This window comes from Erythrolamprus reginae, chromosome 4 (genome assembly GCF_031021105.1).
Source record: "Erythrolamprus reginae isolate rEryReg1 chromosome 4, rEryReg1.hap1, whole genome shotgun sequence".
Lineage (NCBI taxonomy): Eukaryota > Metazoa > Chordata > Lepidosauria > Squamata > Dipsadidae > Erythrolamprus > Erythrolamprus reginae.
This window is the reverse complement of record NC_091953.1, coordinates 26,688,495-26,832,673: the sequence shown is the minus strand read 5'-3', so window position 1 is coordinate 26,832,673 and position 144,179 is coordinate 26,688,495. Positions and strand designations below refer to the sequence as shown.

The window sequence follows — 144,179 nt, the reverse complement described above, 5'->3', positions numbered from 1 at the left end:
CCGGGGGAGGTGTTTCAGTTCCCCTATGCCTGACGGCAAAGGTGGGTTTTAAGGAGTTTACGGAAGGCAGGGAGAGTAGGGGCAGTTCTAATCTCTGGGGGGAGTTGGTTCCAGAGAGTCGGGGCCGCCACAGAGAAGGCTCTTCCCCTGGGGCCCGCCAACCGACATTGTTTAGTTGATGGGACCTGGAGAAGGCCCACTCTGTGGGACCTAATCGGTCGCTGGGATTCATGCGGCAGAAGGCGGTCTCGGAGATATTCTGGTCCAATGCCATGAAGGGCTTTAAAGGTCATAACCAACACTTTGAATTGTGACCGGAAATTGATCGGCAGCCAATGCAGACTTATATGGCCTTCTTTCAGTAGTACACCTGAACTCAATGGAAACATTTAAAGTAAGCTAGATTTTTAACCCCCTATGCATCATCCTTCTTCTGCCTCTCTTCAAAGGCTATAAAGCTGATAACAAACATCTCTTGCGTTGACTTTGTTTACTGACCAAACATGTTTCCTGGAGCATAATTAACTTGGCACAGATATAATCATAAAGGCTTCTATTTCTGAATGTGTTTATGCATGATAAGTGTTGGGAAGAAGTTGAGGTTTATTTTGTAAAGCAAGTTTCTAATATTTGCACCAGCAGTTGAATACACTACTTCCAGGGAAATATAGATCTCTATCTATTAAAGGTATATTCGGGTAATAGAAGAAATTATTAACTGCCTGGCACACATCAAGGGCATGTAGTAAGGATTGCTTATTTATTTATTTTGTCCAATACACAATGAGGGTTTTAGTGGATATATATCTATATACACATAGTAAAATACATGATGATGGTTATAGAGAAGATACTCATAGTAAAATAAATCTAAGAAATAATAGAAAAGAAGATATAGTAATAGAACATATCAATGAAAGAATAGAAGAAGAGATATAGGAATAGAAGAAAGGTATAGGAGATATAGGAGAGCAATAGGACAGGGGACGGAAGGCACTCTAGTGCACTTGTACTCGCCTCTTCTTGCGTTAATATCTGCAACCCCAAGTGAAAAATGACCATTTCTCTGGGAAAATGCAGATAGCTTTTAGGGTGAGAAGAAGGGAAATTGCTATTTTGAGCAGGAGAATCACCTTTCCATTTGGAAGGTAGGCATTAGACATTCTGTAAAACAGCCAGTGAAGGGCTACCAAAATTTTGATAAATTGAGTAAGAGATTTCTGGGATGGCATGACCTGGAACAAGCCCATTGACTTTCATGGGCTTCTCCTGATAACTTAGTTAACTTTTTTCCCCTCGGGTGCCAAAAGAGCGTGGGGGTGCACTATCATGCATGCACAAGTACCCATGCCCATAATTCAATGCCCCCCGCAGGCCCTATGGAGGCTGGAAATGTCCTGTTTCCCAACTTCTGGTGGGCCCAGTAGGCTCTTGTTTCATCCTCCCCAGGCTCCAAAGGCTTCCCTGAAATTGGGGGAGGGTAAAAACACCCTCCTCCATCCCCTTTGGAAGCTCTCTGGAAGCCAAAAATGTCCTCCCAGCGCCTCTTTGTGAGTCCAAAATCATGTGGCCGGCACACGCATGCACGTTGGAGCTGAGCTAAGCAGTAATGGGCAGCCAAAATATTTACTGCCACACTGTGGGTGTGGCTTATTTTGTGGGTGTGGCTTGAAGGTCATGTGACTGGATAGGCGTGCCTTGCTGACCATGTGACCAGGTGGAAGTGGCTTGAACGACCATCATCGTTCAAGTGAACTGTTAAGTCCTCGACTTACAACTTCACCAGTGTCTCTCTCTCATTTTCATTTCATTTATTCATTTCTCCAATACACAAATACATAGGAAGAAAAATAGACATGTAGTAATATATATAAGGGTGACAATTTGTTTTAATTTAAAATAAGAAATGACTTGATTACATATTTATACCTGTACTGAAGAAAGTCAGAAATCTTTTTTTTTTCCCTTGGTAATTTTTAATCCCCCCCGTGTTGATCCTTCACCTTTTCTTTTAATATTTTTTTCTTTTTGTTAATTTGCATTTTATCTTTCTTTGAAGCGATTGTTTGAAGACTTTTGAGGTTGGACTTGATCTAGAAAGTCATGTTTATAGCTTGCCAACGGTTTAGTTTAATTACTAATATAGCTAAATGCATTGCTAGATTTTGTGCCAGATTGCATAATATATATAAGATAAAATAAACCATTGGCAAATATTACCGTAAGAGGAAAAAAAAACACATTTCAGACCTTTCAGTTGGAATGTAGCTGAGTCATAATGCACGAGTCTTTGAAGCTATTGTAATCCAAAGTACACCGTATTCTCTTCTTATATAAGTGTTTCTATCCAGCACAAAATGCAACTATAGAGTTGGTTCTAAAGGTATATTTACCATATTTGTTTATCAATATTAAGGACTTAATTGTACAAATCACCCTCAAAGCCACCACAGGAATTGAATATATTTCTCAAGTTAGCTAACTAGTTAGCTAGTTTTAATTAATTGGATTTAGTCATTGTATTTAATTGTTCTTATTATATGATGTAAGCCGCCCCGAGTCCTTGGAGAGGGGCGGGATATAAATGCAACCAACCAACCAACCAACCAACCAACAAACAAACCAACCAATCAACCAACAAACAAATATTTCTCCTAAAAGATGAGGATTTTGATTTTCCATTTCAAACGGGAAATCAAAGAGCATTTTGAGATTGATTCAACCAACATGTTTCTAAAGTGACTTTTTTATTTATTTATTTATTTATTTATTTAGTTAGTTAGTTAGTTAGTTAGTTAGTTAGTTAGTTAGTTAGTTATTTAGTGGGTATATATATATATGTAGATTGTTCTGAGTTCGGGTTTTGCCCTGTGTAATATTTTGCATGTCTATGCGACGTTTCGGTGAAATCACATTCACCATCATCAGGCTGAAGTTCCAAGCTTCGTGCTGTTGTAAAATGTTGTAAAACAAATATATATATATATATATGTCACATGTTTAAGCTGAATTTGAAAATTAAGGGAGACTAGGATAGATCTATTTCAGCCTTATTTTGGCCTCATCAGCTAGCCATACCCACTGGGACTTGAACCTGCAACCTTTGCCTTGTAAGGCAGAGAATTATCCTCTAGGCTACAGTATCCAATCCCTTCAGCTCTGTACCAGGGAAGGGTTACATTTTGTGTCGAATCACCCTGGTATATTGAAGGAACATCACAGCTCCTTTTTTGCCTCTCGGCCCAACCCAGGGCCATTTCCAAGGCAGTTAATTTTTATTGATAGCCGACAATTCTATTTGTATGTGTCACATGTTTAAGCTGAATTTGAAAATTAAGGGAGACTAGGATAGATCTATTTCGGCCTTATTTTGGCCTCATCAGCTAGCCATACCCACTGGGACTTGAACACACACACACACACACACACACACACACACACATAGTAAAATACATGATGAAGGTTATAGAGGAGATACTCATAGTAAAATATATCTATGAAAGAATAGAAAAGAAGATATAGTAATAGAACATATCAATGAAAGAATAGAAGAAGAGATATAGGAATAGAAGAAAGGTATAGGAGATATAGGAGAGCAATAGGACAGGGGACGGAAGGCACTCTGGTGCACTTGTACTCGCCCCTTACTGACCCCTTAGGAATCTGGATAGGTCAACCGTAGATAATCTAAGGGTAAAGTGTGGGCGGTTTGGGGATGACACTATGGAGTCCGGTAATGAGTTCCACGCTTCGACAACTCGGTTACTGAAGTCATATTTTTTACAGTCAAGTTTGGAGCGGTTAATATTAAGTTTAAATCTGTTGTGTGCTCTTGTGTTGTTGTGGTTGAAGCTGAAGAAGTCGCCCACAGGCAGGACGTTGCAACATATAATCTTGTGGGCAATACTTAGATCTTGTTTAAGGCGTCTTAGTTCTAGGCTTTCTAGTCTCGTAGGGCATTCTGTTTCGAGTTGAGGAGTGAAGGGCTCTTCTGGTGAAGTGTCTTTGGACATTTTCAAGGGTGTTGATGTCTGAGATGCGATATGGGTTCCAAACGGATGAGCTGTATTCGAGGATGGGTCTGGCAAACATTTGGACTCTTTAAAGCATGTTTTCTAAAGAAAGCAATTCACCTAAAAAAAAGAATTCTGAGATTAATTAAATTGAATAAGCAATAAACTGAAGCCATTAATAAATTTAGATTACCATCCCTCTTCCTTTGGATTTTATGTGGTCTTATATCTGCAGCCCTCTCTCATCAAAGTTATCCCAGGGATAAACAGCAATGAAGTCAACAAACTTTTGTTGTAGTGGAATCTTCTTTTTTATTATTAAACCAATTTTTGTGACTATCCAATTCATGTATGATGGTTCTGTTCATACACAGTGAATCTGGGTGGCTTACAACATTACAATATCACAGTATAAAACTCACAAACTTGTTATTTGTCCCAGTGACCACACACTTAATCCAGCCATTTGGCTCCATGTCAATAAGGGGTTACCAGGCCTCCTGACATAATCATGTCTTCAGGGCCTTCTGGAAAAGTATCAAGCTGGGATCCAATCTTATCTTCTGAGGAATGATATTCCAAAAGGAGGGAGTCACCACAGGAAAAGCCCTTTACTTTGATCCCAGAAGATTTATCTTCTTAATAGACAAGATCTAACATTATTTATTATTTATTAATTAGATTTGTATGCCACCCTTCTCTGAGGAGAATTACCTTATGTTTCTGTTCTGATGGGCCAAGTAGACAGTACTTTAAATATTTATTTAATGTATTTAGATGCCGCTCACTCCAAAAGGACTCTGAGCAGCTAACAATCGGAATAAATACAACAACAATAAAAACAGTTAAAATGTAATAATAAAAATCAATAATAACAATAATATAAAAAACATACATACTTACAATTAGAGAAATTCCTGGCCTGTTAGAAAAGCCAGGTCTTAACAGCTTTCTGGAAGACCGGTAGGGTGGAGATAATGAGGATCTCTGGAGGCAGTTGGTTCCAAAGGGTCGGAGCCACCACAGAGAAGGCTCTTCCCCAAGGTCCCGCCAACTGACATTGTTTGGCAGACGGGACCTGGAGAAGGCCAACTTTGTGGGCCCTTACTGGCCGCAGCAAAGTATGAGGGAGGAGGCGGTCCCATAAATAGTCTGGCCCTGAGCCACTTACAGCTTTAAAGGTGATAACCAACACGTTGAAGTGCGTTCGGAGACCTAACCCCAAGCTATGTAGGCAATCCCATGTAGAATATATTACAGTAGTCCAAATGGGAGATGACTAGGGTGTAATTAACTTGACTTAAATAGGAATTGAGGCTCCAGAAGACCTCCCAGATTACATATTGGGTTGCTCTGGAGCAGTGCAAAACCATCCACAACCAACAATGGTAATTCTCCAAGAACCAAGGAGCCCTAAACCCCAAAATCACGCTATGTTGCCAGAGTTCGGATTTAGCCTGTCGCTCCTTATCCAGATTTCCACACCCTCCAGGCAATATAAAAGAACAACCACAACATTGCTTAACTCAACACAGGCAGAGATGTACAACTGAGTGACATCAGCATACTGATGATACTTCATGCCCTGGTGATAATCATGGTGAAGCGAGTGGTTTCATGTCCATGTTAAATAGAAGCAAAGAGAACGCCAACCCCTGGGGGGCCCTCCAAAGCAGGGGGTAAGGGTCAGACCCATTCCTGAAAAATACTGACACTATCCCCATCCCACTCCCACTAGAGCAAGGGTAGGCAAAGTTGGCTCTTCTATGACATGTGGACATCAACTCCCAGAATTCCTGAGCTAGCATGATTGGCTCAGGAATTCTGGGAGTTGAAGTCCACAAATCATAGAAGAGTCAACTTTGCCTACCCCTGCACTTGAGGGAATAATAGTAATAATAATAATAATAATAATAATAATAATAATAATAATACCATCATCATCATCATCATCATCATCATCATCTTGGAGAAGATTGAAGTCAAAGTGGATAAAGAAAAGACCTGGTCATGGCTTACAAGTGGAACACTCAAAAAGGAGACAGAAGGACTAATACTGGTGGCACAAGAACAGGCCATTAGAACAAATGCTGTGAAAGCCAGAATTGAAAAATCAACAGATGATCCAAAGTGCAGACTCCGTAAAGAAACAGATGAAACAATCAATCACATACATTGTGCCTGATAAATGTGCCACTTATGCACGCCCCTTACTGACCTCTAAGGAACCTGGAGAGGTCAATCGTGGATAGTCTAAGGGAAAAATGTTTGGGGTTAGGGGTTGACACTACTGAGTCAGGTAATGAGTTCCATGCTTTGACAACTCAGTTGCTGAAGTCATATTTTTTACAGTCAAGTTTGGAGCGGTTAATATTAAGTTTGAATCTGTTGCGTGCTCTTGTGTTGTTGCGATTGAAGCTGAAATAGTCAGGTAGAACGTTGCAGCATATGATCTTGTGGGCAATACTTAGATCGTGTTTTAGGCGACGTAGTTCTAAGCTTTCTAGACCTAGCATTGATAGTCTGCTTTCGTAGGGTATTCTGTTTCGAGTGGAGGAGTGAAGGGCTCTTCTGGTGAAGTATCTTTGGACATTTTCAAGGGTGTTGATGTCCGAGATGTGGTATGGGTTCCAGACAGATGAACTGTATTCAAGGATGGGTCTGGCAAAAGTTTTGTAGGCTCTGGTGAGTAGCGTGAGATTGCCAGAGCAGAAGCTGCGTAGGATCAGGTTAACAACTCTAGAAGCCTTTTTGGCGATATTGTTGCAGTGGGCTTTGGCAATGAGAAATTTTAAAATAGAAAAACATGAAAAGAGAGAAGTCAATTTCTTAACAGCTGCCAAGATCGTTGGAGCTGGGAGGTTTTCTAAAAGCAATCCTTTCTTAGAATGATTTTGTAAAATGAAACACAAATATGTAAAGCTTCCTGCAGGCAACTTCAAGCAGGCTAACATGCCGGGACAGTGAATTGTGTCTACATGTTACATAGACATGTTCCAGAAGCTACATATTTCATCATTCTGTCTGAAAAGCAAGTTGGAACAGCTTGATCAAGCCGCAATGGTACAAGCAGCAATGAAAAATGGTAACAGCGCAATTCAAGCAAAAAATGCTTCCTTATTTTACTGCATAGTCTGCAGTATGCCACTCACTTGTAATTTGCCCGTGGGTTTGTTTGTTTTTGCAGGTGATTTTACTACTTCAGAATTTTTTAAATATATATATATATATGGGAAGGAAAATTCAATCTCTACAATGCGATATCCTTGGCTTCCTTTGAGCACTTAAGGAATGTAACCCTAACTCCAACCTCCAATTGCTGCCAACCCGTCTTCAATTGAGGACCTGTCTACTGCACGAGTCAAAAAGAGGGCGGGGAAAATATTTGTTTGTTTGTTTGTTTGTTTGTTTGTTTACTTACTTACTTACTTACTTACTTACTTACTTACTTACTTACTTACTTACTTACTTACTTACTTACTTATTTATTTATTGCATTTGTATGCCGCCCCTCTCCGTAGACTTGGGGCGGCTAACAAGAGTGGTAAAAACAGCATGTGACAATCCAATACTAAAACAGCTAAAAACCCTTGTTTATAAAAACCAATCATACATACAAACATACCATGCATAAATTGTAGAAGCCTAGGGGGAAAGAATATCTCAGTTCCCCCATGCCTGACGGCAGAGGTGAGTTTTAAGGAGCTTACGAAAGGCAAGGAGGGTGGGGGCTATTCTAATCTCTGGGGGGAGTTGGTTCCAGAGGCTCGGGGCCGCCAGAGATGGCTCTTCCCCTGGGTCCCGCCAAACGACATTGTTTAGTTGACGGGACCCGGAGAAGGCCCACTCTGTGGGACCTAACTGGTCGCTGGGATTCGTGTGGCAGAAGGCGGTCCCAGAGATATTCTGGTCCAATGCCATGAAGGGCTTTATAGGTCATAACCAACACTTTGAATTGTGACTGGAAACTGACCCCTCGTATCCTGGACATAAATTGTTTCAACTCCTACCCTCAAAACGTCACTACAGAGCACTACACACCAAGACAACTAGACACAAAAACAGTTTTCCTGCGAACACCATCACTCTACTAAACAAATATTTCCCTCAACACTCTCAGACTTTTTACTAAATCTGCACTTCTGTTCTACTAGTTTTTCTCATCATTCCTATCATCCTTTTCCTCCCACTTAGGACTGTATGACTGTAACTTGGTGCTTGTATCCTAAGATTTTTTATTAATATTGATTGTTTCTTCATTGCTTATTTGACCCCTATGACAATCATTAGTGTTGTACCACATGATTCGGAGAAGGCCAACTCTGTGGGACCTAATCGGTCGCTGGGATTCGTGCGACAGAAGGTAAACAGATATTTTGCTCTTGAGTTAAAATGGTATATACAGTAATACCTCGTCTTACGAACTTAATTGGTTCCGGAAGGACGTTCGTAAGGCGAAAAGTTCGTAAGACAAAACAATATTTCCCATAGGAAACAATGTAAAAGCAATTAATGCTTGCAAGGGGGAAAAAAAATTGCAAAATTGCGCTCTGCTGGGCGCCGCCCCCCGGCTGTCACCTTTTAAAACAGCTGGGGGGCTTCTCGGCGTTCTCCCGAACCCGAACTCGAACTTTTCGGGTTCGGGTTCGGGAGAACGCCAAGAAGCCCCCCGGCTGTTTTAAAAGGTGACAGCCGGGCGGCGGCGCCCAGCGGAGCGCCATTTTGTGATCTGCGGTGGGTTCGTAAGCCGGAAAAAGTTCGTAACAAGAGGCAAAAAATTTCCAAACCCCGGGTTCGTATCTCGAGATGTTCGTATCATGAGGGGTTCGTATCACAAGGTACCACTGTATAAGAAACACCCCCAATTTGGTAGTGGGGTGTGAATGTTTGTCTGGTGGTGGGCACAAATAGAAACATAGAAACATAGAAGTCTGACGGCAGAAAAAGACCTCATGGTCCATCTAGTCTGCCCTTATACTATTTTCTGTATTTTATCTTAGGATGGATATATGTTTATCCCAAGTATGTTTAAATTCAGTGACTGTGGATTTACCAACCACATCTGCTGGAAGTTTGTTCCAAGCACCTACTACTCTTTCAGTAAAATAATATTTTCTAATGTTGCTTTTGATCTTTCCCCCAACTAACTTCAGATTGTGTCCCCTTGTTCTTGTGTTCACTTTCCTATTAAAAACACTTCCCTCCTGGACCTTATTTAACCCTTTAATATATTTAAATGTTTCGATCATGTCCCCCCTTTTCCTTCTGTCCTCCAGACTATACAGATTGAGTTCATTAAGTCTTTCCTGATACGTTTTATGCTTAAGACCTTCCACCATTCTTGTAGCCCGTCTTTGGACCCGTTCAATTTTGTCAATATCTTTTGGTAGGTGAGGTCTCCAGAACTGAACACAGTATTCCAAATGTGGTCTCACCAGCACTCTATATAGCGGGATCATAATCTCCCTCTTCCTGCTTGTTATACCTCTGGCTATGCAGCCAAGCATCCTACTTGCTTTCCCTACCTAATCACAGAGCACTTGTTGTATGTCGTGTGTGCGTTCCTATTTTCTAAAATCAATTTTAAAAATTAATTTTAAAAAAATGAAGGGAGTGTGTGCAACAGTTGATTTAAAACTGTTATCGCACGAGGCTGTGGCAGCTGAACCAATACAGTTCAGAGGAGGTTAGCAAGAGAACGAAGAAAGCTTTACCCAGCAACTCGGAGATAAATTCAGTTATAAAAAAATGAAAGTAGCTACTCGTCAGGGTTTCTGTAATTTAATCCTTTTTCTCTTTTACTAAATCTAATTATAGAGGCCTTTGTAAAGACTATTTTCTATTACCAAGATCTTGGCAGGAAAGAGAACCAAGCGTGCTCTTCAAACACAGATTCGGTGCTCTTTGAATGAGCCCTAGTCCTGTGCTCTACGGAAGGTTGACTTAAACCAAGAAAGTGAGTCAGACTCTGCTTGCTATGTGTTTGTTATAGCTCTGCCATCATTGAATGCATTACAGATTTTCCACTGCTTCTGCCAGGAAGGGTGGTGGTGGGTTTTTTTTGTTTTTAAAGTGTTTTAATTACTTCTATTATTTCTGAGGTCTCTCAACCAGGTGCTGTAACTGCTTCACAGATTGAACAATGCTACTCGGACTAGCAATGTGCAGTCGTAGTTCCTTGCTGTGCAATGCACCATGGCAAAACAGCACCGTTTGTATACTCCGCTCTGGTTTCAGCTGCACCAGGTTCCATGGTGATGACTTGATGACGGCAACCCGTTAAACAGGTTTCTTTATAACAAGGATTTGGTGCTCTTTGAGAAAGAGTGCTCACCAAAAATAGCCCAATAGATAACAGGGACAGAGAAGAATTGTTTTATTTAATTTATTTAATTTATTTAGTTTATTTAATTTATTTAATTTATTTAATTTTATTTATTTATTTATTTATTTCAATACACAATGAGGGTTTTAGTGGGTATATATCTATATACACATAGTAAAATGCATGAAGGTTATAGAGGAGATACTCACAGTAAAATATATCTAAGAAATAATAGAAAAGAAGATATAGTAGTAGAACATATCAATGAAAGAATAGAAGAAGAGATATAGGAATAGAAGAAAGGTATAGGAGATATAGGAGAGCAATAGGACAGGAGACGGAAGGCACTCTAGTGCACTTGTACTCGCCCCTTACTGACCCCTTAGGAATCTGGATAGGTCAACCGCAGATAATCTAAGGGTAAAGTGTTGGGGGTTTGGGGATGACACTATGGAGTCCGGTAATGAGTTCCACGCTTCGACAACTTGGTTACTGAAGTCATATTTTTTACAGTCACGTTTGGAGCGGTTAATATTAAGTTTAAATCTGTTGTGTGCTCTTGTGTTGTTGTGGTTGAAACTGAAGTAGTCGCCGACAGGCAGGACGTTGCAGCATATGATCTTGTGGGCAATACTGTACTTAGATCTTGTTTAAGGCGTCTTAGTTCTAAAATTTCTAGGCTCAAAATTGTGCAGAACAAAAACTTTGGGAGAACTCTCTCCCACTTTATTATTATTATTATTATTAATAATAATTAATTATTATTATTATTATTATTAATAATAATAATAATAATAATAATAATAATAATACGACTTGTATGCTGCCCTTCTCCGGAGATCCGGGGTGGCTTATAACATACAATACAAAACAATATGTACAATATGTACAACCTCGGCAACTTTAAGACTTTGTGGACTTCAACTCCCAGAATTCCTCAACCAGCTTTGCTGAGTCAGAGCCTTCCCCGCCGAACCTGAACACAGAGTTCTGAAAAAGTCTGGGTTCGGGTTCGGTATGCCGAACTTTGCTGCATATGCAAGTTTGGTTTGCCTAACACTATTCTTAAGTAGAGGTATCACTGTAATTAGATGTACCCCGGCCCTCTGGAATCAACTCCCTTCCAAGATTCATGTTGCCTCCACCCTCCTTGCCTTCCGTAAGAGTCTAAAGACCCATCTATGTCACCAAGCTTGGGGTCATTCGATTCTACCCCCTTTCCAATGAATGCATAGTTGGTCCATTAGAATAGATATGTGTGTATATTTAATAGCCTTTTTAGTTTTTCAAATGTAATTCTTAATTAATTTTAATTAATCTCGATGTATACTGTTTTTCTTAATATGCTGTAAGCCACCCCGAGTCTTCGGAGAGGGGCGGCATATTAAATAAATTAAACAAACAAAAAAACTTGGGCGTCCTCTTCTATCCACAGCTAACATTAGAGCACCATCTTTCAGCTGTGGCGAGAAGGGCGTTTGCCCAGGTTCACCTGGTGCACTAGTTGTGGCCCTATTTGGACCGGGGGGTCACTGCTCACAGTCACTCATGCCCTCATCACCTCAAGGTTCGACTACTGCAACGCTGTCTACATGGGGCTACCTTTGAAGAGTGTTCGGAAACTTCAGATCGTGCAGAACGCGGCCGTGAGAGCCATCGTGGGGCTTCCAAGATCTGCCCACATTTCACCAACACTCCGTGGCCTGCGCTGGCTGCCGATCAATTTCCGGTCACAATTGAAAGTGTTGGTTATGACCTAAAAAGCCCTTCATGGCATCGGACCAGAATATCTCCGAGACTGCCTCCTGCCGCACGAATCCCAGCGGCCGATTAGGTCCCACAGAGTGGGCCATCTCTGGGTCCCGTCGACTAAACAATGTTGGCTGGCGGGACCCAGGGGAAGAGCCTTCTCTGGGGTGGCCACGGCCTTCTGGAATCAATTCCCTCCAGATATTCGAATAGCCCCCATCGTCCTCGCCTTCCGTAAAATGCTCAAGACCCACTTTTGTCGCCAGGTGTGGGGATAACTACCATCTTTCCCCCTTTTTATTATATTTTTGGCCTTACTGCATGATAGATTAGGTTGAATGTGTGTGACTGCATAGCTAGGGGTTTTATTATGTTATTAATGTCTTTTAAATGGATCTAATTTTTTATTGATAGATTTGTAATGTATTGTATTACTGCTATGCTGTGAGCCGCCCCGAGTCTTCGGAAAGGGGCGGCATACAAATCTAATAAACTAAATCTAATAAACTAAAATAAAATTGGTATAGTTACATGGTGGACCATATTCAATTTGAAATTATGGATAAAAGGATAAATTCGGATAATGAAACTGAGTTGGGACAACTGATGGGATGGTGGGACAAGGCAGGACGATATATGATGAGCAGAATCTGAGACCAAGCTACAAGAAATAAATTGGAATCACTCTATAATATGTAAATAGATATATTGCTCTTGGGTCAAGTGGACAATTCAAAGTGTTGGTTATGACCTTTAAAGCCCTTCATGGCATTGGACCAGAATACCTCCGAGACCGCCTCCTGCCGCACGAATCCCAGCGACCGATTAGGTCCCAAAGAGTGGGCCTTCTCCGGGTCCCGTCAACTAAACAATGTCGGTTGGCGGGCCCCAGGGGAAGAGCCTTCTCTGTGGCGGCCCCGACTTTCTGGAACCAACTCCCCCCGGAGATTAGAACTGCCCCTACTCTCCCTGCCTTCCGTAAACTTCTTAAAACCCACCTTTGCCATCAGGCATGGGGGAACTGAAACATCTCCCCCGGGCATGTACAATTTATGAATGGTATGTTTGTGTGTGTGCTTGTTAGTACTGTATATTGGGGTTCTTTTTAAACTTTTTAAAATATTTAAATTTATTTGGATTTGTTACGATTTGTTATGCCTTGTTGTGAGCCGCCCCGAGTTCGCGGAGAGGGGCGGCATACAAATCTAAATAATAAATAAAATAAATAAATATACAAGAAACACCCCCGATTTGGTGGTGGGGAATGTGTGTGTGTCTGGGTGGTGGGCACATTTCACTATGCACTGTTTTATGTTGTGTGCATATAAATTTGTTAAAAATTAATAATAAAAAAATAAAAAATAAATAAAAATAAATAAACTAAACTAAACAAACATACCCTTGTGCAACTATTTATCATCAGGTTCAAAGACTTCATTACTGTTCAAAGGTTCTCAAAGATGGCAACTTTAAGACTTGTGGACTTCAACTCCCAGAATTCTCAAAAGCCTTAAAGTTGCCAAGTTTAAAGGCCTCTGCAATGGATGTTCCAATCCCGTGCGTTTCCCATCCAGTAACAGGAATCCAGAACAAGCAAGCCCTGTTTGGACGGTAGAATGACTTCTATACTCACTGACGCACATTCTTTCCCCCTCTTCTCCTAAATTCTTTTCTGTTATGAAATAAAAGCCTGCGAGCAAAGGCCTGCTGCTGGCAGTTCTCTCCTGCCTTGGAAAACTTGGTTGGCGGCTTTTTTATTTATTTATTTATTTATTTTCCGGCTCCGGAGAGATTTGGATTGTGTGTTTTAAGGGAAATCACACAAACCACCGCAAAGCACTTTTGCCGTTGCTCAAAACTTCCGCTTCTCATTTGAAGACTTTGAAAGGGAGGGAAAAAAAAAAACAAAGGAGGAAGCTCCAGGCTGGTGGCTTGGCAGGTGCAAAGTTTTTTTTCAAACAAACATCTGTTTTTTCTTTTCCCCTCTGCTATTTTTTTTTTAATGTTTTAATGTTCTTTTACGACAGCGGGGCCTTTGTGGTAGGGAGCCCTGTTCGTTGAAGCTCGCCTGGTCAGACTTTGCACTGTTATATTTGTACAGTGAGGTTACCAAGGGTGAAGCTCCTTTCCTGTTGGGCTGGTAACTGTTTCATGCAGCTTTTCCCCAACTACACAATACACTTGGGTTGCATAGTCAGGAAACTGTTAAAAACAACAACAACAACCGGGAGAAAGTTTGTAAAATTTGTTTGTAAAACTCTACATTCAAAAGGCTGCCCGGTAGTCGGCTTCATGTTGAAATCCTGTTCTGTTTTCTTTAGGTTTACAGATAGATGATTATCAGAAATAATCTCTGAACCCTGGCGGTTTGCTATGCTTATGTAGCCTGGGTGGAAGGGCAGGCTTGGTTTTTATTCGGTGAAAAACAAAACCACGTGACTGTGACATTTGTCAAAGATTGCTGCTATACTTGGAAATCACATTTTCAAAAAGATTATGAGTGTTTATTTCATGCCACCCTGAGTCCATAGGGAGTGGGTGGCATATAAATTCAATTAATTAAATTAAATTGAATTACATTAAGTGGAGGAAAACGTAACGAAGACTGACATGGAATTATTTTATTTTATTTTATTTTATTTATTTTATTTATTTTATTTATTTTATTTATTTATTTTATTTATTTTATTTATTTTATTTATTTTATTTTATTTTATTTATTTTATTTATTTTATTTATTTTATTTATTTATTTTATTTATTTTATTTATTTTATTATTTTATTTATTTTATTTTATTTTATTTATTTTATTATTTTATATTTTATATTTTATATTTTATATTTTATATTTTATATTATTTATTTATTTTATTTTATTTTATTTTATTATTTTTTATTTCAATTTATTTCATTTTATTTCATTTTATTTCATTTTATTATTTCATTTCATTTCTATGCCGCCCTTCTCCTGAGACTTAGGGTGGCTTACCACAAAAATAATATACACATGTTAGAAATCTAAATAAAATTACAGCCTAAAAATCCCCCTAGTCAAAAATTGAATGAACAGATTGTTAATTATTATTTATTATTATTTATTAGACTTGTATGCCGCCATTCTCCGAGGACTCGGAGAAAATATAATATGTAAATATATTAATATTTACATTAATAATAATAATAATACAGTACTATGAAATTATCTTTAAATGATTACATTATTTTTTAATCTATTAGTAATAGAAAATTATTAATTATTTATTAATCTTAGCATCCTTTTGTAAAATATCTGAAAAGATGTACGATTTTTGAAGACAATCTAAATGTCATAGCCTAGGAGTGGTTCAATGGCTTAGAGGCGGAGCTCTCACCTCACAATCAGGAGGCTTGGGAGTTCGATCCTAGGTAGAGGCAGATATTTCTCTCTCCAGGCACTATGAAAATATATCTGCTAAACAAAACTCTGCATTGGCGACAGGAAAAGCATCGGGCCAGTAAGCTCCATTCAGTAGTCCAGACTCCACTCTGCAAGGGATTAAAAGAAGATGATGATTGTCTAATTGTCATAGCCTATATCTGCTTTGTAGTTGTAAGCAGGGGGCGATTGCTTCTACTGCCGCTGTCAGTGTGCTGCGCACGCAGCTTCAGTTGTGTTGTGTGTGCGCGCACTATGTGCACACATCCCCAGTGTTTTTGCTTCTGTGTATGCACAGGAAGCAAAAACGCGCTGAAATCTCATGAGGCGAAGTGCGTTTGTACGAGAATTCAGTGATTTTTTTTGCTTCCGTGCAAAAAAATTGCCAAAATCTCTCTTGCGCACACGCAACCCTTTGTGAGATTTTGCTTCTGTGCATGCACATGAAACAAAAGATATGAAAAAAGATGGCAGCACCCATAGAACTGCCACTGGAGCAGTCGCACACAAATTGCACAATCTGGTGTGCAATCTGCTACTGGTTGTAAGTTTAAGTTTAAGTTTAATCAGACTTGTATGCCGCCCCTCTCCGCAGACTCGGGGCGGCTCACAGCAACAGCAACACAATGTAAAACAAATCCAATATTTAAATTAATCTAAAACCCCCCACAAGTTAAAACCAATCATACACACTAGCGTACCATACATAAATTTTATAAGCCTAGGGAGAAGGAACATGTCAATTTCCCCATGCCTGACAACAGAGGTGGGTTTTAAGGAGCTTACGAAAGGCTAGGAGGGTGGGGGCAACTCTGATATCTGGGGGGAGTTGGTTCCAAAGGGTCGGGGCCGCCACAGAGAAGGCTCTTCCCCTGGGCCCCGCCAACCGACATTGTTTAGTTGACGGGACCCGGAGAAGGCCAACTCTGTGGGACCTAACTGGTCGCTGGGATTCGTGCGGCAGAAGGCGGTCCCGGAGATATTCTGGTCCAGTGCCATGAAGGGCTTTATAGGTCATAACCAACACTTTGAATTGTGACCGGAAACTGATCGGCAACCAGTGCAGACTGCGGAGTGTTGGTGTGACATGGGCGAATTTAGGAACGCCCATGATAGCTCTCCAGAGTCTCCTCCATCCAGAGTCTCCTCTTGCTTAGATAGGTGGCAAATAAATTTAATAAAGAAAGAAATATCCAAATATACACCAGGCAATTATTCTTACCAGAATGAATCACACTTTATTATATATAAATTTAGGAAAATACAGCATATGAAAAATATGAGTAGGATGTCCCTACTTTTATCACTTTTTTATTCATAGAATGGCCAATATGTCCTTAGGGCAATTAACATAAGAACATAAGAAGAGCCATGCTGAATCGTGCCAAAGCCCATTGAGTCCAGCATTCTGTGTCACACAGTGGTCCACCAATTGTACATGGGGATCTTGAGCATAAAGAGAAGGCAAAACCCTCCTTTTCCCTTGACCCTCAACAAATGGTACTCAAGGGAATCCTGCCTGCCTCAACCAACATAGAGGTGGCACATGGACATCCGTTTCAATAACCACCGATACACTTGGCATCCATGAATCTGTCTAATCCTGCCTTGAAGCTATCCAGGCTGACAGCTGTCACAACCTCTTCTGGAAGTGAATTCCATAAACCAATGACCCTCTGGGTGAAGAAATATTTCCCTTTATTTGTCCTCGCTTTCTTACCCAAGAGCTTTAGGGAGTGCCCCCTCGTCCTAGTATTGTGTGATAGAGAAAATAATTTTTCTCTATCCACTTTTTCTATCCCATGCATGATTTTATACACTTCGATCAAGTCACCCCTTAAAAGCCATCTTTCAAGGCTGAAGAGACCAATTGTTACATATCAAAGGCAGTATTATTCTTGGCTCCATCCTCAACAATATATGCAATACCTAAAATGCATTCTGGAGGGTTCAAGGAAGCTTCCTGAAGCCCCAGAGTGCAAAAAACGGCATAATGGGCAAACCAGAAGTACATTTTCTGAACATCCGGTTTGCCCGTTGTGCTGTTTTTTGCACTCGGAAGCTTCCCTGAACCCTCTGGAGTGCAAAAAAACAGCACAATGGGCAAACCAGAAGTATGTTTTCCTGAATTTCCGGTTTGCCCATCTGGGCATTTTTTTCACCTACCAGGCTAAAGAAAGGGCTATGCGCATGCGTGGCGGACAGTGCACGGAGGCATGGGGGGGGAGGGAAGGGGTGTGGACATGTGTACGTATGCTAGCACACCCACATACACACCCCTTTTGGCACGCGAACCGAAAAAGGTTCACCATCACTGCCATATGATTACAGGACTCTCAGGTTTTCTTGCCCACGGAAGTCCCTAACCACAGTTAGTTTGACCAATTCTCTCCATCGTGATCATTGGTTTGGGTGGAGAAGATTTAGTTAAAAAAATAGAAAATATAGTGATACCTCTATTTACGAACTTAATTCATTCCATGACCAGGTTCTTAAGTAGAAAAGTTTGTAAAAAGAAGCAATTTTTCCCCATAACAATCAATATAAAAGCAAATAATGTGTGAGATTGGGGAAACCACAGGCAGGGTGGAGGCCCTGTTTCCTCCCAGGAGATTCCTAGAGAAGCCCCACGGATGCTTCTCCCCACCTTTTCCGGCCCTGTTTCCTCCCAGGAGATTCCTGGAGAGGCCCCACGGAGGCTTCTCCCCATCTTTTCCGGCCCTGTTTCCTCCCAGGAGATTCCTAGAGAGGCCCCACAGAGGCTTCTCCCCACCTTTTCCGATCCTGTTTCCTCCCAGGAGATTCCTAGAGAGGGCCTACGGATGCTTCTCCCCACCTTTTCCGGCCCTGTTTCCTACCAGGAGATTCCTAGAGAGACCCCACGGAGGCTTCTCCCTGCCTTTTCTGGTTACAGTTTCGGAGGCTCGGGTTTGTAAGTGGAAAATGGTTCTTGAGAAGAGGCAAAAAAATCTTGAACACCCGGTTCTTATCTAGAAAAGTTTGTAAGTAGAGGTGTTCTGAGGTAGAGGCAGGGCCGCCGATAGACGGGTACTACAGGGAGCGCGCTACTGGGCCCCAGGCAAATTGGGGCCCGCAGTCAGCGGCTCCTTGCACTGAGCTCCCGCTCGCAGCTGTCCCCTGGCTCCTGCTCGATGCCACGGTTTTCGGCGCTGTCCTGCTGGGCCCCAAAGACGGAAGGCAGGAAGAAGGAGAGCTCCATTCTTCTCGCCTTTTTCCCGCCTTCCGTCTTTGGGGCACAGCAGGACAGCGCCGAAAACCGCGGCATCGAGCAGAAGCCGGGGGACAGCTGCGAGCGGGAGCCCCAGGAGGGAAGTACCGGCAGCGCCCCGCCCAGCTGAAGCTTCACTGGCGTCGGCGGCAAATGTCCTTTGTGGCCCGGTGGGAGGGGGGGGCTGCAGCGGCCGCAGGCAGTCGCAGGGAGATGGCGGCGGCGAGAGGGAGCTCCAGCTGGGCTGGGGGTTCGGGGGGGCCATGAACGCCGCCCGGAGCCAATGGCTTCTTTTGGGCTTACTTGAATTCCTGCTGCTGGTAAGCGCGCGCGGGTGGCCGGGTGGGAAGGGCGAGGCGCGAGGGGGAGGCAAGTGGAGAAGCGGAGAGAGAGAGAGAAGTGGACCAAAAGAAAGAAAAGGGAAAGAGAGGGAGGGAAAGAGAAATGGAGAGGAAGGAAGGAGGGAGGGAGGGGAGGGAGGGAGAGAAGGAAGGAAGGAAGAGAAAGGAGGGTAGAAAGAGAGGGAGAGAGAGAGGAGAGAGAAAGGAAGAGGAGAGATAGAAAGGAAGAGAGAGAAAGAAAGAGGGATAGAAAGAGAGAGAGAGTGAGAGATGCTCAGTGAGCCTTTCTTTGAAGTTGCCTTTCTTTCTTTCTTTCTTTCTTTCTTTCTTTCTTTCTTTCTTTCTCTCTTTCTCTTTCTCTCTTTCTCTCTTGCTCTTTCATTCTTTTTTCTTTCTATTGCTTTCTTTCTTTCTCTTTCTCTTCTTCCTTCCCTCCTTCCATTTCTTTCATTCCCCCTCTCTATTTTTATTTCTCTTTCATTCTTTCTTTCTCTCTTTCTTTCTTTCTTTCTTGCTCTTTTTCTTTCTCTCTTTTACCTTCCCTTCCTCTATTTCTTCTTTTCTTTCTCCTTCCTACCTTCTTCCCTCCCTCCCTTCCTTCAGTCCTTCCTCTCTTACTCTCCCCTTTCATAAGTTTCCTTGCTTCCTTCCTCTGTTCCTGTCCCTTCCCCCTTTCTTTCTTTCTTTCTTTCTTTCCTTCCTTCCTTCCCTCCCTCCATTTCTTGCTTTCCTTCTCCTTCCTCCCTTGTTTCCTCCCTCATTCCCTTCTTTCACTCCTTCTTCTCTTACTCTCCCCTTTCACACCTTTCCTTGCTTTCTTTGCACCCTTCCTCTGTTCCTGTCCCTTCCCTCTTTCCTTCCTTCCTTCCCACCCTCCGTCCATTCATTCACCCATTCCTCTCTTGATCGCCCCTTTTACCATTCCTTCCTTCCTTCCGATGTGGGCCTGGGCCAGCAGAGTAGTTTGCTTTTGCACCCCGTCTCGAGCTCCCTTGGTGCCAACCCGGCCCTCCCCACTTCAGAGAGAAGGGGGAGAAAGAGAGAGAGAGAAAGAGAAAGAGAAAGAGAGAGATAAAAAGAGAAAGATAGAGGGAGGGAGAGAAAGAGATAGAAAGAGACAAAGAGAGGGGGAGAGAAAGAGAGGGAGAAAGAGAGAAAGGGAGATAAAAGAGAAAAAAGAGAGAAAGAGAGATAAAAAGAGGAAGAGAAAGAGAGAGGGGGAGGGAGAGAAAGAGAAAGAGAAAGAAAGAGAGAAGGGGAGAGAGGGAGAGAAAGAGGTAGAGAAAGTGAAAGAGAGAGGGAGGGAGAGAAAGAGATAGAAAGAGAAAGAGAGAGGTTGGGAGAGAGAAAAAAGAGAGAAAGATATAAAGAGAAAGAGAGAGAAAGGGAGAGAAAAAGAGAAAAAGAGAGAGAAAGGGAGAGAAAAAGAGAAAAAGAAAGAAAAGTAGAGAGAGAAAGAGAGACAAAAAGAGAGGGAGAGAAAGAGAGAAAGAGAGAGGGAGAGATAGAAAAGCAGGTGGGGGGGGGCACACCTATTTTGCCAGCCCTCGGATGGGCCATAGGGATCCAGTGTATGTGGAGGGAGAGGTCCCCAGCTTCTGTTCTGCAGAGGGGAAGCCAAAGCCCCCGCATGGGTTATGCAGAGTGCCAGTGTTTGGGGCAAGGTGGGGGGTGGGGTCTTCCTTAACCCCCATTTCTTTGGTGGGGCTAAGAGGCCTGCCCAGCAGGGCTGATGTGTTGCGGAAGGTCTTGTCGAGGGAGACCAGTGGAGCCCCCCCCGCTCCCATCCCCAGGGAAGGGGGTTCTGGCATCACTGCCACTGGCTTTGGAAAGAAGCCCCCAGCCTCTTCAGGGGGTGGAGGGAGGGGTCCGTAGCACAGGGCTGGACAATGGCTGAAGACAGTTGACTGCAGCTTTCAGAATTCCTCAGCCAGGAATATGAAGAAGACAGTTTGAAAATTTAAAAGGGAAGGAAGGAAGGAAGGAAGGAAGGAGGGACGGAGGGAGGGAAGGAAGGAGGGAGGGAAAAGAAAAAGAAGAGAAAAAAGGAAAGAAATAAAAAGAAGAAAGAAAGAAAGAAAGAGGAAGGAAGGAAGGAAAGAAGGAAGGGAAAAAAACCAAAAGAAAAAAGAAAGAAAAAGGGAAGGAAGGAAGGAAGGAAGGAAGGAAGGAAGGAAGGAAGAAGGGAGGGGGGCCCCAGACACTTAGGCTGTATGGGGCCCCAAAATTCCTGATGGCGGCCCTGGGTAGAGGTACCACTGTATAAAAATTCTCAGATGCCTCAGGCTAGGTATGAGGTAATTATTTAACAAACTTTTCCCCCACTCGACTTTGCACACCGTACCTCTGTTGCATGTGAGAAGACACTGTCTGATGTCATCCACTGCAGTGCAGACCCTCTCCTGCTTTTTAATCATTCCTTTATGTGTATTTGTCTACTGCAAAGATGTGAAGATGTGGGGGGGGGGGGAGAAAGAGCAGTCAACATGAAATAAATCTTAGAAGTTGTTGACGTTTATTTAAGAAAATAATCCAAATCTCTGAGTGGTACACCGGCCAGTCCCCCAAGCCCCAAAAGGCAAGAATGAACAAATCAAAAGTGAAAACAATGCTCATTGTCTTTTTCGACAGTAAAGGAGTGGTCCATAAGGAGTTTGTTCCTCAAGGACAGACAGTTAACGCTGCCTGCTACGTGGATGTGCCGGAAAGACTCCGAAAAAGGCTCATCAGGACAAGAAAAGACATCTCCGCTACCTGGCAACTCCATCACGACAACGCGCCTTGCCACATCGTGCAACGAGTCCATGGGTTCCTGGCCAAACACCAGGTCCCAAAGTTGCCCCACCCCCCCTATAGTCCTGACGTCGCCCCAGCAGTCTTCTTTTTGTTCCCTCGGATTAAGTGAGCCCGTTTTTCGTCCATAGAAGAGATCCAATCAGTCATGACAAAGGGGTCCGCAACTTGGGCGTCCTCCTCGATCCATAGCTCACATTAGAAAAACACCTTTCAGCTGTGGCGAGGGGGGCGTTTGCCCAGGTTCGCCTGGTGCGCCAGGTGCGGCCCTATTTGGGGGACCCAGGGGAAGAGCCTTCTCTGTGGGGGCTCCGACCCTCTGGAACCAGCTCCCCCCTGAGATTAGGATTGCCCCCACCGTCCCTGCCTTTCGTAAACTCCTTAAGACCCACCTTTGCCGTCAGGCATGGGGGAACTAAAACATCTCCCCCTTGCCCATGTTGTTTTGTTGATTAATTGACTGTGTGCCTGTTTTTTATATATACTGTTTTTTATGAGATTATTAATTTAAATTGGAACTGAATGGGTGGGCATTGGATTTGGTATTGTGTACTGTACTGTTTTTTATTATTGTTGTGAGCCGCCCCGAGTTTGCGGAGAGGGGCGGCATATAAATCCAATAAACCTAACCTAACCTAACCTTGCGAGAGGTCCCCGAAGACGCCTTCCACGGTGCGTACCGGTCATGGCAGAGTCACTGGAAAAAATGTGAAGAGGCCCAAGGACAGTACTTTGAAGAATTTTAATCTGTTCAATCAATTACTTTTTTAAAAAAAAAAGTGCATTACTTTTGGAACGCACCCTGTATAGTTAACAGGTTAAGCAAAAGCAAAGTTAAAAGTTCAAGGCATTCTGTTAATAGTCTGTTATTGTAATTTTTATTAAAATTTATATTTTAATCTTATTGAAAGTCTACATGGTTTCTTATTCACCACATATCATCACAGTCATTATCTCTAATCTGTCCAGAGTCAAACACTCTCCTTTGTCTCTTAATAACAGATCAATTATATTACAAATAAATGTAGAAACTAATAATTTTGGACTTGCTTTGCAAGGAGGGGAACTATTATTGTTGCAATACATTTGTCAGTGTTCAATTAAGGGGGATAATATGTGGGTTTTTTCTTTTGTTCTTTTAAATTTATATTTGTAATGTTCTTGTCCAGTTTTGTTAGTTAATACAAGCTTGATACAAAAGGATTTTTAAAAATGAATAAAATAAAAATAAAAAAAAGACTGGTTGTTCTGCGTGATGAAATAGATTGAGATCTATAAATTTGATAACTTGATAAATAAGTAAGTAAATGAATAGATCAGTTTGGTGTGGTTAAGTGGTTAAGGCATCGGGCAAGATACCATGAATTCTAATTATGCCTTAGGCACAAGACTAGTTGGGTATCTAGGCCAGTAACCTCCTCTCAGCCTAGGAAGATAGCAATAGCAAGCCATTTTCTAAAACGATGCAAATAAAACTGCAAAGTCTTGTCCAAGCAGTTGTCAGAAGGTAAGATTATCTGAAAGGCACTTATCCTACAATTTATATATTGCAGGATAAGCATTCTTCTCAGACTGCATTTCTTGTTCACACCACTAGGTGGTACATAACTATGAGATGTAGTTGAAAGATGACAGGGATAACCAATCCTGCATTCTTTTGTATGGAAGTCAGAGCCAAACAAGATGTGATTTTGATTGAATGCCATTAAAGTGCATTAGCGGAAGTGCAAATATCAGTTCTTTCAGCACCATTAAGGTAGAAGGGAGGAAGTGTTGGAACTTGGAAACCAGTGGGAACTTCCTGCATTGTGCCTACTGTCCCTGTCTTATTGTCCTATTGTCCTAATTTACCTGTACTTACTTTGTTTATGTTGATACCAATACCAGTTTATCTTGTGCATGTTTTTCTAAATAAATAAATAAAAATAACAAACAAGCAAACAAACAAATAAAATGCATATAAGAGCTTCTGGCTATGGCCAGAAGATAATTTGTCAAAGAATTAACTTATCTCTGTTTCTGAGGCTGCTCATTTTTTCTGTGAAAAATGTACAGAATGAGGTTTTGGATAGGCATCCTGCCCTTCTTATTTGGGGGACCTTAGGTTCCTTCATTCCCAGTCATCAGAATCAAAAGTAGGAAATGTATTTTAAGTTGCCAATGCCCGATGTAGGAAGATGGTCTGCTTATCTTTTATTAAGTTACAGCACTCTTGTATCCTACGGGCATTTATTGATCAGATCGCCTTCTCCTACTGCTTTCTGAAACTACATAAATCTCAGGATTTTCTTGTATTTTCCCTTAAATCACCCTTTAATTTTCTTAATGAAAAAAAAAAATGCCACTGGAGCTTAGTAAGGCTTAACTGTAGTTTCTTTCTGAAAATTGGAATAGTCTGCAGTTTAGTGACTTGGGATATTCAAAAGACATAATACTATTTTCAATTGCGGGGAGATTTATTAGTAACAAAAATAACACTTTTCCTACTCCAAAAAAAAAAAAAAAAATCCAGAAAAACATAATATGAAAGTGAACACAAGAACAAGGGAGCACAGTCTGAAGTTAGTTGGGGGAAAGATCAGAAGCAACGTGAGAAAATAATATTTTACTGAAAGAGTAGTAGATGCTTGGAACAAACTTCCAGCAGACGTGGTTGTTAAATCCACAGTAACTGAATTTAAACATGCCTGGGATAAACATATATCCATCCTAAGATAAAATACAGGAAATAGTAGAAGGGCAGACTAGATGGACCATGAGGTCTTTTTCTACCGTCAATCTTCTATTTTTCTATGTTTCTATAATCATCCACACTAGGACTGAAAAACAAATGAACATTGAGTCCCGAAAAAAACCACAAAGACTAGAGCCATTTGTTACATGAAAGCTGTGGTCCTAGACTCCCTCCCTCCCTCTCTCCCAACCGTCCATAAATCCATCCATCCATCCATCCATCCATCCATCCATCCATCCATCCATCCATCCATCCATCCATCCCAGAGTTTCTCAACTCTAGCAGTTGAGATCCTGAGCAACTTCAAGATGTTTGGACTTCAATCCCAGAATCCCCCAGCCAACATGTTGAAGCCCATATAACTTAAAATTGCCAAGGTTGAGAGAAACACAAAATTTATTTGTTTGTTTTTATTTTTATCTATCTATCACTCTATCTATCACTCTATCTATCACTCTATCTATCTATCTATCTATCTATCATTTATCTACCTACCTATTTATCTATTTGTCAAAATGTGTACAAGATAGTAGGTTTTTTTATACTATAGGATTTCCAGCAGTTGATTTTACAAATAAAATGTAAACATTTTTTAAAAAACATCCACAATAAGAATTCAATTAAATATGCAGATATGTAAATGACTCTACACATTAAATAAAAGACAAACTGTACATTCAGCCTGGATGGTTACCAGTCAATTGAGAAATGCTCTAGAGAAGAGCATAGTCCAAACACCATGCTGAATTGAAATTAATGGTGAGGCATGTCTGATCTCACCTAGAAGGCTATTTCAAAGGGTAGGTAGTGGGCTAAGATAGTCAGTTTGATTTCTGTCTGCTCTGTCTCGTGATGTCCATGTATTTAGGTATCATTTTGGCTGTTTGAAGGAGATGTCAGGAATGAAGAACCATTGGATTAGAGTCCAGTGGTTCTCAACCTGAGGGACGGGACCCCTTTGGGTGTCAAAAGGCCATGTCACAGGGATCGCCTTAGACCAGTGATGGGCAACCTTTTGAGCTTGGTGTGTCAAAATTCGCCGAAAAACTGAGCATAACTCGGGTGGTGTGTCACCTTGAGAAAAAAAACATAATTTTGTGATATTTATAGTTTAAATAACAAATATGCATAATTATTTAACTTACCTACTTAGTGACTTCTTTGTTAATCTGTCAGTTGGTTTCTTTTGTTGGTCTTGCTGTTATTTAACTTGTGTGGGGTGCCATGAACTAAGATAAGTGAGGGGGAGGGGGAATTCTTCTAGTGATGGCGAACCTGTGGCAGTCCAGCTGGATTGCCACAGGTTCACCATCACTGATTTAGTGACTTTTTTGTTGCTGAATTTCATTGGCTAAATCTTCAATTGAAGGTTGGTATTTTGTAGATAGGTAGATAAACAAACAAATAAATAAATAAATATAAATATAAATAAATAATAAATCCCTTCTTTTTTATTAAAAGAAATTAATAATAAAACAAAACAAAACTCTATTACTATTAAAACTAAAATAACCAGCAAAACCAAAAACATAACTATTAATAAAAACAGGTGAGGGGTGGGGTTTTTTCTCTCTGTTATTATTTAAGTGATTTTACCATATGCTTTAAATCAAGAGTCACTTCTCTCTCTCTTTCTCTCTCTTTCCTGTCATTCTCTGCCTCAATCATTTTCTCATTTCTCTTTTTTTTCTCCCCTTTATTCTATCATTTCTCTCTCTCTCTCTTCCTATCTTCTCTCTCTCACTCTTTCTCTCTCTCTCCCTTCCTTTCTTTCCTTCTCTCTTCCTTCCACTTTTTTCTCTTTCTCTCTCTCTCCCTTCCTTTCTTTCTCTTCCTTCCACTTTTTTCTCTTTCTCTCTCTCTTTTCCTTCCTTCCCCTCTTCCCCTCCCTCTCTTTCTCCCTCTCTCCCTTTATAACACCGTTCTGGAAGGTGAGCAGGGAGCAGAGGGGCGAGGGCGAGGGGTGCAGACCCTGAAATAGGCCTGCAACCCCTCCCCTCGCTCCCAGCGGCCCGTGCGAGCCCACCACCGTTCGTGGTGGGCTCTGACGCTTGGCGCCGCGCCAATCAGCTGGGAGGCAGCGCCACCCCCCCAGCTGAAACTGATGTCCAGCCGGGGCGATTCTTCCCCCAGCCGGACAGGCATGCTTGTGCTGCCAAAGGCAGCGTGTGGGCGAGCCTGCGCTCTGCACAGGCGCGCCCAGCTGGGAGGCAGTGTTCTCGCCCCTCCCAGCGATCGCAAATATCGGCCGGGTGAAAATCGCCCGGCCTCTTAATTAAGGGGAGAGGAAAAATAATAATAATAATTGCGGTTGCAATTGCACTCCCTAAAGCTCCCTGTTTCTCCAGCGGCCGCGTGTCACCGAAAATGGCTACGCGTGTCAGTGCTGACACGCATGTCATAGGTTCGCCATCACTGCCTTAGACCATGGGAAAAGACAAATTTCATATTGTGTTGGGAACTAAAGCTTCTATTCTGGTGCCTTGGAACATATTTTTACAATTATTATTATTATTATTATTATTATTATTATTATTATTATTATTAATTAGATTTGTATGCCGCCCCTCTCCGCAGACTCAGGGCAGCTATATATAAACTGTATGTGTATGTACACACACACACACACGCACAGCTCTTCTAAAATTATACACATTCAACCACATTTACTGCGATAGGAAAAACATATCCAGAGCCCAGAAGGGGAAACAAGGGGGGAAAAAAAAATCAAATTTTTTCTACCGGTTCTGTGTACCTGACCGTACTCAAAGGAAAAGTTTGTAAGACGAAACAATGTTTCCCATAGGAATCAATGGAAAAGCGATTAATGCGTGCAAACCCAAAATTCACCCCTTTGGCCAGCCGAAGCACCCGTTTTTGCACTGCTGAGGCTCCCCTCCTTGGGAAACCCCACCTCCGGACTTCCCTGTTTTTGTGATGCTGCAGGGGAATCCCAGCAGGGGAATCCCAGCAGTGCAAAAACGGGTGCTTTGCTGGCAACGGAAGTCTGGAGGTGGGGTTTCCCAGCGAGGGGAGCCTCAGTGAAATCGCAGCATCACAAAAACATAGAGGTCCGGAGGTAGGGTTTCAAGGACTTCGGTGTCTTTGTGATGCTGCAATTTCACTGAGGCTCCCTTCACTGGAAACCCCACGTCTAGACTTCCGTTGCCAGCGAAGCGCTTGTTTTTGCGCTGCTGGGATTCCCCTGCTGGGATTCCCCTGCAGCATCACAAAAACAGGGAAGTCCGGAGGTGAGGTTTCCCAAGGAGGGGAGCCTCAGCAGTGCAAAAACGGGCGCTTCGGCTGGCAAAAGGGGTGAATTTTGGGCTTGCACGCATTAATCGCTTTTCCATTGATTCCTATGGGAAACATTGTTTCGTCTTACAAACTTTTCACCTTAAGAACCTCATCCCGGAACCAATTAACTTTGTAAGACAAGGTATCACTGTATTTTCTTCCACAATATAAAACTATACTTTGCAGTTAACATTAATGTGACAATCTGCCTCTAGCATCTTCCTCTGTTGCTGCTGCCTTATATAAATGCCAGCTTGCTTTAGCTGAGCATATGGGATGACCTTCACACCTTGTCTCGCTCTGCTGGGAGAACTCTACTCTCAGCATTCTTTTTGGGTCATTTGTCTTTTCCTTTGGGGAACCTTTAGCTCTTAAATATTTGCTGGTTGCTAGATTTTTGTTTTGCCCCTCTAAGAAACCGTTTTTGTGTCTAAAACTCTGATGGAGTTTTGCATGTATTTTGTACAACCTGATAAAATGTTGATGAATAACTGCCTTTGCAGAGAGTTAATCCTGATAGCATTTGACACACTGTGTTGTCCAGGAAAGATTACAGCAGAATATGCAAAGATAAAAACATAATATAGATAATAATGCTAATTAATAGTTAAAAGTTTTAGCCAAAAGTTAGGTGTATTTGGCATGTTTTAACTAAACTGTCTTTATAGATACAGTGGTACCTCTACCTACAAACACCTCTACTTACGAACTTTTCTAGATAAGAACCGGGTGTTCAAGATTTTTTTGCCTCTTCTCAAGAGGCAAAACTGTAGATCTGAAGGTCAGGGGTTCAAATCTCATCACCGGCTCAAGGTTGACTCAGCTTTCCATCCTTCCGAGGTGGGTAAAATGAGGACCCGGATTGTGGGGGCAATATGCTGGCTTTGTTAAAAAGTGCTATTGCTAACATGTTGTAAGCCACCCTGAGTCTAAGGAGAAGGGTGGCATAAAAATTGAATGAATGAATGAATGAATGAATGAATGAATGAATAAATAAATAAATAAATATCATTTTCCACTTACAAACCCGAGCCTCCAAAACTGTAACCGGAAAAGGCAGGGAGAAGCGTCCGTGGGGCCTCTCTCGGAATCTCCTGGGAGGAAATAGGGCCGGAAAAGGTGGGGAGAAGCCTCGATGGAGCCTCTCTAGGAATCTCCTGGGAGGAAACAGGACTTCCACCCTCCCTGTGGTTTCCCCAATTGCACACATTATTTGCTTTTACATTGATTCCTACGGGAAAAATTGCAAACTTTTCTACTTAAGAACCTGGTCATGGAACGAATTAAGTTCGTAAGTAGAGGCACCACTGTATTTGAATAAAAATGGAATCAATTGTTAATACTGTGAATATATGCACAATGACAATAAAGTATTTATTTATTATTTATTTATTTATTAATTAGATTTGTATGCCGCCCCTCTAGGTAGACTCGGGGCGGATAACAACAGCAAAAAGACAATATGAACAAATCTAATACTAAAAGTAATGTAAAAAAAACCAACCCAATTTAAGAAACCAATCATTTATTTATTTTATTTTATTTTATTTAGATTCCTTCCCCTGTGCCAGAGTAACAAACAGCTGAGCGTCTTTAGAATGCCTCCTCCTCTAGATCAGGACAGGCAGATGGATGGATTGGTAACAGTAGTGACTCACGCTTAGATAGTCAGGATCTAAACTGCTAAGGGCTGAAAAAATTACTACATTAAGTTGTGCCTGGTGGGAACTGACAACCAATTCAGACTTTTAAGTAGAGGCATCATATGACTATTGTTACTTACATGGTTTACCACCAGTGATGGGCTCCTACGGGTATGGTCAGGTACGCAGAACCTGTAGAAAAAAATTGATATTTTTTTTTCTTTTTTTCCTTCTGGGCTCTGGGAATGTTTTTCCTATTGCAGTAAATGAGGTTGAAAGTTTATAATTTTAGAAGAGCTGTGCATGTGTGTGTGTGTAGATACACATACAGTTAATATAGTATATAATTTATTTATTTATTTATTTATTTATTGGATTTGTATGCCGCCCCTCTCCGCAGACACGGCTAACAACAGCAATAAAACAGCATATAATAATAATCCAATACTAAAACAGTTAAAAACCCTTATTATAAAACCAAACATACATATGGACATACCATGCATAAAATTGTAAAGGCCTAGGGGGAAAGAGTATCTCAGTTCCCCCATGCCTGGCGGCAGAGGTGGGTTTTAAGCAGCTTATGAAAGACAAGGAGGGTGGGGGCAATTCTAATCTCTGGGGGGAGTTGGTTCCAGAGGGCTGGGGCCGCCACAGAGAAGGCTCTTCCCCTGGGTCCCGCCAAGCGACATTGTTTAGTTGACGGGACCTGGAGAAGACCAACTCTGTGGGACATAACTGGTCGCTGGGATTCATGCAGCAGAAGGCGGTCCCTGAGATAATCTGGTCCGGTTCCATAAAGGGCTTTATAGGTCATAACCAACACTTTGAATTGTGACCGGAAACTGATCGGCAACCAATGCAGACTGCGGAGTGTTGGTGTAACATGGGCATATTTGGGAAAGCCCATGATTGCTCTTGCAGCTGCATTCTGCACGATCTGAAGTTTCCGAACACTTTTCAAAGGTAGCCCCATGTAGAGAGTGTTACAGTAGTCAAGCCTCGAGGTGATGAGGTGATGAGATGATGTATATTTTTATGTGCCTGTGTGTAATATATACTGTATGTACACATGAGGCATATATACATAGAATTAAATAGTATATTTTGGATGTTCAGTAATAGTAAAGAGATAGGGAAATTGTATTTCTTTGAGGCGAGGAGAGGCCAGGCACCCTAATCCTAACCCAAACCCTTGACATGAGTGACGTCAAGTTGGCCACCTTTAAGCCAGTCACATGACCTTTAAGCCACCCCTGGTCACATGATTGCAAAGCCACTCCAGGGGTCGGAAGGGAGGGAACGTAGTGGGGTAGCAAAAATGGAGCTCCAATCCAGAGCACCCAATTTGCACTGAAAGACGTTGAAAGAAAATGCAGGGCGTTCTGCATAAGCCACGCCCACAGTGCAGTAGTAAAAATTTTGGTAGCCCTTCACTGAGCCACTCCCACCTGGTCACATGGCTGGCAAGCCACACCCGCAAAATAAGCCACACCCACAGTGTGGTAGTAAAAAACATTTGTAGCCCTTCACTGGTTACCCACCCTAGCCTTGCATTTTGTACTGGGTGCTGCTTTCATGCAGAACATGTTACATGAGAAAATATTATTTTATTGAAAGAGTAGTAGATCCTTGGAACAAACCTCCAGCAGACGTGGTTGGTAAATCCACAGTAACTGAATTTAAACATGCCTGGGATAAACATATATCCATCCTAAGATAAAATACAAAAAATAGTATAAGGGTAGACTAGATGGATCATGAGGTCTTTTTCTGCCGTCAGTCTTCTATGTTTCTAACTTGAAGATATTTGGACTTCAGTTCCCAGAATTCTCCAGCCAGCAAAAGCTGGCTAGGGAAATTCTGGGAGTTGAAGTCCAGATATCTTCAAGTTGCCAAGGTTGGGAAACACTGATCTAAAACATGAACCTCAGTCTCTGGGTCCAGTTTCTTTTTCTTTTTTTTAACAGAATCTCCGTCTCATCTGCATTTAATATCAGCTTATTCTCCTTCAGCTAGGTCATTATCAAACATCACTAATCTTTGAGAGTACCAACTACATCCTTGGAGATAAGCAATAGAGCTGATATTGAAGATATTCAATACCCAAACCCAGCAATTTTTTCTAGAGGTTGACGGATCCCCGTCAAACACATTTGCAGTGGTCCTCAACCTTTCGAATGCAGCGACCCCTTAATAGAGCTCCTCATGTTGTGGTGACCCCCAACCATAAGTCTAGCACCAATTCTCCCAACAGAGCTTTAAGCTGATTGGTAGGATAGTCAGAGGGACACACGCACTATAAATGCCTGATTGGTTGGATTGTATAAATATGTCCCAAGGTGCCAGAATAGAAGCTTTAGGCAACCCCTGTGAAATGGCCGTTCGACTCCCAAAGGGGTCCCAACCCCCAGATTGAGAACCACTGCATTAGAGGTCACAAAGCCAACAGCACTGACATTTCAGCACTTCATGGTCTACCGACCATCAGAGTACATAAAAATGTGGTTAGAGATTAAGGATTTATTCTGGGTCCCTTCTTTGTCTACTCTCTGCTTGCTCTTTGTCTAAACGATGAGTAACTTCTGGCTTTTTATTTAAATATGTGTGCATGCACAGAGCACATAGAAACCTTTCTCTTGTAGGATGTGGTTAGCTGGACTTTGCCTATCTCTACTGATACAGTTCTACAGAGGAATCATTGAGTCTGTCATCTGCACCTCTATAACTGTCTGGTTTGGTGCTGCAACCCTACAGGACCGACACAGAGTTCAGAGGATAATCAGAACTGCAGAGAAAACAATTGCTGCCAACCTGCCTTCCATTGTGGACCTGTATACTGCACGAGTCAAAAAGAGGGCAGGGAAAATATTTACTGACCCCTCACATCCTGGACATAAATTGTTTCAACTCCTACCCTCAAAACGTCGCTACAGAGCACTGCACACCAAGACAACTAGACACAAGAACAGTTTTTTTCTGAATGCCATCACTCTACTAAACAAATAATTCCCTCAACATTGTCGGACTTTCTATTAAATCTGCCCTTCTATTCTACTAGCTTTTCTCATCATTCCTATCACCCATTTCCTCCCATGTTGACTGCATGACTGTAACTTGTTGCTTATATCCTAAGATTTTTATTAATATTGCTTCTTCATTGCTTATTTGACCCCTATGACAATCATTAAGTGTCGTACCACATGATTCTTGACAAATGTATATTTTATTTTATGTACGCTGAGAGCATATGCACCAAGACAAATTCCTTGTGTGTCCAATCACACTTGGCCAATAAAAAATTCTATTCTATTCTATATTGTCCATCAATACATCTCCTTTCTCTTAAAACCTGCTTCACTGCTTCGCCTTCAGGTTAGATTCATGCTCTAATAAACATTCACATATGTTTATAAAAAGCTTCAGCTTTCAGCAAACTGAAACAGCATCACTTTCGGAACAAATGCTGAACAACAGGAAGGACTGGAGTCATTGTAGAATTGTACCCTTAAGGCACAATTCTGACATAAGTGCAGATGGGGATGGTACTGAGAACTGCCAAAAGAGCAGGAGAGCTAGCAGGGCTGAACTCTTCTCAACCAATTTTTGGAATAGGTTATCTACTAGGTGTTGTGAGTGGTCTACGTCTGGCTCAGCTAGTCATGGATTTTGAGAATCAGGAGACGGAAGAGTACTGGCATCGCAGGTCAGTGTTCTTGCCATCTGAGTCTGAGAGTGAGAGTGAAGGGGAATTGGAGACTGGGGAACCCTCAGAGACTGTAGAACCTCTAGTTAGGGTATTGAGTCTGAGTCAAAGGACGATGGGGACTTTGATGATCAGGACCCCCTGTTAGATGAAAGAATAAGGAGGATGAGATTCAGGCGTGAATATCTCTCTAGAAGGGGTTCTTGGCATTGATTAGATCTATGGGACATCTTGTCTCTCTATATAGCAGTGTTTCCCAACCATGGCAACTTAAAGATATCTGGACTTCAACTCCCAGAATTCCCCAGCCAGCATTCGCTGGCTGGGGAATTCTGGGAGTTGAAGTCTAAATATCTTCAAGTTGCCAAGGTTGGGAAACACTGCTATATAGGACAGGCTGATGGGAGAAGAGCAACGTCCAACATGAATATGGTGCCTCGAGAGACTGCTTCTGATTCCATGGATTTCGATTCCTGCTTTTACAGAAGCTGGTTAAGCCTCAAAATGTGAGTGAAGTGAAAGAATACAACAGACACCTAATTAGGGAAGATTTTATGCCTCTAGTTGGTGTGCATCCCAGATTATTATCTATGCTTCTTAGGTAGGAATGCTATCAGCTTTCTAATAATTGATCTGGCCATACAGAACACTAAACAAGGGTAGGTTTCACCTGGTTCAGACTGGTTTCCCCAACCTATAGCGCCCCGCTGGTGATGTCACAATGATGTCACCAAACCAGATTGATGGGTGCTGGTCTATGGGCAGTGCCATCTCTCTTTATTATTATTTATCATTATTATTTATTAGATTTGTATGCCGCCCCTCTCCGTAGACTCGTTTTTGAATTTTTTTCCTTCCGAGCATGCGCAGAAGCCAAGTTTCAGCACTGTGCATGCAGTCACCATCTTTTTTTCGGCTTTTGTCCCCCAGATTTTTTGTTACTGCACATGTGCGCGAGTGTGCAAAGCGCACGCCCATGCAGCACAAGAGGGAGCAAACTGGCAGCAAAATAAGTTGGAACATGCTACTATACATTCTAGAAAATGCCCAGAGATACTTTACTAGAAGAGCAGAAATTGCTGAAATTATTTCTTGTTTCCTGGAATGTAATTGTTGGGGTTAGCTCTGCCCCAGCTCCTGCCCCAAAGACTGTAGATGTGGGGGAGACATCCACATGCTGCAGGCCTGTTTTGCCCCCGGTGGAATCTGCTGATGAAGGCTCCTCTGACCAAGAAGACATGAGTGACAGGGAGGAGGAGAGTGTGGCAGACAGCTCAGAAGGAGATCAATTATCTAGCTCCTCCTTGGATTCAGAACAAGAGTTAACGATACAGCCACGCATGCGGAGAGCGATGCATAGGCAACAACAACTGAGAGATTATTATCAAAGAAAATGAGGCCCCCTGTGGTTGGGTGGGGCTGTGGTAATTAGTGAGGCTGCTATAAATAGCAGCCTGTGGGTTTGGCCATTGTGGAGGATTATCTCTGATCGTTGTGTTTCGTGACTGCTTTACTGACTTTGACCTTTTGTGTGCTGATTTCCCCCCGCTTTGGAACTAAACCAGAGCAAAGTGTGTTTCACTTTGTGAAAGAAGGACTGTGAATTGTCTCACAGCTGTAAGCTAAATATCACAGGACTGATAAGGGACTTGTACAAATTACCAGTTTTGAAATGAATCAGACCAGTCAGGAATGGTAAAGACGGTTCCGTTTATTCAGCTCGTAACAAGTGACTTCAGCCAGGAAACGCGTCTGAGCTGTCAGTGTCAAAAGCAGCTCTATTTATACTTTAAAGGCTCGCGCCTAAAAGAAACGGCCGTGCGTCTTAACCAATCAGACGCGACCTTGATTTATTCACATTTTAAAATTTACAGAGACAGTATTTTTACAGAATTTCTTTTTACAGACTTAACACCCCTCCCTCATTGGTTGAGCGCAACTGTCAATCAGTGAGCCATGTGATGTAATCCTCCAGTCTGCTTGGCCTGCGTGAAAGTCACTCAGACCTGCGCAGATCATTTGTGTCTGTGAACTCAACGGAGGAGGATGGCTCGTTGCAGTCTCTTGTCCGCGGCTGGGCCCGAGTTGGGGCTCCGGCCTGCGGCTGAGGATTTGATGGCGTTGCACCGGTTCCTGACGAGGAGGACGGCTCGGAGTCGTTGTTGGAGAATCCTGGCCGTGGTGAGTCCATTAAACAATCAAAAAGTTCAGGCTCTGTGTGAGAGTCTGCTTGGGGGGAAGAATGTTGGTTAGCGGTTTGATCATTGTCAGGTGTTAAACGCCCCCGCAAGTGATCTATGTGCCGCTTCCATGTGCGGCCATCCTCTAGTAGAACAAAATATGTTTTAGGAGCTGTTTGCTGGAGTATTTTTCCTTTGAGCCAGTTTAAACCCCCATCAAAATTTTTAGCAAATACATTTTGCCCTAGGTACATACTTCTTTCAGGTATTCTACATGTTACATCATTATAATTTGTTGTACAATAATGGGGGTGCAACCTGTCCAGAGGGGACCTTATTTTCCGACCCAATAGAATTTCTGCAGGGCTTTTATTAGTGATGGAATTTGGGTTGATATGTTGCATTAATAGGAATTTATCCAAATTGTGTTGTAATTCCCCTGGGCCTGCCCTGCGCAGTGCCTCTTTGGCCACCCGAACATAACGTTCTGCCAGACCATTAACCCATGGTGAATAAGGAGATGTGAGGGCGTGTCTGACCCCCAAATTACTGAGAAAACATTCAAATTGTCTGGCAGTCAATTGTGGCCCATTATCAGAAACCAGGATGTCTGGACACCCATGCGTGGCAAACAAGTGATACAAAGCCTTTATGGTGGCACAAGTAGTGATGTTTTGCATAGCTATTATTTCTACCCATCTGGAGAAAGCATCTACTACAATCAAAAAGTTTTGGGATCCAATAGGGCCTGCAAAATCGATGTGTATGCGTGACCATGGCCCAGTGGGTTTCTCCCATTCAATTGGTGTTGTTTTGGGGGGATTGGGACGTGACTCCTGGCTAGGGTCACAGTTTGCTACCCACTGCTCGATGTCTGAGTCTAGGCCTGGCCACCACAAGTGTCCCCTGGCCAAGCCCTTCATTCTAACAATACCTGGGTGGCCCTCATGTAGCATACATAGCACTTTTTGTTTTAAACTGTTAGGAATGACTACCCTGTCACCCCATAAAATACAACCCTTCATATAAGACAATTCCAACCTTTTTGTTTTAAAATCTGTTAGTCCTGCTTCCTCATGATCTCCTATCCAACCCTTTTGAATACAGTTAATAACTTTTAACAATATTGGGTCCTTTTTGGTGTGTTCAGCTACCTCTTTGGCTGTGGTCAGAGGATTTTCCTCAAAGTCTAGTAGCAATATGTCTTCTGCCGGGGTTGGATCTTTAACTAATTCAGGCATGGGGCATCTGCTTAGGCCATCTGCATGGTTAATTGCTTTTCCCCCTTTGTGGTTTAACTCATATTGGTATCCAGATAAAAATAGCGCCCACCTAATCAATCTGGGGGACATGAAAGGAGGAGTTGGCTTGTTAGAAGCCAATAGACCTAGTAGGGGTTTGTGGTCTGTAATAAGTTCAAAACTCCTCCCACACAGGTAGTTGTGAAATTTCTTCACGCTGGAAACTAGGGCCAATGCCTCTTTGTCCAATTGGCTATAATTCCTTTCGGCCATGGACAATGTCCTGGAGAAAAAAGCGATTGGGGCTTCTGTTTTGTTGGGCATTATATGAGCTAATACCCCGCCTACCCCATAAGCCGAAGCGTCACATGTAAGCCTTATGGGCAAAATTGAGCTGTATTGAACCACTACGCTTTTAGATGTCAATAATTGTTTTATTTTGCAAAAAGCTTTGCGCTCAGGTGTGCCCCAGGTCCAGGGAATTCCCTTCTGCAGCAGTCTGTGTAGCGGTTCTGCTGCCGTTGCCTTCTGTTTTAGAAAGATAGAATAAAAATTAAGAAGGCCCAGGAATGCTTGGAGTTCCGTCTTATTATTTGGCTCGGGTGCTTCTGTTATGGCTTTTAATTTTTCTGTTGTGGGGTGGATTCCCTCACCGTCTATTCTGTAACCCAGGAATTCGATGCTTTTGGCTCCCCATACACATTTGTCTGCTTTTACTCTCAAACCCCTGGATTGTAGCCTGGACAATACTTCTCTAATTCTGTCATTTAATTGTGACTGGTCGTCCCCTGAGATAAGAATATCATCAAAATATGGGGTGGTTCCTTTTATGCCTGCCAGTAACCGCTCCATTAGGCTTTGGAAAATGCCTGGGGCTATGCTGACCCCAAATTGTAAGCGGGTGCACCTGAAAGCACCCCTGTGAGTAACTATGGTCTGTGCCAGGGATGTGGCCTCATCGACCGGGAGCTGTTGGTATGCCTGTGCGAGGTCGATTTTAGAGAAGACCCTTCCCTCCCCCAGTGAGTGCAGGAGCTGTTGGACTACTGGAATTGGATATGGGTGGTGTTGGAGGGCTTTGTTTATTGTTGCTTTGTAATCTGCACAGACCCTTAAGGAGCCGTCAGGTTTAAGCGGTGTGACTATAGGGGTTTCCCATGGCCCTTGTTCCACCGGGACTAGAATGCCCTGAGCTATAAGTTTATCCAGTTGGATGTCCAATTTGGGGAGGAGTGGTAAAGGGACCCTGCGAGGCTTAAGTCTGACAGGGGGAACCTTTGGGTCTAGAGAAAAAGAAATAGGCGGCCCATTATATGTGCCCAAAGTAGGGCTGAAAACCTCAGGGAACTCTTGAACAAAGTTAGGAACATCATTATCAGCATTAATATTACAAATTCCCGATATTTCAATGCCTAGAGGAGACATCCATGTTAAACCAAGGAGGGAGTGTTTAGCTCCCTCAACCACAACCAATGGAAGAGAACATTTACATTTCTTAAATTGAACAGGCACATCTACTTTACCCAATACAGGTATAACATTTCCCTGAAAATCCCTTATAACCAGAGTTGATTGCATTAAATCAGATTTAAGAAAATTTGGCATGTACATTTTAAATTTGTCCCAAGGCATAATAGAGTACTTTGACCCTGTATCTAATTCCAAATTACAGGGTTTGCCATTTAAATGTAAGGAGATAACAATTTTGCTCCCCTTTTTTGTATTTGCGCAATTTACGTAAGTTTGTGCGTTACCTCGTGAGTAGTCACGGTTAGCGGTGGAGTAGTTTCTGCGGTTGAAGCCTCTGGAAAATTTGTTGTCTCGCGGTTGTTGTGCCTGGTTGTTGAATCTTGGTTGGCGGGGTGCAGAGAAGGACTCCTCGGGAAGGGGCGTTCTGCATGCCTCTGCGATGTGTCCGCGCCGGTTGCAGCGGCGGCAAATGGCGTCGCGGAAAGGGCAGCGTTGTCTTGCGTGGTTCCCTCGGCATCCAGGGCAAGGGTTGGATGGTCGTTGGTATCTGGGCTGTCTGGCTTGGTCAGATGGCAGCAGAAGACAGGTGTCGTCGTCCGTGGCAGCTGGGCTGAGGTCATCTGGTGCCTCGGCGTGGGAGCCAGCAACGGAGATCTTTGAAACGGTTTCTTTTTTCTCGTGTTCCTTTAGTTCTTTTGCGGCCGCGTCAGCTACTTCGGCAGTTTGAGCCAGCTTGATGACCGATTGAAGCGTTGGCTCATCTTCTGTTAGTATTTTATTTCGGACCGCGGCGTTTTTCATCCCGAAAATAAGAGCGTCGGTGAGGCGAGCTTCTGGGTTGTCAAATTTGCACTTTGACAGTACCGTGCGAAGTCGCGTGGTGAATTGGTTTATGGATTCCGACTCACGTTGTGTAATTCTGGAAAATTGATGTCTGTAGACTACGGCAGGTTTCGTTGGTTTGAAATGATTGGCGAGTCTTGTTTGGAGGTCGTCCCAAGGAACGTTTTTAGCCGGGAGCGGGTCGGTCAGCGTTTGAACGAGGTCGAAGATTTCAGTCCCGCAATAATTTAGAAAAATCGCCCGCTTCCTGTCGGCTTCGGCTTCTCCCATTCCTGCCGCTTCGAGGAAAATCTCGAATTTTGCCATGTAGGCGTCCCATGATGACTTTTCGGGGTCGAAGTAGTCGGGAGCCCGGCCGATCTGGAGGTTGTTCATTCTTGACACGTGGATTCTTCGTTCTCTCGTCGCCAGTGAAATGAATCAGACCAGTCAGGAATGGTAAAGACGGTTCCGTTTATTCAGCTCGTAACAAGTGACTTCAGCCAGGAAACGCGTCTGAGCTGTCAGTGTCAAAAGCAGCTTTATTTATACTTTAAAGGCTCGCACCTAAAAGAAACGGCCGTGCGTCTTAACCAATCAGACGCGACCTTGATTTATTCACATTTTAAAATTTACAGAGACAGTATTTTTACAGAATTTCTTTTTACAGACTTAACAAGTTTGTTTGGACACCAGTGCTCTTTGCTATCCCAAAAGAGGGCTTAGTTTTAAGTGAATTTTCATTATAAAGAATATTGTTTTGAATGTTCAAACGTGTGTGTGTCTGAAATTTGTACCAGTGAATTTTCGGGAGGAGTCTACCAGAGAGCCCGACAGAACACCACCTATGCTATTAAACACTCTAGAAAATGCCCAGAGATACTTTATTAGAAGAACAGAAATTGCTGATCTTATTTCTTGTTTCCTGGAATGTAATAAAGAAATCATTTTTAGCTGTGATCTTCCTTGTTTTAGTGAGAGCCCAATACATTATGAAAACTGCTCAGATGTCTCTGCATTTTACAGTTCAGTCCGGGCACTGACAGCATCGCTGACAGGCAGTGTGAGAAATTCCTCAAGTGCAGAAAGGAAACTCAGAAAGCCAGTATGATGTAGTGGTTAATGCACCAGGCTAGAAACGAGGAAACTATGAGTTTTAACCCTGCTTTAACCACAAAACCAGCTAGGTGGCCTTGGGTCAGTCAATTTCTCACAGCCTTAGGAAATAAGTAATGGCAAGCCACTTCTGAAACCTTGCCAAGAAAATGCAGGGATTTATTATAAACATATAAGGATTTAGGCCACAAGCACACAGCTGTTTGCCCTGATTTTCCCACCAAATCACAAAAGAAAATGCCACCCTAGACATTGCTGCCCCTTTTACACATAGCCAGAACATATGTCTCTATAGCTTTAACATGCAGCATCTGTGCTTTGGAGTTCTGTTTGTTGAAATTCCAACTCCAGCCAACCTTATTCAGCATATAAATTTTTTTCCCAATGCAATTATCAATGTTCTGATTATTGTAACCTTTCCTCTTTTCTTCTTTCCCCATATCATCAGCTGATGAAATAAAAAAAAATCTTGAAATTACAGGTGGTCCTCAAGTTTATGACTGTTTCTTAGCAATCCTTAAGTTACTTACGACCTGATTTTGAAGTTACAACAGTTGCACACGCACATACCCTTGCAGTCACATGATTGCATTTTGGCAATTTTACAGGTGATTGCACTGACAGGCATTACAAAACCATGATTTTTTTGTCCCCCAGATGTTTAGTTACTGCACATGTGCACACGAGGAGGGAGCGAACTGGCAGCAAGGTAAGTTGGAACCCACACCTGCTACTGTGGAAGTGATGTGCCGGTGCCTGGAGGCTGTTGGGGTCTGGATGGGTGTCAACAGACTCAAACTCAACCCGGATAAGACGGAGTGGCTGTGGGTTCTGCCTCCCAAGGACAATTCCATCTGTCCGTCCATAACCCTGGGGGGGAGATTATTGACCCCCTCAGGGAGGGTCCACAACTTGGGCGTCCTCCTCGATCCACAGCTCACATTAGAGAAACAACTTTCAGGTGTGGCGAGGGGGGCGTTTGCCCAGGTTTGCCTGGTGCACCAGTTGCGGCCCTATCTGGACCGGGACTCACTGCTCACAGTCACTCATGCCTTCATCACCTCGAGGTTCGATTACTGTAATGCTCTCTACATGGGGCTACCTTTGAAAAGTGTTCGGAAACTTCAGATCGTGCAGAATGCAGCTGTGAGAGCAATCATGGGCTTCCCAAGGCATGCCCATGTTACACCAACACTCCGCAGTCTGTATTGGTTGCCGATCAATTTCTGGTCAAAATTCAAAGTGTTGGTTATGACCTATAAAGCCCTTCATGGCATCGGACCAGAATATCTCTGGGACCTCTTTCTGCCGCACAAATCCCAGCAACCGGTTAGGTCCCACAGAGTTGGCCTTCTACAGGTCCCGTTGACTAAACAATGTCGTTTGGTGGGACCCAGGAGAAGAGCCTTCTCTGTGGCGGCCCCGGCCCTCTGGAACCAACTCCCCCCAGATATCAGAGTTGCCCCCACCCTCTTTGCCTTTCGCAAGCTCCTTAAAACCCACCTCTGTCGTCAGGCATGGGGGAATTGAAATTTCCCTTCCCCCTAGGCTTATAGAATTTATACATGGTATGCTTATATGTATGAGTGGTTCTTTAAATTGGGGGTTTTTAGATTATTTTTAATATTAGATTTGTTTACATTGTCTTTTTATACTGTTGTTAGCCGCCCCGAGTCTTCGGAGAGGTGCGGCATACAAATCAAATCAAATCAACAAACAAACACACACACACACAAACAAACAAACAAACAAACAAACACTCTAGAAAATGCCCAGAGATACTTTACTAGAAGAACAGAAATTGCTGACCTTATTTCTTGTTTCCTGGAATGTAATAAAGAAACCATTTTTAGCCGTGATCTTCCTTGTTTTAGTGAGAGCCCAATACATTATGAAAACTGCTCAGATGTCTCTGCATTTTACAGTTCAGTCCGGGTGCTGACAGCATCGCTTACAATCGATTACAAAACCATGATTTTGTAATCACAAGTTTCAGATCCCCATGACAAAAAATCTACAGGGTCTCAAATTTCATTTCGGGTCATATAGACCTGAGCATAGGAGCAGGGTTAAAGGTGAGTTACTAGGGAAAATACCACTTCAGAGTATGGCATTTTAAGCTATCTAAGATGTGGGATGTCACTGAGATTCCAGTGGAGGTAGAGGGACATGTGTCACAAAGCAATTAATGGGTTGAGACCACTTCAATCGGACATTTCCTTTTTGTTCTGTCGGGCTCTCTGGTAGACTCCTACCAAAAATTCACAGGTACAAATTTCAGACACACACACAGGTTTGAAAATTAAAGACAATGTTCTTTATAATGAAAATTCACTTAAAACTAAGCCCTCTTTTGGGATAGCAAAGAGCACTCCAACCAAACTGGTAATTTGTACAAGTCCCTTATCAGTTCTGTGATACTTAGCTTGCAGCTGTGAGGCAATTCACAATCCTTCTTTCTCAAAGTGAAACACACTTTGCTCTGGTTTAGTTTCAAAGCGGGGAAAAATCAGCACTCAAAAAGTCAAAGTCAGTAAAGCAGTCATGAAACACAATGATCAGATAATCCTCCACAATGGCCAAACCCACAGGCTGCTATTTATAGCAGCCTCACTAATTACCACAACCCCACCCAACCACAGGTGGCCTCATTTTCTTTGATAATAATCTCTCAGTTGTTGCCTAGGCATCGCTCTCCGCATGCGTAGCTGTATCATTAACTCTTGTTCTGAATCCAAGGAGGAGCTAGATAATTGATCTCCTTCTGAGCTGTCTGCCACACTCTCCTCCTCCCTGTCACTCATGTCTTCTTGGTCAGAGGAGCCTTCATCAGCAGATTCCACCGGGGGCAAAACAGGCCTGCAGCATGTGGATGTCTCCCCCACACCCACAGTCCTTGGGGCATGTTGATGTCTCCCCCACATCCACAGCTCTTGGGGCCAGAGCTAACCACAACACTTTTGCAAAAGTGTCTAACAGTTGTCGGGCTAAAACTGACCAGGAACTAACATGTCCATTGAACCTGATACAGGGGGTGGGGAGGGAGGGGGTCAGCAATTAATTAGGATACATTTATGATCTTCACAGAGTACAAAAAGTCCTTGGCCCTTCCTCGCTGTACAAGCTCAGCATAGACACTGAAATCCTCCAGACAAGAATTGTCTGGTAATGCCAAAGCTCAGGCAGTTCAGAAACAGTGACGGGCCATTAGGCACCAGAGCAGAAAGCACTGTGGCAGCTTAAATTGTCTTGGCAACCTAAACATAGCTCTATTTACTCAAAACTGGGTGACTCTCAAAAGGCACACCTCTCTTTCTTCCAGTCCTAAATTGCTGACCCAGGTAGAAACTTAAAGGACAGATATGCGAAAAGTTAAAAATTCTTCCTCTTCTGCCAACCAGATCTACGATATGCACTACAACACAAATATGAAGGATTAAGTCCGAGATAACAGATGTTTTACGAATTACTTTGTCCTAAATTGGAATGATTTTCTACTTTGGGGGGGATTTTAAAGAGCAAAAGGAGAAGTAATTTCACTCTTTTCATTTCTCCCAATCTGGGAAATATTTAATATTTATGTCCAGTTTGATAGTATGATAACATTAACAGTCATATTCCTTGATGTTTCCAGACAAGGAAGAAAGAAGCAGAGCCCCAAGTTGAAAAAAACCTGCCTGCACTTGACCAGTGGCTTGCTACTGTATTTCAATCAAGGCAGTTGTATTTTATTCAAAATCCTTAGGGTAAATGCAAACCTTGGCTTGCATGGTATGTGAATGTGAGCTATGTACACTTTTCTGAAATCAGTGGGTAAACATGTCTATAATTTTATTATTTTATAGCAAGAGCAAGAGCATTTAGACTTATATACCGCTTCATAGTGCTTTTACCGCCCTAAGCGGTTTACAGAATCAGCATATTGCCCCCAACAATTTGGGTCCTCATTTTACCCGCCTCAGAAAGATGGAAGGCTGAATCAACTTTTAGCCAGTGGTGAGATTTGAACTGCTTAACTACAACTAGCAGTTAGCTGAAGTAGCCTGCAGTGCTGCATTCTAACCACTGTGCCACCCCGGCTCTTATTTTCAATTAGTGGTATATTTGAAATTATTAAGTGCATGATTATACTTCTATTATTTAAAAAGCAATTAAAATTACACCCAAAAGTGCATGATTATAATTTGTAAAGACATTTAAAATTGTTAAATGCAGGAATACATTATTTGCTTCAGGGGAAATTTAGGTAATAATGGTTAATTATTCAAGTAGAGAATTGGCATACTTCTGTAAAGGAATAATATTTTTACTATGTTTATACAGTAACCACATGGAAAGTTTAACATAATTCAGAAGATCCTACCCTGTTTCCCCGATAGTAAGACACCCCCGATTGTAAGACGTATCGGGGGTTTCAGGGGGGTCGGCTAATATAAGCCGTACCCTGAAAGTAAGACATATGTCTTACTTTCGGGGAAACACGGGGGTATTGTCGCTTCCAAGCTCCCCGCGCCCCCCGCGCCTTCGCCTTGCCGCGGCGCCACCGCCTCTTCCCCGGCTTGGCAAAGCGAAGGACGGCACTGGTCCGAAGCGAGCCGAGCGGGCGGCGGCTTGCAGTGAAGGCGCTCGTCCCAGCAACCGAGTCCTGCCGAGGCTCGGCTGCAAGCAGCCAGCGAGGCCGACCAGCTCCGAGGTGAGCGGCTGGAGCTGCGCCCTCCTTCGCCCGCCTCCTTTCCAGCAGGCAGGTGGGGCTGCCCAACTGCGCAGAGCGGCTCCTCCCCTCCAGACACACGCTTCCCCGACACGCGTTTGTGGCTCCACGCGTGCACGCCGCTTGGAGCCCTGAGGTTGAACTTGGAAAAGGGCTCATGAGACTCCTGTCCCGCGGCTGCCCTTCTGGACTCTGGGGAGATGCCTTCGGGAACGCGACCCTTTCAATTTTTTCCCAATGTAAGACATACCCCGAAAGTAAGACGTAGTGGGGCTTTTGGGGGTAAAAAGAAAGTAAGACACTGTCTTACTTTCGGGGAAACACGGTATTAGAAGGCAGAATGGATTTGAAAGTTAAATGGCTATATATGCACTAATCATCATTTGATTTTGGGGGGATTTTGCTTTGCATCTTGTGTGATCCGTTTTGTGGGTTTATTAACATCTGATACAAAGTGTGAAAGTTCCATTACATGCTGGGCATTTTGTGATCATTTGTTCAAAGGTTGATGTGGCTTTCAGCCAAAAAGAGGAAATCCCACTTTTGGTTTAACATATTTACTTTGTATTTATTTTATTATTGTCACCACTGTTCCAGTAAACAGGTAGTAGAAGCAATGAACAGATAAAGAAAATTAAAGAGATTGGGCCTTGTTGTATTTCAGGGTTTAGTGAGTTTGATTTAAAAAATAGATTTCTTGATGTTTCGCCAATATCCTCCTCTGAGGATGCAAGTCACGCTTGTCGGCAAAACACCAGGAAATCTGTTCACTAAATCCTGACGCCCAATACTGCTGAACAGAACCAGTGGTGAATGCCTGCCTCAATGCATTAAGAGGATTTATGTGTATCATCATCTTCAAATGCTGAAAGAATGGGCGTACTGTAACAGATTTAACAAATTAACAGAGTTGGAAGGGACCTTGTAGGTCATCGGAGAGGGGCGGCATACAAATCGAATAAATAATAATAATAATAATAATCTAGTCCAACCCCCCCCAAGCAGGAGGCCCTACACCATTTCTGAGAGATGGCAGTCATGTCTTTTCTTGAAAGCTTCCAGTGATGAAGCTCCCAGAACTTCTGAAGGCAAGCTGTTCCATTGGTTGATTGTTCTCATTGTTCAGAAAATTTCTCCTTGTTGCTAGGTTGAATCTCTCCTTGACTAGTTTCCATTATTCCATCCATTATTCCTTATCTGGCCTTCAGGTGCTTTGGAAAATAGCTTGACATCCATCGACCCCAACCCACATATTTGTGGCAGCCCATCAAATATTGGAACACTGCTATCATGTGTCCCCTGGTCCTTCTCTTCACTAGACTAGCCATGCAGAGCTCATGCAACCGTTCTTCATGTTTTAGGCTCCAGTCTCCTAATCATCTTTATTGCTCTTCTCTGCACTCTTTTTAGAGTCCCAATTTTTGTGTGTGTGTGGTGACCAAAACTGGATGCAGTACTCTTAAGTGTGGTCTTAATAAGGCTTTATAGAGTGGCATTAATACCTTACTTGATCTTGATTGTATCTCTCTGTTAATGCAATTTAGGATTGCAGCAGGGTTTATGCATTTGCTCATTCTAGTTTGATGTAGATGCAGTCCCGATCAAAATTCTGAATGAGAAGGGGATGTAAATATCCCAAATTAATGTTTTATTTATGTTGTTTTATCTGTTATTGTTTTTCATTTTGTTAGTCTTTATCATGTTTGTTTAAATCTATTTAAAGTTCAATGTCTTCGTTCTTTTGCGGTTTGTTTTTAAAATTCAATTAAATAAAAATAAATTTAAAAAGGAGTAATTTTATCTCATACACGCAGGGAAAAAAATGTCACTTCAGGCTGAAGGAAGAAAGCACTGACAAGGAAGAAAACAATCAACAACCCAAATCTGCAAGCATGTAAATAAGCAAAGCAACCCGTTCACAAAAACAAGGTAAAAATGTACATACTGTATCTCCAATCAAAAGTCTGAATGAGAAGGGGATGTAAATATCCCAAATGTATGTTTTATTTATTTATTTATTTATGTTTTTTCTCTTTTTTTGTTGTTCATTTTGTTAGTCTTTATTATGTTCATGTAAATCTATTTAAAGTTCAATGGCTTTGTTGTTTTGCGTTGCTTGTTTTTAAAATTAAATTAAAAATTTAAAAAATAAATAAAAAAGGAGCAATTTTATCTCATACATGTGGGGAAAAAATTGTGGCAGAGTTCACTTCAGGCTGAAGGAAGAAAGCACTGAGGAGGGAAAAAAAGAATCAACAATCACAAAAATAAGCAAGTATGTAAATAAGCAAAGCAACACGTTCACAAAAACAAGGTAAAAATGTACATATCTCCGATCAAAATTCTGAAGGAGAAAGGGATGTAAATATCCCAAATGTTTTTGTTGTGTTTGTTTTAAAATTTCAATAAATAAATAAATAAATAAATAAATAATACATACATACGTGCGTACATACATACATACATACATACATACATAAAATTTTTAAAAAGGAGCAATTTTATCTCATACACGCGGGGGAAAAATTGTGGTGGAGTTTACTTCAGGCTGAAGGAAGGAAGAAGCACTGACCAGGGGGAAAAAACCCAACAATTATATCGGACCGCGCCGGGAACCATCTCCTCAGCAAAGGTTCGGGTCTCCCTCCCGCCAATAGGGGGAGGAGCCTCAGGAGGTTTCAGGCCGCCTTCCCTCCGCCTCCATGGCAACCAATCGCCACCGCCACTCTCCCGCACGCGCGCCAACGGGCCGAGGGAACCCAGAACGCGGTGCCCCCCCCGCCACTTTCCTCTCTTTCCGCGCACGAGCACGCGAAGGCGGCGGCCCCTCCCTGCCGTAGGCCCAGCGGCTCCTCCATCCTGTGCTTTTTTAGATTAAGCTTCGAAGACCGAGGATGCCATCTCCGTTCTCCCCCTCGCTCGCCATCGCGAGCCTCCGGAATTCGTAACGGACGTTTTTTCCTCCCGCCCCAGGTGAGCAAAGGGGGGGGGGGGGCGACCCTTGGAAAGAAAAGATGTTCTTTTTTCGAGAAGCATCATGGGAGTCGTAGTCTCGCTAGGCTGTCCCTTTGTCGGGCTGAAGCTCGGACTACAGATGGGATGCTCAGTTCCTTATTCTTAAGGGAGGGACATGTTTTACCTGTGCAGTAGATGGAGTTAGGCGAGGAGCAGTTGAAACTAGGATTGGGTCCCGATTATAACGGCGCACCCCTCTATTTAATGAGGAGTGGGGTGCCAGTTTTAATTCAATTCAATTTCAATTTATTATTAAATATTCAATTCAATTTATTTGATTGTTAGATTCAATTTCAATTTATTATTAAATATTCAATTCAATTTATAGATTATTAGATTGGCCTGTCTGATGTCCTAATTTCTCTCTTACTAGATTTTTAAAAAAAATAAATTTTATTAATTTTTAATAATAACATACACTCTATATTTGCACAGTGATGGGTGCTCCCACCACCCAACATCATTCATACAAACCCTTCCACCAAAATTAGGGGGTACTTTTAAATCTTATTTTAAACCAAGAACAATGTTCTGGAGACCTCACCTACAAAAATATATTTTTAAAATTGAAGGGGTCCAAAGATGGGCTACAAAAATGGGGGAAGGTTTTAAGCACAAAACGTATCAGGAAAGACTTCATGAACTCAATCTGTAAAATCTGGAGGACAGAAGGGAAAGGGGGGACATGATCGAAACATTTAAATATGTCAAAGGATTAAATAAGGTTCAGGAGGGAAGTGTTTTTAATAGGAAAGTGAACACAAGAACAAGGGGACACAATCTGAAGTTAGTTACGTTTATACAAACTACTACTATCCTACACAGGTTTGACAAATAAATAAAATAAATATAATAAATAACAAATAAGTGAGGAGACAAAGTTAATGAGCAATATTGCAATGGCTGCAAATTGAAAGGAATAGCGGGGGACGAGGAGTTACATCCCAATCATGATGCCCACTTTCATGATAAGATACAGTTATAAGAGTAAAAATAATGAGCAAAAGAAATTACAGGCATGAGATAAGAAAGGAAATTTTGGATTTCCCCTTTTATTAATGTATGTATCATATTTTAAATATTTTAATAATTTTAAATAACTCCAAAACTACACTTCAATTTGCAGTGGCTCACAGACAAACTTGTATGTTAGATTGACTGACTACCTTGGTTGTTAAAAACGATTATTTGGCTAGAATTGACATTAAAAAGCAGAGGGAATTGATTTAAGAAAATTAACACTGCAATTGTATTCATGTTTATCCAAAAATGATTGCCATCCATTCAGTGGGGCTTATCCTTAGCAACCATGTACTGTATTATCTTGAACTACAGAGTCAGATTTTAAGACAGATCAAACATTATTTCACTGAAACTTAAATTACATATGTTTATATGTTTTATATTTACAGTATATGTTTTAATTTCTGTTGTGAGCTGCCTAGAGTCCCTAGAGACAGCGGTCTCCAAACTACGGCCCATGGGCCGGATGCGGCCCGCTGAGGTCTTTTAACCGGCCCGCGGCAGCACACGAGATTTTACCGATCGATATAATAAGCTCCCAAATCTCCTGTCCACTCACTGTGGTTGGCTGCTGAGTGAGGAGCAAGGGGCGGGGAGGAAAGCGGGCCTGCAATTGGCCCCTTTCTTTGCTGCCTTTAGGGGGGGAAACTGCTGCTGCCCTATGGCAGAGCAGCAACAGTTCCTCTCCCTTAAAGGCGAGAAAGAAAGGGGCCAATTGCAGGCCCGCTTTCCTCCCCGCCCCTTGCCTTTCCACCTCCTCCCCACCTCCTCCTCCACAGTGTGTGGACGGGAGATTCAGGAAATTGGCGATTCAAAAACTCCACTGAAAGTCACAGCTAAGTGCGCCATAGCTAAGTGTGTGTGTGTGTGGGGGAGGTGGCTGCTTGCAAACCCCTGACCTCCACCGCCTCCCCCCCATGGCACAAGGCGAGCACACCTCCACTTCTCTCTCTCTCTCTTCGCTTCTCTGGTAGGCACCGCCTCCACGCCCTCCCCTTCGCTCTGCCCCCACAGCAGCTGCCATTGGTGCAGCGACAGCGGCGGCTCCTCTTGGACCAGGCCCCACCCGGGCCGTCGTGGTCACCTTGCTGCCGACAGAGGTGGCGGGAACCGCCCTGTCCCCCTTCAGGGCCTCTTTGACAGCCTTTCCCGGCAGAGGCGCCGCGTCTGCCTTCCCAACAGCTCCTGCTGCCGGCGCGCAGCTCTGCTCACCCGAAGCCTGGCGTTGACGCTGGAGAGCGGGCTTCGGGCTCTTGGCATCAGCAGCTACCACGGGGCCGATGTTGTTGTTGTCTCAGCGGCTGCCCTGTGCCGGCCATTAAGTAATAATTATTACTTAATTATTAATTACTTAATTACTTATTACTTCTTTATTTTAAATATTGTATTTGTTCCCATTTTGTTTTTTACTTTAAATAAGGTGTGTGCAGTCTGCATAGGGATTTGTTCATAGGGTTTTTTTAATAGTCTGGCCCTCCAACAATCTGAGGGACAGTGAACTGGCCCCCTGTGTAAAAAGTTTGGGGACCCCTGCCCTAGAGAGATGGGCAGCATACAAATCAAATAAATCAATCAAATAAATAAACATTTATATGATGACTCATCTCGCAAAAAAACCCCATACGCTTTATGTTTTTCTGTCTTTGCAATCATCCTTTCTTTCAGCCCATGGGTTGCAAGGTGTCTGAAATAATTCAGTGGCATGCAATCCAACAATCAATTGATTTCACCATATCTATACAACTTCATACATTGCCTTTGTTCTATAAAAATCACGTTATGAATTTCATCTATTATTTTCTGTCTTCTTTACCCTTGATGTGTTCATTCCTTCTTACACATTTTACAATTTGGACTTTTTTTCAGTACATTTCTTTCATGCTTGCTTGCTCACTATTGTGTCCATTCACCACCCATTCATTATTGACCCTATGTTTTATTGTTTTACTACATCTTAAATACTCTATTCTCACTGCACCCAATTTTCTCTTATGTTTCTCAATATACCCAACTCTCACTTCCATGGACCAGAGTGAGCAGAAGTTAACATATGTTGAAGATTATTTGGATTCTCAGGCAATAACATGATGATGTTTGCACACATAAATACTGTATGTATACATTTATCTTCCCAATCAAAACACCTTTAAACATCATCATAAACATTCCTTCTATTTTTGAAGGAAATGCATACATACATAATATTATATACAGTAATACCCCGGTTATTGCGTCCCCGACCATTGCGAACAGGGTAATTTGCGATTTTTCAACCCGGAAGTCAAAACACCATCTGCGCATGTGTGCCCTTTTTTTCTATGGGCACGCTTGCGTAGATGGTGCCCGGCAGATCAGCTGCTGGGCGGCTTCCCTGGGTCTTCCCCCTCTTGCTGGCGGGAGGGCGAGCAGCGGGCATCAGCAAGGAGTTTCCCCACCACCCACGCAAACTCCTCGCTGCCGCCCGCCCTTCGCCCGCCCACGCCGTTCATTCTCGCCGCTTTCGAGCTGAGTCCTGAAGCGAATTCGCTCCAGGACTCAGCTCGAAAGCGGCGACAGCCAGCGCGGAGAAGCCGTTCGCTGGCGCTGGCTGTCGGCGCTTTTGAGCTGAGTCCCGGAGCGAATTCGCTCCAGGACTCAGCTCGAAAGCAGCGACAGCCAGCGCGGAGAAGCCGTTCGCTGGCGCTGGCTGTCGGCGCTTTTGAGCTGAGTCCCGGAGCGAATTCGCTCTGGGACTCAGCTCAAAAGCGCCGACAGCCAGCGCGGAGAAGCCGTTCGCTGGCGCTGGCTGTCGGCGCTTTTGAGCTGAGTCCCGGAGCGAATTCGCTCCGGGACTCAGCTCAAAAGCGCCGACAGCCAGCGCCGACAGCCAGCGCCAGCGAACGGCTTCTCCGCGCTGGCTGTCGGCGCTTTTGAGCTGAGTCCCGGAGCGAATTCGCTCCGGGACTCAGCTCGAAAGCGGCGACAGCCAGCGCGGCGCGGCTGTTTTAAAATGTCGCCGCCGGCATGGGGGGCTTGCCAGCACCCCCCGGACCCCCAACCCGGGTTTGGGGGGCTGCTAGGAAGCCCCCCATGCCGGCGGCGACATTTTAAAACAGCCGCGCCGCCCCCAATCTTCGGCTCCTCGCTAGCGCTGCGGGAGTAAAAACACCATCTGCACATGCGCAGATGGTGTTTTTACTTCCGCAGCGCTACTTCGCGAAAACCCGCTCGTTGCGGGGGGTCCTGGAACGGAACCCTCGCAACGAGCGGGGGATCACTGTACTGCTCAAAAAATAAAGGGAACTCTTAAATAACACATCCTAGATCTGAATGAATGAAATATTTTCATTGAATACTTTGTTCTGTACAAAGTTGAATATGCACAGCAGCAGGTGAAATTGATTGTCAATCCGTGTTGCTTCCTAAGTAAACAGTTTGATTTCACATAAGTTTGATTTACTTGGAGTTAAATTTTGTTGTTTAAGTGTTACCTTTATTTTTTGAGCAGTGTATTATATTTATATAAAAATTCCCTGAATAACCAAAGACGTCATCACACTTTTGTATTTTGCTCCCAATTTTATAATGAACCATTTGCTACGCACATCTAACAGATGTGTTTGAGGTCTATCGCATACTGTTTATTTTGTATTTGGGATTCAAATTTTGATTCCCTATTTGGCAAAACTTTTCATATTTCCAACCTATTTACTTTCTTAATATCTAAATCAACAAATATATAATGCTTTTCATATAATGCATTTTAGGAAGGTAGAGACTATCTATCCATGCAACAGCAATCCATGCTAAATCTAAAGAAAATACAGTGATACCTCATCTTACAAACGCCTCGTCATACAAACTTTTCGAGATACAAACCCGGGGTTTAAGATTTTTTTGCTTCTTCTTACAAACTATTTTCACCTTACAAACCCACTGCCGCCACTGGGATGCCCTGCCTCCGGACTTCCGTTGCCAGTGAAGCGCCCGTTTTTGTGCTGCTGGGATTCCCCTGAGGCTCCCCTCTATGGGAAACCCCACCTCTGGACTTCCGTATTTTTGTGATGCTGCAGGGGAATCCCAGCAGCGCAAAAACAAGCACTTCGCTGGCAACGGAAGTCCGGAGGTGGGGTTTCCCATGGAGGGGAGCCTCAGAGGAATCCCAGCAGAGCAAAAATGGGTAGTTTGGCTGGCAAAAGGGGTGAATTTTGGGCTTGCACACATTAATCATTTTCCCATTGATTCCTATGGAAAACATTGTTTCGTCTTACAAACTTTTCATCTTAAGAACCTCGTCCCGGAACCAATTAAGTTTGTAAGACAAGGTATCACTGTACTGTACTGGTCAGTTTTGGTGCATTCTGACTAGTTAGAAGAAATTAGTGAGCTCATAAAGAGAGTCAAGAAAAGCAATGTATAAAACAGATGTGGTGGAATGGATGCAGATATGGTTTGCAGTGGTAGAAAGATAAGGAGAAGTATAGTGGAATCCTATCATTTTTCTTTAGATAGAATACTTTCATTTTTCATATCTTATGTCTTTAATTTCTTTGACTTATTGTTTTATTCATTTCTATACTTGTATTATGGCTTATCCCAAAAAGGAATGGCTGATGGGTGTGTATATATGTACAGTACCATATGATTTCTTCCTCAGATAAAACTTGCTAAATGTCATAGGACGGAAGACATTACAATCAAACATACAATTTAGGTATTTATTTTTATTTATTTGTTTTGTCAAGTATGTATTGGTGATATACAAAGATATAATACAGTGATACCTTGTCTTACGAACTTCATTGGTTCCAGGATGAGGTTTGTAAGGTGAAAAGTTTGTAAGACGAAACAATGTTTCCCATAGGAATCAATGGAAAAGCGATTAATGCGTGCAAGGCCAAAATTCACTCCTTTTGCCAACCGAAGAGCTCGTTTTCGCGCTGGTGGGATTCCCCTGAGGCTCCCCTCCATGGGAAACCCCACCTCCGGACTTCCACATTTTTGCGATGCTGCAGGGGAATCCCAGCATCGCAAAATGGGCGCTTCGCTGGCAACGGAAGTCTGGAGGTGGGGTTTCCCAGTGAGAGAAGGCTCAGGGGAATCATAGCAGCCCAAAAACAGGCGCTTCGGCTGGCAACGGAAGTCCGGAGGTGGGGTTTCCCAGCGAGGGAAGCCTCAGCGAAATCGCGGGGATTGCAATGCTGCGATTTCTCTGAGGCTTCCCTCGCTGGGAAGCCCCACCTCTGGACTTCCGTTGCCAGCGAAGCGCCCGTTTTCGCGCTGGTGGGATTCCCCTGCTGGGATTCCCCTGTAGCATCGCAAAATCCGGAGGTGGGGTTTCCCATGGAGGTGAGCCTCAGGGGAATCCCACCAGCGTGAAAATGGGCAATGGAAGTCCAGAGGTGGGGTATCCCAGCGGCAGCGGTGGGTTCGTAAGGTGAAAATAGTTCGGAAGAAGAGGCAAAAAAAATCTTAAACCCTGGGTTTGTATCTTGAAAAGTTCGTATGGTGAGGGAATGCAATTAACTGGTATACAGTACTGTAATTCTCTTAATGCAACTCTGCTGATAGAGGGACTTTTGACATTGATCTTATTGCAATGTGTGATTTGTCAAGTCTTTGGTCTAAGTTGGTTGATTTAATACCAACATGGAATAATAGGGAGGTAATTTATCTACTAACAAACTGATCTACTTTTAAATTCTGTTACATTTGAAAAAATGTAATGACTGCTAGAAATAAACCTAAAGTCAGAGAGGAAGTATTGGCCAACACGGATCAAAGTAGCCATTGTGCAAACAGATAGGAAATGAATAGTTTGCTTCCGGTGGTTTGAGATTTCAGGGAGCTACATTTTGAGGTTCCAGAGAATGCATTTGTTTCCCCCTAGCTCTGAGGATAAACTTCAGCCCACCGACAGACAGACGGACGGACGGACGGACAGACAGACAGACAGACATCTGCAAGGCTTTTCTGAAGGCCTCTCTAGCCAATAATAGAGCTCTAGATCAATGTTTCCCAACCTTGGCAACTTGAAGATATCTGGACTTCAACTCCCAGAATTCCCCAGCCAGCAAATGCTGGCTGGGGAATTCTGGGAGTTGAAGTCCAGATATCTTCAAGTTGCCATGGTTGGGAAACACTGCTCTAGATCAATCTGGAGATTTGTTATTGGCTGCAGAGACCTTCAGAAAAGCCTTTCCTGCTGCAGAAGAAATGGACCGAGGTGTGGGAGGCCAGGTTGCAATTGTCCAAAGCCAGAGAAGTTCTTGAAGATCTCTGACAGGGAAAATGAGGCTGGGGATAACAAACACATGTGAACTTCTGGTTGGGCCATTTTTCACCATCCCCAGACTTCAGGGGGCTTTCCTGAAGTCTGGGGAGAATGAAAATGACCGAAAAGAAGGGCAAAAATCGTCTGGCCAGGGCATGCATACACACTGGTGCTGACATAGGGCATCACCTCACATGCCCTCAGATACGGCCATAGGTTCGCCATCACTGACCTATACGGAAACTCTCTGCGCTCTGTTGTGTCTGATTCCGAGGATGTAATTATGGTTTTATGATGTTACAATTTTGTAAATGTAATAAATAATAAAATGTAAATAAATTTATTTATTTATTTGCTATAGTTGCTTTGTTTTGTGTATTTCTTGCTGTAAACCCCCTTGGTAGTAAATAAAGTAATCCAATAAATAAATAAAATAACCCAATTTCATTTTGCCTTAGCGCTGTTTGTTGAAGGGCAGCCCTGATACATCCCTCAAAGGGGTCTTTAGCCTGACTTAGAACATTTCTTGATATGGATAATATTCTTTATTTTGCATTGGCTGATGGTTCTTGAACTGTACAAACCGTTAAGGACATGGTTCTTGTTGTATCACATGAATTGTAATGTTGAATTGCGTCACCATATGCCAAATATAATTGGGTGACATCACCTTTTCTTCAGCCACGCACTGAGAAACTATCTATATGGATTTGCTGTATCTCAAGTGAATTAATTTGTTTGGATTATGTTCTGAACAGACGCCAGCTACCAGCAATTAATAGTTCAGTACATTCAAATGAAACAGCTTTGTTTGCAATATCATGTAGCTCGTGTTTTGAGACATTTTTTGGAAGACTAAAGCATATATAAACAAAATAGGGCAAACTTGTTAGTTTTTGAGATTGTGAGGTGTTTTTTTAAAAAACATTTGGGATTAGAGGAGATTGAAGATTATTTTTATGGAGCAGTTAAGTTTTGAAAGGAAGCTAGTAGTCTCTGTCGTTCAGCTCCATTTATTTATGAATGCTACAGCTACATTTCCTGATGATGTAATACATTGTTCATACATGTAGGTCATTCACATATTATATTTATGAAGATTACTCGTCCCCCATCAGAAACTGCTAGCATTTAGCATTTTTATGAAAAAAATTCCCTAGAAATGTTAACCTTATATATGTTAACCCAGGGGTCGACAAAGTTGTTCAGAATCTAGGAGCCAGCCAAAAAATTTAGGAGCCAGAATTTTTTTTAAGCAAACTTGGTTTTTTGCCGAGTCTCCACCTTACATCGCTTTCACCCCCTCCCCCCCGGCGCAGGCCTGGCTCCGCCGAGCCGGCTCTGCTGTACTCCCGTCGGGATCCGAGGGGAGACCGTTAGTCAGAAACCGAAACAGAGAAGAAGGAAAGGGAGACCGGGCCGGGGACGCGGGTGAGGGGGGGAGGGGGGAGGAGGGGTTACTGGTCGGAAGTCACCGCGCACGCGGCCGGAGGAGGAATGAACAAAACCTCACGCCGGGAGGGGAGGGGCTTCCGCTTCTCTCCGAAGGCGGGTGAGCGGCCAAGATCGGAGCGTCTGTGTGCGGTGGGGGGGAGTGAAGGGGTTCGAGTAGGAGGCGGAATGGAGGCAAGGGGGGGAGGGAGAGACGCACGCAAGCGCAGGGGACGCTGGGAAAGCAGCTCGCTCCGAGGTTGATGGGCGGAGCTACGGAAGCCAAGATGTACCATTTCTGGGCGTAAACACAAGGCGGGAAAAATATACTGTATACATACAGTACAGCAGGCAACATTTTCTAGGCGCCAGACAACATTTTCTAGGCGCCACTGGCGACCAGGCGCCTGGGTTTGTCGATCCTTGTGTTAACCTTATAGTTAAAAAAAAAAATACTTAAAAAAAATAAAGGGAACATTCAAATAACACATCCTAGATCTGAATGAATGAAATATTCTCATTGAATACTTTGTTCTGTACAAAGTTGAAGGTGCACAATGGCATGTGAAATTGATTGTCAATCAGTGTTGCTTCCTGAGTGGACAGTTTGATTTCACAGAAGTTTGATTTACTTGGAGTGATATTGTGTTGTTTAAGTGTTCCCTTTTTTTGAGCAGTGTACAGTACGTATATATAAAAAAGCAAAGCTAACAGTGACTGAAAAGAGATAGTGGAATCAGTTAGAGGTCACGGTGGCTATTTGTCAAATTTCTTAGTTATAAACCCATAATTTTTCTGCATTGAGCTGAAAAACCCATTTCTTAAGGATGTATTGTGTGCATTGCAATTTGGAAGAGGGAAAATGAAGAAAAAATATAACATAAAGAACTGACCTGTCATTTTTATTTTAGAATATCAGATTTCTAGTTCCAAATATACAGTAGTGGTAGCAAATATGTGGGCAGTTCTTGCTGAAATTTCAAAAGTTTTTTTAAAAAAAAGATTGCATAGCTTCTTTAGAATGATTGATAGGTTTCATAACTACCATAACAAAATAATAACGCACACTTTAATTAAAAATGCAGTTATAGTTCTAAGTGAAAGAAGGGAGGGGGTTGTGTCAAAGAATAATTTAATTTTTACTGTGTTGTTGCACATTGTATTGTAGGTTTTTCAAAGAAGATGAATTTGGCTGAGATTTGTGATAATGCTAAAAAGGGAAGAGAATATGCGCTACTTGGAAATTATGACTCTTCCATGGTTTATTACCAGGGTGTCATCCAGCAAATTCAACGGCATTGTCACTCAATCAGAGACCCAACATTAAAGAGCAAATGGCAACAGGTATAATAACAAAAGATTTAAATGCAAATGCTTACCGGTAATTGTTGCTTATGTTTCTTATGTAGCAGAATAACAATATGAAAACGGAACTCACTGAAAGAAAATAGGACTCGGTATAATGTTAATAAACTAACAGCAGAACATGTCATTTATGTTATTAAATGTTCTCGACCATCACTCAAATTAAAATTTCTTAACAGAAAAAATAGATTATATTTCCTTATCTGAACTCGCTAGATTTGCTTTGCCTAATAAGGAACCTCTCTGAACAGGAAGTGCTACTTGGAATATACAGTTCCTTATATATTACATAAGATGAGGAGGACATTTGTAGAAGGTGCCCTTTCAGCTGTTCTGCATCCAAAATTAGAAAGCAGGATTTCATTTAGCGATGAGGTAGAGTTGGAATTTTTCCACACTGATGCCTGCTCTATGCAAAATGACATTTCTATGATATGCTAGAATCCAACATCAGTTTGTTCATCTTTTATCTCTTTATGTTGGTTGTTCTCCTCCTTCTTTTTCTTATAAATAATATTTATTATTATTCATTTATTTATCCATCCCATTTAAGTGTTGCCAAATCTGCCATAGACATTCAGAACTTAAAATCATAAATAAATGATTAATATATCATGGTAAATATTATCAAAAGCAATTTATACATCCACAATATCTTATTTATTTATTTATTTGATTTGATTTGATTTGATTTGATTTGTATGCCACCCCTCTCCGCAGACTCGGGGCGGCTAACAACAATAATAAAAACAGCATGTAGCAATCCAATACAAAAACAACTAAAAAAAACCTTATTATAAAACCAAACATACATACAAACATACCATACATAAAATTATAAAGGCCTAGGGGGAAAGAATATCTCAGTTCCCCCATGCCTGGTAGCAGAGGTGGGTTTTAAGAAGCTTACGAAAGGCAAGGAGGGTGGGGGCCATTCTAATCTCTGGGGGGAGTTGGTTCCAGAGGGCCGGGGCCGCCACAGAGAAGGCTCTTCCCCAGTAACAATCCGCGCCATAATGAAATAATAATCCTGCTTATTGTTTTGTATAATCATGATAAAAAAAAACACATAATAAAGATACCAAATATGGCAACAAGATGCTAATTACTGAATGCCGTCCCTCTTAAGTAACTTCTAGAACCTGTAACAGCAGGGCCATACTTAGCTTTCAAGGACACTGTCTTCTGTAAGACAGACAATTGCAACAGGAGAACAGTACCTATGGAGAGCAACCAACCAACCAAGTACTTCTTCTGAGTTGAACATACAATAGGGACCAATTCTGGTTGGAGAAGATATCCTGCAGGTGGGCATTGAGCCGTATAAGTCAGTGTTAGTACTTTGAAATATCTGTTGAAAGACAGTGATCGATATCTGCCAATAAATGGTCTGCTACATTTTGAACTAATTTCCAAGTGATTTGCAAAGACTGCCCCAAGTAGAGTGCATTATGGTAGTCCAGCTGGTTTGTCATGAGGGTGAGAGCCTTCTCTGTGGCGGCCCCAATCTTCTGGAACCAGCTCCGCCCAGAGATTAGGATTGCCCCCACCCTCCTTGCCTTTCGTAAACCTCTTAAAACCCACCTCTGCCGTCAGGCATGGGGGAACTGAGACATCTCCCCTTGCCTATGTAGTTTTATGTATGTATGGCATGTTTGTTTGTATGATTTTTAAATAATGGGGCTTTTAGATTTTTAATGCTAGATTTGTTATTTTAGACTTTTAATATTAGATTTGTCACTGTATATTGTTTTATCACTGTTGTGAGCCGCCCCAAGTCTGCGGAGAGTGGCGGCATACAAATCTAATAAATAATAATAATAATAATAATAATAATAATAATAATAATCCCATAATATTATCAGTTCTGTTCTTGTTCCTTGCCATACTTGAACCACGATTGAAAGCTATTCAGGACATTCAAAGGCATTTGTGGACTGAATGCCCTTCCGGGGAGGAATGAAAAACTCACTATTCTCCTGTGATTGACAGCAGTGCTGTGGCAATTTTGATCTGTCAAAAGGAAGCAAAATGGAGGGAAGTGGGGTTTCTGGAGTACATAGCAAGGGCCTGGGGAATTATTTCTAATTGAAAATTAAAGGAAAAGATTTATCTAGCTGGAAGCTGACCAAGGAGAGATTCAACCTAGAAGTAAGGAAGAACTTCCAGACGGTCAGAGCGATCAACCAGTGGAACAACCTGCCTGCGGAGGTTGTGAACTCCCCAACTCTGGACACTTTCAAGAGGAGATTGGACTGCCACCTGGCTGGGGTGCTTTAGGATTCCTGCTCAGGCAGGGGGTTGGACTTGATAAACCTGCATGGTTCCTTTCAACTCTAACAATAAATAAAAATAAATAAATAAAATAAAATTGTAAAATTCACTTTATGTTGTAAACCTTTCAGCTGTGCTAGTTAAAACAAACAATAAGCAAACAGGCAGTCTTATCCGATTGCTCATATGAGGTGTATAAAAACACAGGTATGTTGCAGAACATACAATAGGGACCAATTCTGGTTGGAGAAGACATCCTGCAGGTGGGCATTGAGCCGTATAAGTCAGTGTTAGTACTTTGAAATATCTGTTGAAAGACAGTGATCGATATCTGCCAATAAATGGTCTGCTACATTTTGAACCAAGACTGCCCCAAGTAGAGTGCATTATGGTAGTCCAGCTGGTTTGTCATGAGGGTGAGAGCCTTCTCTGTGGCGGCCCCAATCCTCTGGAACCAGCTCCGCCCAGAGATTAGGATTGCCCCCACCCTCCTTGCCTTTCGTAAACCTCTTAAAACCCACCTCTGCCGTCAGGCATGGGGGAACTGAGACATCTCCCCTTGCCTATGTAGTTTTATGTATGTATGGTATGTTTGTTTGTATGATTTTTAAATAATGGGGCTTTTAGATTTTTAATGCTAGATTTGTTATTTTAGACTTTTAATATTAGATTTGTCACTGTATATTGTTTTATCACTGTTGTGAGCCGCCCCAAGTCTGCGGAGAGTGGCAGCATACAAATCTAATAAATAATAATAATAATAATAATAATAATAATAATAATAATCCCATAATATTATCAGTTCTGTTCTTGTTCCTTGCCATACTTGAACCACGATAAAAACACAGGTATGTTGCAGATCTTAGATTGGCACAGCCCTTGTGTTAGAATGAGAGTTTTATCCAGTTTAGTTTGCCTTGTGCAAATAATAGCAGAAATCAACAGTTTTCCAGCAATTTGGCTTCTGTTTATACCAACAGCAGTTTTATCTGCTCTGCATGCTATAAATATAATTTAATTTTTGAACATCTTCACATTTATTCGTTTTTCAGGTTCGGCAAGAATTATTAGAAGAATTTGAACAAGTAAAGAGCATTGTCAACACCTTAGAGAGTTTTAAAATAGACAAGCCTACAGATATTCATGTATCTTACCAAGATGAACATTATAGAGATCCAATTGTGTGGCCACCCCCTGTTCCAGCTGAGCACAGGTAATTGGGTTTAAATAGGATGACATGTTTACCTGCAGGCCATAGCAACCACGTTTTTGAGAGAAAGTAGAATATTGATTGAAAAAAACCCCCTGTTTTACCTTATTCCTCCTTTCCCCTTTTTAAAATATGAGCATTGACTATAGAATCACATCAGACATTTGAACTATTATTCATAACCTAGTATGCTAGTTTGCATTACAAATATAATGTTAAGGTCTGGTTATTTCCTGCTGACTATTGCTGTTAGTATGGTGGTCGCTAAAAATCAAACTTCAGTTCTTATTACAGATTTTCATGGCAGATTTTATCAAAATGCTATTTTTTTCAAAACCACTCCGAACCAGTATGCTGGATTGTTGAAAACCTTAATTTATCTTGGAGTTCAGACAGAATTCTAGTTACAGTTTGATGCGATCCTTGAATTGAGCTTCTGGTCCAATTTTTTCTTGTCCTTGTTGTTATCCGACTGTATTGCTAACTCCTAAGCCTTATTTTTTTTCCATCTTTCTACTTTTTTCCTTTATCATCTGTCTCTGTCTCTACAGTTTCCCTAATTTCCTAATTCTCCATTTTGTGAGATGTGTATGTAGTTTTTCAATGTACTTAATTTCTATCCTGATCATCTGCACAGCAGTGAAAAGAGTTGAAAGGGATTAAGTGGATACAAAGAACTGGGTAGCCCTCTGCTACAAAGCATAGCCGTACCTGACTCCTTAGAGATCAAGAGATGCAATTGGAACATTATCTTTCCCCCCAGAGTTGAGCATCAATTGTGGCCCCTTTCAAAACTGAGTTCATAAGAGTGTTCAGGAGTGGCTATGCTGTTTCGAAATTCCAGGTATACTACATGTTCTGTCGAGCTCTCTGGTGGAATCCTCCCGAAAATTCACAGATACAAATTTCAGACACACACTCAAATAAACTAAGCACCCTTTTTGTATAGCAAAGAGCACTCGTCTCCAAACAAACTGGTAATTTGTACAAGTCCCTTATCAGTTCTGAGATACTTAGCTTGCAGCTGTGAGGCAATTCACAGTCCTTCTTTCACAAAGTGAAACACACTTTGCTCTGGTTTAGTTTCAAAGCGGGGAAAAATCAGCACACAAAGGTCGAAGTCAGCAAGGCAGGCACGAAACACAACGATCAGATAATCCTCCACAATGGCCAAACCCACAGGCTGCTATTTATAGCAGCCTCACTAATTACCACAGCCCCACCCAACCACAGGTGGCCTCATTTTCTTTGATAATAATCTCTCAGTTGTTGTTGCCTATGCATCGCTCTCCGCACGCGTGGCTGTATCATTAACTCTTGTTCTGAATCCAAGGAGGAGCTAGATAATTGATCTCCTTCTGAGCTGTCTGCCACACTCTACTTCTTGGTCAGAGGAGCCTTCATCATCAGATTCCACCAGGAGCAAAACAGGCCTGTGGCATGTGGATGTCTCCCCCACATGCACAGTCCTTGGGGCAGGAGCTGGGCCAGAGCTAACCACAACACTATACAGTGGTACCTCAACACACGAGTAATTCGTTCCAGACCTGAGCTCGTATGTCGATCAACTCGCATCTCAAACGAATGCCTTTAGACTTTGTTTTTCGCGCCGAGATAACTGGAAGCAAGGAATTCTTGCACCACCTAGTGGAAGCTCGGCTCGTATCCCGAATTTGAGCAGAAATTTTGCTCGGGTCTCGGCTCGTAACTTGGAATACTCGCATGTGGAGCAGCTCGTATCTAGAGGTACTACTGTATATGTATCTGGGGACACTGTGTTGGGAAGACTGAAATTGAACAGCGATACAAGATGGAAATAATTTTACTCATCTTAGCAGTTTCTTGTGTGCTTCCTTCACGTCCCACAGAGTCCCACCTCAGATAAAACGACCCAATCGAGAAGTGAAACCTCTGCGGAGAGAATTGCCAGGATTACAACGGGGACCTGTGGGCAGAGCTCAACCTATATCAAAAAACGAAAAGCCTGCAAGTAGTCGAGAAAGGGAATCTAAAGGGAAAGGGAAAGATGAAAAGGTAAGGGTCCAGAGCAGAGGTTTCCAACTTCTGTCCTCTGGCACCCGGAAGGTATTTTCTGTAACTCACAAGAATGCTTTATAAAGGAAAGAACTAGCCGTGCAGGCTTATGTTTATTGGCTGGTGAGATCATGGAAGGAGGCATTGCTCTTTGCCCATGTTTTGTGATAATGGCATGAGATGAAAGCAGACTAAACAGATGGGCAACAGACAAGAAAGGAAGGGTGCCACCTTGACTGTAGTCCAGAACAGTAGAAAGCAGTAGAAATTCACTACACACATACACACCAAGAGAGCAACTGTTGAAATTAGGATAGCAGTTTGCCACATTCAGCCAGGCATAGGCATAAACACAGATTATAAAATTTTTTAGTCTTGCATTTAGGTGGTGTCACAGACAGGGCAAGGGGTAGAGCCAGCTCTTTATCATTTAGTTACTACCGTATCATCATCCCAATATGCTATATTTAATTTATAGATAGTCCTTTAATTTATAGATAGTCCTTTAATTTATAGATAGTCCAGGAACAAGTGAAATAGAGGCCTTCCTTCCTTCCTTCCTTCCTTCCTTCCCTCCCTCCCTCCCTCCCTCCCTCCCCCCCCTCCCCCCCTCCCCCCCCCCCCTCCCTTCCTTGGAAATACAGTCCTCAGAAGAAGAAAAAAGTATTACAATGTTTCCTCGATTTTCACGGGGGATGCGAAGCCATCCCTTAACACTTTAAACCCCTAAATTACCATTTCCCATTCCCTTAACAACCATTTACTCACCATTATTACTGGTACTCACCATTGAAAAAGACACTTAGTGACCCTGATATATATAAACATAATTATTTATTAACAATTTTTTTTGTTATTTATTTGCAAAAATTATTAGTTTGGCGATGATGTAGGACGTCATCGGGTGGGGAAAACTGTGGTATAGAAAAAAAACTGCAAAGTATTTTTTAATTAATATTTTTTGAAAAACCGTGTTATAGGCTATTCGCGAAGTTCGAACCCGCAAAAATCGAGGGAACACTGTACTCAGAAAATAATTACGTTCTATTCTGATTAACCTGGGCATATCTGACCTTCTGAGTGCTACTTATTCTGTCTCTCCCACAATGGTCATCTGGCCTTCAGATTGCCTTTCAAATTTCCATTTTTCATGAAACATAATATTGGAAATTGCCTGGTATTTATGATGGTGGGTTACTGATTTTGGCTCCTTCACCCCACAACTACAATTCATCTAATTTATCTGAGTAGAACCCAGCTAATTGTTTAAGAGAAGAAGAAAAATATAGATGAATACTTACGTGCTTCTAATTCCTTTATCCAGGGAAAGAAGATCCCCCAGGATGGTGGTGGTGACAGTGAAATTCTGAAATTTGATGGAACAGGATATGATAAAGATCTGGTTGAAGCTCTTGAGAGAGATATTGTGTCAAGAAATCTGAGTATTCATTGGTATAGTAATTCTTCTGTAAAATAAGATATATTAATATTTATTGTGGATGCATATCCAGAAGATGTTGATATTTGGGCAATGATTGTATTTACAGTGGTACCTCAAGATACGAACCTAATTGGTTCCAGGGGGAGGTTCGTAAGACGAAAGGTTCGTAAGACGAAACATTGTTTCCCATAGGAAACAATGTAAAGTCAATTAATCCGTGCAACAAGAAAAAAAAACCCGCAAAAAACCGCTGCCGCCTGGCTATCACCTTTTAAAATAGCGGGGGGGGGGGGGGGCTTTCCCAGCAGCTTCCGGAACCGGGAAGTTTGGCAAAATTTCGGGGTTCGGGAGGCTGCTGGGAAGCCCCGCAGCCCGGCTGTCACAACAACCGGGAGGCTTCCGCCTTTGGGTTTTCCGCTGGGGGGGGGAGCAGGAGGACCTTCCTAACTCCCTCCTCCCCGAGCCAAAAAAACAAAGGCGGTCTGATGCCGCCAGCTTGAGCCAGGAGGCATTCAGGGCGTGGAGGGTTTCTTAGCTTTCCTCTTCCTCATTCTCCGTGAAAGCTGGAGGACAAATAGAGAAGAAACGGTGAAGAGAAGAGCCTCCTTGAAAGGTTGAGGACACATGGAGATCAAACTGGGAAGAGGAGAGGTGAAAAACCTTCCGTGAAAGGTTGGGGACACATGGAGATCAAACTGGGAAGAGGAGAGGTGAAAAACCCTCCGTGAAAGGTTGGGGACACATGGAGATCAAACTGGGAAGAGGAGAGGTGAAAAACCCTCCGTGAAAGGTTGGGGACACATGGAGATCAAACTGGGAAAAGGAGAGGTGAAAAACCCTCCGTGAAAGGTTGAGGACACATGGAGATCAAACTGGGAAGAGGAGAGGTTAAAAACCCTCCGTGAATGGTTGGGGACACATGGAGAGCAAACTGGGAAGAGGAGAGGTGAAAAACCTTCCGTGAAAGGTTGGGGACACATGGAGATCAAACTGGGAAGAGGAGAGGTGAAAAACCCTCCGTGAAAGGTTGGGGACACATGGAGATCAAACTGGGAAGAGGAGAGGTGAAAAACCCTCCGTGAAAGGTTGAGGACACATGGAGAGCAAACTGGGAAGAGGAGAGGTGAAAAACCCTCCGTGAAAGGTTGGGGACACATGGAGATCAAACTGGGAAGAGGAGAGGTGAAAAACCCTCCGTGAAAGGTTGGGGACACATGGAGAGCAAACTGGGAAAAGGAGAGGTGAAAAACCCTCCGTGAAAGGTTGGGGACACATGGAGATCAAACTGGGAAGAGGAGAGGTGAAAAACCCTCCGTGAAAGGTTGAGGACACATGGAGATCAAACTGGGAAGAGGAGAGGTGAAAAACCCTCCGTGAAAGGTTGGGGACACATGGAGATCAAACTGGGAAGAGGAGAGGTGAAAAACCCTCCGTGAAAGGTTGGGGACACATGGAGATCAAACTGGGAAGAGGAGAGGTGAAAAACCCTCCGTGAAAGGTTGGGGACACATGGAGATCAAACTGGGAAGAGGAGAGGTGAAAAACCCTCCGTGAAAGGTTGAGGACACATGGAGATCAAACTGGGAAGAGGAGAGGTGAAAAACCCTCCGTGAAAGGTTGAGGACACATGGAGATCAAAAAAACCCTCCGTGAAAGGTTGAGGACACATGGAGATCAAACTGGGAAGAGGAGAGGTGAAAAACCCTCCGTGAAAGGTTGAGGACACATGGAGAGCAAACTGGGAAGAGGAGAGGTGAAAAACCCTCCGTGAAAGGTTGAGGACACATGGAGATCAAACTGGGAAGAGGAGAGGTGAAAAACCCTCCGTGAAAGGTTGAGGACACATGCAGGTCAAACTGGGAAGAGGAGAGGTGAAAAACCCTCCCTGAAACGTTGAGGACACATGGAGATCAAACTGGGAAGAGGAGAGGTGAAAAACCCTCCGTGAAAGGTTGAGGACACATGGAGATCAAACTGGGAAGAGGAGAGGTGAAAAACCCTCCGTGAAAGGTTGAGGACACATGGAGAGCAAACTGGGAAGAGGAGAGGTGAAAAACCCTCCTTGAAAGGTTGAGGACACATGGAGAGCAAACTGGGAAGAGGAGAGGTGAAAAACCCTCTGTGAAAGGTTGAGGACACATGGAGAGCAAACTGGGAAGAGGAGAGGTGAAAAACCCTCCTTGAAGGTTGATCTCCCAGTTTGATCTCCATGTGTCCTCAACCTTTCACGGAGGGTTTTTCACCTCTCCTCTTCCCAGTTTGCTCTCCATGTGTCCTCAACCTTTCAGGGAGGGTTTTTCACCTCTCCTCTTCCCAGTTTGATCTCCATGTGTCCCCAACCTTTCACGGAGGGTTTTTCACCTCTCCTCTTCCCAGTTTGATCTCCATGTGTCCCCAACCTTTCACGGAGGGTTTTTCACCTCTCCTCTTCCCAGTTTGATCTCCATGTGTCCTCAACCTTTCACGGAGGGTTTTTCACCTCTCCTCTTCCCAGTTTGATCTCCATGTGTCCCCAACCTTTCACGGAGGGTTTTTCACCTCTCCTCTTCCCAGTTTGATCTCCATGTGTCCCCAACCTTTCAGGGAGGGTTTTTCACCTCTCCTTTTCCCAGTTTGATCTCCATGTGTCCCCAACCTTTCACGGAGGGTTTTTCACCTCTCCTCTTCCCAGTTTGATCTCCATGTGTCCCCAACCTTTCACGGAGGGTTTTTCACCTCTCCTCTTCCCAGTTTGATCTCCATGTGTCCCCAACCTTTCACGGAGGGTTTTTCACCTCTCCTCTTCCCAGTTTGATCTCCATGTGTCCCCAACCTTTCACGGAGGGTTTTTCACCTCTCCTTTTCCCAGTTTGATCTCCATGTGTCCCCAACCTTTCACGGAGGGTTTTTCACCTCTCCTTTTCCCAGTTTGATCTCCATGTGTCCTCAACCTTTCACGGAGGGTTTTTCACCTCTCCTCTTCCCAGTTTGATCTCCATGTGTCCCCAACCTTTCACGGAGGGTTTTTCACCTCTCCTCTTCCCAGTTTGATCTCCATGTGTCCTCAACCTTTCACGGAGGGTTTTTCACCTCTCCTCTTCCCAGTTTGATCTCCATGTGTCCTCAACCTTTCACGGAGGGTTTTTCACCTCTCCTCTTCCCAGTTTGATCTCCATGTGTCCTCAACCTTTCACGGAGGGTTTTTCACCTCTCCTCTTCCCAGTTTGATCTCCATGTGTCCTCAACCTTTCACGGAGGGTTTTTCACCTCTCCTCTTCCCAGTTTGATCTCCATGTGTCCTCAACCTTTCAAGGAGGCTCTTCTCTTCACCGTTTCTTCTCTATTTGTCCTCCAGCTTTCACGGAGAATGAGGAAGAGGAAAGCTAAGAAACCCTCCACGCCCTGAATGCCTCCTGGCTCAAGCGGGGCGGCATCAGACCGCCTTTGTGTTTTCGGATGGGGAGGAGGGAGTTAGGAAGGTCCTCCTGCTCCCCCGAGCCGAAAACCCAAAGGCGGAAGCCTCCCGGTTGTTGTGACAGCCGGGCTGCGGGGCTTCCCAGCAGCCTCCCGAACCCCGAAATTTTGCCAAACTTCCCGGTTCCGGAGAGCAAACTGCGTTCTGCGTTCGGAGACTGCTGGGGAGCCGCGCGGCTGTTTTAAAAGGTCACAGCCGGGCTGCGGGGCTTCCCAGCAACCTCCCGAACCCCGAACCCGGAAGTTTGGCTAAAGTTCGGGGTTCGGGAGGTTGCTGGGAAGCCCTCCAGCCTGGCTGTGACCTTTTAAAACAGCCGGGTGGCTTCCCAGCCGTCTCCTGAAGCTGAACGCCAAACCCGGAAGTTCGGGTTTGGCGTTCGTAACATGAAAAAACTTCGTAAGAAGAGGCAAATTTTTTCTGAACCCCGGGTTCGTATCTCGAGTTGTTCGTAAGACGAGGGGTTCGTATCTTGAGGTACCACTGTATTTTGTAGTAATTGCTGATATTAAAAAAAAACCTCAAGAGATTTATTGCACATGAAAGATTAATGGTTTATAGGGCTTGATAGATTAGTCCAAATGCAGAACGGTCAAATGAGAATATAATACATAACAACAACTTTCTTACATATCTGAGGTTATTTTGGATAACACTTCAGATACCTTTGCAGTACTTTTCCTGTTTTAAAAGGGTGGAATAATCTTTCATAGATGCATGACATTTAAAATAGCAAATTGTTGTCAAGAGAAGATCAAATAGGAGTAGTCTTTTATCAGCTAAAATCCTTTGGGAAGTTTGTATATTGAATATGTTATTCTGAAAATCTGGCCTTTTGAATAAAAAAAGCATGCATAATAGAATTTTGAGATTTGAAAAACTGAAAATTACCAATAATTTTCTATATCAATACATAAAACTGATGATGTTAAGTTTTAAATGTATTATTGCATATTGTTTTACGGAAGATTGTGTGGTTAACAGCTGTTTATACTGCTATAAATATCTATTTGGAGAAATCTGCAAGTTACAGACACCATATGGAGATGCTTTAGCCTTCAAGCATTATAGCTCTTCACAAGGCACCCATAACATTACAATAATTACTGTTAAGTCTAGATGGCATCATAAACATGTGAAACTGAAAAAGAGTTGAAAATAACTCAGATAAGATTTCCAGAAATACCTTTAATTCTCAAGTTATTTTAGCAGCCATTGTGTTTCTATCTTAAGTTAGCAGGTAAGCGATGTGAGGACCTTTATCTTTAACTTTATTTTTCATTATCATTTCCTATATTATTCATTTTCTCTGTGGATCACAGAGAATTAGTCTTTGTATTATTTTAAGGAGTTGCCTGAAAAGTAGCAATTCTGTCATTTGAAATTCTGAATGTGATCCTCCTATTTATTCTGCCTGTCCCTAAAATAACAATACAGTGTGATACCTAGTCTTACAAATGCCTCGTCATACAAACTTTTCGAGATACAAACCCGAGGTTTAAGATTTTTTTTGTCTCTTCTTACTAACTATTTTCATCTTACAAACCCACCGCTGCCGCTGGGATGCCCCACCTCCGGACTTCCGTTGCCAGCGAAGCACCCGTTTTTGCGCTGCTTGGATTCCCCTGAGGCTCCCCTCCATGGGAAACCCCACCTCCGGACTTACGTGTTTTTGTGATGCTGCAGGGGAATCCCAGCAGTGCAAAAACGGGCGCTTCGCTGGCAACAGAAGTCCGGAGGTGGGGTTTCCCAGCGAGGGGAGCCTCAGTGAAATCGCAGCATCACAAAAACACAGAGGTCCAGAGGTGGGGTTTCGAGGACTTTGGTGTTTTTGCGATGCTGCGATTTCACTGATGCTCCCTCAGAGGATTCCCAGCAGATCAAAAACGTGTGCTTCGGCTGGCAAAAGGGGTGAATTTTGGGCTTGCACGCATTAATCGCTTTTCCATTGATTCCTATGGGAAACAATGTTTCATCTTACAAACTTTTCCCCTTAAGAACCTCGTCCCGGAACCAATTAAGTTTGTAAGACAAGGAAGGTATCACTGTATGTCTTTAATCTGCAAAACCATTGCTGGTTTACTTTACTTATATTTCCTGTCCTTGACTAAAATAATTAATATGACTAAAACGGAATAATGGAAAGGAGTTTTTCAAGTGCCCAGTAGATGGGACAGCTTTTTTTAAATAAGTTTTTTTTAATTAATACAAAATAAAATACATCCGTCAGCAGTGTATCATCTGGTTGCAACTTTTTCTGTCTAACATCCTTTTTCAATATCTTATCTTCATTATACCTCATCTGCTTTATAACATGTTTCCCCCAAAATAAGATCTTGTCTTATATTTTTTGAACCCTCAGATAAGTGCTTGGCCTTATTGCCATGAACTTAAAAGCCTGATTGGGCTTATTATCAGGGGAGATCTTATTTGGGGGAAAACAGTACATTTTTCTTATAATCTATCAATTATTTTATTTGTTTTTTATGTTAATATATATTTTTAAACTCATCAATTTCAAAAAAAATTATTCTCCAACCTTTTATTCAAATTATTGTTTCTCTTTAATTCTCTAGAGTCAATCTATTCATTTCTTCTCATTCTAATATTTTCTTTATGACATTCTTATCACTAGGAATCTCTCTACTTTTCCAGTGTTGTGCAAATACAATTCTAGCTGCTGTTAATATATGCATAGTCAAATATACATTAGCTTTTTGATACATTTCAGATAAAATTCCTAACCGAAATATTTGTTGTACCATTTCTTCCAATTATTTCTTATTTTTTGTCCAATATTTTTTTGCTTTTCCACATGTCCACCACATAGGATAGTAGGATCCTAGCATTTGGTGACATTTCCAACATTTCACTCATTTTTTTTCCTTAAACATTCTTGCAAATCTCTCCGGTGGTAGGTGCCATCTGTAAAACATCATATACAAATTCTCTTTAAATGCAGTTGACATTGTTAATTTATAATTTCTATCCTACAGCTTCTCCCATTTATCCAATTCTATTGTATAACCATTTTTTATCCATGCTATCAGTTTTGCTTTTATTTATTTATTTATTTATTTATTTATTTATTTAATTAATTATTCAATTATTTAATTATTTATTTATTTAATTAATTAATTTGACTTCTCTGCTGCCCAATCCCGAAGGACTCAGGGCGGCTCACAACAGTGAACTTGCTCTTTTACTTGCTCTTCTCCCAATTTAATTCCTAATAAATAAATATACAATTTTTAATTAGTTTTTCTTCTGTTCCTGTTAGTATTTTATCCAATTCTGTTAATTCTATATAAAAGCCCTGCTATTTAAACATCTTTTTCATATCTAGATTGTATCTGCATATACATATACCATGTTATATTCATCCCTTTCTCCCTTAGTTCTTCTTTCAGTTTGAGCTCCCCTTCTTCATTTAAAATATCTTTATATCTAACTATTGTTCCCATAATATTCGGATGTGTCAATGCTTCCATTATTGAAAGCCAAACTGGTACTTTTGTATAATATTGTCCTTTAACTTTCTCCCACACAAATATTAAAGCATTTCTTATATAGTGCCTCTTAAAATATCCATGTAACTTATTTTTCCCATAACATGAAAAAGCTTGCCAGCCGAATTCTAAATCATCTTCCTCACTATGGTCCACTCCTTTATCCATGTCAGTGCTGTGGTTTGAAGATATAGTTCCCAGTTTGGTAGTCGAAACCCTTCAGTCCTTTTATCTTGCATCATTTTCAGGCCAATTCTTGCCTTTTCCCCTTGCCAAATAAACTTAGGAATTATCTTATTTAATTCTTCAAAATATTTCTTTTCCAGTTTTATTGGAATTGTCTGAAATAAAAATAATAATCTTGGCAATGTGTTCATTTTAATAGTTGCCACTCGTCCTGTCAATGATAATTGCAGATTCTTCCATTTTTCCAGATCTACTTAGATTTGTTCCAGCAATTTATGATAATTGTCTTTCCTTAATTATTACACATTTCGTTGTCAACTGCATCCCTAAATATCTTTATGTGGGCTAGCTTTGAGTGTCACCCTAGAGCAGTGGTCCCCAAACTACGGCCCGCGGGCCACATGCGGCCCACTGAGGCCATTTATCTGGCCCGCCAGTGAGTGACAAGAGCACAGGGAAAAGAGAGAGAGAAAGAAAGAAAAGGGAAAGAGAGGGAGGGAAGGAGAAGTGGAGAGGAATGAAGGAGGGAAGGAAGGAAGGAAAGAAGGAGAAATGGAGGGAACAAGGAAGGAAGGAAGGAAGGAAGAATGAAATGGAGGGACAGAGGAAGGAAGGACTGTTTTTTTTGGGGGGGAGGGTTAAATTTTTCTCTCAACATACATTCAAACAACACAGTGTACCATCTAATTTTCCATGAATAAAATGTGGTATTTTGTTAGTAACTAATATCAATCATCAAAAAAGTTGCAAAAGTTTTTTTTTTCTAATTTTGTCATCCAGTTACATTCATTTTCTTTTAATTAAATTCCCTCCTTAATGTTCCTTCAAAAAGTGCAACACCAATTATATTTCTAACTTATTAACCATTATGCCAAAGTGCTTCCTTCTTTCTTTATACATTTTTCATAAGCCAAGAAAACCTTGTATAGCCAATCAGATGTTAACAAAAGAAAATTAAAAACAAAACATAAACATATATGAATTTCAGATCTTCTCCCCCCCCCTCTAAATAGTACGTTCCCATTTTGTTTTTTACTTTAAAACAAGGTATGTGCAGTGTGCATAGGAATTTGTTCATAGGTTTTTTTTTATAGTCCAGCCCTCCAACAGTCCGAGGGACAATGAACTGGCCCCCTGTGTAAAAAGTTTGGAGACCCCTGTCTTATAGTGTCTCTTAAAATATCCATGTAACTTATTTTTCCCATAACATAAAAAAGCATGCCAGCCGAATTCTAAACCATTTCCTTCCAAAGTCAGTAACTTTACATTCCTCACTATGATCCACTCCTTTATCCATGTCAGTGCTGTGGTTTGGTGATATAGTTCTCAGTTTGGTAGTCCAAAACCTCCTTTAGTCCTTTTATCTTGCATCATTTTCAGGCCTTTTCCCCTTGCCAAATAAAGTTATGAATTATCTTATTTAATTCTTCAAAATATTTCTTTTCCAGTTTTATCGGAATTGTCTGAAATAAAAATAATAATCTTGGCAATGTGTTCATTTTAATTGTTGCCACTCGCCCTGTCAATGATAATTGCAAATTCTTCCATTTTTCCAGATCTACTTAGATTTGTTCCAGCAATTTATGATAATTGTCTTCCCTTAATTGTTACACATCTCGCTGTCAACTGCATTCCTAAATATCTTTAGATGGGCTAGCTTTGAGTGTCACCCTAGAGTTTGGAGTCGGTAGCCAAATCTAGAAAGCAGACACGAAGCAAATCCACATGGCGGATCCATATCAGACTAGAGTTGTACATTCCAGTTCTGTTACTGTAGAAAAGCTTCTTGAGTTTACTGCGAGTGCTGTTTTGCTTACGAAGCACAACTTCATGTCTAAATAGTACCACGAACAAAAGGCTCATTACAGACACTCATTAAAATGTGCAACAATGCTGAAAAGCTTTTTAGGTGTTGCCTTGATAATCATGTTTTCAAGAAACCTATTTTTAAACTGAACATGGTGTTCCGCGATTAGCTGCAAGTCATTTTCCGCATGTCTTTTAAATGGAAGGTCATTTTTCAGAACACTGAATTGTGCTAGCATCCTGTGCGAGAACTTGTCATGATATATTTTATCAATGAAGTGCAAGCATTTCACATTTATTTGTATATTTGTCGTTGCAAAAAACCCCGAGAGGTATTATTGTCTTTCTAAAACTGAGTTTTATTTTCCGTAGGGATGATATCGCAGATTTAGAAGAAGCCAAAAAATTATTAAGAGAAGCAGTTGTTCTTCCACTGTGGATGCCAGATTTTTTCAAAGGCATCAGAAGACCTTGGAAAGTAAGAGCCCTCTAGCTATTATATGTGTGTGTTGTCCTTATACTCATGGATAACATTGTATATATTCAAACATTTTCTCTTGCAACAGATCTACCAATTTGGGGCATATACTGTATATTAAATGCAATATTTGGTTATTATTTTTTTTTAAAAAGGAAATGAAATATTCTGAATAGAGAATCCTTAACTCCATGGATACAAAAAAAAGGGAGTTACGATCTGGATCTGAAATTCTCATTCTTCCCTCCCCACAGTCATGTATTCCTATTTCGAGCACTCGGTAATTGGCTCACATTTACAGATGTTTGCAGTGCCCTGTCATCAAATGACTTTCATGTATGGGAGGGGTTTTTTTCTGGAAAACGGTGTTTGCTTTCCAAGCAAAATGGGTTTCCAATGAAAAAATAGCAAAACACCTATTGCAGATAATGAATTTGCTTAACAGCCACATATTCGCTTAATGCCATGCTGATTCACATAACGATTGTTGGAAAAAGTGTTTGCAAAATTGAGTTGGTCAATTTATTTATTACTACTATTATTATTATTATTATTATTATTATTATTATTATCATCATCATTATCATTATTATTTATTAGATTTGTATGCCGCCCCTCTCCGTATTTATTTATTTATTTGTTTGTTTATTTGTTTATTTTTTGTTTGTTCCTTCCTTCCTTCCTTCCTTCCTTCCTTCCTTCCTTCCTTCCTTCCTTCCTTCCTTCCTTCCTTCCTTCCTTCCTTCCTTCGATTTTTATGCCGCCCTTCTTCTTAGACTCAGGGCGGCTTACAACATGTTAGCAATAGCACTTTTGAACAGAGCCAGCGTATTGCCCCCACAATCCGGGTCCTCATTTTACCCACCTCGGAAGGATGGAAGGCTGAATCAACCTTGATGAACCAAAGAACCATAATTCTGAGCTTTTGATACAAAGAATAGAGTCTACTGAGCAAGTATGATCAGATGATGCTAAACCAATGATGGTGAACCTTTTTTTCCTCGGGTGCCAAAAGAACGTGCATGCATGCTATCGCACATGCATGAGTGCCCACACCCATAATTCAATGGCTGGAGAGGGCGAAAATAGTTTTCCCTACCTCCCAGAGGCCCCTCTGGAGACTGGAAATGAACTGTTTCCCAATTTCTGGTGGGCCCAATAGACTCATGTTTCACCCTTCCCAGGCTCCAAAGGCTTCCCTGGAGCTGGGGAGGGTAAAAATGCTCTCCTCCATCCCCCTGGAGGATCTCTGGAAGTCAAAAACGCCCTCCCAGAGCCTCTGAGCGAGCCAGAAATCACCTGGTTGGCACACACATGCTTGTTGGAGCTGAGCTAGGGAATGACACCGCGTGCCACCTGTGGCACCCGTGCCATAGGTTCGCCATCACTGTACTAAACCACCGTAGAAGAGGCTCTTGTTTTCCTGTACAGAGTACAAGGCTAGAATTTTGTTCATTTATTTGTGCTTGTTTCATTCCAGTTTCTCCGGACTCTGAGCATCATGCATGTCCTCTATAAATCAGGTTAAAACTAACAAAAATCAGAATATGCCTGTAGATACAAACTCTGGAAATGTCAGTTATACTGAACAAATACAGTGATACCTCATCTTACAAACTTAATTGGTTCCGGGACAAGGTTCTTAAGGTGAAAAGTTTGTAAGACGAAACAATGTTTCCCATAGGAATCATTGGAAAGGCAATTAATGCGTGCAAGCCCAAAATTCACCCCTTTTGCCAGCCGAAGCGCCCATTTTTGTGCTGCTGGGATTCCCCTGAGGCTCCCCTCCATGGGAAACCGCACCTCCGGACTTCCGTTGCCAGCAAAGCGCCCGTTTTGCTCTGCTGGGATTCACCTGCTGGGATTCCCCTGCAGCATCACAAAAACACAGAAGTCTGGAGGTGGGGTTTCCCATGGAGGGTAGCCTCGGGAATCCCAGCAGCACAAAAACGGGTGCTTCGCTGGCAACGGAAGTCTGGAGGCAGGGCATCCAAGCGGCAGCGGTGGGTTTGTAAGGTGAAAATAGTTTGTAAGAAGAGGCAAAAAAATCTTAAACCCCGGGTCTGTATCTCGAAAAGTTTGTATGATGAGGGTTTTGTAAGATGAGGTATCACTGTACTTCAAAATCAGGGGGAATAACATTAGGATTTCCCAACTCCCGACGTCTTCTGAAAAAGCAACATTTTAATGGCATTCCTAAAATTCTAAAACTATTTTTTTCTTTTCTTTTTTTTTGGGGGGGGGGGTCAGGGGGAATGGTGTAGAAGAAGGGCAGCAATTGACAAAGCTCATATCTATGATGTTGCTTGGTGACATTCCCAGAATGCAGACATAGAGATATTATTGGATAGGTAGATACATAGGGGTCCCAAAGATACCTAGTCCTGAGCTGTGAAGGCTTTAAAGGTGCCAACCAGAATCTGAAATTGCATATAAAATTGAATCCTAAACTAGTGTATGACTGAATTAAGGGATTCCCATAACTACTCAAGTTGTTGCATTCTGAATCATCGGTAGCTTCCAATTATTCTTCAAGAATAGCTCATATAAAATGCTTGTACAGATCCAAGCAAGAGAAGACTAACCATGAGTGAAGAAGTCTTGATAACTACACATAATGGAGCTGTGTGATGGCCCGGGCAGAAGTCATATGATAAGGTCATCAGATTGGCAATTTCTAAGATACCGTGTTTCCCCGATAGTAAGGCAGTGTCTTACTATCTTTTTACCCCCAAAAGCCCCACTGTGTCTTACTTTGGGGGTATGTCTTACATTGTCCCGGGCACCGGGGCCGGCTCGTCTTCGGGCGCGGGGAGCTGCCGGAAAGGAGGCGGGCGAAGGAGGGCGCCTGACCGCGCCACTCACCTTTCGGCTGTGCTGATTCTGGCTGCTCATCTTGCAGGGAGCCCCCAATTCTTCTTCCCCGCGTGATGTGATGTGGGCCACCCCCTTCACCTGGTGCACGGGGCAGGGAGAGACCTCGACGTTCGGCGGGTTGCGGGGAGCATCCCCTCGCTGCTCCCGGCAATTTTTGTCGGCAGGGGAGGCCAACTCCGCGGCGACACGGACGCTCGGCTGGCTGGCTAAAGGCAGGCCAAGGGGTGGATGGGCAGTCAAAAAGGGTGAGCGGCCGCCGCTGTGCCCTCCTTCACCCGCCTCCTTTCCGGCAGCTCCCTGCGCGCCCCTCACCTTCGCTCGCCGCGGCGCCACCGCCTCTTCCCCTGCCAAGGCTCAGCTGCAAGCGGCCAGCGAGGCCGATCGGCTCCGAGGTGAGCGGAAAGGAGGCGGGCGAAGGAGGGTGCAGCTCCGTCCGCTCGCCTCGGAGCCGATCGGCCTCGCTGGCCGCTTGCAGCTGAGCCTCGGCAGGGGAAGCAGCCAGCGAGGCCGATCGGCTCCGAGGCGAGCGGCCGCCGCTGTGCCCTCCTTCGCCCGCCTCCTTTCCGGCAGCTCCCTGCGCGCCCCTCGCCTTCGCTCGCCGCGGCGCCACCGCCTCTTCCCCTGCCGAGGCTCAGCTGCAAGCGGCCAGTGAGGCCGATCGGCTCCGAGGCGAGCGGAAAGGAGGCGGGCGAAGGAGGGCGCAGCTCCGGCCGCTCGCCTCGGAGCCGATCGGCCTCGCTGGCCGCTTGCAGCTGAGCCTCGGCAGGGGAAGCGGCCAGCGAGGCCGATCGGCTCCGAGGCGAGTGGCCGGAGCTGCGCCCTCCTTCACCAGCCTCCTTTCCGGCAGCTCCCTGCACGCCCCTCGCCTTTGCTCGCCGCGGCGCCACCGCCTCTTCCCCTGCCGAGGCTCAGCTGCAAGCGGCCAGCGAGGCCGCTCGGCTCCGAGGCGAGCGGAAAGGAGGCGGGCGAAGGAGGGTGCAGCTCCGGCCGCTCGCCTCGGAGCCGATCGGCCTCGCTGGCCGCTTGCAGCTGAGCCTCGGCAGGGGAAGAGGCGGTGGCGCCGCGGCGAGCGAAGGCGAGGGGCGCGCAGGGAGCTGTCGGAAAGGAGGCTGGTGAAGGAGGGTGCAGCTCCGGCCGCTCGCCTCGGAGCCGATCGGCCTCGCTGGCCGCTTGCAGCTGAGCCTCGGCAGGGGAAGAGGCGGTGGCGCCGCGGCGAGCGAAGGCGAGGGGCGCGCAGGGAGCTGTCGGAAAGGAGGCTGGTGAAGGAGGGCGCAGCTCCGGCCGCTCGCCTCGGAGCCGATCGGCCTCGCTGGCCGCTTGCAGCTGAGCCTCGGCAGGGGAAGAGGTGGTGGCGCCGCGGCGAGCGAAGGCGAGGGGCGCGCGGGGAGCTTGGAAGCAATGTCATCGCCCCCCCCCGCAATACCCCCGTGTTTCCCCGAAAGTAAGACATATGTCTTACTTTCGGGGTATGGCTTATATAAGCCGACCCCCCTGAAACCCCCCATATGTCTTACAATCGGGGGGGGTCTTACTATCGGGGAAACACGGTAGCATCAGATTATCTTGTTGCTGTAATAGTATTAACAGCTTCTCCATTGCCATTTTATCTAGCAAATCTCATTCAGTGGATTTATTCCAAGTAAAATTTCCTATGCCCTTCCCCCAAACAATTTCTAAAATATGAGTTATCTTTATTGCAGATGAATTTGTAAGCTTTTAATGATAAAATTGCTCATGTTTGATTTTATTTGGGGATTACAAGTTTGTAGAGGTGGTTGAAATTATGAGACATGCTATGACTCAATGTTTTTATTTGGAACAAGTTCACTATCTTTCTTGTGTTGAAATGAAGACCATGATTATTATTATTATTCTCATTATTATGAAATGGGAATATGGTTATTATCAAATAGTATTTTTTAAAGGAAAACTGGATATTTTTTTGAAGGCTGCTCCCCATACCCTTATGTTTTGATTTTTGATTGAATTATTGCTTCACTGAATATCTTTCATTTTAGACAGTATTATCCAACCTACCCTGTTTTAGATGTAGCTATCATTCATTTCCCAGACACCTGCCAGTCTAATTTTCAGGCTTTTTAAATTGCTGCTTATTATCTTTTTAAATTACTGCTTTATTATCTGATTCTGTAATGGGCATCCACAGCAGGCCAAGCTTCTAGAGATCCCTAATGTGATAATTTATTGAAATTATCATTTCAATAAATGTAAGCAAATACAACTTACCTCCACTTAAGCTTAAATAGTTAGGTAGGCATTTGCTAAGGCTTTTTCCTGTTTTAACTTAAAAGAAATGTGGTTGTATGGATATAGTTATAAATCAGGGATGTCAAACTCAAAACGAAACGTAGATCTGTGCTTAGATCTGGCCCATGGGACTGGCCTGGAAATATGAAAGGAATGACCTGGAGTGCCTCTAACGGCTAAAATGAGCCGAGAGGGCTCCTCTGTGGCCCATTTTCAGCCAGCAGAATGCTGCAGAAGGCTCTGATGGCCGAAAATGTCCCTCCCCTGTGACCTGTTTTGGCTGGCAGAGGCACTGCGGGCCGTTCCTTTGTTATTTCCAGATCATCCCCGTGGGCTGGAGGCAAGAGTGCTGTAGGAGGCAGCACCTTCTTCACCTTCTCTTTAGCAGCATCTGCCAACTAGAACTAAGTATCCTCTAAGATCTGCATGGCTGTTGTTCAGAAGAGCCAAAAACATCTGCCTCTTCACCCAAGTCTTTGATGAGAGAGAGTGACCCTCTTTGTGTAGCTGAGTTTGTCATCTTTTATCTCTGTTGTTGTTAGCTCTGGCCCAGCTCCTGCCCCAAGGACTGTGGATGTGGGGGAGACATCCACATGCTGCAGGCCTGTTTTGCCCCCGGTGGAATCTGCTAATGAAGGCTCCTCTGACCAAGAAGACATGAGTGACAGGAGGAGAGTGTGGCAGACAGCTCAGAAGGAGATCAATTATCTAGCTCCTCCTTGGATTCAGAACAAGAGTTAATGATACAGCCACGCATGCAGAGAGCGATGCATAGGCAACAACAACTGAGAGATTATTATCAAAGAAAATGAGGCCACCTGTGGTTGGGTGGGGCTGTAGTAATTAGTGAGGCTGCTATAAATAGCAGCCTGTGGGTTTAGCCATTGTGGAGGATTATCTGATCGTTGTGTTTCATGACTGCTTTACTGACTTTGACCTTTTGTGTGTTGCTTTTTCCCCGCTTTGAAACTAAACCAGAGCAAAGTGTGTTTCACTTTGTGAAAGAAGAAGGACTGTGAATTGCCTCATAGCTGCAAGATAAGTATCTCAGAACTGATAAGGGACTTGTACAAATTACCAGTTTGTTTGGAGACGAATGCTCTTTGCTATACCAAAAGAGGGCTTGGTTTAAGTGAATTTTCATTATAAAGAACATTGTTTTGAATTTTCAAACGTGTGTGTGTCTGAAATTTGTACCTGTGAATTTTTGGGAGGATTCTACCAGAGAGCTCGACAGAACAATCTCAATCTTTTATCATGATTGATTTCATTGTAAATTTTTTGATTGTTGTGAGCCACCCAGAGTCAGAGAATTGGGTAGTATATCAATTTTGTAAATTATTACTTATATTAAGTCCTTCTCTAAGGTGGGTCAGAGGTAGTAACAAAGATTGATAGACTGTTGGACAATTTTTAGAGACATATGGAGAAATATGGGGGTCTATCCTCCATACTAACTCTTCTGTCGGGCTCTCTGATAGGAGCCTCCCGAAAATTCAAGGATACAAATTTCAGACACATACACGTTTGAAAATTCAAAACAATGTTCTTTATCACAAAAGTCAAAATAAACTAAGCACTCTTTTTGTATTGCAAAGAGCACTCATCCCAAAACAACAGGGTACTCTGTACAATTTCCCTTAAGCAGTCATTAAGTACTTAGCCAGCAGCAGTGGAGTAACTTCACACCCCTTCTTCTTCCAACGAAGTGAGACACACACACACACACACACACAAGTTGCTCTGCTTTGGTTTCAAAGGCATGAAAAAGCAACAAAGTCCAGCACACAAGATTCCTGACGAAACTGCAACTGATATTCTTCCACAATGGCCAAACCCACATGCTGCTATTTATAGCAGCAGCCCTAATTACTGGAGCCCCACCCAAACACAGGTGGCCTCCCTTATTTCCTGCAATATGTTCTTACTTGGTCTCTTCTACGCATAATTCTGCGCTTGCGTGGATCCAAAATGTCATCATCTGAAGCTATAGAAGATAAGGAAGATTGACTGCCTTGGCTGTGTGCCAAGCCCCCCTCTGCTGAGTCACTCCCACCTTCTTCTTCGTCCGAGGAAACTAAACTCTGATCTGATTCTGTCGGCAATAACACAGGCCTGTGACATGTTGAATTTTCCCCTGCATCCATCTCCCCATTCCCTGGGGCAGGAGCTGGGCCAGAGCCAACCACAACACTAACCTACCCAGGCTTCATGCTATGGGGAATCCAGAGCATGATACCATGGTCTTTCGAGACTGAAAGGTGCCAATGCAACGGAGAAATTGTCAGTTCATTGATGCTCTACTCCTATACAAAAGAGTCAAGCACCATAGCATTAACGGACTCTACATGTCTTTAATCTCTACATAATGGAATTAAGACTATTTGTGCCATAAAGTAAATCTCTCTTTGTGTGAAATAGGTGCTTTGAATGCAAAGGGGAAAAAATGCCTTGTCAAACGCACACCATGGTCATGTCTCCTGGCCACACCCACCCTTGGCCACGCCCCACCCCATCCCTCCAAGGTCAAACACAATCCTGATGCATCCCTCAATTAAATTGAGTTTGATACCCCATGTACAGATGATATATCTGAATGGAAACTGAAGCACACACTAGGTATCGAGATCTGTAGGTTTCCCCCAGATAACATGGTTTTTAATGTGTCCGGTTTCTAGTTTTGCCATGATTTGGAAGTGGGCTTGTTTTGTAGATAGATTGAGGCTGACGACTATTGTGAGGTGGAAGCTGTTGAAATAATGAAGAAATTTAACAAGATATTCATTTTCATAGATCCAGAAGATTAAATGTCATCAAGGAATCTCAAATATTTATTTATTTATTTATTCATTCATTCATTCACTCATTCATTCAATTTTTATGCGTCCCTTCTCCTTAGACTCAGGGCGGCTTACAACATGTTAGCAATAGCACTTTTTAACAGAGCCAGCATATTGCCCCCACAATCCGGGTCCTCATTTTACTCACCTCGGAAGGATGGAAGGCTGAGTCAACCTTGAGCCGGTGATGAGATTTGAACCGCTGACCTACAGATCTACAGTCAGCTTTAGTGGCCTGCAGTACAGCACTCTACCTGCTGCGCCACCCCGGCTCTTAAAGAGTTATTTTGAGGGATAAGAATTGAGAAAGTGTTGTTCTAAGTAGCTATGAAGATGATTGAATATCTTGCAGCCACGCATATGTCTACAGTTTTGCCACTAATCTGCAGTTACATGTTAAGGCAAAGGTGAAGAGGATTGAATACAATGGCACACTGTCCAGTAAAAAGCATGTTGTGCTTTGTGTTGTGTTGATGTGAATTATGATATAAATACACATCTACGTGCTTTTTTTAAGTGATCTTTCCCAGGATACGGAAATATAAAATATCTTGAATTGTTTCTTGCTTATGTCTGAAGTGGAGAAAAAATATATTCAGTGTTTCCACAGAATAGTATATTTTATGTGAGTTCTTAAGCTTTATGCAAGAATTCAGCATAGGTTCTTCAGCTTGGCTGAGCATATGACTGGATAGATGTTCTGGTAGGTCTGTGGATCTGTCCCATCACAATGAATTGGTGTTTATAGATGCTTGGAAATTCCACCCCCTTATTTTTCTTCCAGAAGGCAAGATCTACGGTATAGATTTATTGTTGTGATTTGGCAAAGTCCTGATGTAGATAGGGGTCTACGGTAGAGATAGCATTGGTAGATAATTTTTATTTGTTGTGAAGGATATTAGTTTTTTTGAGGAGAATACAACATATTATGAAGGGACATAATTGATTTTGTTATATTTATTTTTATAATTCAAAAATAATTTTGAATTATCCCCCCTCCCCCAAAAAGTACATATTTTGCAACATTTGTTTGTTTTAGTTTTCATTAGCTCTTTTGTTGTGCAAATATGTAAGATGTTAATTGCATAAAGTTCATTTTGATGTCTGGTGTTAATATGATTATCCTAAAAGTATAATTTCTTTTTAGAAATCTTTTGATAGTAATTTTCAGGTGGATAAAATATATTCAGTAAGTAGCGAAACTGATGTGTGTATTGTCTCTATTCATTGCTTTCCTTTTATGAAATCATATAATGACTTTAATTAAGAACCTGCTTTTACAGAGAAGCAGTTAACCTTTGCTTCATGAATTAGATGTGACTTTTCAACAGTTCTGAATATGCATTGATGAAAAAAAGATAAAAGATCATGAAACACTCATTCTAAACATTCATGAATCACATTTCATAACATATCAAGATGGAAAATTTACCTTGCCCATTCAGAACAGCAAAATTTTAAGGATTATGGCAGAAGGACAGATGGAATTAGTCTGAGATTGACCAGATAAAGAAATTGATACCTCAGAGATTTAAGGTAGAATAGAATAGAATAGAATTTTATTGGCCAAGTGTGATTGGACACACAAGGAATTTGTCTTGGTGCATATGCTCAGCGTACATAAAAGAAAAAGATACATTTGTCAAGAATCATGTGGTATAACACTTAACGATTGTCATGTATATATCCAAGTTTTCCTTTATCTCATTTTATATAAACAAAATTAAGATGGGATTATTTTGAGTTTCTTACACTTCTTTCAGTCTCTAGAGTTTGTAGTCTCTTTTTCAAGCCCTTCCTTGATGGGTGCAAAAGAACCAATTAAGTTTAAATTGTGAGTTTTGGAACTATTGGGTATATTTGGAACTTTTAAAAAAAAATTGTGGACACACCACAAAATGATTAGTGTGGTGGATTTGCTCATAAAACAGATAAACCTTCCTCTCAAGATATTCTCTACTCCTTTCTTTTTGGTAATCACCAGCTATTTAAAAGAAGTCTGAATAAAACAATAAAATCAGATGAACTGTGGGGTCTAAAGAGAACTAAGTGTTGCTAGGCACACTGGTGCTGTGCTGTGGACTTATCATTTAAGATATACAGTAATACCTCGTCATACGAACTTAATTGGTGCCGGAAGGTGGTTCGTAAGGCGAAAAGTTCGTAAGAGAAAACAATGTTTCCCATAGGAAACAATGTAAAAGCGATTAATGCGTGCAAGGGGGGGGGAATCGCAAAATGGCGCTCTGCTGGGTGCCGCCGCCCAGCTGTCACCTTTTAAAACAGCCGGGGGGCTTCTCGGCGTTCTCACGAACCCGAACTTTTCGGGTTCGGGTTTGGGAGGCCGCCAAGAAACGCCGCCGCCCGGCTGTCACCTTCTGAAACAGCCAGGGGGCTTCTCGGTGTTCTCCTGAACGCCGAACCCGGAAGTTCAGCAAAAGTTCGGGTTCGGGTTCCGGAGGCCGCCGAGAAGCTCCCGGCTGTTTCAGAAGGTTACAGCCGGCTGCCGCCTGGCGGAGCGCCCTTTTTGCAATTAGCAGCAGCGTTTTCGGCCGATCTGGCCGATCTCTGAAACGGAGGTGGGGAATCCCAATAGGGAATTCCATGGGCGGAGCTTTGATGTCACGAAGACGTCCTTCCTGGCCGGCCAAAGCGTGGCCTCCAGGAAGGACGTCTTCGTGACGTCAAAGCTCCGCCCATGGAATTCCCTATTGGGATTCCCCACCTCCGTTTCAGCCTCCAGATTGGCTGAAAACTCCGCTGCCGATCACAAAAACGGTGCTCTGCCGGGCGCCACCGCCCAGTTGTAACCTTCTGAAACAGCCGGGCACTTCTCGGCGGGCTCTGGAACCTGAACCCGAACTTTTGCTGAACCTCGAACGCCGAGAAGCCCCCCGGCTGTTTCAGAAGGTGACAGCCGGGCGGTGGCGCTTCTCGGCGGCCTCCCGAACCCGAAAAGTTCGGGTTCGGGTTCGGGAGAACGCCGAGAAGCCCACCAGCTGTTTTAAAAGGTGACAGCCAGGTGGCAGCGCCCAGCGGTGCGCCATTTCGCGATCTGCGGTGGGTTCGTAAGCCGGAAAAAGTTCGTAACAAGAGGCAAAAAAATTCCAAACCCCGGGTTTGTATCTCGAGATGTTCGTATCACGAGGGGTTCGTATCACGAGGTACCACTGTATAATTGTGAAGCTTTCCAAGACAGGCACAGACCAGATAGGATTGTCCCAGAAATCTAAAAACAGTTAGGAGCTGCCCATTTATTGTAAACCAGGAGTGGACACTATTACATAAGCTAGTCACATTTATTCTTACCCTGGAGAAGACAGTTAAGGCATAGATCTACCCTGTAGATGGCAGAGGGCCTGGAAGACTACATTGCGTCAGAATCCATAACCTCAAAAGAATCTAGCTAATGTTGCAAAATGTTCCCCTGCCTCTACAAAGACCATGCCCATCAAAAGACGAGCCAAGAGTCAAGTCTGGTTGGGAGTGATCAACTTCAAGGGCCTACGTCAGCTCCTGTTGTTTTCGATTCACCAAGCATTGAACAGAATAGGCTACGGTTGCTGGGAATTCTCCTGAGCATTTGCATTCTTTTTCATAATAAACATGGCGTAATTTATCTTAATCTGCCTGATCATCTGGATGACAATTTTATTTAGATTATCTAAGCATACCAGTGGGGTAAAAGAAATGCTAGCCATATCAAGATCATGTAACAAGTGCTCTGAGACCAAATGAGGTCAAAAATATTACAGCTTGAGTATAACGGGCCAAAGATTACTCATGGTCACTTGATCATCATAGGTGAGGCCATGAAATCCCAGTTTTCCTGGTTCTAGCCAGTGCGTGGAGATTAAAGTCACCCAACCCTCAAAGATGAAGAAACTTCAACACTAGACCTGGGTAGGGATCTTGCCTGACAGGAGGGCAGCCAGTGCAGCAATAGGATTTTAATTAAAATTTCTTTTAAAATTACTGTATTTATCAGACTATAAAATGTTCTGGACTATAAGACCCCCTAGCTTTTGGAGAGGAAAACAAGAAAAAATAATAATACAGTAATAATCAAAGAAATACAATTTGGCCCAATGGTTTTAATTTTCTTTAATTATTCACAAAGCAAATGAAAGCGTAGAATCCAGGTGTGAATGAGTGGTTTTTAAAAAGATTTATATGGTTTTTGTAAGACACAACTCTGCTAACAAAATAATAAAAATACAATACAGTGGTCCCTTGACTTTCGCAGGGGATACGTTCCAAGACCACCCACGAAAGTCAAATTTCTGCGAAGTAGAGATGCTTCCTTCCTTCCTTCCTTCCTTCCTTCCTTCCTTCCTTCCTTCCTTCCTTCCTTCCTTCCTTCCTACCTTCCTTCCTTCCTTCCTTCCTTCCTTCCCCCCCTCCATCCTCCATTCCTGGTTCTACTTACCCCCAGAACCCGCAGGGGCAACGGGGCGGCAAGCTTAGAAGAGGAGGTGGTGGCGGTGGACAGCAGTAAGGCTCGGCTTCAAGTGGAGCATACCAACACTCCGAGAATTAAAGGGGAGGGATCGGGAGGCTGGGGCAGAAGCGGAGCTTTTATTTAAAGAAGCAGTATGGCTGGTGTAGGGGGGAGGAGAGTTAAAACGCACAGTATTGTACATTGGGCGGCTGCGGGAAAATGTTCAAATGTTTAAAAAAGCTGTGCTTAATAACTACCGTCCAGTCTCCAACCTTCCCTTCATGGGGAAGGTTGTCGAGAAGGTGGTGGCACTTCAACTCCAGCGGTCCTTGGATGAAGCCGATTATCTAGGTCCTCAGCAGTCTGGATTCAGGCCCGGCTACAGCACGGAAACTGCTTTGGTCGCGTTGATGGATGATCTCTGGCGGGCCCGGGACAGGGGCTTGTCCTCTGTCCTGGTGCTCCTTGACCTCTCAGCGGCTTTCGATACCATCGACCATGGTATCCTTCTGCGCCGGCTGGAGGGGTTGGGAGTGGGAGGCACTGTTCTTCAGTGGTTCTCCTCCTACCTCTCCGGTCGGTCGCAGTCGGTGTTAGTGGGGGGTCAGAGGTCGACCCCGAGGTTTCTCCCTTGTGGGGTGCCTCAGGGGTCGGTCCTCTCCCCCCTGCTATTTAATATCTACATGAAACCGCTGGGTGAGATCATCCAAGGGCATGGGGTGAGGTATCATCAATATGCCGATGATACCCAGTTGTACATCTCCACCCCATGTCCAGTCAACGAAGCAGTGGAAGTGATGTGCCGGTGCCTGGAGGCTGTTGGGGCCTGGATGGGTGTCAACAAACTCAAACTCAACCCAGACAAGACGGAGTGGCTGTGGGTCTTGCCTCCCAAGGACAATTCTATCTGTCCGTCCATTACCCTGGGGGGGGAATTATTGACCCCCTCAGAGAGGGTCCGCAACTTGGGCGTCCTCCTCGATCCACAGCTCACATTAGAAAAACACCTTTCAGCTGTGGCGAGGGGGGCGTTTGCCCAGGTTCGCCTGGTGCGCCAGTTGCGGCCCTATTTGGACCGGGAGTCATTGCTCACAGTCACTCATGCCCTCATCACCTCGAGGCTCGACTACTGTAACGCTCTCTACATGGGGCTACCTTTGAAAAGTGTTCGGAAACTTCAGATCGTGCAGAATGCAGCTGCGAGAGCAATTATGGGCTTCTCCAAGTATGCCCATATCACTCCAACACTCCGCAGTCTGCATTGGCTGCCGATCAGTTTCCGGTCACAATTCAAAGTGTTGGTTATGACCTATAAAGCCCTTCATGGCACCGGACCAGAATATCTTCGGGACCGCCTCCTGCCGCACGAATCCCAGCGACCGGTTAGGTCCCACAGAGTTGGCCTTCTCCGGGTCCCGTCGACTAAACAATGTCGTCTGGCGGGACCCAGGGGAAGAGCCTTCTCTGTGGGGGCCCCGACCCTCTGGAACCAGCTCCCCCCTGAGATTAGGATTGCCCCCACCCTCCCTGCCTTTCGTAAACTCCTTAAGACCCACCTTTGCCGTCAGGCATGGGGGAACTAAAACACCTCCCCCTTGCCCATGTTGTTTTGTTGATTGATTGACTGTGTGCCTGTTTTTTATATATACTGTTTTTTATGAGATTATTAATTTCAATTGGAATCTGGATGGGTGGGCATTGGATTTGGTATTGTGTACTGTACTGTTTTTTATTATTGTTGTGAGCCGCCCCGAGTTTGCGGAGAGGGGCGGCATATAAATCCAATAAACCTAAACCTAATATTTTTGAAAACCCATGGTATAGCCTTTTCGCGAAAGTTGGACCCGCGAAAGTCAAGGGACCACTGTAAAAGCAATACAACATAAAGAAAAAAAATCACCCGGTCCAATAATTACGTCCTTCCCTAATGTCCAATAATTACGCCCTTCCCTTGCAATCTCAACAGCTGGGATTAAAGTCAACCTGAGTCCTTTGAGATTGGGCGGCATAGAAGTCAAATAAAATAAATAAATAATAAACTCTTAATAGTTTTCTGGAAGGGTAAGTGGGTGGGGATCCTACCAGAACTTAAAGAGAACAGGGGCGCTATGGCAAAATCATGCTTCTTATGTTCACTAAAATAGGGGTCCCCAACCCCTGGACCATGGCCCACTACTTGGCTGCAGCCTATTCGGAACCATGTGGCCTATTTGGCCCATACAAGTGGGTGAGCATGTGTGCACAGCTACACTTGCATGGGTGGTGGGTACTCAAGCTTGTACCCTCCCTTCACCTCACCTTGCCGGTCTGCAAAGCTGGAAAGGCTGGGGAATACTGCACTAAGGGACAACGTTAAAGGGAAGGGACCTGGAGTATACGCCTATTTTATCCAATCTAGTGTTCGGAAACTTCAGATCGTGCAGAATGCAGCTGCGAGAGCAGTCATGGGCTTCCCAAGGTACGCCCATGTTACACCAACACTCCGCAGTCTGCATTGGTTGCCGATCAATTTCCAGTCACAATTCAAAGTGTTGGTTATGACCTATAAAGCCCTTCATGGCATCGGACCAGAATATCTCCGAGACCGCCTTCTGCTGCACGAATCCCAGCGACCGATTAGGTCCCATAGAGTGGGCCTTCTACGGGTCCCGTCAACTAAATAATGCCGGTTGGCGGGCCCCAGGGGAAGAGCTTTCTCTGTGGCGGCCCCGACTCTCTGGAACCAACTCCCCCCAGAGATTATAACTGCCCCTACCCTCCTTGCCTTTCGTAAACTCCTCAAAACCCACCTTTGTCGTCAGGCATGGGGGAATTGAGACATCTCCCCCAGGCCTATACAATTTATGTATGGTATGTTTGTATGTATGTCTGCTTAATAATGGGTTTTTTTAAATATTTTAAATTGTAAATTATTAGATTTCTTATGAATTGTTTTATTGTGTTGTGAGCCGCCCCGAGTCTACGGAGAGGGGCGGCATACTAAATATAATTTCCTGTTTAATGTTGAACTCCATTCCGTTGGATGGCTCCACCCACACGTTTTGGGTAGAGGTACTCAGCATTATGGGGGCTTAGGGCTGGGCCTTTCCCTTCCCATCAGCACCAACAGGCTGCATAGGAAGGAGAAGAACCACTGCAAAAATGCCTCTTCCAATCACCGCAGCCATGTCCAGTCAACAAAGCAGTGGAAATGATGTGCCGGTGTTTGGAGGCTGTTGGGGTCTGGATGGGTGTCAACAGACTCAAACTCAACCCTGATAAGACGTAGTGGCTGTAGGTTTTGCCTCCCAAGGACAATTCCATCTGTCCGTCCATCACCCTGGGTGGGGGGGAACTATTGACCCCCTCAGAGAGGGTCCCAACTTGGGCGTCCTCCTCGATCCACAGCTAACATTAGAGAAACACCTTTCAGCTGTGGCGAGGAGGGCGTTTGCTCAGGTTCGCCTGGTGCACCAGTTGCGGCCCTATTTGGACCGGGAGTCACTGCTCACAGTCACTCATGCCCTCATCACCTCGAGGTTCAACTACTGTAACGCTCTCTACATGGGGCTACCTTTGAAGAGTGTTCGGAAACTTCAGATCGTGCAGAATGCAGCTGCGAGAGCAATCATGGGCTTTCCCAAATATGCCCATGTTACTCCAACTCTCTGCAGTCTGCATTGGTTGCCGATCAGTTTCCGGTCACAATTCAAAGTGTTGGTTATCACCTATAAAGCCCTTCATGGCACCGGACCAGGGTATCTGCGAGACCGCCTTCTGCCGCACAAATCCCAGCGGCCGGTTAGGTCCCACAGAATTGGCCTTCTCCATCAACTAAACAATGTCGTCTGGCGGAACCCAGGGGAAGAGCCTTCTCTGTGGCGGCTCTGACCCTCTGGAATCAGCTCCCTCCAGAGATTAGAACTGCCCCTACCCTCCTTGCCTTCCATAAACTCCTCAAAACCCACCTCTGTCGTAAAGCGTGGGGGAACTGAGACATCTCCCCCTGCCTATGTAGTTTTTGTGCATGATATGACTGTATGTTTTTATATATTGGGGTTCCTTGTTTTTTAGACTTTTTAAAATGTACTATTGTTATTTTAAATTCTAATTATTAGATTTGTCATTATGTATTGTTTTTATCACTGTTGTGAGCCGCCCCGAGTCTACGGAGACGGGGGGGGCATACAAATCTAATTAATAATAATAATAATAATAATAATAATAATAATAATAATAATGATGATGATGATGATGATGATGAAAGATACCATGGCTGGTGGTATTGAAAGTCGCCAAGAGATCCAGGACATACAGAATTTGTAGACAGTCAAGCGTCATCACATCCTTGTTTGAGAAAACCTAAGTCTGAAGATCTACAATCTAAATCATGTTTAGATGAATTTTAAATATGTTAAAGGGTTAAATAAGGTTCAGGAGGGAAGTGTTTTTAATAGGAAAGTGAACACAAGAACAAGGGGACACAATCTGAAGTTAGTTGGAAAGATCAAAAGCAATGTGAGAAAATATTATTTCACTGAAAGAGTAGTAGATCATTGGAACAAACTTCCAGCAGACGTGGTTGGTAAATCCACAGTAACTGAATTTAAACATGCCTGGGATAAACATATATCCATTGTAAGATAAAATACAGGAAATAGTATAAGGGCAGACTAGATGAACCATGAGGTCTTTTTCTGCCGTCAGTCTTCTATGTTTCTATGTTTTGATTGTATTATGTTGTTCTATGCTTGAATCAGGCTTGTGGTTTCTTGAGTTGTTTGGATTTTAATTTCAGGGAGTGCTTATGGTTGGCCCTCCGGGGACTGGTAAAACCATGTTAGCAAAAGCCGTCGCGACAGAATGTGGAACTACATTTTTCAACGTGTCTTCCTCCACTCTCACATCAAAGTATCGAGGCGAGTCTGAAAAATTAGTTCGTTTGCTGTTTGAAATGGTAGGTATTGTTGATTCCCTCAGGTATTAAACTCTTTCTTTGCCTATTTTCTTCCTGGGTCTTTTTCTTTCTAAAATGATTTCAGGGCAATCTACATACATTGCAGTGAATGTATTATATTATAAATGTCCCTACTGAATTGGTTTGGGTGGTTTAAATGGACAACCAGCGACCAGTTAGGTCCCACAGAGTGGGTCTTCTCCGGGTCCCGTCAACTAAACAATGCCGCTTGGCGGGACCCAAGGGAAGAGCCTTCTCTGTGGCGGCCCCGGTCCTTTGGAACCAGCTCCCCCCAGAGATTAGAATTGCCCCCACCCTCCTTGCCTTTCGTAAGCTACTTAAAACCCACCTCTGCCGCCAGGCATGGGGGAATTGAGATTCCCTTTCCCCCTAGGCCTTTACAATTTTATGTATGGTATGTCTGTCTGTATGTATGTTTGGTTTTTTATATTAATGGGTTTTTAATCGTTTTTAGTATTGGATTATTATTGTACGCTGTTTTATGACTGCTGTTAGCCGCCCCGAGTCTTCAGAGAGGGGCGGCATATAAATCCAATTAAATAAATAAAAAACAAACAACACCAATTTCCTGCACATCTATGTCTTAGCTTGATATACTATTTGTTTTTCAACAAATAGTTGAACAGCATCCATAGGACATTCCTTAAATTCACAACTGTTTTGATTTAGCATTCAGAAAATGTATTGGTATCTATCTTGGTTAAATATGACTGTAATACTGAGGAATGTTGTATATGATTTTAAAAAACCCCATTAGAAATGTTTGCTTTTTTTAAGGCCAAGTTTTATGCACCTACAACGATTTTCATTGATGAAATAGACTCGATCTGTAGTCGCAGAGGCACTGTGGATGAACATGAGGCAAGCCGCCGAGTCAAGTCAGAGCTGCTGGTTCAGATGGATGGTAAATAGAAACATAGAAACATAGAACATTGACGGCAGAAAAAGACCTCATGGTCTATCTAGTCTGCCCTTATACTATTTCCTGTATTTTATCTCAGGAAGGATATATGTTTATCCCAGGCATGTTTAAATTCCGTTACTGTGGATTTACCAACCATGTCTCCTGGAAGTTTGTTCCAAGCATCTACTACTCTTTCAGTAAAATAATATTTTCTCACGTTGCTTCTGACCTTTCCCCCAACTAACCTCAGATTGTGCCCCCTTGTTCTTGTGTGCACTTTCCTATTAAAAACACTTCCCTCCTGGACCTTATTTAACCCTTTAACATATTTAAATGTTTCGATCATGACCCCCCTTTTCCTTCTGTCCTCCAGACTATACACATTGAGTTCATGAAGTCTTTCATGATACGTTTTATGCTTAAGACCTTCCACCCTTTTTGTAGCCCGTCTTTGGACCTGTTCAATTTTGTCAATATCTTTTTGTAGGTGAGGTCTCCAGAACTGAACACAGTACAGTGATCCCTCGATTATCGCGAGGGTTCCGTTCCAAGACCCCTCGCGATAATCGATTTTTCGCGATGTAGGGTTGCGGAAGTAAAAACACCATCTGCGCATGCGCACCCTTTTTTTCATGGCCGCGCATGCGCAGATGGTGGAGTTTGCGTGGGCGGCGGGGAAGACCCAGGGAAGGTTCCTTCCGCCGCCCAGCAGCTGATCTGCTCGGTAGCGCAGCAGCAGCGAGGAGCCGAATCGGGGTTTCCCCTTTGCGTGGGCGGCGGGGAAACCCCGATCTTCGTCTGCTCGCTGCTGCTGCGGCCGCCCAGCAGCTGATCTGCTCGGTAGCGCAGCAGCAGCGAGCAGACGAAGATCGGGGGTTCCCCGCCGCCCACGCAAAGGGGAAACCCCGATTCGGCTCCTCGCTGCTGCTGCGCTACCGAGCAGATCAGCTGCTGGGCGGCCGCAGCAGCAGCGAGCAGACGAAGATCGGGGTTTCCCCGCCGCCCACGCAAAGGGGAAACCCCGATTCGGCTCCTCGCTGCTGCTGAGCTACCGAGCAGATCAGCTGCTGGGCGGCCGAAGGAACCTTCCCTGGGTCTTCCTCGCTGATGCCCCCGCTCGCCCGCCCGCCGCCCGCCGCCCGCCAGCAAGAGGGGGAGAGATAGAGAAAGAGAGAGAAGGAAAGAAAGAGATGAGAGAGGGAGGAAGAGAGTGTGAGAGAGGAAGAAGCAAGATAGAGAAAGAGAGAGAGAAAGAAAGATGAGAAAGGAAGGAAGAGAGTGACGTCATCGGGTGGGAAAAATCACGATATAGCGTTTCGCGAAGAACGAGATCGCGAAAATCGAGGGACCACCCAAAAGTGGTCTCACCAGCGCTCTATACAGCGGGATCACAATCTCCCTCTTCCTGCTTGTTATACCTCTAGCTGTGCAGCCAAGCATTCTACTTGCTTTCCTTACCGCCTGACTGCACTGTTCACCCATTTTGAGACTGTCAGTAATCACTACCCCATAATCCTTCTCTTCTGAAGCTTTTGCTAACACAGAACTGCCAATACAATGCAATACAAGTAGGGTTTGTTCTGCCTGCATTGTGGAATCCTTTTCCTCTTTTATACATCGTTGTAGAAGGAGGGAAGGATTTTAAAGAAAAAGTTGCACATGCTCAACTTGGTTCAGGCAACGTGTCCATCCAGAGACCAATTTTTAAAAACTGACCTTCCTAAACACGAAGGATCTCTCATTGTCCTCCCCCCATCACCCCCAGTACAGTATGTGGGTATTGCTAAAACTTAAGATCTGAGGGTTTTTTGCTTCCAAGATTCAGTGCATACAAAACCTCAAATTAAAGTGAACAACAATAGAAAAGCACCACGTACTCTAGTTTAATTAATGCTCCCTTAGGTGTAGGTGGAGCTCTGGAGAATGATGACCCTTCGAGAATGGTGATGGTGCTTGCTGCTACAAATTTTCCTTGGGATATTGATGAAGCTTTGAGGAGGAGACTGGAAAAAAGAATTTATATACCTTTGCCAACAGGTGGGTTTTCTTTTTTAAATGTGCTTGTCTGGCACTTGTTATTTGACACTTCCTCGGGGAGCTGTTAAAGAACACGTTGAAATTTATGCAACAACATTGGATTTTCAGGCTTTAGTAATTATCTTGATCATTGGGGGGAAAGTAAAAAAGTTGCTGGCGATTGCAGAACGAAAGAGCTGCAGCAGTCTTTCAGTGCAGACTCAATGAGGGGGATCAAGCTTTTAAATGAATTTGTTGGAATGTTTAACAGGCATTCCTCAAACGAGCATAGACTGAGCCTTGTAGACGTCTTTAAAGAATTATTGCCAAACGCTTTTTTCCTATGTGCCTATTGCTGAATAGAGAAACGTGAAGCCATTAATTTTAACTTTCAAGCTTGCCATGTTGTAAATCAACTCCTGTCTCAACTTTATGACTAGATTTTGAGCTCTTCATAGAGCGGTTGGCTGCTTTGTTCCCTGCTTGAGGAAACCTCATTCAGACCGTGCAGAATGCAGCTGCGAGAGCAGTCATGGGCTTCCCAAGGTATGCCCATGTTACACCAACACTCCGCAGTCTGCATTGGTTGCCGATCATTTTCCGGTCACAATTCAAAGTGTTGGTTATGACCTATAAAGCCCTTCATGGCATCGGACCAGAATATCTCCAAGACCGCCTTCTGCTGCACGAATCCCAGCGACCGATTAGGTCCCACAGAGTGGGTCTTCTCCGGGTCCCGTCAACTAAACAATGTCGGTTGGCAGGCCCCAGGGGAAGAGCCTTCTCTGTGGTGGCCCCGACTCTGGAACCAGCTCCCCCCAGAGATTAGAACTGCCCCTACCCTCCTTGCCTTTCGCAAACTCCTTTAAACCCACCTTTGTCGTCAGGCATGGGGGAACTGAGATATCTCCCCCGGGCCTATATAATTTATGTATGGTATGTTTGTAGGTATGTCTGCTTAAAAATTGGGTTTTTTAAGTATTTTAAATTTTAAATTGTAAGCTATTAGATTTGTCAGGAACTATTTTTATTGTGTTGTGAGCTGCCCCGAGTGTGGAGAGGGGCAGCATACAAATCTAATAAATGAGTGAATGAATGAATGAATGAATAAATAAGTATTAAAAAATAAAAATAATAATAATAATAATAAATAATAAAAAAATAAAATAAAATAAATCTTTAAAGAATTATTGCCAAACGCTTTTTCCTATGTGCCTATTGCTGAATAGAGAAATGTGAAGCCATTAATTTTAACTTTCAAGCTTGCCATGTTGTAAATCAACTCCTGTCTCAACTTTATGACTATATTTTGAGCTCTTCATAGAGCGGTTGGCTGATTTGTTCCCTGCTTGAGGAAACCTCATTGCAAAATGACTCTCGAGATTGTCAGTCAGAACTGCTATTAACTTCAAGATTCTCTGTCATCTTAGGTTTGCTTTTAAGCTGTCTCTTCTCTTGATTTAGGGCAGTATACCACCTGCTTTTTACCACTTGACTCTAAATAAGAACACAGTGTGACAGTGGTTTTAATGAAGTTTGGTGGCAAGGAGGACTGTTTTAACCTTGATGCGATATTTTTCCTGCTTGCTAGGGGTGTACGTTTAATAAAAATAAAAGCAGTTGGTTTCAAGGTTTGGACAAAAAGCCTTACATTCCATTGAAATGTTCTCATTTGGATCTAATGAAAGAAAGAAAAAACACCCTAAGAGTGTTCCAAGTAGGGAACAGTGAGAAGCTAAAACAAGTGCATTGTTCCCTTATTTATTTTTTTACCTTATGTCTAAAGAATTGGACAATTTAGAAAATATGTCAAAAGTTCTAGTCAATTTCAGAGAGACGGGTAACCTTTGTGCTGTTTGCCTAGGTATTCTTTAAAATGGGATATAAAAAAATATAATCCCTGAACTCTATCTTTTCCATAGCAGTTAGAAGTAAACACAGGAAAGGGCAGGCAGAAAGTGGAAAATGAGTCTGCCAGTTTGGGATTGGTCATCCTGAATTACTTCTGAATGTAAACTCCCCCCACTCCCCAGTTTGACCTAGATGGGTCCCAGACAAGGCCAGCACAAGTTTCTCTGAACAGTACTGCTTAAATAATTTTCCGCTCACCCTTTCTTCTTGTCGCCTGATTTTGGCTCTGCAATTTCACTAGTTATAAAGCACAAAAGAATAAAAACACAGCATTTTCCACATAAGGACTTGGAAGTGAATTTCCCTACTTTGTTACTGTTGATGGGGTGGGGAATTCTGCATCCATCTTGACAGACGATAGATTATTCTTATACAGTGGTACCTCTACCTAAGAACATAATTCGTTCCGTGACCAGGTTCTTAAGTAGAAACATTCTTAGGTAGAAGCAATTTTTCCCATAAGAATCAAAGCAAATAATGTGTGCAAACCCATTAGGAAAGAAATAAAAGCTCGGAATTTGGGTGGGAGGAGGAGGAAGAAGAAGAGGAGGAGGAGGACAGTCGCTGCAGAAGGAAGAAGGTGAGGTGAAGGGAATCAAAAAAATCCAAAACTTTAAGGCTTAAAAAAAAAGCATAGGGGAGCACGCGCCTCCCATACACTGGTGCAAGGCTGCCTCCCATACACTGGCTGCTGCTGCTACCTGCTGCCTCTTCCTTCCCATGCTGAAAGGCTCACCTCTCCTCTCGCTCGCTCGCTTTGTAGCCGGCGCCTTTCTTTCGCTGTGATGACTCCTCGGTTGCCCAGAGCGAAGGGAGCGTTTCTTTTCTCTGGGCGCTGGCAGAGGTTTATTCCCTCTCCAAGTGCCCAGAGAAAGGAAAATGCTTCATTCGCTCTGGACTGCCAAAGCCTCCTTAAGCGCCACCAAAAGGCTCCTCTGCAGCCCAGATGGCCGGGATTAAAGGGGGAATGGCAAGAAACTGGCTGGGCCTTTGTGCCACTCTCAAATTTCATAGGAAATTTTTCTGGGCTCGGGTTCTTAAGTAGAAAATGCTTCTTAAGTAGAGGCAAAAAAATATTGGACACACGGTTCTTAAATAGAGGCTTTCTTAAGTAGAGGCACCGCTCTATATTCATAAATTCATTCATCTGTATGTTACTGCACTGATTTATATTTACATCTAGAGCAGTGGTTCTCAACCTGGGGGTCAGGACCCCTTTGGGGGTCGCACGACTGTTTCACAGGGGTCGCCTAAGAGCATGGGAAAAGACAAATCTCCTATGGTGTTAGGAACTAAAGCTTCTATTCTGGCGCTTTGGAACATATTTTTACAGTCCGACCAATCAGGTGTTTACAGTGGAGGTGTCCCTCTGACTTTCCTGCCAATCAGCTTAAAGCTCTGTTGGGAGAATTGATGCTAGACTTATGGTTGGGGGTCACCACAACAAGAGGAACTGTATTAAGGGGTCGCGGCATTAGAAAGGTTGAGAACCACTGATCTAGAGGTTCTTTTCCCACCAAATGATAACTTTACATGTGGTAGAAATATTGACTTATTTATCAATTTCTTCTAATCGGTTGACATTTATTTTTACAGCAAAAGGCAGAGTGGAGCTGCTTAAGATTAATCTCCGGGAAGTTGAACTGGATCCTGACATTAGTCTGGAAGAAATTGCTGAGAAGATTGATGGCTACTCTGGTGCTGATATCACTAATGTCTGCAGGTATTCAGTTGTCCTGTCTAGACCAATCAGAATACACCTTTCCCCAAGAAACTAAACTCTGAATCTTTCAGAATGTACATATTTCATATTTTTCTAGTAATTCCTGCCCTCTCACTTTTTGCCCAGGAACAAGTATGGTTTTTTATATATAATATAAAAGTGGTACAGTAAATCTTTGGGATATTTTTAGGATATTCACTTTCTACCTAAAGGAAAATAAACAAGCTTGATTGCAGAAAATATGACTTCAGTAACAGAGTTGTCAATGCATGGAATTGCATTGACAACCTTAGACTATCTACTGTCTACTTCATCCCATTTATTTATTATTTTATTAATCAGATTTGTATGCCGCCCCTCTCCGCAGACTTGGGGCGGCTAACAACAATAAAAAGACAATGTAAACAAATCTAATATTAAAAATAATCTAAAAAACCCCAATTTAAAGAACCAATCATACATACAAACATACCATGTATAAATTCTATAAGCCTAAGGGGAAGGGAAAATTTCAATTCCCCCATGTCTGATGACAGAGGTGGGTTTTGAAGAGCTTACGAAAGGCAAGGAGGGTGGGGGCAAGTCTGATATCCAGGGGGAGTTGGTTCCAGAGGGTCGGGGCCGCCACAGAGAAGGTTCTTCCCCTGGGTCCCGCCAGATGACATTGTTTAGTCGACAGGACCTGGAGAAGGTCAACTCTGTGGGACCTAACTGGTCGCTGGGATTTGTGTGGCAGAAGGGGGTCCCAGAGATATTCTGGTCTGATGCCATGAAGTGCATTTCTAAGAGGCGTGCATAAACTTAGCTTTCAGGCCCTATACTTATCCAAATTTGGCAGACCTCTTTTGGAAGATAAGTAGAAAATTTCAGGGAATAGGTTATACACGAATTTATGCTTTAAAGAAAATGTGTAAACAAATGCAAATTTTTATGCTTTTTTAAAAAAAAAATATAGGAAATGAAATGTAATAGAATCATTGTTGGCAATGGGGGAAAAAACTCCTCACCCTGTTATAAATAAGTAAAATTGTATTTCAGCCTTGCTGTTATACATCATTACACATATGAAGTGTTTATGGACTTTATTTTTAGGGATGCCTCGTTGATGGCGATGAGGCGACGCATTAATGGCTTGTCAGCAGAAGAGATCCGGGCCCTCTCTAAAGAAGAGCTTCAGATGCCCGTCACCAAGGGGGACTTCGACTTGGCTCTGAAGAAAATCTCCAAATCCGTTTCAGCCGCAGATCTGGAGAAGTACGAGAAGTGGATGTCCGAGTTTGGCTCCGCTTAATCCTGGAGACATCTCTTTATGAAGGATTTTAGATTTTTAATTATAAAATGTTGGAAGGATTTTGAAACCTTTTAGGCTTGTGGTTTTCTTATGGACAAAAATCCCCCCTCCTTCCCCCCCCCCCTTTTTTTTTGCACTTTTAGAGGAACAAATGAAAATGTAAGGTCATAGTGTTCCATAGAAGAAGGTTGAAACTGAGAAGTCCTTGGTCTTGTTTTGGTGTTCTGCACTTCAACCGTGAATGCCTGTGTCCCATCTTTGTTGACATAGTTTCATCTGCTAATCAGACATGAGAGAGGATGGGAAGAAATTAAAATAAGTAATACTGCATCCTTAATATTAGGCTATATAATCGGGACTACCTTGAATGTGGGTGCAAGGTTTTTATTTTGTCTTTCCCCCTTTATGCAGAGATTATCAGTATGATTTGTACCAAAAATATTGGGGATCATTTTATGCTGCTTTCAGGTTGCTATGGCTACAATGATATTTGGTAGAATTCAGTAATAAAGCAAAGCTGTTGTATTTTCCCCTATCTGCTGTTCTCAGGACTACAGCTCCCATAATTTCCAGAAACCTTTGGGAAGGCTGGGAATTCTGGTAAATTACATTCCAAACGCACCAGGAAGGCCCACAATTCAGGAAGAGTTAAGTTATAAGGGAAAGGAGATATATGTCTCCAAAGACAGCTCTTGATGTCTTACCCATCACTTGTGGAAATTCAATTTTGATCGGTGCATGTTTACTGTAGCCAGCAGCAGATTAAATGCAATTAGCTTGATTGCTGCATCAAAATCGGAAGCATTGGGATTTGACAACTTGATTTATACTTTTGTTATTTGAAATTTCAGAACCACTGTTGCTCTTGTTTCTGTTTTACACTAATATATAACTATAGCAATTTCTGCATACCACTGTGAGCGAGGAAAATATTAATTCTTCAACTATCTTAGTCATTCTAAGACTTTATGTGTCTGTATTTGAATGGCAACTGGTTTAACTTAACGTTAATTTATATTTTATGAACACTAGTTGTGTGTTTACAATATAGGATTTCGAAGTGGAACACAGTGACACTCCAAACTTGAAGCTATAGAATTATTGTTCTTGAAATCCAGAACTAATCTGTTCCTTCTCTTTTTTTTAGAAAAAAATATTTTTTTAAATATTTGTCATTGGTTTTGTATAACATTATGCTGTTCCCAGATGTAGCAATGTATATTCATGCCTAGAATTTTTTTTTACGGTGTACATGGGAAGTGTTACAAAACAGTGTCATCATTTGTGAGGTCTCCAGTATGTAGACACGAAGTATAGTTGAGATCTTGAAATGATCTGATTGTGTGGATCTAGTTTATTTATTTATTTGTTTGTTTGTTTGTTTGTTTGTTGTTGGCGAAAGAGGAGTGATAAAGACTCCTGGCAGATTCTGATTTTGAATGTGGCTCTAGAAAAGTTAACATGGATTGGCATTTACAAACCAAACTATCTACATGTCAAGGAATCACATCCTGTTGGTTGCAGATGTTATGAAAATCCAAGCTTAAGGTTTTGTTATCAAAACATTGTTTAGGTACTCTCTTCTGATTCTCTGGGTATTTTTCATTTGGAGACAAAGCACCACAAAGCTGCCTTTTTTGTCATTTTTTAATGCCAGCAACAAAATGGAAATAGATCCCTGGCAGCATTTCTGCCCTCCCTAGCATATATAAAGAATTTGTCTGCCTGCCTGCCTGCCTGCCTGCCTATCTCTCTATCTATCTATCTATCTATCTATCTATCTATCTATCTATCTATCTATCTATCTATCTATCTATCTATCTATCTATCTATCTATCATCTATCTATCTATCTATCAATCATCTATCTATCTATCTATCTATCTATCTATTATCTATCTATCTATTATCTATTATCTATCTATCTATTATCTATCTATCTAATTTATTAATTTTATTTAATTTGACTTCTATGCTGCCCAATCCCAAAGGGCTCAGGGTGGCTTACAATAACAATATAAATACAAAAAGAAGTTGAATAAACAATCTAAAACTATAAAACCCTGATTCAAAACCCATGATTAAACAATCAAGACAACATGCATGCATACCATTCATACGATTTGGCCATGATAGTTGTTAATTCATGGCCCCCATGAATTAGCTGACATCTCTTCTTTATTGATGTCCTTTAGGCTTAGCTTTCATCCTTAGCCTTTATTTGTTTTACAATGATTGCCAGGTGCCATTGCTTATACATTGTGATTACCAACATTTTGGCAGAATCTTTGGCCATGAACACAGTTATAGATCAGTATTAATAATTTTATATCTGTACAATGCTATTCCACCCAGGAAAGAGATAATAAAATAGGTGAGACAGATTTAGTTTGGCTCAGTAGGGAAGAGAAAGCCCAGGTCTCCAATGGCAGAGCCCTGTTACACTACATGTGACAAATTATGCAGGTTGTGTTGACAAGATGTCACCAATTTACAATTTACCTAACATTAAATGTAAGTAATTTAGAACCTGGTTGGTGTTGGCTCCCTCTGCCAGTAGAAGCAGGTAAACAAATCAGAATCTTCCATTTGTACACGAGAAATGAGAATTGTTTTCTCTTTCTCTTAAAATCCATAAACGTAATCCATTTTCTAATGCATTTCTTTGGTGTGTTAGAAGAAAGAATCCAATCAGTGCTAAACAACCATAACGCTAAGCCGCCCAAGATGGATTTCTTGTTTTGTTTAGCCACACCCACTTGAGGAGGAGCCAAGTTGGAATGATCAAGCAGCATAAACATTTACAGGATGAATCAGTTGAAGCCAGTTTTTTTCCAGTTGAAATTATTATTATTATTATTATTTATTAGATTTGTATGCCGCCCCTCTCCGTAGACTCGGGGTGGCTCACAACACAATAAAACAATTCATAACAAATCTAATAATTTACAATTTAAAATGTTTAAAAAACCCCATTATTAAGCAGACATACATACAAACATACCATACATAAATTGTATAGGCCCGGGGGAGATATCTCAGTTCCCCCATGCCTGACGACAAAGGTGGGTTTTGAGGAGTTTACGAAAGGCAAGGAGGGTGGGGGCAGTTCTAATCTCTGGGGGGAGTTGGTTCCAGAGAGTTGGGGCCGCCACAGAGAAGGCTCTTCCTCTGGGGCCCGCCAACCGACGTTTAGTTGACTGGACCCGGAGAAGGCCCACTCTGTGGGACCTAATCGGTCACTGGGATTCGTGCAGTAGAAGGCGGTCTCGGAGATATTCTGGTCCGATGTCATGAAGGGCTTTATAGGTCATAACCAACACTTTGAATTGTGACCGGAAACTAATCGGCAGCCAATGCAGACTACGGAGTGTTGGTGTAACATGGGCATACCTTGGGAAGCCCATGACTGCTCTCGCAGCTGCATTCTGCACGATCTGAAGTTTCCGAACACTTTTTAAATGCCGTTGAAATCATCTGATATCAAGACTGAACAGTGTGTTGTGTTAATTTCCAACCAAAAATGGGTTTTTTTTTTTAACCCTGAACAGAAGACGTTGTAATAAATGTCCTAATGATGACTCACTTTTCTTTCATGTGGCAGTTTTTGTTCCATGGACAAATTTTTGTTCTCCTGCGGTAGCTGAGTTGGCAGCGATGTTATGAAAATATATGAGGAAATCAGTAGCTCACAAATCTTCCAGTTTTAACAACATTATCTCTTTTAGATCCATTCATTGTTTTCCTTTGTGTACAAAGTGGCCTGGCATTGTAATTTGCGTGGAAAATAAGGACTCTCATAGGAAACATAAACTTCTTGTAGGAGCCTCTGCTGCTTTCTTACTAGAAGTTGCATTGCTTTTTTGCACTCATGTTTTCTTTACTTCAGAAGGAGAGGAAAAAAACAGGAAATCTTTCTAAAACATCAGCATGATAGTTTCAGCATAATAGTTTATTCAGAATTGTTCTGCTGGCGTGTCCCAACCGCCTGTAATGACAGGGTAATTAGTCCAAAAAGACACACACCACATGATAGAAGGAAAACCAAAAGTCTTTATCAACAGAAAAGCAGAAAAAACTCCCTTTTTAAATGTCAAAGGGATTTTCTGGTACACACAAGGCACAGGTTAAATGCAATCCAATTTCTCACCCAGTAACTGGGAAATTGAGTCCAATTCCAAAGTCCAGAAAGTCCACACACAGTCTTGAACAGGGAAACAGCAAAACCATGATCTTGATGAAACTATGAATCAGATAAACTCCCACGAGGCTAAACCAGCACGCTGCTCTTTTTATCTGTAGCACTAATTACAGCAGCCCCACCCAACCACAGGTGGCCTCACTTATCTCCTGTAATAATCCTTCAGTTGTTCTCTCCTATGCATAGCTCTACGCATGCGTGGGTCCGTCATAAGTTCTTGTTCAGAATCCAGGGATGATAAGGATGATTGATCTCCTGGGCTGTCTGCCAGACTCCCCTCTTCCCTGCCACTCACGCTTCCTTCGTCAGAGGAGACTTCGTCGGGAGATTCTATCGGGAGCAAAACAGGCATGTGGATGTTTCCCCCACCTCCACCTCCAGGTTCCTTGGGGCAGGAGCTGGGCCAGAGCCAACCACAACAAGAATATACGAACAAATATTTTTTTTGGAAAACTAGATACAGTACTTTCATAAATAAGTTGAAAATAAAGACCTCGTATGTTGAAAGTAAAAATAATTCTTAAAATTTTAATCCTATTTACTGGATTTGGCAATCTTAGCTAATTTCTCACAGTTGATTTGGAATGCTCTATTTTTGTTTCCTAGCTATCATGAAAATACTGGGACAGGAATACTAATACTGATTTAAAAGAGGTGCAACAGTTTCTTTGCAGAGCTCACTGTCATCATCATCATTATTATTATTATTATTATTATTATTTATTGGATTTGTATGCCGTCCCTCTCCATAGACTCGGGGCGGCTAACAACAGTGGTAAAAACAACATGCGACAATCCAATACTAAAACAGCTAAAAGCCCTTATTTTAAAACCAATCATACATACAAACATACCATACATAAATTGTAAAAGCCTAGGTGGAAAGAATATCTCAGTTCCCCCATGCCTGACGACAGAGGTGGCTTTTAAGAAGCTTACGAAAGGGAAGAAGGGTGGGGGCTATTCTAATCTCTGGGGGGAGTTGGTTCCAGAGGGCCGGGGCCACCACAGAGAAGGCTTTTCCCCTGGGTCCCACCAAATGACATTGTTTAGTTGACGGGACCCGGAGAAGGCCCACTCTGTGGGATCAAACTGGTTGCTGGGATTCGTGCGGCAGAAGGCGGTCCCAGAGATAATTATAATTATAATTCTGATGATACAAAACACTTTCATCTTAAAAACTAGATATTTTCCCCCCTGATACTATAATGGGGAACATCTAATCAAGCCTTGCATTATTATTAACTTTATTTATATATTTAAAACATTTACATAGGTGGTCTTCGACTTACGGCCGCTATTGACTCCAGAATGTATGTTGCTAAGTGAGAAATTTGTTAACTGGGTTTTGCCTCATTTTATGAATTTTCTTGCTATGGTTGCTAAAGGAATCTCCTCAGTTTTTTAAATTAGTAACACAGTTGTTAATTAAATCTGGCTTCCTGGTTGACTATTGCATGCAGTCGCCAAATGGGATCAGATGACTCCGCGACACTGCAACCGTCATAATATATGAGTCAGTTGCCAGGCATCTGAATTATGATCAATGGTGAAAAACGGTCATAAGTCACTTTTTCAATTCCATTGTAGTTTCGGTCACTAAATGAACCGTTGTATGTCAAGGACTACATGGATATTGTTCTGTCGGGCTCAGTGTTCCCTCTAATTTTTTGGGGGGGTGGGCGGAAAAGTATAGTGTCTGAGCGGCAGTCCTGGGCGGCACAGAAATAATAAATAAATTATAAAAATAATAAATAAAATATAAAACATACAAACAATAAATAAATAAATAAATAAATAAATAAAAAACCCACCCTGTTTTGCCTCAGAGAATTTCAAAATAATAGGGCAACTCTATCAATATCAAAATGCCACTTAAATAGTTGAGCTAGTTTCAAACTAGATTTTGATTTTCTTTCTCTCTTCCTTACTCCCATTCTTTTTCTTTCTCTTTTCCTTCCTCTCTTTTTTCTATCTGTTTCTCTCTCTTCCTCTCTTCCTCTCTCTCTCCTTCCCTCTCACTCTTTCCCTCTCGGCTTCTGGGCAGGTTTGAAAAACTCTGAGTTGATGATGATTTTTAAGTGAGCGATTGCTCACTGCTCAGCTTAGAGGGAACTATGGTCGGGCTCTCTGGTATACTCCTCCCAAAAATTCACAGGTACAAATTTCACAGGTACAAATTTCACACACACACACGTTTGAAAATTCAAAACAATGTTCTTTATAACGAAAATTCACTTAAACTAAGCCCTCTTTTGGTATAGCAAAGAGTACTCGTCTCCAAACAAACTGGTAATTTGTATAAGTCCCTTATCAGTTCTGTGATACTTAGCTTGCAGCTGCGAGGCAATTCACAGAAGTTCTTCTTTCACAAAATGAAACACTTTGCTCTGGTTTAGTTTCAAAGCGGGGAAAAATCAGCACACAAAAGGTCAAAGTCAGTAAAGCAGGCACGAAACACAACGATCAGATAATCCTCCACAATGGCCAAACCCACAGGCTGCTATTTATAGCAGCCTCACTAATTACCACAGCCCCACCCAACCACAGGTGGCCTCATTTCCTTTGATAATAATCTCTCAGTTGTTGTTGCCTATGCATCGCTCTCCGCATGCGTGGCTGTATCATTAACTCTTGTTCTGAATCCAAGGAGGAGCTAGATAATTGATCTCCTTCTGAGCTGTCTGCCCCACTCTCCTCCTCCCTGTCACTCATGTCTTCTTGGTCAGAGGAGCCTTCATTAGCAGATTCCACCGGGGGCAAAACAGGCCTGCAGCATGTGGATGTCTCCCCCACATCCACAGTCCTTGGGGCAGGAGCAGGGCCAGAGCTAACCACAACAGATATGGCTCCTAACCAAGAATAAAAATGTATTGGCAAGAAAATGATAAACAATGCCCCGCCCCCCCCCCCAAAAAAAACCTGGCACCAAGTTATGTTTTCGACATACAATCAACTCATCCTATCCCAACTCTTGTTGGGGGAAAGCCAAGTTTTCAGCGCTTTTCGAATGTTCCTTTGTTTAGGAGCTGCCATGGAAAAAGCATGCTTCCTATCTTTCACAAGGTAGCAATCTTTTAAGGCAGTGCTTCTCAATTATTTTCTATTACACCCTCCTCCTAGGAAAAAGTAAACATTTCATCTCCCCCCCCCCCGACTTTCCAATCTGGACCCCAATGGAATTTTAGTGTTAATATTTATTATTTTGCTTATTCTAAGCTGCAAGCAAACTATTGGCTGGGGAAGGCTGCTTTACCCACTTACTTGGGAAGTGTTTTTAATAGGAAAGTGAACACAAGAACAAGGGGACACAATCTGAAGTTAGTTGGGGGAAAGATCAAAAGCAACATGAGAAAATATTATTTTACTGAAAGAGTAGTAGATCCTTGGAACAAACTTCCAGCAGACGTGGTAGATAAATCCACAGTAACTGAATTTAAGCATGCTTGGGATAAACATATATCCATCCTAAGATAAAATACAGAAAATAGTATAAGGGCAGACTAGATGGACCATGAGGTCTTTTTCTGCCGTCAGACTTCTATGTTTCTATATTTCTACTTGGGAGTAAGTCACACTGAACTCAGTGGAGCCTGTTTTCGGTTATGCCGGCATAGGTTACCGTAGGGCCCTCTCTTGACAGGGCCAGGCCAGCTTAATCAAGCCACTGTTTTGAGGTTGCTGGCCTGGCCCATAAACGCCACCTCTGCCAGGCACTCTTATTATTATTATTATTATTATTATTATTATTATTATTATTATTATTATTTATTAGATTTGTATGCCGCCCCTCTCCGCAGATTTGGGGCGGCTCACAGCAGTGGCAAAAACAATATACATTGACAAATCTAATAATTCAAAATCTAAAATAACACTTGTACATTTAAAAATCTAAAAGCAAAGAACCCCAATATAAAAAACATACATACAGTCATATCATGCACTAAAACTACATAGGCAGGGGGAGATGTCTCAGTTCCTCCACACTTGACGACAGAGGTGGGTTTTAAGGAGTTTACGAAAGACAAGGAGGGTAGCGAATGGTATGCTTTAGGATGCTGTTTGAAGCTTTCGCCCAGCTGTAGAGGATGCTTCTCCTTGTCCAGCAGCAGCTTCACCGCACCATGCATGGCTACCACAGCACCGGCCAAGAATAATAAAAACCCACACAGATGCCCCGCCCTACCTGGGCGCCTTCTCTTCTGGGCTCGGAGCAGTGTGCAACCGGGAAAGCACTCCCCATCTGGGGGAATCGATCAAGGGGGACCACGCATGTTCCCCGAGGTCACACGGAACCCCTGGCATCGCTCTGCTCCCCCTCCCAAGAGGGTGCACCCCTCTATTTGAGGAGGGCTGCTTGAAGGGAAGGCATTTGAACCATGCCCACTCTATGCAATCTGGTAAGACAGGTCAACGTCTTTAGGGAAAGCTGGTCCCATAGATAACTTGGTCCCTTAAAGGTAATCTTAAATCGGCATCTTGAATTGCACCTGGAAGGAAATTGGCAGCCAGTGCGGCTTATGCAATGGCAGTGTTTACATGGGTAAAGTTAGAAGCATACTTCACTCTGTGCACCATCGTGTTCTGGACCAGTTGTAGTTTCCAGGTGATCTTCAAGGGCATCGCCATGTATAACAACAACAACAACAGAGCTGGAAGGGACCTTAGAGGTCTTCTAGTCCAACCCCCTGCTTGGGCAGGAAACCCTACACCATTGCAGTAATCCAAATGACAAGTGACCAAGGCATGAGTGACTTTGAACAAACCTTCCCAGTCAAGGAAAAGGCCCAATTGGCAAATCAGGTAGATTGATTGATTGATTGATTGATTGGTTGGTTGGTTGGTTGGTTTATTATTTATTTATTTATTTATTTATCTATCTCTATCTATCTATCTATCTATCTATCTATCTATCTATCTATCTATTTATTTGATTTGTATGCCGCCCCTCTCCGTAGACTCGGGGCGGCTAACAACAATAGTAAAACAACATATAACAAATCTAATGTTTAAAATAATTTAAAAGACCCTAATTTAAAAACCAAACATACAAACATACCATGCATAAATTGTATAGGCCTAGAGGGAAGGGAATATCTCAGTTCCCCAATGCCTGACGACAGAGGTGGGTTTTAAGGAGCTTACGAAAGGCCAGGAGGTTGGGGGCAACTCTGATATCTAGGGGGAGTTGGTTCCAGAGGGTCGGGGCTGCCACAGAGAAGGCTCTTCCCCTAGGTCCCGCCAAACGACATTGTTTAGTTGACGGGACTCGGAGAAGGCCAACTCTGTGGGACCTAACTGGTCGCTGGGATTCGTGCGGCAGAAGATGGTCCCGGAGATATTCTGGTCCGATGCCATGAAGGGTTTTATAGGTCATAACCAACACTTTGAATTGTGACTGGAAACCAATCGGCAACCAATGCAGACTGCAGAGTGCTGGTGTGACATGGGCATATTTAGGAAGGCCCATGATAGCTCTCGCAGCTGCATTCTGCACGATCTGAAGTTTCCAAACACTTTTCATAGGCAGCCCCATGTAGAGAGCGTTACAATAGTCGAGCCGCGAGGTGATGAGGGCATGAGTGACTGTGAGCAGTGAGTCCCGTTCCAAATAGGGCTGCAACTGGTGCACCAGGCGGACCTGGGCAAACGCCCCCCTCGCCATAGCTGAAAGATGTTTCTCTAATGTGAGCTGTGGATCGAGGAGGACGGCCAAGTTGCGGACCCTCTCTGAGGGGGTTAATGATTCTCCCCCCAGGGTAATGGACGGAGAGATGGGGTTGTCCTTGGGAGGCAAAACCCACAGCCACTCCGTCTTATCAGGGTTGAGTTTGAGATCTAGGTAAAGGCCCCTTCTAGCCTTAGTTTTCACCTATTGAGTGTTAGGATTGAATTTAATACCAACTCATCTGGAGGAGTGTTGAACCATCCAGAACCTGGGGCTTCTTATTATGGTTAGTTGCACAAACAGCCAGATGTTTAGTCTGGATTTGGCATTTTTTAACATATGAAATCCTTTCTAAGGATATGGGATAGGCAGATGTTGATGTTTGATCTAGTGCACGGGCCCCCAAACTTGGCAGTTTTAAGACTTGTGGGCTTCAACTCCCAGAATTCTGGGAATTGAAGTCCACAAGTCTTAAAGTTGCCAGGCTTGAAGACCTCTGATCTAGTGTTAAAGATGACCCAGGATGTAGGAATTCCAAGTAAAGGTGCCTTTTGCAATTGATGGTTGGTGCTTTTGCCAATTCCGATGTTGTTTTAAGTGGTGCTCCAGTTTGGGGATTGAACCCAAGTTACCTATTAGCACCAATTGTAGTGATCTTTGCTTTCTTTTAAAATTGTTTTGTTTAATTTTTATTATTTTTATTTGCATTTTCAGCACAGTTTTGAGAACAATTTCAAAATGTATCAATGTGAAATGGAAATAATAATTTAAATATTAATGCTATCGGTAGCTTTTTAAAATTTGTGAAACATTATAGAACAATGTTTAATATTTACTGACAAGAACAATATTTCCTTATTTGCGTGGGGTTGTACTTTCAAGATTTTTATAAAACATACCCAATTTTTTTAAACATATGGTATCATTTAGAATTACTAAACATTTATTCAGTGTATTTAGAATTGTTCACTCCTGTTCTCTCCTTTCTTCTTGGTTTACAATTAATTCCATTTTATATAGATGACAAAGTTTAGCTGAGAAACAATATGCCTAAAATTACTAATGAGTAAATTGCTGAGCCAAGAATTAATGTTCTTATAGCTGTTGATAAATGTCACAGTATGTCTGTTAAAAGTACGTTTGGGCTGAAGTAGATATTGGGCAGGCAACCAAAAATTAAATGTGTGATTTTTAAAATTGAAATGACTTTCTTAAACTTCATAGCAACTGTTAAGGACTGCAATTTAAATCTCAGCAAAAAACCAATGATTTGTCTGCATTGTTCTCTTTAACAACTGTTCGTAGTTTGGATTATTTTATTTGAAAAATATCTTTAAAAAGAAGCAGATCCTCCCCTTAGCTTCTCTCTTTTTTAATACAGTATATAACTTTTATTGTTTTATCAATGTATAAAATACAAAGTAAAATAAAAATAGGAAATTATGGGAAGAAGAAAAAGAAAGAGGGAAAGAAAATATGAAGTACAAGGGAAGAAATAAAAAGATGTTGACTTCCAGCTCTTTTAAAAACAGTATACGGTAACATTACCATCTCTCTTTTTTGCTTCTACACATTAGTATATAGCTAGCCATTTCTATAACAACAAATCTATCTAATCAGCTGAACTAAAGTCTTAGTTTTATTTTTTAATCACAAGCATAAAAATCTAGAAGTGATACCCAAAGAAACATCCAAATATATTCTCCTCTTTGAATAGAACAATCAATTTAATCATTACTGCCTTACCTTTCTTGCTGTTGGACTAGTACATATTTCTATTTGCACTTACTAATCTTTATAAATTATCACCATTTCTATTAACAAAATTCAACCAATTCTTTCAGATTCTTTAACTTTAAAGGGAAAAATATCTTTATCCATTTTAAAATGCTAAGCTTTTCTTTAAAAAAACATTTCTAAAATTAAAACATTCTAATGCATCTTTTCAAAACTTCCCCTTAGCATACCTACAGTATATTAAAGTTCACTTTAAGACCCATAAAATTCCAACTAACTCCAATTAACTCATTAAATTTGCTGTGGTTGGCTCTGGCCCAGCTCCTGCCCCAGGGAATGGGGAGGTGGATGCAGGGGAAAATTCAACATGTCACAGGCCTGTATTATTGCCGACAGAATCAGATCAGAGTTTAGGTTCCTCGGAAGAAGAAGAAGGTGGGAGTGATTTGGCAGAGGAGGGCTTGGCACACAGCCAAGGCAGTCAATATTCCTTATCTTCTATAGCTTCAGATGATGACATGTTGGACCCACACAAGTGCAGAATTATGCATAGAAGAGACCAAGTAAGAACATATTACAGGAAATAAGGGAGGCCACCTGTGTTTGGGTGGGGCTCCAGTAATTAGGGCTGCTGCTATAAATAGCAGCATGCGAGTTTGGACATTGTGAAAGAATATCTGTTGCAGTTTCGTCAGGAATCTTGTGTGCTGGACTTTGTTGTTTTTTCATGCCTTTGAAACCAAAGCAGAGCAGTGTGTGTGTGTGTGTGTGTGTGTGTCTCCCTTCGTTGGAAGAAGAAGGGGTGTGAAGTTACTCCACAGCTGCTGACTAAGTAATTAATGACTGCTTAAGGGACATTGTACAGACTACCCAGTTGTTTTGGGAAGAGTGCTCTTTGCAATACAAAAAGAGTGCTTAGTTTATTTTGACTTTTGTGATAAAGAACATTGTTTTGAATTTTCAAACGTGTGTGTGTCTGAAATTTGTACCCTTGAATTTTCGGGAGGCTCCTACCAGAGAGCCCGGCAGAACAGGGTGCGGCTCCATTTTCGTTACCTCACTGCGTTTACTCCCCCCACCGTCCAGGCAGTAGCCCACCCCTGTCCTCACCCCTGGAACACTTCTGATATATTCTCACACACTATAATTTTGAAACTTCTAAACCAAAGTTTTCACATGCCTGGAATATTGTCTCATATCTGTTGTGGTTAGCTCTGGCCCAGCTCCTGTCCCAAGGACTGTGGATGTGGGGGAAACATCCACATGCTGCAGGCCTGTTTTGCCCCTGGTGGAATCTGCTGATGAAGGCTCTTCTGACCAAGAAGACACGAGTGACAGGGAGGAGGAGAGTGTGGCAGACAGCTCAGAAGGAGATCAATTATCTAGCTCCTCCTTGGATTCAGAACAAGAGTTAATGATACAGCCACGCATGCGGAGAGCGATGCCTAGGCAACAACAACTGAGAGATTATTATCAAAGAAAATGAGGCCACCTGTGGTTGGGTGGGGCTGTGGTAATTAGTGAGGCTGCTATAAATAGCAGCCTGTGGGTTTGGCCATTGTGGAGGATTATCTGATCGTTGTGTTTCATGACTGCTGTACTGACTTTGACTTTTGTGTGCTGATTTTTCCCCGCTTTGAAACTAAACCAGGGCAAAGTGTGTTTCACTTTGTGAAAGAAGAAGGACTGTGAATTGCCTCACAGCTGCAAGCTAAGTATCTCAGAACTGATAAGGGGCTTGTACAAATTACCAGTTTGTTTGGAGATGAGTGCTCTTTGCTATACCAAAAGAGGGCTTAGTTTAAGTGAGTTTTCATTATAAAGAACATTGTTTTGAATTTTCAAACGTGTGTGTGTCTGAAATTTGTACCAGGCTGTGAATTTTTGGGAGGAGTCTACCAGAGAGCCCGACAGAACAATATCCATAGGGAATAAGGGCATCCTTGAAATGGATGAAAATTGCTGAAATCTCATGGGCGTGCGCATCCTCTCGCGAGATTTCACTTCTTGTGCATGTGCAGCCAAATCTCGCTCGGATGCGAAATCCCTGCTCTATATTTTTCTTTAAGCTAATACATCTTTTCCTTTAACTTTTCTTAACATGAATATTTTCAAATACATTTTCAATAATATTTTACAAAGTTTAGGAATTACTTAAGCTTCTCAACTACCGAACAAATGAGATGCAGTTGCCGTGTATTACTTTGCTGCAGCTTATAACGATACATAAATCTCTAGTGACATTGTTTTAATTGGAAGAAATCAATCCCTTTAACTTTACTAGGATTGGTCAATGAATGGGCAAGAATGTTGCCCTTTCTAATTATGGCTAACTGAAATTACTGTTTTAATGGTTTTACTGCTTTACTGTTCTAATGCTTCCCCCCACCCCCCATCCTTGGCTTAATGGGGATTTTTAGTCCATACTAGTCTGGAATGACACAAATTATAATTAAAAAGAAATCACACTAAGATTGAAGTGATGGAGATAAAGGAAAATTAGCTGGGGATGAATGTAACGGAAACCATAGCAACCCTAAGAAAGAGTTATAAATATAAGTCATTCGAACTAAATAAATTACACAAAGGATTTCTGGGCAACACTACAGTATCCAAGCTAAGAAATCACATAACAATATGCACATGAATAGTCATATTTTATTTATTTATTTATTCATTTGTCCAATACATAAATACATAGGAAGAAAATAGACATGTGATAATATAAAAGAGGGTGAAGGTGAACTTAGAGGAGAGGATATATGAAAGGAAGAGAATATATAAGATAGGTGAAAGAAAGGAAAGAATTGGACAGGGGACGAAAGGCACACCAGTGCACTTATGTACGCCCCTTACTGGCCTCTTAGGAACCTGGAGAGGTCAATCGTGGAGAGTCTAAGGGAGAAGTGTTGGGGATTAGGGGTTGACACAATTGAGTCCGGTAGTGAGTTCCAAGCTTCGATAACTCGATTGTTGAAATCATATTTTTTACGGTCAAGTTTGGCGTGGTTCGTATTAAGTTTGAATCTGTTGCGTGCTCTTGTGTTATTGCGGTTGAAGCTGAAGTAGTCATTGACTGGTAGGACATTGCAGCATATGATCTTGTGGGCAATGCTCAGATCGTGTTTTAGGCGTCGTAGTTCTAGGCTTTCTAGGCCTAGAACTATCTTGTGTTAAAAAATATGTCTTGTTTCAGTCAGTCTTTCTAAACTGATGCTTCCTAGAATTTTGGGCTTCCATCAATTCTCCAAATTCTCATTGGAATATTGATTGGAAATTATGGGAGTTAAGTCATCATCATCATCATCATCATCATCATCATCATCATCATCATGATGACAACAATAACAACAACAAAAACAACATAGTTGGTAGGGATCTTGGAGGTCTTCTAGTCCAACCCCCTGTTTAGGCAGAAAACCCTGCAGACAAACCCTCCAACATCTTCTTAAAAACTTGGAGCATTCACAGCTTCTGGAGGCAAGCTATTCCACTGGTCAACCATTCTAACTGTCAGGAAATGTCTCCTTAGTTCTAAGTTGCTTCTCTCCATTGTTTCTTGTTCTACCCTCAGATGTTTTGGAGAATAGTTTGACTCCCTCTTCTTTGTGGCAACTCCTGAGATATTGGAACCCTGCTATCATGTCTCCCCTAGTCTTCTTAAGTAGGTAGAAGTACCACTGTAGTTGCAATTGTTAAGTTAGTAACACAATTGTTGAGTGAATCTGGCTTCTGCATTTTCCTTTATTTGTCAGAGGGTCACAGAAGGGGGTCACAGGACCCCAAGACACTATAATCAGCATAAATATAATCCGAATTTTGATCATGTGACCAAGAGATGTTGCAATGGTTGTAAGTGTGAAAAACGGCTTAAGTCACTTTTTTCAGTGTTGTAACTTTGAACAGTCACTAAATGAACTGCTGTAAATTCATTTAGTGTATTTATGGCATATAAATCATCTAAGGATTTTCCAGAGTAGATGTAAAAGCACAGAAAAGATGCTTCATTGTTGAGGCATACATGACAACACACACAACATTGTATTATGTTTTGAAATATGTATTTTCAGAGCAACATTTTAAAACTAATATTACATGAGTAAATATGTTTGCCGCCAACCGCTCTTCATAATGAGTATGTCTCCATTGGGAAGCCAGAAACCACATGCTGATTTCTGGCTGTGTTCATTCATGTTTTCCACCTCATATCCCAGGGGCTTTCTTGAAATAGTTGTTTTCCTATTAATATTATTCAAAAGTAACAGTAGTATACCCGGTACTTTAGCAGACTTGGGTTAAATAACCTGAAGCATTTCTGCTGAGGAATAGCTTACAATGTTTGCATGTTTAATAAAATGATGTTAAATGCATTGATACACTTAAATCATTTCTCTGTCGTCTAGTTATATAATCACAGCTCAACCCAATAGACAAGATCAGGTCTACAGACTTAAGGTTCTCAACTCATATGATATGAGTTGAGAACCAGTTATATTTAAGATATTTCCAAGTACACACGAAAATGTTTTGCTGGGCTCTCTGATAGGAGCCTCCCGAAAATTCAAGGGTACAAATTTCAGACACACACGTTTGAAAATTCAAAACAAAGTTCTTTATCACAAAATTCAAAATAAACAAAGCACTCTTTTTGTATTGCAAAGAGCACTCTTCCCAAAACAACCGGGTAGTCTGTACAATTTCCCTTAAGCAGTCATTAAGTACTTAGCTAGCAGCTGTGAAGAAACTTCACACCCTTCTTCTTCCAACGAAGTGAGACACAGACACACACATTGCTCTGCTTTGGTTTCAAAGGCGTGAAAAAGCAACAAAGTCCAGCAACACAAGATTCCTGATGAACTCCGATCAGATATTCTTCCACAACGGCCAAACCCACATGCTGCTATTTATAGCAGCAGCCCTAATTACTGGAGCCCCACCCAAACACAGGTGGCCTCCCTTATTTCCTGTAATATATTCTTATTTGGTCTCTTCTACGCATAATTCTGTGCTTGCGTGGGTCCAAAATGTCATCATCTGAATCAACAGAAAATAAGGGAGAGTGACTGCCTGGGCTGTGTGCCAAGCCCTCCTCTGTCGAGTCACTCCCACCTTCTTCTTCGTCCGAGGAAACTAAACTCTGAACTGATTCTGTCGGCAATAACAGAGTCCTGTGACATGTTGAATTTTCCCCTGCATCCACCTCCCCATTCCCTGGAGCAGGAGCTGGGGCAGAGCCAACCACCACAGAAAGGGACTCTTAGAAACATAGAAGACTGATGGTAGAAAAAGACCTCATGATCCATCTAGTCTGCCCTTATACTATTTTTTGTATTTTATCTTAGGTTGGATATATATTTATCCCAGGCATGTTTAAATTCAGTTGCTGTGGATTTACCAACCACGTCTGCTGGAAGTTTGTTCCAAGGATTTACTACTCTTTCAGTAAAATAATATTTTCTCATGTTGCTTTTGATCTTTCCCCCCAACTAACTTCAGATTGTGTCCCCTTGTTCTTGTGTTCACTTTCCTATTAAAAACACTTCCCTCCTGAACCTTATTTAACCCTTTGACATATTTAAAGGTCAAAGCATATGCCTGTCATTTGATTATTTTTTTAATGTCACAAAATTTCTTACGATGTCCAATTTATCAACTCTTGTTTATTTAGTTCCACTGAGCACATTCAGGTCTTAAGTGTTGAGGAATCTTCATATTGTGAAGATTAAATGCTATGATAATTAAAATGTAAAGTACCAGGAGTATTATATTTTCTGATAATACTCTTCTACAGCAAATGGTACAACAGATGTCTGAATGTCTGTTAGCTCTAAATAAATTGGTTGCTTCTTTTTCAGAAGCAGCTAAGGTCTTGTAATGTATTTTTATATCTCATATTTTCCAAAGCTATCCCTTCTGGAAATATTTGGTTGCAAATGTCAACAATTGCTCCTCAAGGACTCAGAGAAGTCCTCCACTCCTCTGCTCGCAACAGAATACCTTATTCCATCAGACTTGGAAATTTGGGGCTTAGATCAGTGATGGGCTACCAAAGTTTTTACTACCACACTGTGGGTGTGGCTTATGCATTTTGTTTCAACATCTTTCAGTGCAAATTGGGTGTTCTGGGATGGAGCTCCATTTTCACTACCCTACTGTGTTTCTCCCCCATCCAGGCAGTAGCCCACCCCCTATTATATAAAGTGCATGTACACACACGTGTTGTGGTTGGCTCTGGCCCAGCTCCTGCCCCAAGGAATGTGCAGGTGGATGTAGGGGAAACATCCACAAGCCACAGGTCTATTTTGCTCCCCATAGAATCTCCCGACGAAGGCTCCTCTGACGAGGGAAGCGTGAGTAGCAGGGAAGGGGGGAGTTTGGCAGACGGCCCAGGAGGTCAGTCATCATTATCATCCCTGGATTCTAAACAAGAACTTATGACAGATCCACGCATGCATAGAGTGATGCACAGGAGAGAACAACTGAAGGATTATTACAGGAGATAAGTGAGGCCACCTGTGGTTGGGTGGAGCTGCTGTATTAGTGCTGGTTTAGCCTTGTGGAAGTTTATCTGATTCATAGTTTCGTCAAGATCGTGGTTTTTGCCTTTTCCCTGTTCAAGACTCTGTGTGGACTTTCTGGACTTTAGAATTGGACTCAATTTCCCAGTTATTGGATGAGAAATTGGATTGAATTTAACCTGTGCCTTGTGGGTACCAGAAAATCCCTTTGACATTTAAAAAGGGAGCTGTTTCTGCTTTTCTGTTGATAAAGACTTTTGGTTTTCCTTCTATCATGTGGTGTGTGTCTTTTTGGACTAATTACCCTGTAATTACGGGCGGTTGGGACACGCCGGCAGAACACACACGCATGCACAATTCTTCTAAAATTATACACATTCAACTTCATTTACTGTCATAGGGAAAACATACCCAGATCCCAGAAGGAAAAAAAAAGAAAAAAAAATAATCAAAATTTTGCTACTGGTACTGTGTACCTGACTGTACCTGTAGGAGCCCAACACTGTCTTAGATAGAGCTTCGGTGCCTTCGATCTGATCTAAATGTAACTCATAAAATCATCTACCACAATGTCCTATCTGTCAATGATTTCTTCAGCTTCAACCACAACAATACACGAGCAGACAATGGATTCAAACTTAATGTAAACTGCTCTGAACTCGACTGCACAAAATCCAACTTCAGCAACAGAGTGTTCAATGCCTGGAATGCACTATCTGACTCTGTGGTTTCCTCCCCAAACCCCCAAAACTTTAGACTATCTACAGTCGACCTCACCCCATTCCTAAGAGGTCTGTAAAGGGCGTGCATAAGCGCACCATAGTGCCTACCGTCCCTGTCCTACTAACCTATTGCCTAATTTACCTGTATCTACTTTGCTAATGTTTATACCAATAGCTACTGTTGTACATACTCTTGATCAGTTGGAGGATGATAAAGATATTGAGGACTCAGATAGTGTTTATGAAGTAGTGGGGGACCCGGGTTACAAGTAGTAGAACAGGTGGGAGGCCAGCCACAGGATGGGGCTATGAGTTCAGGATCTAGCGAGGGAGAATCAGATGCACGCTGGGTTAATCCTAAATTCAGAAGAATTCAGAAACCTAGAGAGCAAAGGTCTGGAAGAAGATATTAAGGAGAGGAATGGGTTAAATATTGTAGTGAGGTAATTGGCACGTCAGGGGGCTAGTGGAGAAGAAGAGTGGAGTTTCAACGTTGCCGAAAAGAAATATGGAGGGGTTTTTTCACCACGCTAAAGTAAGCCAAAGTATTTTGTATTGTATTTAGTCAGTGTTGCTGTTTTTTGATAGCTATGTAGTTAGGAAATAAATCTTGTCTAAGTTAAGCAGGAAAAGGAATGTGAGGAATGTGGCTAGAAGAGAGCGATTGATGTTGGAAATGTGTTGAAGTACAAGAGAGCAGAGAAATAAATGGAATTGCTTTATTCATGAAATGATGCATTTCATGAGAGTTATTTGTAATTACTAAACTTCTACCAGAAACCAGAACAGCTACTATCTTGTATGTTTGACAAAATAAATAAGTAAGTAAATAAGTAAGTAAAATTTAAAAAACTGGAAGGCAACCACCAATGCGGTAGAGGCAACTTGTGCGGGAAGGAAGAGATAGAAACATAGAAACATAGAAGACTGACGGCAGAAAAAGACCTCATGGTCCATCTAGTCTGCCCTTATACTATTTCCTGTATTTCATCTTACAATGGATATATGTTTACTCCAGGCATGTTTAAATTCAATTACTGTGGATTTACCGACCACATCTGCTGGAAGTTTGTTCCAAGGATCTACCACTCTTTCAGTGAAATAATATTTTCTCCCGTTGCTTTTGATCTTTCCCCCAACTAACTTCAGATTGTATCCCCTTGTTCTTGTGTTCACTTTCCTATTAAAAACACTTCCCTCCTGAACCTTATTTAACCCTTTAACATATTTAAATGTTTCGATCATGTCCCCCCTTTTCCTTCTGTCCTCCAGACTATAGAGATTGAGTTCATTAAGTCTTTCCTGATACGTTTTATGCTTAAGACCTTCCACCATTCTTGTAGCCCGTCTTTGGACCCGTTCAATTTTGTCAATATCTTTTTGTAGGTGAGATGCTGTATGGAACATACAGTCCCTTGTCAGTGCTCTTTCCTTCCCTCCCCCCATTGAAATCTAGGCAACTACTTCGCTTTGCCTCTTGGTAGGACAGGCCTGAAATGAATATTTCGCTGTGCATTCATTAATTTCATGAATGCAGCAGCATAGAATTAACTGAACGTATTGATTCTTTGCTGAATCAAAATGCCTTTAATCCAGCTCTACTGATTCTTGCTTCCTAGGGAGCAATAATTAAAATCTATTAATTGGGACTCCTCCACTGCTCTCAATTTATATTACACAGTCCCAGTTATGCTTTGCCATCATTTTTCTGCTTTTAAGAAAGCACTCAAAAGAGTTTGGATAGATTTTTGGATGTATTCCTTCACATCGTTATTTATCTTGAGTGCTTAGGAGGAAAAAATAAGAGTATCAATCAGTAGGATTTCTTACATCATTTTGGTCATTGATAGTATGATGTATATTGATCCTCCCCCGATCAGGTTTCTGTTGTGGTAAGCTCTGGCCCAGCTCCGGCCCCAAGGACTGTGGATGTGGGGGAGACATCCACATGCTGCAGGCCTGTTTTGCTCCCGGTGGAATCTGCTGATGAAGGCTCCTCTGACCAAGAAGACATGAGTGACAGGGAGGAGGAGAGTGTGGCAGACAGCTCAGAAGGAGATCAATTATCTAGCTCCTCCTTGGATTCGGAACAAGAGTTAATGATACAGCCACACATGCGGAGAGCGATGCATAGGCAGCAACAACTGAGAGATTATTATCAAAGAAAATGAGGCCACCTCTGGTTGGGTGGGGCTGTGGTAATTAGTGAGGCTGCTATAAAGAGCAGCCTGTGGGTTTGGCCATTGTGGAGGATTATCTGATCATTGTGTTTCGTGCCTGCTTTGCTGACTTTGACCTTTGTGTGCTGATTTCCCCCCGCTTTGAAACTAAACCAGAGCAAAGTGTGTTTCACTTTGTGAAAGAAGAAGGACTGTGAATTGCCTCACAGCTGCAAGCTAAGTATCACAGAAGTGATAAGGGACTTGTACAAATTACCAGTTTGTTTGGAGACGAGTGCTCTTTGCTATACCAAAAGAGGGCTTAGGTTAAGTGAATTTTCATTATAAAGAACATTGTTTTGAATTTTCAAACGTGTATGTGTCTGAAATTTGTACCTGTGAATTTTCAGGAGGATTCTACCAGAGAGCCTGACAGAACAGTTTCCATGGCTTATTATGTACACAAGATATCTTCAAGAGGCACTCTCAGTACTGTATGGCATTTCCACTATGCCATAAAATGTGTTGGCTACCGAATTAGAACAAGATCTCTTCCTTTACATCAAAAACCAGAATGGTTTTGAAAACAGTCCTTTCTTGAAACAATTGCTTCCATTCTCAAATTTTAGAAGAGGGAATCAGGTAATATCCAGGAGACCAAGACTAGGCTAGCTATACAATACTTCCTTTGGCTGGCTCATTTGATGGCGGTGGCTAGTCTTTCTGGTGAACCTGGGCATTTTACAGCTCACAGGCCATATCTGACTCTGTAGTATCATCCCCTAACCCCCAACATTTTACCTTTAGACTATCCACTGTTGACCTCTCCAGATTCCTAAGAGGTCAGTAAGGGGCGTACATAAGCGCACTAGAGTGCCTTCCGTCCCCTGTCCTATAGTCTCTCCTATATCTCGTATTTCTTCTCTGCTGTATCCTCTATAACCTTCATTGTGTATTATTGTGTATTGGACAAAATAAAATAAAATAAATAAAATATGTGAAGTGGTTTGTCAATTTTATGTAAAAGCATCTAAAAGTCCTTCAATGAGCACCTATATAATACAATCTGCATTTAATCTCTGATTAATCAGCAAGAGAACAAAATTCCTGTATCAATACAGTCAGGCGGTAGGGAAAGCAAGTAGGATGCTTGGCTGCATAGCTAGAGGTATAACAAGCAGGAAGAGGGCGATTATGATCCCGCTATATAGAGTGCTGGTGAGACCACATTTGGAATACTGTGTTCAGTTCTGGAGACCTCACCTACAAAAAGATATTGACAAAATTGAACGGGTCCAAAGAAGGGCTACAAGAATGGTGGAAGGTCTTAAGAATAAAACGTATCAGGAAAGACTTAATGAACTCAATCTGTATAATCTGGAGGACAGAAGGAAAAGGGGGACATGATCGAAACATTTAAATATGTTAAAGGGTTAAATAAGGCCCATGAGGGAAGTTGATTGATTGATTGATTGATTGATTGATTGACTTACTTACTTACTTACTTACTTACTTACTTACTTACTTACTTACTTACTTACTTACTTACTTACTTACTTATTGGATTTGTATGCCGCCCCTCTCCGCAGACTCAGGGCGCCTAACAACAGCAATAAAACAGTATATAACAAAATCCAATACTAAAAACAGTTAAAAACCCATTATATAAAAACCAATCATACATACAGACATACCATGCATAAAATTGTAAAGGCCTAGGGGGAAGGTGTATCTCAGTTCCCTCATGCCTGGCGGCAGAGGTGGGTTTTAAGCAACTTTCGAAAGGCAAGGAGGGTGGGGGCAATTCTAATCTCTGGAGGGAGTTGGTTCCAGAGGGCCGGGGCCGCCACAGAGAAGGCTCTTCCCCTGGGTCCCACCAAGCGACATTGTTTGGTTGACGGGACCCGGAGAAGACCCACTCTGTGGGACCTGACTGGTCGCTGGGATTCGTGCAGCAGAAGGCGGTCCCTGAGGTAATCTGGTCCGGTGTTTTTAATAGGAAAGTGAACACAAGAACAAGGGGACACAATGTGAATTTAGCTGGGGGAAAGATCAAAAGCAACATGAGAAAATATTATTTTACTGAAAGAGTAGCAGATCCTTGGAACAAACTTCCAGCAGACGTGGTTGATAAATCCACAGTAACTGAATTTAAACATGCCTGGGATAAACATATATCCATCCTAAGATAAAATACAGAAAATAGTATAAGGGCAGACTAGATGGATCATGAGGTCTTTTTCTGCCGTCAGTCCTCTATGTTTCTATGTTTCTAATACTTTAGGAATAATGTGGCACAATGGCAAGGTAACATTTGATTCATATCTTCATTCATGACAGAAAACTGATCCAGTTGAATTTTAATATGGGTTTTAAATCCACAAAGATGAAATCTAAAAATACTAAAATGTCTTGGTTCCTTTATACTGGTTTTCCTACGCCAGCTAATGTACTAGTTTCTGCTGTTTACTTTCTCTCTTGTAGGTTGTCATGACAATTGAAGATGTTTTTCTGTGAAAAGGTGATAGCATCATAAAACTCAAGAGAGCACAAGTGGTTTGTACGGAGTATTACATTCAGCTTTGTGAAGGTACTGGCAGCAAGCAATAAGGTGTTATCTAGTCTAGAGAGTATAGATGCACTACTGGCCCCTCTTTGAAATACGTATTTTTGTAGGAGTGGGGAGTGCATGACTACCGTTTGAGCTGGGGGGGGGATGAATGCTGTTTCTTTAAGCAGGTACTGACGTGTGACATGGGCCACTCAAAACTACCATTTTGTTTTTGGATTTGAAGTGCAGTAGATTCTTGTCACCTACCTGGGTAAATTATTGGTTTTATCTCTATTGTGCTCAGAAGTTCCTCAGTTATTGTTGAATTATTTTGTAAAAGTACTTTATAATCTAAAGTACATTTCAAATTAATAATGTCATCAATAACAAGAAGAATAACAACATCTATCTATCTATCATCTATCTATCTATCTATCTATCTATCTATCTATCTATCTATCTATCTATCTACAGTATCTATCTATCTATCTATCTATCTATCTGTCTATCTGTCTATCTGTCTATCTGTCTATCCGTCTATCCGTCTATCCGTCCATCCGTCCATCCGTCCATCCGTCTATCCAATTATCCATCCATCCATCCATCCATCCATCTATCATCATCTGTCTGTCTGTCTGCCTGCCTGCCTGCCTGCCTGCCTGCCTGCCTGTCTGTCTGTCTGTCTATCTGTCTATCTGTCTATCTGTCTATCCAGTTATCCATCTATCCATCCATCCCTCTATCCATCCATCCCTCTATCATCGACTGTCTGTCTGTCTGTCTGTCTGTCTGTCTGTCTATCTATCTATCTATCTATCTATCTATCTATCTATCTATCTATCTATATCTATCTACAGTATCTATCTATCTATCTATCCATCCATCCATCCATCCATCCATCCATCCATCCATCCATCCATCCATCCATCCATCTATCTATCTATCTATCTATCTATCTATCTATCTATCTATCATCTATCTACAGTATCTATCTATCTATCTATCTATCTATCTATCTATCTATCTATCTATCTATCTATCTATCTATCTATCTATCTATCTATCTATCTATCTACAGTATCTATCTATCTGTCTGTCTGTCTGTCTGTCTGTCTATCACCTATCTATCTACAGTATCTATCTATCTATCTATCTATCTATCTATCTATCTATCTATCTATCTATCTATCATCTATCTATCTATCTATCTATCTACAGTATCTATCTATCTATCTATCTATCTATCTATCTATCTATCTATCTACAGTATCTATCTATCTGTCTGTCTGTCTGTCTGTCTGTCTGTCTGTCTGTCTGTCTGTCTGTCTGTCTATCTATCTATCTATCTATCTATCTATCTACAGTATCTATCTATCTATCTATCTATCTATCTATCTATCTATCTATCTATCTATCTATCTATCTATCTATCTATCTATCTATCATCTATCTATCATCTATCTATCATCTATCTGTCCTGTCTGTCTTACTCAGGTCTTTGGGAAGGAGTCAGTAAGTGGACAAAATGCCAAATCCATTCTAAACATCTGATTGTGTGACTAAGCACAACAATATAATTATAATTAGCTTAGGAAAAGAAAGCAAACACAGAAATTATAACACGTTAGTAGTTCTGACTCAATATTTGTTGCCCCTGGCAAAAAAAGGGAGATAGCATTTCAATCTATCCTTTATTCTGTACACATAAATCCAACTTAATCTTATTTTAGTTCATGCAAGTAAACTCAGAGGACCCATATTATTCAATGTGATCCTTCTCATCTAATGCTAGATCAGAGGAAAGCAAAAGGAAGTTTCTATCAGGATGTATTTTCTTTTCACATTAGTCCAAGTTTTCTGCTTTACCATATTTATTTGTTTAAGTTGAGAAAGTCCTTCACACTATGTGATTATTTCTAAATTCCATGTAAAAACTCAGAAACATATCACAATCCTACAGAATCCTATTCGGAAGTCCTTTCGCTTATACTTAATTCTCAGTAGGTTTATAAAAGGATTTATATTTTTTATAAATCATACTGGGATAAATAAATACATAGACATTGTTTACTTTTGGCACTGGTGGTAGGTTTTCTATTAAGTGCAGAAAGCCAAGAAAAATCAGGAATGGATTTGCTCCTTACATCAAGCGGATCATATACGTGAAATAAGCCGAGGGTCCTCATACTTTCTGTGCACTCCAGTTCAAGTCTACTATTGTAAATAATGAAACCATAGATCAGAGGTCTTCAAACCTGGCAACTTTAAGACCTGTGGACTTCAATTCCCAGAATTCTCCAGCCAGCTATGCTGGAGTTGAAGTCCACAAGTCTTAAAGTTGCCCAGTTTGGGGACGCCTGCCAAAGATAATGAGACCTAGAGTCTATGAGGAATGGGAGTTAGGCTCCAGAACCCTGGAAAAATGCACTGTGAAGGAGAGTGGACTTATAGTGTGAAGACTGGCTGAGGATAGATGAGGGAAGGAAGGAGAGAAACACTTAAGAATTGGTGGGTAAACAGTAGGAAGAGCAAGGCTGAGTGGGTGGGTGGACAGATTGGCAGCAGATCATTGAGAAAATGGGTTGTGTGCTTGATTTACACTGTTATGCAGACAGAAATGGCAGATATAACAAAACATGTGTTCCTAATTGCAGTTATGCAAAATCCTTTAGCACAGAAACTGAAGTCTCATCCATATTAGCTACAGACATTCACAACTCTGGATAACAAAATCATGGATAAGGAGGGCTTCTTGTGCTTCCTCTCTTCTATCCATCCATCCATCCATCCATCCATCCATCCATCCATCCACCCACCCATCTGTTGTGGTTGGCTCTGGCCCAGCTCCTGCCCCAAGGAATGTGGAGGTGGAGGTGGAGGTGGGGGAAACATCCACATGCGATAGGCCTGTTTTGCTCCCGATAGAATCTCACGATGAAGTCTCCTCTGACAAAGGAAGCGTGAGTGGCAGGGAAGAGGGGAGTTTGGCAGACAGCCCAGGAGGAGATCAATCATCCTTATCATCCCTGGATTCTAAACAAGAACTTATGACGGACCCACGCATGCGTAGAGTGATGCATAGGAGAGAACAACTGAAGGATTATTACAGGAGATAAGTGAGGCCACCTGTGGTTGGTTGGGGCTGCTGTAATTAGTGCTACAGAGCAGCGTGCTTGTTTAGCCTCGTGGAAGTTTATCTGATTCATAGTTTCGTCAAGATCGTGGTTTGTTGTTTCCCTGTTCAAGACTCTGTGTGGAATTTCTGGACTTTTGGAATTGGACTCAATTTCCCAGTTACTGGGTGAGAAATTGGATTGCATTTAACCTGTGCCTTGTGTGTACCACAAAATCCCTTTGACATTTAAAAACAGAGTTTTTTCTGCTTTTCTGTTGATAAAGACTTTTGGTTTTCCTTCTATCGTGTGGTGTGTGTCTTTTTGGACTCATTACCCTGTAATTACAGGCGGTTGGGACACGCCGGCAGAACACCATCTGTCCAGTTTACAGGATGATTGTCCTCAATGACACTGTATAGCTTACATTAAATTTATACATTAATGTAAGCTATCCAGAGAACAATCATCCTCTAAACTGGAGGGATGAATGGATGGATAGCTTACATTAAATTTAAGAACAATTTAATAAAAGGAAAGAGATAATAAGCATCCAATTATAAATGTTTAATAAGCCATTATTTTTATTCTAATTCTCAAAATCACATATAACATATGTCAGGGTTCCAAATAGCACCCAAAATTAAATCAGAGGCAAAGTATTCCAGGGAAGCAAAAAACTTCACTGAAACCCGCTTCCTGCACCTGTGCACAATTTTGCTACCTGCACAGGTGCAGGAAGCAGAGCCACAGAGCTGGGTGCAATTAGCCATTGTGGCAGCAACCCAGCAGTGAATGGAAGCCTACAGATTTTTCCATAGCATACCAATCTATATATATAAAAGCAAAAATAAACTAACACCTTAATCACGGAATTTCAGACTTGAAATTTACTACATACTGTATGTTTCTATTATTATTTATTATTTATTTATTTGTCCAATACACAATACATATTGAAGAGAATAGACATGTAGTAATGTATATAAAGAAAAGGATAGAAGAAAAGATATAAAATAGAGAAGAAGATATGAAAGGAAGAAAAGATATATGAGATAAAGGAGAGGCAATTGGACAGGGGACGAAAGACACACTGGTGCACTTATTCCCTTGGCTTCTAGGTGCTCACTCGCTATGAAAGTATTTTTCAAAATGACCATTTATGTGTCAATTTGTCAAGCCCCATCACATAGTTTTATAGCGAAGCACGGGTATCAGCTAGTTTATAATATGTTCTGTGCACACAGATAATCTCAGCAGATTATCCTTTTTTTAAAAAATTGAACTTTACCAAGAAAAAATAAAACTGGCTCTAAAGTGGAACCCTCTGGATCAGCTACTTTAGAGAGGCAAAAAAAGAGTTGAAGTTCATGACAAATTGTTCCTTTAACCTTTTTCAAAATATTGTCTTAGTGTTGGAAAACAAGTGGGTTCGATTTCATGGATTAATCTCTACAACCTGGGGTGGGCAGCAGGCAGGACGGGGTGGAACACAGTTCCACCAGTGAAAATGAAGATGCGTGTGCAGCTCCAGCTGATTGACGGCTGTCACTTCCTGGATTACTGGTCTCGGCTTGGCTCTCCTTTTTTCCCCTGATGCTGCTGCTGCATCTGGGCTCCTTGCTTATTTCCTCTTTCCTCCTTCCTGGCTCGGCCAAGCTTCCCTCTCTCCTGTCCGGCTCCCCTCCAGTCTCACATGGCCACCTCCTGCCTGAGGTGCAAGAAAAAGGCGTGGGTGAAAGCGGCGCTGGCAGCATTTATACTTCTGGCAACACCTGTTCGTCTAGCTACCCAGCCTGAGGTGGGGGGGGGGCGACCCAGGAAGGAGAGCGCGGGAAACGCGAAGTAAATAGTCACCCCAGTGAGTGACGCAACTAATAAGGTTGTAAATCGAGGGCTTAACAGTTCACTTGAATGATGATGATCGTTCAAGCTACTCCCACCTGGTCACATGGCCGGCAAGCCACTCCCATCCAGTCACATGACCATTAAGCCCCACCCACAAAATAAGCCACGCCCACAGTGTGGCAGTAAAACTTTTTGGCTGCCCATTACTGTCTACAACAGACAGCAGAACTGTTCTGTTGAGCTCTCTGGTAGAACCCTCCCGAAAATGCACAGATACAATTTCACACACACACACGTTTGAAAATTCAAAACAATGTTCTTTATATCTAAAATGCAAATAAACGAAGCACTCTTTTTGTATAGCAAAGAGCACTGGTCTCCAAACAAACTGGTAATTTGTACAAGTCCCTTATCAGTTCTGTGATACTTAGCTTGCAGCTGTGAGGCAATTCACAGTCCTTCTTCTGTCACAAAGTGAAACACACTTTGCTCTGGTTTAGATTAGATTAGATTAGATTTATTGGATTTATATGCCGCCCTTCTCTGTAGACTGGTTTAGTTTCAAAGCGGGGAAAAATCAGCACACAAAAAGTCAAAGTCAGCAAAGCAGGCATGAAACACAATGATCAGATAATCCTCCACAATGGCCAAACCCACAGGCTGCTATTTATAGCAGCCTCACTAATTACCACAGCCCCACCCAACCACAGGTGGCCTCATTTTCTTTGATAATAATCTCTCAGTTGTTGCTGCCTATGCATCGCTCTCCGCATGCGTGGCTGTATCATTAACTCTTGTTCCGAATCCAAGGAGGAGCTAGATAATTGATCTCCTTCTGAGCTGTCTGCCACACTCTCCTCCTCCCTGTCACTCATGTCTTCTTGGTCAGAGGAGCATTCATCATCAGATTCCACCGGGAGCAAAACAGGCTTGCAGCATGTGGATGTCTCCCCCACATCCACAGTCCTTGGGGCAGGAGCTGGGCCAGAGCTAACCACAACAAGAACATTCTGTCAAGTCAAGAAAATGATTTGATCTTTAAAAATGATTTCCATCCCATGGCCAAGCTGCATTTAGCTTAGTGTATGCAAAAGAGGAATATAAAATGTGAGCTGCGAAAGCTAACAAGTTTGGAGTTATTTCTAAGTGAAGCTTTAATGATCTAATGTCTTGCCTCATTCACCGAATGACATGGGAAGCTCAGACAGTGTTAACTTCCAGATGTAACACTCCCAAGTTTTTCTATAGCTGTATCTGTATTTTTGTTTTCCTTTTCATAATAAACTCTTTTAGGGTGAGAAGAATGGAACAATTGTTGGTCTTCTGACCAGCGACACTAGTCATGTCTGTATGAAAGCATCCCGCATTTACTTCATTGGAATAACCACTACCGTTTAATCCTATTAAAAGAGACTTAACCTGATTTGGAACCTGCTGTAAATAGCTGTTGCTCCATAAAGAATTATTCTTTATGTTTTTAAAATATGGAGGAGCTGCCCTCTGCTGGTTTGCCTATGTAAGATGGTGCAATTGCTGTGTGTGTATTTTTGTTTTTGTTTTTTTAAAAGGAAACGGCCTCTATTATTTAACAGAGCTACTACCGGCGGTAAGTTGCTTTCCTAGAAAAAGAGATATCCTTCTTTTAAATTTTTAATTCTCAGCCTCTACAAGAAATGTAATAATGACAAAATGTTTTCAGTTATTCGAGAGTCAGGACAAAAACAATAAACAGACAAATAAGGATTCATGATTAATTCATCAGTGAATGTCAGAATCAATATTGGAGGAGTTTGTAAAGCCACAAAAACAAAACAATTATTTGTGGCCCTTGCATAGTTTTGGCCATTTGATAGCTTACTTAAAGCCCAATTAGTAATGTGCACAAGTCTTCCAACTGTAGCAATGTTAGATATGCAATTTTGTTAAAGACCTTGGAATACTAATATCAAATGACCTAAGTGCTAAAGCCCACTGCAACAATATCGCCAAAAAGGCTTCCAAAATTGTTAACCTGATCCTACGTAGTTTCTGCTCTGGGCAATCTCACACTACTGACTAGAGCCTACAAAACCTATGCCAGACCCATTCTCGAATACAGCTCATCTGCCTGGAACCCACACCACATCTCAGACATCAACACTCTCGAAAATGTCCAAAGATATTTCACCAGAAGAGCCCTTCACTCCTCCACTTGAAACAGAATACCCTACGAAAATAGATTAACTATCCTGGGTCTTGAAAGCTTAGAACTGTGGCGCCTAAAACATGATTTAAGTATTGCCCACAAGATCATATGCTGCAACGTCCTTCCGGTCAACGATTACTTCAGCTTCAACCGCAACAACACAAGAGCATGCAACAGATTCAAACTTAATATTAACCACTCCAAACTTGACTGTAAAAAATATGACTTTAACAATCGAGTTGTCGAAGCGTGGAACTCATTACCTGACTCAATAGTGTCAACTCCCAACCCCCAACACTTCTCCCTTAGACTCTCCACGATTGACCTCTCCAGGTTCCTAAGAGGCCAGTAAGGGGCATACATAAGTGCACTGATGTGCCTATCGTCCCCTGTCCAATTGTCTTTCCTTATGTCTTATATCATATATATTCTCTCCCTCCCATCTATTTCTCTTCTTTTTTACTTTCTATCTTTATATATATTACTTAATGTCTATTCTCTTCCATATGTATTGTATATTGGACAAAGAATAAATAAAATAAAATAAATAAAAACAAATAAAGAATTATGGCACCTGAAAGCATATGTAATTTTCTGGTGCAGGGAAGAACAAAGACCTTTCAATTCTAAAATTGTGTTAAGTCGTCGGTGATTTGTGTCTTTTTTGGAAGGGGGGGAATGATGTATTATGCCTATCAGAAATTTCTTAGGTTTGCCTCTAAAGGTAAAAGTGAATGTTAGGAGGGAGAAGGAGAATTCAATATAGAATGGCAAGATTTATTTATGTTCTTAATTCCAACCCCCCCAAAAGTTTCATTATTTTCATAACGTGAGAAAAAAGGTATAAAATCTCTCCAGAGAGAGAAGGTGATAGAAACAGGAAACAAAATGAGAAAATAACAGATTTCTGTTAAGACAATTTATTAAGATGCCTGCAGCTATTATCCTTGGAAAAATGGGGCCGAAATATAAAAGTAAAAATAAAAGTACAGAGAAATTGATCAATACATTATTTTCCAAGGTAAATCTTTAAAATACATAGGCTTTAAATGGAAGTGCTCCTATGAAAGATAGTTTGTTGCCAATATCATATATTTTATCTCTGTACATCTAGCCAATAATGGGCAGCCAAATTTTTTACTGCCACACTGTGGGTGTGGCTTATTTTGTGGGTGTGGCTTAATGGTCACGTGACTGGGTAGTATTGGCTTGCTGGCCATGTGGCCAGGTGGGAGTGGCTTGAACGATCATCATCGTGCAAGTGAACTGTTAAATCCTCAACTTATAACCTTACCAGTGTTGTTCGCTGGGGTGACAATTTGCTTTGTGTTTCCCGCGCTCTCCTTCCTGGGTCGCCCCCCCACTTCAGGCTGGGTAGCTAGGTGAACAGGTGCTGCCAGAAGCATAAATGCTGCTAGTGCCGCTTCCACCCATGCCTTCTGCTTGCATCTCAGGCGGGAGGTGGCCGCATGAGGCTGGAGGGGAGCCGGGCAGTGTTGTACATACTCCTGGTCAGTTGGAGGATGATGAAGAAATTGAGGACTCTGATACAGATAGTGTTTATGAATTAGTGGTGGGCCCGGGGTTACAGGTAGTAGAACAGGTGGGAGGCCAGCCACAGGATGTGGCTATGAGTCCAGAATCTAGCGATGAAGAATCAGACATTCGATGGGTCAATCCTAAATTCAAAGGGTCCAAAAACGTAAAGAATGGGTGTTTGGAAGAAAATATTAAGGGGAGGAATGGGTTAAATACTGTAGTGATGTATTTGGTACGTCAGGGGGTCAGTGGGGAAGAAGGGTGGAGTTTCAATGTTGTAGGGCTAAAATGAAAGTTTTTTTCCGTTCGGCTTCCAAGCAAGCAAATGCATTCTGTGCTATTTACAGTCATTTCTGCTGTTCGTGAATCAAGTTGTGAGTAAATAAATCTTGTTAAACGGAGAAGACTGGGAGGAATGTACGAGGAATGCAATTAAGAAAGATAAGGGGGAGGAAGAGGAATGTGGCAGGATGAACTGTAGTGAATACGGAAGGGAAGAGAAATACAAATGGAGTTTCCTGGTTTATGAAATACTGCATTTAGTAAGAGTTATTTGTAATGGATAAAGTTCTACCAGAAACCAGAACAAGCAGGAGAGAGGGAAGCTCGTCCGAGGCCAGGAAGGAGGAAAGAGGAAAAAAGCAAGGAGTGCAGACGCAGCAGCAGGGGGAAAAAGGAGAGCCAAGCTGAGACCAGTAATCCAGGAAATGACAGCTGCCAATCAGCTGGAGCTGCACACGCATCTTCATTTCCACCGGTGGAACTGTGTTCCACCCTGTCCTGCCTACTGCCCACCCCTGGATATAGCTTAAATCTCATTTAAGTTAGTCTAATAAGAATAAGTGAAAAACTGCTACCAAAGAGGCTTAAATTTTCTCCAACAAAACGTAGGAGAATTGCAACTAAAAGAAGACCTCAGCTGGAATCAGATCTTGTAAAACTGTATGAATAAAGCAAGACTATCATTGTGGGTGTTTAGGCACTGATCAGTGTGGCTTGCTATCCTCTCGGAAGTGGGAGGTGCAGTGTCATGAGTTGGTCCTTCACTACTTTGGGAAGACTGGAAAGTTTGCAGACAAGATGATTTTTCACCGCAAGCCAAGTCCAGATTCATGGCATTTGTTATTGCTGCATCCAAACCAGAACTGGTACAACCAGTATTGGGTTGCTACATGGACAGTGGTGTGTGTGTGTGTGTGTGCAGGGGAAACACCGTTCCGGTGGCGAAAATGGAGCTACACGTGCAACTCCAGCTCCAGCTGACCAGTGGGTGTGCACCACTGTTTCCTCTAACCTGTGCTATGCGCTATAGTGGAAATTTGAGGCCCCCGCACAAGAATTTCCAATTCTAGCGCAGAGGTCTCAAACCTTGGAAGCCGCGAAGAAGGAAGCTCAGCTTCCGGACTCGCAAATTTTTGATGAGGGCACGTAGAAGCTTACAAAGTGGCCTCCAAAGTGCCACAGAACGTCTTTCTCGGGGTTCCGGATTTCTGGGATTTCTCCGCTAGCCGCCCCGAATCTACGGAGAGGGGCAGCATACAAATAAACAAATAAATGAATAAATGAATAAATGAATAAATGAATAAATGAATAAATGAATAAATGAATAAATGAATAAAGGAATAAAGGAATAAAGGAATAAAGGAATAAAGGAATAAAGGAATAAAGGAATAAAGGAATAAAGGAATAAAGGAATAAAGGAATCAAGGAATCAAGGAATCAAGGAATCAAGGAATCAAGGAATCAAGGAATCAAGGAATCAAGGAATAAAGGAATAAAGGAATAAAGGAATAAAGGAATAAAGGAATAAAGGAATAAAGGAATAAAGGAATAAAGGAACGAACAAACAAACAAATAAATAAACAAATAAACAAATAAACAAATAATACATAAATACATAAATAAATACATAAATAAATAATAATAAATAAATCGAGCCTAAAGGGGAGAGGCGGCTGAAGGCAACTGAAGGAGACGTTTTGCCGCTTGGTGCTACCACCTCCTTTCTCCCCCTTCACGAGATGATGGGCTGTCAAGCCCAAACCTCACACACTGCTTTCTCGCTCCTGCAATGGGGTGCAGGCAGGCTGGAGCACATTGGGTGGTGGTGGATGGGTGAGCGGAGGAGGCACGGCTGCGCTGAGAGGAGGAGAGGAAAATACAGATATGTATGCCAGCCGCTCAGGACCTGCCTGTTCCTCTCCTGGCTCTCTCTGCATCCCTGCTTTGAAGCGGGGGGGAACATGGCATTGGCCGTGAGGAGAAGCGGGGTGGCTGAGAGCAGTAGCTGGTCTAGTCCAGCCAACCTCAAGAGGCAGCTGAGGGGAAGAGCGGCGCTCGCCTGAGGTGACCTTTGCTCGCTTTCCCGCCTCCCTTAGCAGAAGCTCGGCCTTCTCCTCATTCCTCTCAGACCACGCTCACCTCGTGCCGCTCCACCGCCAAACAAAGCAGTTTAGACAGGGGACGGGATCCAACTTTCACAGCCATACATTGCAACTGGGAAAACCATAGCCTTGATTAAGTATTTTCCCCAAAATAAGACCCTGTCTTATTTATTTATTTTTAACCCTGAAATAAGCACTTGGCCTTATTGCCAAGCACTCAAAAGCCCGATTGGGCTTATTAATGGGGGATGTCTTAATTTGAGGGAAACAGAGAATATTCACTTTTGTTGACAGGTTGACGTCTCTGCTTTTTAGTATGCTGCTTAAGGAAACCTTAAGAAAAGTTTATTCTTTATTAAGGAAGGAAACCTTATCAAGAGTTATCATTGGTTTTCCTTGAACACAGGGAGAAGCAGAGTCTTTAACTCCAGCTTCCTCATAGCTTTTGTGGTTAGCTCTGGCCCAGCTCCTGCCCCAAGGACTGTTGATGTGGGGGAGACATCCACATGCCGCAGGCCTGTTTTGCTCCTGGTGGAATCTGCTGATGAAGGCTCCTCTGACCAAGGAGACATGAGTGACAGGGAGGAGGAGAGTGTGGCAGACAGCTCAGAAGGAGATCAATTATCTAGCTCCTCCTTGGATTCAGAACAAGAGTTAATGATACAGCCACGCATGCGGAGAGCGATGCATAGGCAGCAACAACTGAGAGATTATTATCAAAGAAGATGAGGCCACCTGTGGTTGGGTGGGGCTGTGGTAATTAGTGAGGCTGCTATAAATAGCAGCCTGTGGGTTTGGCCATTGTGGAGGATTATCTGATCGTTGTGTTTCGTGACTGCTTTACTGACTTTGACCTTTTGTGTGCTGATTTTTACCCGCTTTGAAACTAAACCAGAGCAAAGTGTATTTCACTTTGTGAAAGAAGAAGGATTGTGAATTGCCTGACAGCTGCAAGCTAAGTATCACAGAACTGATAAGGGACTTGTACAAATTACCAGTTTGTTTGGAGATGAGTGCTCTTTGCTATACCAAAAGGGGGCTTAGGTTAAGTGAATTTTCATTATAAAGAACATTGTTTTGAATTTTCAAACGTGTGTGTGTCTGAAATTTGTACCTGTGAATTTTTGGGAGGAGTCTACCAGAGAGCCCGACAGAACAATAGCTGGGAAAGTTTTTATGGAGGTCTGTTTCAAGAAGAACTACTGTGATAATTAACTCTTTAGCCATCTTTTTTTTCTCATTTTTTTGGTGGTTTGATAGGGGATTCCATGTGAATAATATGCCTCTGTGTCTATTATTGCCTCTGTGACACATTGAGACCACAAATATTTGAGGGGAATTTTATTCTAAAACTACTCCATTCCATATGTCACTAGGATTGACTAATCAGACTTAAAAGAAAAATAAGATGCTAATGTTTTGTTGGGTTGTTTAAGGATGTAGGATGGTTATGTTTAAGGATGTAGGATGGAATGCAGCTGCGAGAACAATCAAGGGCTTTCCCAAATATGCCCATGTTACACCAACACTCCGCAGTCTGCATTGGTTGCCGATCAGTTTCCGGTCTCAATTCAAAGTGTTGGTTATGACCTATAAAGCCCGTCATGGCACCGGACCAGATTATCTCTGGGACCGCCTTCTGCCGCACGAATCCCAGCGACCAGTTAGGTCCCACAGAGTGGGTGTTCTCCAGGTCCCGTCAACTAAACAATGCCGCTTGGCGGGACAGGAGAAGAGCCTTCTCTGTGGTGGTCCCGGCCCTCTGGAACCAACTCCCCCCAGAGATTAGAATTGCCCCCACCCTCCTTGCCTTTTGTAAGCTACTTAAAACCCACCCCTGCCGCCAGGCATGGGGGAATTGAGATACCCTTTCCCCCTAGGCCTTTACAATTTTATGCATGGTATGTCTGTATGTCTGTTTGGTTTTTATTATAATGGGTTTTTAATTGTTTTTAGTATTGGATTATTATTATATGCTGTCTTATTATTGCTGTTAGCTGCCCCAAGTCTCCGGAGAGGGGCGGCATACAAATCCAATAAGTAAGTAAGTAAGTAAGTAAGTAAGTAAGTAAGTAAGTAAGTAAGTAAGTAAGTAAGTAAGTAAGTAAACAAACAAACAAACAAACAAAGGTGGAAGATTAGTCATTTAATTACAATGAATTTAATTTATTTGACTTCTATGCCAAATTGGTGGCTTTAAAGCACGGGTGGGTTCTAACCAGCGATGGGCTCCTATGGGAATGGTCAGGTACGCAGTACCTGTAGAAAAAGTTTGGTCAGGTAGTCAGAACTGGTAGAAAAAAATTGATTTTTTTTTCTTTTTTTCCCTTCAGGCTCTGGGTATGTTTTTCCTATTGCAGTAAATGAGGTTGAATGTGTATAATTTTAGAAGAGCTGTGGTGTATGTGTATGTGTTTACACACATATACAGTTTATACAGTAGATAATGTATATTTTTGTGTGCCTGTGTGTAATATGTATGTACACATATGGCATAAGTACATAGAATTAAATAGTATGTTTTGGATGTTCAGTAATAGTAAATAGATAGGGAAATTGTATCTGAGGTGAGGGGAGGCCAGGCACCCTAATCCTTGACGTGAGTGACATCAAGTTGGCCACCTTTAATAGAATAGAATTTTATTGGCCAAGTGTGATTGGACACACAAGGAATTTGTCTTTGTGCATATGCTCTCAGCGTACATAAAAGAAAAAGATACATTTGTCAAGAATCATGTTAAGCCAGTCACATGACCTTTAAGCCACCCTCAGGTCACATGATCGTCAAGCCACTCCACCTGGTCACATGGCCACACCCACAAAACAAGCCACGCCCACAGCGTGGTAGTAAAAAATTTTTGTAGCCCTTCACTGGTTCTAACTTACTTACTGCCAATTCACTTTCCCCCATACCATGTGAATACACCTCATGCGCAGTGCCAAAAATTCCAAAATAATAATAATAATTTTAAAAAGCCCAAAACAAGATGGCGACCGCATGCACAGTGCCAGGAACTCAGCTTCTGAGCATGCTCAGAAGAAAAAATAAATAAGTAAAAAAATTTTTTAAAAAAAGATGGCGGTGCCCATGGACCAGCACCAACCAAACCGGGTCTTTAACATCATCATGATGTCACCAGTAGATAACTACCAGTTTGAGAGAACCGGGAGGGACCAGAAGGAACACATCCCTGTCTGAAAGGTAGTTTTGAACCCACACTTTCCCATTATATCCCACCTTCTTATCTGGCCACTTAAACACAGATTTTACTTTTCAAAGCTGCCACAGCTTTGAGCCAAATTGAATAAAACCAAATTGTTTGTTCTTTTATGTTCCAGCCCCACTTACCAAGTGTATCGGTGGTTATTTAAACGGATGTCCAAGTGCCGCCTCTATGTTGGTTGAGGAAGGCAGGATTCCCTTGAGTACCATTTGTTGGGGGTCAAGGAAAAGGGAGGGTTTTGCCTTCTCTTTCGGCTCAAGATCCCCATGGACAATGCTGGACTTGATGGGTTTTGGCCCGATTCAGCATGGCTCTTCTTATGGTCTTATTTTCTTATCTGCACCAGGAGTGCTTTGGTTTGGCGTTGTCTTGAACGGGTCCAAAGACAGGCTACAAAAATGGTGGAAGGTCTTAAGCATAAAACTTATCAGGAAAGACTTAATGAACTCAATCTGTATAGTCTGGAGGACAGAAGGGAAAGAGGGGACATGATCAAAACATTTAAATATGTTAAAGGGTTAAATAAGGTTCAGGAGGGAAGTGTTTTTAATAGGAAAGTGAACATAAGAACAAGGGGGCCCAATCCGAGGTTAGTTGGGGGAAAAGATCAGAAGCAACGTGAGAAAATATTATTTTACTGAAAGAATAGTATATGCTTGGAACAAACTTCCCGCAGACGTGGTTGGTAAATCCACAGTCACTGAATTTAAACATGCCTGGGATAAACATATATTCATCCTAAGATAAGATACAGGAAATAGTATAAGGGCAGACTAAATGGACCATGACTTATTTTTCTGACATCAATCTTCTATGTTTCTATTTATTTATTTATTTATTTATTCATTTGTCCAATACACAAATACATAGGAAGAAAAATAGACATGTAGTAATATATATAAGGGTAAAGTGAACTTAGAGGAGAGGATATATGAAAGAAAGAAAATATATATGATAAGTGAGAGAAAGGAAAGACAATTGGACAAGGGACGAAAGGCACACTAGTGCACTTATGTACACCCCTTACTGGCCTCTTAGGAACCTGGAGAGGTCAATCGTGGATAGTCTAAGGGAGAAATGTTGGGGGTTAGGGGTTGACACAATTGAGTCCAGCAATGAGTTCCACCCTTCAATAACTCGATTGTTGAAATCATATTTTTTACAGTCAAGTTTGGAGCGGTTCGTATTGAGTTTGAATCTGTTGTGTGCTCTTGTGTTGTTGCGGTTGAAGTAGAAGTAGTCATTGACCTGTAGGACATTGCAGCATATGATCTTGTGGGCAATACTTAGATCTTGTTTAAGGCGTCTTAGTTCTAAACTTTCTAGGCCCAGGATTGAAAGTCTAGTCTCGTAGGGTATTCTGTTTCGAGTGGTGGAGTGAAGGGCTTTTCTGGTGAAGTATCTTTGGACATTTTCAAGGGTGTTAATGTCTGAGATGCGATATGGGTTCCAAACAGATGAGCTGTATTCAAGGATGAAAGAATAGTAAATGCTTGGAACAAACTTCCAGCAGACGTGGTTGATAAATCCACAGTAACTGAATTTAAAGATGCCTGGGATAAACATATATCCATCCTAAGATAAAATACAGGAAATAGTATAGGGGCAGACTAGATGGACCATGAGGTCTTTTTCTGACATCAATCTTCTATGTTTCTATGTCTTCAGATGCCCTCTGCATATCCTTCTGATTAATCCAATGGAATATCTATGCAAAATACCTACCCAAAGCCAATTACTGGACTCTTCTCAGTTTACATAACGTGACAGATTTATTCTTACATGAAGTTCAGTGCCCTTCTCCCATCATGCAGATTGTTTACACTTCTCTCAATTTGGCAAAAGGGGACACACACTTTGCAGCTTCTATCCCTAATTAGCGTCGGTCTGGTCTAAATTTGAATGAGCCAGAGGGTAAAGATCAAGATTTCTCTTTATTGCTCAGCTGGAAATAGAAATAATTCAAAGCACGGGTGATCTAACGCCATCAGGGTGGCATTGGGGGTTTGGCTTCACTTGTTTAATTTTTCCTCCGTTGATGATAATTGTATGGGCTGTCAGCAATTTGTGTTAAGAGCTTGCTATAATTTTGGAGAAACATGGGAATTTTCTATTATCCCTGTCTGCCAAATCCCCCAGTCTTGCTCAAAAGAGAAAACAGACATATAAAACATTTGAGGAATAATTCCTAACTCATTTCCTAAAGACAACGGTGATTACTGTTTTGGGAAATGTGTAGAACTAAATTTAACATTTTATAGAAACTCAGTTAATGGTTGTATTAACCTTTATTATCATAGGAGTAATTTCTGAAAAATCCTACCGTGTTACTTTGATTAATAGTTATTCACATGCATTATTAATAGGGCACCAACATTGCATTTAATAGGATTCATTAAAGCAGATTCACAGCGGTAAAGTATAAATTAAATAAAAATAAATTGCAAATTTAAAAGAAGGACTGTTTTGTTGATATTACGTTTAGCTATTCTAAGCCACCCAGAGTCTATCCTTTTGGAGAGGCCTACATAAATGAATAGATAAATAAATAAATAAATAAATAAGTGAAGGTAATCATCCACTTAAAATCGTAACTGAGCTCAGAATTACAGTTGTAAGTTGTTCCAGTTATAAAGTGTTCTGTCTGGGTGCCCCCAGACTTCAACACCAACTGGAAAAAGCAGCCAGACACGCTGGTAAAAGCAAAAGCACTTTATAGTTTGAAAAATAAACACAGAGAAAAACCTGTTCTTCCCAACAGGCAGGCTATGAGACTTCACAGCAGAGTCCTGATGGCCAGACAATACAGCAGACTTCTTGCTGGCACACCCACCACTGTAGAGAATAAGACCCACACCTTTTCCCCCCAAGGTTTCAGTATTCAAAGTCACAAACCAGAATTCCAAGACGCCAAAGATCACAGCCAGGTCCCAGGACTCCCAAAGATAATACTCCACAAGCCAGGAAGGGTGGGTCTGCCTTTTCAGCCTTTCCAGAGAGCACCACACCCAAACCCAGCTGTTGCCTCTTTAGTGCTGAAAGTACCTGGCTAATTGTCCCCTTCGTTGTGTTGCTCTTCTCTGCCGGAGATCGATGATTGCTTGTGCATTTTCATCTAAGGAATCCAGGCTGCTTGCTGGGGAGAGCTCCCTCTCGGGGGACTCTGGCTGTCCTCCCTCTCCCTCAGCCTGAGATTCCTCCTCCCCGTCTGCCTGAACCTCCTGTTCCTCATCCTCCCCCTCTGAGCAGGAAGCCGGCAGAGGATCAGCCGTTCCCTGAGGGGCCTCAGACGGAATCACAACATAAAGCAAGTGATTATATGACTCGGGCCCATTTTATGGCCTTTTTTATGGAGGTTGTTAAGCAAACCGATTTTTCTGCAGTGGACATTTTTGCAAAAAAACCCCTACTCAGTATGGATGTGGGCACTCGAGCATGTGCGATAGCGTGCACGCATGCTCTATTGGCACCCAAGGAAAAAAAGGTTCCCTATCACTGCTATACCATATCACATTATTACCATTGCACAGGGGTGGATTCCACTTTCCTTCGCCGCTAGTTCTCATTGTGACGTTTCATACGTGTGTGGTCTATAGGCTTGTGCATCCACATCTGTCCCCTTGTGCAATTCTGCTTCCATGCATGCTCAGTACCTATAATCAGCCCAAAACACAGCTGAGGAGCTGATCAGCTGTGCTTCGGGCAAAGGAATAAAGGTAAATATAAACCCTGGGGCAGGCGGGCCCTTTTTCAAGCAGCAGCAGAGGGAAAAAGCTTCAAAATAGTAAAAACATTTCAGAAAAAAAAAAAGGGTGGGGGCACTCATGGACCAGGACCAACCATACTGGATCATGAGACCATTGTGACATCACCAACGGGTCACTACCGGTTCGGGCAATCCAGTTTGAACTGGCAGAAACCCACCCCTGCCATTACCCCATATTAATGGTTTGATTACTGTATGTTACATAATGCTTTTTATTTTAACCCTAATACTGTAAGAAGCGAATGTAAGCCACTGGATTACAGCAGCACTTAAGCTCCAGGAAGGATAGAAGTAATTATATGAGGACGTTGCCAGATAAATTATGATTCAGAGCCAGAATAATATATTATTAGAAGCTTCATTCATTCCTTTTCTAGTAATGTTTGATGCAATAGTCCGTTTCTTATGTAGTCAAATCAGTACTAGCAATGTTCAAGAGTGATTGTATGCAGACTAAATGTAACCCCCTGATTATGAAGCACATAAAATCTTTTCCCACTAAATCAGGGGTCTCCAATCCCCCAGCCCATGGCCCACTATTGGGTCGTGACCTGTTTGGGACCAGGCTCCTCACCCTGCCAGGGCATCAAGCCAGAAAGGTTGGAGACTCTGCCCTAGAAATAAATAATAATAATAATCTCCAATGCACTATATTCCATCTCCAATGCTCCATGGCCACAGAACATTGATATTATTTTTGTTGGAGGAAGAAAACAAAGGAGAATGCGCCATGAGCATCTACAACAGTGGTTCTCAACCTTTCTCATGCCGCAACCCCCTAATACAGTTCCTCAAGTTGTGGTGACCCTCAACCAGAAGTCTAGCAGCAATTTTCCCAACAGAGCTTTAAGATGATTGGCAGGAAGGTCAGAGGGACACCCCCACTGGAAACACCTGATTGGTTGGGTTGTAAAAATATGTTCCAAGGCGCCAGAATAGAAACTTTAGTTCCTAACAACATGAGAAATTTGTCTTTTCCCACAGTCTTAGATGACCCCTGTGAAATGGTCTTTTGATCCCCAAAGGGGTCCCAACTCCCAAGTTGAGAACCAATGATATTTATTTATTTATTTGTTTGTTTGTTTGTTTGTTTGTTTGTTTGTTTGTTTATCTATCTATCTATCTATCTATCTATCTATCTATCTATCTATCTATCTATCTATCTATCTATCTATTTATTTATTTATTGGATTTGTATACCGCCCCTCTCCGCATACAAGGATGTCACAAGGAGCAAGGCGGGTGGGATCTAAATTTGATAAATAAATACAGTGATACCTCGTCTTACTATCGCCTCATCATACAAACTTTTCGAGATACAAACCCGGGGTTTAAGACTTTTTTGCCTCTTCTTACAAACTATTTTCACCTTAGAAACCCACCGCCGCCACTGGGATGCCCCGCCTACGGACTTCCGTTGCCAGCAAAGTGCCCGTTTTTGCACTGCTGGGATTCCCCTGAGGCTCCCCTCCATGGGAAACCCCACCTCCGGACTTCTGTGTTTTTGTGATGCTGCAGGGGAATCCCAGCTGGGAAATCCCAGCAGCGCAAAAATGGGCACTTCGCTGGCAACGGAAGTCCAGAGGTGGGGTTTCCCAGTGAGAGGAGCCTCAGTGAAATTGCAGCATCGCAAAAACACAGAGGTCCGGAGGTGGGGTTTTGAGGACTTCGGTGTTTTTGCGATGCTGCGATTTCACTGATGCTCCCTTCGCTGGGAAACTCCACCTCCAGACTTCCGTTGCCAGCAAAGTACTCATTTTTGTGATGCTGGGATTCCCCTGCAATATAGCAAAAACACAGAAGTCCGGAGGTGGGGTTTCCCATGGAGGGGAGCCTCAGGAGAATCCCAGCAGTGCAAAAACGGGCGCTTCGGCTGGCAAAAGGGGTGAATTTTGGGCTTGCACGCATTGATCGCTTTTCCATTGATTCCTATGGGAAACATTGTTTCATCTTACAAACCTTTCACCTTAAGAACCTCGTCCTGGAACCAATTAAGTTTGTAAGATGAGGTATCACTGTATATGCACTTAAAAAAATATGTCAGAGCTTTGATCAGACAGGCACAATCTCATTTTTTAAAAAAACACTCCTCCCCCAGTACTGTTTCAATACACATGGATCCAGAAAAATGTATAAAAAAATTACTTATGAGTAGGAAGTAGTCTAACAGGCAGGCAGAGTCACTGTGTATGAGCATAAATGCTCTGGAAAAGAGCAAAGTCTTGACTGAGAATTCAGACAGTCAGATGGAGCGTAGGTTCCATGAAGCAATTTAGCCCATGACTCTCTTAGAGTCAAATGACAAGCAGATTAATCAGCTGCTCCAAGTCAAAGAGCTGAAAGTCAGGAAATAGAGCAGGAAGTAAAAACACAGGAACACAGATCTGACATTAATGAGTTGTTCCCAGCACAAAGCTGACTGCGCTTAAATGGGCCAGGGACAGATGTGAATGTGGTGGACATTAGCACTCGTGTTTCTCAAAGAGACAAAGCAGAATATTTGCTATACCTCTGTGACCATATTGAAAGCAACTGTGTTCTTTTTGCCGACAATGTAAAACTTTTCAACACCACTGAGAACACACTCACCCTCCCAAAAGACCTGGACTTTGTCTCAGATGTGTCTAACACTTGGCAACTTCAAATATCAACCAACAAATGCTCTACCCTCTACATCGGCAAAAAGAATCCAAACCTCATATACGAACTGAATAAACAATCTCTCACTGCCAACCCACACTCAGTAAAAGACCTTGGAATACTAATATCGAATGACCTAAGCGCTAAAGCCCACTGCAATAATATCGCCAAAAAGGCTTCCAGAGTTGTTAACCTGATCCTACGCAGTTTCTGCTCCGGCAATCTCACACTACTCACAAGAGCCTACAAAACTTTTGCCAGACCCATCTTAGACTACTGCTCATCTGTCTGGAACCCATACCACATCTCAGACATTAACATCCTTGAAAACATCCAAAGATATTTCACCAGAAGAGCCCTTCACTCCTCCACTCGAAAAAGAATATCCTACGAAAATAGACTAACAATCCTGGGCCTAGAAAGCCTAGAACTACGG

General features: G+C 42.3%; 1 protein-coding gene across 1 annotated transcript; it reads left to right on the top strand.

The window, feature by feature from the left end:
- Positions 1 to 47,481: 47,481 nt before the first annotated feature.
- On the top strand, positions 47,482 to 100,823 carry KATNAL1 (katanin catalytic subunit A1 like 1). Its single transcript, XM_070749873.1, has 11 exons — positions 47,482 to 47,758; positions 57,676 to 57,851; positions 61,199 to 61,359; positions 63,225 to 63,390; positions 64,715 to 64,842; positions 74,156 to 74,261; positions 91,465 to 91,623; positions 92,422 to 92,548; positions 94,451 to 94,585; positions 98,072 to 98,198; positions 99,291 to 100,823. Exons 2-11 carry the CDS (start codon positions 57,690 to 57,692, stop codon positions 99,487 to 99,489), a joined length of 1,470 nt encoding a protein of 489 aa, XP_070605974.1. The 5' UTR covers positions 47,482 to 47,758; positions 57,676 to 57,689; the 3' UTR covers positions 99,490 to 100,823.
- Positions 100,824 to 144,179: the final 43,356 nt, after the last annotated feature.

What these genes read in the sequence shown, in the direction of transcription:
- KATNAL1 (XM_070749873.1), top strand. Translation starts at nt 57,690, where the DNA reads ATGAATTTGGCTGAGATTTGTGATAATGCTAAAAAGGGAAGAGAATAT. An exon ending in CCTGTTCCAGCTGAGCACAG is followed by an intron (nt 61,360 to 63,224) that starts GTAATTGGGTTT and finishes CACGTCCCACAG; the next exon opens with AGTCCCACCTCAGATAAAAC. An exon ending in GCATCAGAAGACCTTGGAAA is followed by an intron (nt 74,262 to 91,464) that starts GTAAGAGCCCTC and finishes TTTTAATTTCAG; the next exon opens with GGAGTGCTTATGGTTGGCCC.